The 117,155-nt window shown below is 34.6% G+C and overlaps 3 protein-coding genes across 7 annotated transcripts; 2 read left to right on the top strand and 1 right to left on the bottom strand.

The window, feature by feature from the left end:
• Positions 1 to 55,886: 55,886 nt before the first annotated feature.
• Positions 55,887 to 66,896, top strand: LOC144447389 (uncharacterized). Its single transcript, XM_078137395.1, has 11 exons — positions 55,887 to 55,934; positions 56,781 to 56,797; positions 57,668 to 57,766; positions 58,136 to 58,206; positions 58,925 to 59,089; positions 60,139 to 60,273; positions 60,760 to 60,894; positions 61,692 to 61,826; positions 62,319 to 62,462; positions 63,165 to 63,297; positions 63,479 to 66,896. The coding sequence occupies exons 6-11, from the start codon at positions 60,192 to 60,194 to the stop codon at positions 63,852 to 63,854; spliced, it is 1,005 nt and encodes a 334-aa protein (XP_077993521.1). The 5' UTR covers positions 55,887 to 55,934; positions 56,781 to 56,797; positions 57,668 to 57,766; positions 58,136 to 58,206; positions 58,925 to 59,089; positions 60,139 to 60,191; the 3' UTR covers positions 63,855 to 66,896.
• Positions 66,897 to 68,407: 1,511 nt separating this feature from the next.
• LOC144447387 (uncharacterized) lies at positions 68,408 to 85,704 on the top strand. Of its 5 annotated transcripts, none has more exons than XM_078137394.1 (12): positions 68,408 to 68,840; positions 72,531 to 72,629; positions 73,958 to 74,045; positions 75,001 to 75,159; positions 75,705 to 75,839; positions 76,188 to 76,322; positions 77,049 to 77,183; positions 78,114 to 78,257; positions 78,509 to 78,652; positions 79,080 to 79,224; positions 79,765 to 79,826; positions 80,633 to 85,704. In XM_078137394.1, exons 5-12 carry the CDS (start codon positions 75,758 to 75,760, stop codon positions 81,319 to 81,321), a joined length of 1,536 nt encoding a protein of 511 aa, XP_077993520.1. In that variant the 5' UTR covers positions 68,408 to 68,840; positions 72,531 to 72,629; positions 73,958 to 74,045; positions 75,001 to 75,159; positions 75,705 to 75,757; the 3' UTR covers positions 81,322 to 85,704. The 5 variants fall into 5 exon arrangements, with proteins under 5 accessions (XP_077993520.1, XP_077993518.1, XP_077993519.1 ...); XM_078137392.1 differs by having other exon boundaries at positions 73,682 to 74,045; XM_078137393.1 differs by lacking the exon at positions 73,958 to 74,045.
• Positions 85,705 to 88,320: 2,616 nt separating this feature from the next.
• On the bottom strand, positions 88,321 to 91,698 carry LOC144447816 (uncharacterized). The gene is made up of 3 exons (XM_078137904.1): positions 91,628 to 91,698; positions 89,688 to 89,779; positions 88,321 to 89,208 (listed from the first exon to the last, which is right to left on the bottom strand). The coding sequence occupies exons 2-3, from the start codon at positions 89,767 to 89,769 to the stop codon at positions 88,457 to 88,459; spliced, it is 834 nt and encodes a 277-aa protein (XP_077994030.1). The 5' UTR covers positions 89,770 to 89,779; positions 91,628 to 91,698; the 3' UTR covers positions 88,321 to 88,456.
• Between the last annotated feature and the right edge of the window lie 25,457 nt (positions 91,699 to 117,155).

Here is a 117,155-nt window from a genome sequence, read left to right as displayed (position 1 = left end):
TTTCCTAATGAAAATGTTATTTCAAAGGTAATATAGACGAAACAAGACTATTATAACTGTAACAACATAAGCGACATCATGTCGCGTAATGCTTCTTGGAACCGGAAATGCGACTATTGGTTTACAAGAGGAAGTGAATTAAATGTGTGTGAAAGACCTCGATTGAAAACAGTGGATTTTTCCATCGCCTCCCCCCAGCCTCTATGTAAAATTAGACTCCCTTTTATGTAAAACCAAAAAGAGGCTGCCCCCTAACACTTAATTCTAAATCATGATTAACCCCCCCCCCCCCCTGTATATCATATTCACATGACAGCCATTTTTTGATCGTGACTCGATGTGGACTGTACTGCATGACCATCTTGCAAATACTTGATAAGATCCCATGATAGCACTGTCATCTCCTTTTAGAAGCCTTGGAGGTTTTTACTCTTAAAAGTGAATTTTGAGACTATTAGTAATTGCCAAGCTTTACAAGACAGCACCAATATAAAGCAACTGCACAGGGTTGAAATATTTGTGAAGTAAATTTTGATAGTATCTTCACAGTAAAATGTAGGGAAGAGCTTGGGAAAGGGATATGTCCACCTTTTTTTTGGGGGGGGGGATCCTCGTGGTCTCTCCCTAGAAGGCTCTCTTAAAAGCCATTTTTAGGATATTCAGAGCCTTTCAAGCAATAATCTCCAAACTTTACAAAACAGCACCACCATATCAGAAAGTATTCTGTATAACTTACACAGGGTTGAAATATGTTAAAAGTTGAATGGCATCATACTAAAGGTCGGTACACTTAATGGTAGTATCATTGGTCGGGGAGATTTGGACTTTTAATGCAATATTATAGTAGACTATCAATTGGGAAACATTTCAAATCTTTAAAGTGGCCATATCGATGAGAATTTGGTATTCATGTTGGATTTTTATTTGATAAAACAGCTTCACTAAGTTTTTCTAATTGAAAAAAATAACGTGAAATAATATATACCAAGTCTATATTCACAACTCAATAAACGGCAAAACATTAAACAATATGTGTAAAATGTTTGTTATTGTACGTACAATAACAAACTTTTTGCACTTTTTGCATCTTTTTGCAATGTATTGAGTTGTGAACATGGACTTGGTATATGTTGTTTCACATTATTTTTTCAAGTAGAAAAACTTAGTGAAGATGTTTTATCAAATAAAAATCCAAAATAAATACCAAATTCTCATCCATATGGCCACTTTAAAAGACAATATTCGAATCGAAACAGGTTCAGACTTTCTATTAGATGGGAACGGGCTTACTATGACAGTAAAAAGGTTAGAGTATCTGATTGTTGGCTATGTATTAGTGACCCCCGGGGGTGAGAGATTTCTTGGGGTTTTCAAGGTCACCTTGATTTTTCAGGGTTTTTTCAACAAATCACCGAAACATTACAATAATTACAGTTAAAGATAATGTTATATGCTACAAAGTGATCAAAATAGAGAATTATATAGATTACACATCCAGTTTCAGAGATACATGACATATGTACTGTAACTAGTGTGGTAGGTAATACATTGTATATGTATATGTAAAGTTAAGTTTGAGCCACACTCCAGGTGATTCAAGTAATATTTTAAAATAGGGACAGGAAAAAATACTAAAGTTCAGACAAGGTCATGCCACTGTAGATTAATGGATTCTTTTCTTTCATCCAAATCCAAAACACAATGGCATCCCCTACCCAAAATTTCAAAACAGGATCCCCCCCCGCCAATTTCGAAAAGAGGTTGACCCCCTACTAATGCATCACATGTTGATAATCGTCTGCTACTTCTGTCGAAAACTATCCTGTTTACGGCACTTACGGCATATTCCGTCTAAATCTCTCGTACCCCGTTTGTGACTAGAATAGTCTTTGCATGACTAAAGCGACCATTTCACATATAAAGGAAAACTTACTGGAATGCTTGTTGCATAGAAACATTGTCAATGTTGATTTTTACAGCTAAAATCGTAGGCTTGGTGTTTCACTCACTCATGTGACATGACGTTTATTACACGCCCTCAGACAACTGCTAATGCAAAATAAACAATGACGTAGGTGCCGTGCATAGCTAGTGAGGATGTAGAAGTAATCAAGTTGAAATGTTGATTATCAGCAATATAAACAATTGTAGCCATTAAAATTTTCGAGCCCATGTGACACTGTAATGATTTCATTAAAGGCCTGTTTTTGCTGCACTGTGAAAGAATATAATGCATACAGCGATCTTCTATCGACTGTAGCTCTAAGCCTGTCTCAAGCTGTACTAAAACTACCTACTGACAGCAAGTTTCTCTATTGAGCACAAGTGTAATCTTTCACTGGAGGATTTTAGAGACATAAAAAAATTGTTTCCATGGTATGAGCGTAAAAAATATTATTGTGCTGCAAGTGCAGAAATGCTATAAATGTCAAATTCCCTGGTACATGTGTTTCTGGTGCCACCGCCATAGGCAGTTTTATACTTTGGCAAATGCTGAAACAAACTAAATCACTACCATCAAATCAAATTACTAAGAATACTGACCCGACTTAGTACCTTTAATGAATCCTGTAATTTTTCACATAATGATACAATAATTTTAAATGGTATGGCATGCATCAATATACTTTGAGGATTTTTCTTGGTGTTAGTTTTCTGAATAACACCAGATAGCACTCTCTTAGTCCTTAAATTTCAAAAATTCAAAAGAGGGAGGGGGTGAACCTCGTACGCACCCCCCCCCCCATGCTCTCTTGTATTTTGATTCAAAGTTAAACTGGTATTGTTGACACCTTGATATATTAAATAGCACCATAAAGCATTCTTTTAGTTCTTCAATTTCAAAACTTTCTAGGGGTACCCACCCCTACACTGCACCCATGTATTTTGATTCAGCACCCTGTATTATTACTACCTTGATATGATAAAATAGCACCAGAAGTACTCTTTGAATCCTTGAATTTCAAAAATGTCCACTTGGCTCCCTCAAACTTCTATTCAACTTGTATTGTCTACTTTCTATTTTTACTGGCCACTTTGGGAATATTAAAGCATAATGAATGTCTCCGGGATCCTGTTATGAGGAAATTTAATTTCAAAAATAAAAAGTAACATGACTCGACTTGATGCGGTGAAAAGTCAAATTTATAAAGCATATATTTAAAAGAAAATTGCTGTACCCGTACTTGGAAAACTATTGCTGTCATGGTGGTTGAAAAAAAAATTTGTGGTAGTTCCAATTCATCCAGCTCCCTCCCCCGAAATCAAATGGTTAACCCTTACCACCGGACGTGATAGGGAAGCTGTGAAACCATGGTGAATCCACGTTTTTTAAATATTTGAAAAGAGGAGGATTATTTTTTAGAGAAAGAAAGCTGATGGAGGACCATTTTTAGCACAATGGCATCAGGGAAGGTCACATCTTGTACAACAGACCAGGCTTGATCCCCTCCCTTCTATAATTTCCGAAGGCTCCCTTATTCGGGAAAATCTTGATAGGACAAATGGGACAGATATAAGTACTGCTATAGAGAGCCACCACCACCGTTAAAGGCATACAAATGATCCAGCTGTCCCCGGGAGCCGTCCAGCACATTGACTGATAGCCAACTACTTATCCAATGCCTAACCCACCACCACCGTCTAATACACTCCGACGTTTTTGAATAGACCCCAAACAAAGAAAAGCAAACAAAAAATAATTAAAACTACGAACAAAGAACAAAGAACACAACTGTTTCATAAAACATGCCTGTGATACGTATGGTGTTGCAGGTCGCCCTCTTCGGTGGGGCTCGAACACACAGGCTTCAGATTCCATTCTCTTCAACTTGAATCGAACAGCAATATCAAATTTGTACAAAAATGGGGGGGGGGGGGATACCTCTGCGTCCTGTCAGTGCAACGATCCACTTTGGGCACTCAAATTAGATAATATTTCTATTTGTAAATTTTATAGGATAGTTTTAAATAGTGTGAGTAAAGGTTCAATTTTATTTGTAGTTTTAAAAATTCTATTTCGCGTTGAAAATCAAAATGGAGGTAGGAAAAAGCCGATTTCTTACTGGTCCAATTGGCTAACAAGGCATTTTTTCCATATGGTTGGTTCAAGTAAATATTAACTACAAACTATAATTGTGAATGATCCCTGGGTGTTTGAATTTAGAATTTACCAACTTCAATGTGCAGTTTATTGGAAAAATAAACAACCGAACAGACGTGTTTTTATTTCTTTGCAAATATTCTATTTTATTTTTGCTGTGTTTTACAGTTTAACGTTCTGATTTATTACTTTATAGTACATTTTAACCACATGATATCTGAATGGAAAACTACTTCAAAACATGTTCGTACTTAGCAAATCAACAAATAAAATTTACAATTACTAACAAGATATAGTAGTATTTACCTATACTGAAGATTTATGTTCTTCAAGCTATAGCAGGGGAAACCATGCAGTGTTTTCGCGTTACTGTTTTGAAGAAAACTTATACAAGCAACACAATGAAATAAAAAGTCTGTGATCGATCAAGTAGACTTAGAGCTCTCCGAGTTTGCATCGTAACTCAACAACACAAGACAAGATTTCCTCGAAACGATTTTCCATTGGAATATCCGGTAAGTTTCGTAGGCATCCTTCTGTTCTTTCTAATTGTGACAAGGTAGACTTCCTATTTTAAGGGTAATGTCGTTGAATTATGTTTGTAATGACATATAATGCCAATATATCACCAGTGACATACGTTCAAAAAATGTATGCAGATGCGGCTAGTAACAAGACCATGCTCATAACAACAGTATTAACGATAGTTTACATTGCATATGTAACACTATGAATGGGTAGGCATCAATCTGATTAAAATCTGATGTGGTGAGAGTGGCTAGATGTCTTTATTATCTATATTTCCATCGTTTTGTGCCGTTCGTCTTGTTCCGGTATGTGAAGGCGGCTATCACATGGAACAAAACAAATGACACAAAATGTTGGAAATAGAGGTAAATAAAGACATCTAACCGCTCTCACCAAATCAGATTTTAATCAGATTGGGTAGGCATTACAATAAATCTTCAAAAAATATGTGTGCAAATATGTCTAGCAACAAGAACACAATCATGATAGGAAATTAAAGTTTACTCTCAACAGTTGTGCTACAACGTCATTGGCACTTTTATTTCATATCTACACTATTTAAAATAATGTAAAACTTTTGTATAATAGCTATTCCACACAGCCCTTCTACGAATACGAATACTGGATGTGTGACGTGTAAGAAGAGTCACGTGGCGGTAACTATCACTGTACCTGTAAAATTGACTCAAGTGTCAGTGTTGCTCAGTAAAGAATGTTATTTATGCAAATATCTCTTTTTTTCGAATTTCACCTTTTTACAATAATAATAATATTTATTTCTTATAGTGCGCATTACATTAAAACAATCTGAATGCGCTGAACAAAAGTATAAACGTAATTAAAAATGTACATATACACAACACTACCAATGTTAACGTTGTATTAGTCTGAGAATTAGAGAGGTTTAGATACACGTTAGAACGCGTACGTGTTGGCATCTTCTGTCCTGAAGGCCATAGACATGATTTTATATGTCGGTATTTTTGCAATTTTTCCCGCACCTACCCAAAAGCGAACAGTTAGTTTGCAGTTATGTTTACGAACTTTGATATAAAAAATATGACATTTAAGAGAAGAAAAATGACGAAAACTTAACACGTGTTTACAGTTACGTGTAGACTGCCATTTTGACATAGCATCGTCTGATACAGAACGCATGGGTTGCTTCCAACCACGTGACTATGACGCTATGCGTATAGAACACACGTAAATACGCGCATCTAAACCTCTCTAATGTTCTATTTAAATAACGTTTAGTCTAACTTACCCGTGGTCTTTAACATTGTTTATTGTATTGTCATATCATATCATGTTACAGTTTTTCAGAAAATGACGACGCCAAACCAACTCGTGCGTCAGTAAGTGGCGACGACGATCCACTCCTTATTTCGGGAAATGACAACACCGGCATCGAAACAACCAAGAATGAATCAACGAATGCTTAGGGAACTATTTAAGCAATAAACCACCCCCTGGGGATGGTATACCAAGAGGTTTTGACCAGTGAACGAAATATATGCACGAGCGATAGCGAGTGCATATATTGAGTTCACTGGTCAAAACCGAGTGGTATACCTTCCCCAGGGAGTGGTTTATCGCTATTATATTATACCAGTATATTGAAAATATCGGAAACAAGATAAGAACTAACGTTTTCTCGTTTCATATGCGCCTCTGTGTCTAATTTGCATAACAATACGCTGCTTTTCAAGACAGCTGATCTTGGCCTCAATGTGAACGTCGTGCAGCGACTGGATTTATTTATCTGCTCGTCGTTTCTAGGGATAATCTGTTCATTGATCGGCTCATTAAAAGTGCACAGTGATGAATAAACAACCTGTTTGACTCAAGGTATAAACTTGAAGTGGTTTATTGAATACAGCGTGCTTCGATCGTTCCCGGCCGAATTGGCGACTCAGTGAAATGATAGACAGGTTGATATTTACAATGTCGATTTATATTACTGGAAGTTACATCAGTAGATTTTCGGGTTTGAGGATTTCCCTCTCGGATTGATGACTGATAATCTAGGACAGGATCCCAGACAAATTTCTATTTAGATTAATGGTAAGTCGGCCAGTGTAACCTCTTTCACTTGCTTCATTTTTATGACAGGACAGGACAGCTCACCAATGTTTCCACTCCAGCCGCGCCGAGGCTGGGACGTGCATGCCTAGCGCCTTGACCTTAGTACATGTAGTAGGCGATGATTTGAACAAATACGCGATGACTGGGTTGCTTTCGAAATTTCCTTCATAATTTCTCATAAAATATTGTCTCATTGAGAGAAAATCCTCCTCTGACAATTCGAAGAGTTCACTATCAGTATCACGGCGGACTACAACTCAACGCTCGTGCAGACGAACAAAATTTGGACGCGTGCCAGCAGTGCATTATCGTGCCAGCAGTGCATTATCACTCGTTTTAGACGCGCTAGTTCGATGTCTAGACCAATCAGATCCCTCGATTTCCACCATCAATATACTGGTATAATATAATATATCGTATAACACTTACATATATCATATGATCAAACAATTCGAATTTGAATGTATCCGTAGCTGTTGCTATTTATCCCATACCTCATATGTAGATACTGAAACATTCTATGACAATTTATCTTGTTGGAGTACCTCTCGAAATTTTGGAAAAAATGAATGGGAGATTGACGTTATAGTTTTATTACTATATTAGCAATAATTTCCCTTCGTCTAAGATACAACACAGTAGCTTCAGTCATGGATGATGATGATGATGATGATGATGATGATGATGATGATGATGATGATGATGATTATATAGCACTTTTCCACACTGTACTGAAGTACTTTCAAATGAATAGATAAAGATTCATTGGCAAATTATTTGTACAGATTTCAAAATTCTCCAACAATAAATAGATACATATATATTTATGCAATACCATTCCGTCTTACCAACAGATTCAAACTTTCTCCATCTTAAGTGATGATGGTGATTGGGAACTTCAACATGTAATACAATGTAATGAAGGCCATTGGACAGATGTCTTCCGTAAAATGATTCTATACATTTCATTTTGAGATCATTATAACTATTGTTTGACTGCAATTGTCTTTGTTTTATTGTATGAATATAAATTACGTCTTGGTATCTTCAAACATGACATTCTTAGCTATCTCTGTGCCTCCATGTGTCTCTGTCTGTCTGTCTGTCTGTCTGTCTGTCTGTCTGTCTGTCTGTCTGTCTGTTTGTTTGTCTCTGCCTGTCTTTGTCCCTCTCTGTGTATGTCTGTGTCTGTCTGTCTGTCTGTCTGTCTGTCTGTCTGTCTGTCTGTCTGTCTGTCTGTCTGTCTGTCTGTCTGTCTGTCTGTCTGTCTGTCTGTATGTATGTATGTATGTCTTTCTGTCTGTGTCTGTCTGTATGTGGTTGCGTCTGTGGCATATATCATGTGCTATGAGTGGATTTTAGTTTCTTTTGAATTTCTTCCATCTCAAAAGCGACTTGCAGGTGACGTGTTTGTCAGGGTGTGTGTTGCATAGAGCGCGCGCGTGTGTGTGTATGTGTGCGTGCGCGCACGCACTCGCACGCGTGTGTGTCTGGTTGTCTGTCTGTCTTTCTTTCCATATGTTTGTCACTGCCTTTGCGTCTTTATCTCCGACTCTTTGCCGCTCATATCACTATATTTAATATTAGACTTCGCAAGTACACAGTACTTTTCATCGGGATAATATCGTTCAAAAAGTGTGTTGCATCTAAGCTAGAGTCTAATATTAGATGAATGATGGATATTTGTGCAATGTCTCGCCTTCATGAAAAATCCGGAACGTAGCTACCTCCATCATGAAGGCAGAAAGTCCTTCCTATATGCATGTTAATAACCCTACTCGTACGTCGATGCAGAGACCACGGTGACGAACAGTAAAACTTATAAAGTCTTTACACAGAAAGATAGACGGGGAGCTCGTGGAGGTTGAATTTTCAAATTCCAAGATTCGAATCATTCGTTCTCGCGATCTCGCGACAAGACAGAGAAGTAAATTATACGACCGTTGGGGGCGCTATTCAATCGGTACACTCCACAGAAGTGTCCCGTATATTCTATTTGTATTCCAGCGCGATTCGATCGAGTTAAATATATGTATTTTTCTGCGTATTGTAATTATATATTAATTAGCGATTCAAGATATCGAATATAATGATAAACAAGAAATTGACGGAACTTGTTGATGTTGTCTATATTCACGGCGTAATTCAATATTGTTATAGACACCAGAATTGTTGCCTCATGCCCTTGATCAGACGATGCAACGTCAAAATGGCAGTCTACACGTAACTGTAAACACGTGTTAAGTTTTCGTCATTTTTCTTCTCTTAAATGTCATATTTTTATATCAAAGTTCGTAAACATAACTGCAAACTAATTGTTCGGTTTTTCGTTTGGGTAGGTGCGGGAAAAATTGCAAAAATACCGACAAATACCAACATATAAAGTCATGTGTATGGCCTTCAGGACAGAAGATGCCAACGCGCGCGTGCACATTCCATTGTCTTTCAAGTTTGCCTTCTGAACGCGTAACTAAACACAGCTTTGAACGCGTCATTACGTGTACGCCTGCACGATATTGCTCCCGTACACGTACGCGTTCTAACGTGTATCTAAACCTCTCTAGTATTACTTATAATTACTTTTAAACAGTAAATTCCAAAGGAGTTCTGAGTTCTAGAAATGTTATCTGGTGGATTATTTTGACAAGTTCATACTGAAGAAAAATGTTTCATAGAAGCAATGATTTATATAAATGAAATTTCCTCTAGCACACTGATGACAATCACGCAAGTGTTTCAAAAAGTTACATACTAAAGTTCAAATTGGATAACTTGAAAATATTGTTAGCGATGTCAATGCCACTTTGATTAATAGGACGAATGTATTAGTACTCCTGATAAAATCATACAATGGTTCATGGCTACAGATGTACACCCATCAGGATGATAAGTATTCATCTTCTTACAAAGTTGTTCTACAGACATGTCAACGTTGCTACAATGAAGGAAAGAGACCTGTAACAAGGAATTCAACAAAAGAGAAGAGAAAAGAAGTTGTAGAGAGACTGACAGGACAGAAAGGACAGAGAATAGAACTGAAACTTGCCCCCTTTTTTTTATTTCGCCCGCCCGCCCCGCATGATTATTCCACTGGAGATGAGAAGAAAAAAAGGTCACCCTTAGACTAATAACCCAATACTTGGATGACAAAGCGATTTAATATTTGTCATTGCATATCTAATACCCCAACATAATGAATGTCCTGACCAGAGCCGGGCCCTAACCAAGCACACCTAAACTACCCCCTAACAAAATGGGTTAACCTTGGGTTGACCTCCCAGAAGTTTTCAACTCTCCTATCCTACAATGTAATTGTTTCTGTCGCTACGCACGTGCACTTGCACAAAATTGGCAAGTCACTAACCACGCTTTAAAGTCGACATGGTGAGTTTCCTCATGCATACTGACCCAACATTTTGTAACAAGGCCTCACAAAACATACTACGAACAACACTAACAAAACCAAACATTTAAACTAAAGACACAATTACAACACATACATTTGTATCTTAAAATGTAATTTAGATGTCGACTAATTGTTCATATTAACTTTACCTTATTAGGTTCACTTTAATTGGCTTTTTGGCACTTGGTTATATTTAGATCTGTATTGCTTAAATACAAACTAAGGTACATAATCTTTAACAAAACGAAGACTAGTGTATCCTTACGGGAGGAATGCAGTTTGCATCTGGTCTATATTTACCTTATATTAAAACCTTAACTACTTGCACTTACAACGATTTATGTTAATATTTTAAAACAGATATCTCATATATTCAAATGTTGAAAACCCTACAGCGCATTTCTTCCTTTTGAACGTACGTGTGTGTTTGTACGATTGTATCCATTACCCCAACAGAATAGTGATTTCAAAGTTGGAAAAAAAACCTTACCTTCGACCTTTTTTCATATCGTCAGACTTCATACTGTTATGAAGCGCTCATTTGTTTTTCAAGTTATGTTTAAACAAAGCTGGCAAACTGTGATAAAAAAACAATCTATTGGTTGACAAATATGGAGCACGTCGTACATGGGACTCACAACTTGATGAAAATGTCGAATATAGTGTTCGATTGTGTCATTGTTTACACTGTTACGTAAGAATGTAGTTGTTGAATGGAGCGCGTAATATCACATGACTGTCTTCGCTGTTTGACCACCTGTATGAGTATACGGATCATCTTGGGGCGCCACCAACGACCACATCATGTACAGTGTACGTAGTGCTGCTTGTGTTATCATCGATATAATGTACTTCCATGACACGGAATATTCAATCATGATATCATATCGTGTACATGTACAAAATTGTTCATCCATTCTCATTTGAAGAAAGAAACGTGTGGAACAAATAGCTGTAAATGTAGTAGTAGTAGTAGTAGTAGTAGTAGTAGTAGTAGTAGTAGTAGTAGTAGTAGTAGTAGTAGTAGTAGTAGTAGTAGAATAATTTATTATTGTGACATGAGGTAAACAGACTACCGGAAAAAAACAATTTACATTACACAACCTCCCAGCCAAATAGGCTTATATGTAACCTAAAGTTAAATAAAACATAATTGGAACAGATTGAGGAGCTTTTTTACAATAATGAAAATGTTATTCTACTTTTAAAAAGATAGACAGAGTGTGTGTGATGTATCTACCGTGCGGCTTTTCGTTTTGATACAACCACTCAGAAACCAATAAAAAAGTGGACATTCTGCACAGATAGCAAGATTAAATGAGTTCAGTTTCTTGCTACATTTTGTCTAAGTGACATGAACTACACATGCCACCATACAGACATCAAATGAACACCGCACCGCAAAGGACATTTTACGCTCCCTTCATCGGTTGTTTAATACTAACAAAAAAAATCGGCGCCTGAATGTCTGCATGGAGTTGCAATACAATGAAATGTTTTAAATTATTTCATTTAGACTAAATGTAGCAAAAAAAATGAGATCTTGCTATTGAAGTGATGCATATGAAGTTTCTTGTTGGTTTCTACTGGTTGAATCAAACAGAAAAGCTGCATTGTATTGTGAAACAGACTGTAGAAAGAGAGTGGAAAGGAAACGTGTTTAATTCTTATGACATTTGTCATCGTAGATAGAGGTGTTACCATGTCAATAGATAATGGGATTTAGTGCGAGGTGTTAAATGTTAAGACACGTCAAGACGGTACAAAGTTGCTGGTTTCTTTAAATACTGCTGATGAGTTTACACTCTTGTCAATAATTATATTTATGTACCAAAGCGAAAGAGAAATATAGTTCTGTACTCTAAATAATAATTGCATTTATGGAATTACAGAAAATAAGTAAACTTTCTTATTGGTGTTGACTGTAATTGTGCGCGTGATCCAACAATCGACAAGCACGGGACAAAAAGTCCTTCTGTGAAATCAAAGAATCTATAAAAGCTTTAGATGTATGTGACGTCTGGTGGGAGCTAAACCCAAAGAAAAAGCAATTTACCTGGAGGCAAGTGTCTTTAGGCTTAGCTAGCATACTGGACTTTTAGCTTATATCTACATGTCTATTGTAAGTACCGCTTCTGGTGACATTCGTCTGGCAGCTAGGGCGGATCATAATAACTGTTTCTATCAAAAACTGGTTTTCAACATTCAGACAGAGAACCTGGGTATTAGAAGTGAACATACTAGCCTACTTAGTAATCAGAATTACAAAACGATCATACAAAAGGTGATATTTGAGACATTAAATGAATATAATGGTGAATGCGACAAAAAAATGTTAAATAAAAACATATTAGAAGTAAAAAAAAGTAAAAATTAAGGAAGTAAAGTATACCAAAGATAGAGTATAGAATAGGAGAAGAGAAGAAGAAATATTACAAAAGGAGATTATAGATTTAGAGAAGAAGCTTAATGATCATACTAAGGTCAAATTACTTCGGAAAATATATTCCGAGGAGAGAAAACAATTAGATGATGTATACGTCCATGAGTAAAGTGGTATGAAGAGAATGAGGAATAGTAGTCTAAGATAGTTCTTGGGTTTAGAACGGAAAACGTATAAAACCAAGCAGATATGTAATTTAAGTTAGAAGCAGAAGGAAACATTTTTAAGGAGATTAAGTCTGATTTTGAAAACAGAAACAGATTTCTACAGGGATCTGTAGAAATCAAAGAATGTGAAAGAGGAAGAAATAAAGCAATACCTTGAAGGCATATTAATATAGTTTACGTTAAAACGAAGTGATGCTAAGTATGTATATGTATGTGAAGGTCTAATTACGGTAGAGGAGTGTACTAAAGCTATCAGAAATATAAAGAACAATAAAGCGCTTGATTTTGATGGAATACCAATCGAGTTTTAAACAAAGTTTTGAGATGATTGCAAGGAGGGAAATAGTTGTAGATTGAATCTTCTTGCTATAAAACGATATGGTACTGATAATAGGGGTTCATTCCAAATATTACACTAAAATTGCCCCGGCGGGTAGCTAGGAATGCAATATTTGCAACAATTGCAAAACATACATTTTTCTTTGATGATTAATATCCTTTTTTTATTTATCTTTACTGAGTTCAGCATTCTGAAAGTCCGAAATGTTGCTTTTTGGGGTTGAAAATATATCACAATTTCTTTGCATGCCGAGAGAGTAGGCGGTGATAACACCACACTCAAACAGGTTGTGTACAGTGACGTGTCAAAGAGACATACTGGTACGACCCTTTTAGTATAGGATATTGTCGATCGGATTACCACTGGTGAATCAATATTTGACCATTTGCTTCAGTTAACTCTCTTAAATTCTGATTATACATTGATTTGACGTTATACTAGTCTGATATGATACGATATATATGTGATATGATATATGATACTCTAATATAGTATAAGATAATATAAGATAATATAGCGTAATATAATATAATATAATATAATATAATATAATATAATATAATATAATCTACAATATAATAATATAATATAATATAATATAATATAATATAATATAATATCATATAATATATAATATAATTTAATATAATATAATATAATATAAATATAATTCGTATTTAGTACAGTATGCTATGTTGCTAAGCTATTTTGCTTTCATCACAGAAATAATAAGCTATGATTATTAACAGCTTGTGGAGTCGGCATTATTTGGATTCTGATATCATGTCGTAGCGACACATAGGAGGCTAAACATCATCTATAGCTTGAATTCAATACTTCTATTTAAAACAATCACACATCTGTGTCGAACACGGTCCATTTTTTCTATCTTCCAGCATGTCGAATTCGCGTTATCACAACATTTTCATCGTCCTCGTCACCGTATCGGTGATGCTCTTGTTTGTGTTCTTAACAGACAGCGTTAACTATATACCGTCATTAAAACACGTCAAAGGAAGGGTATGTACTTTTTATATTGAATTACATTTGGTTCTCTTGACCGAATCCACATACTAGTTAATAGCTCGCCTTGCCTAGTTATGATATTAAACTTTACGGTAAACTGGTCGTTTAGAGTACACCGAAGCAAGCAAATGTAAGTGGAGTCTTGGTCGAATGGTTAGAGTGGTCTATTCGAAATTCATCTGAAAGTTTCTGGTTAGAACCCTTGTAGTGTTATTTATTTCTGAATGAGTAAACCCCTTTGGTAACAATTGACATACCACAGTTCCACGTTCAACCCAGAGGTATAAATTGGTGGATGCTGTAGGTTGAGTCCAACTAAATGTGACCATTCCATACATGTGCCTGTATGAATAAACATAGGGTTTCTGCTTTCCCTGACTACGTTGTTTTTCAGGGGTATCTTTACGTCTATTTATCTATTTTTCGCTAGAATACGTCCAAGCAAATTCAAATAACTATGACTGAGTAAACCTGTTCAAGGTAGAATTACTTACTATTGAAGCAATAATATCATTCAATGGTACAAATGCATTAGCTTATTATACTGGTATTTCCAGATAGGGCAGGTACATTTGATACTGTACATGTACGGGTGTCTGTTGCTCATATTATTTCTGAACTTTCTGTGTAGTTATTTCCACATTATCCAATCACGTTATGACGTTTGTTTCTAACATTTTTTTCCTCCTAGATCAAAGACGACATAAAGCAAAATAGAGTTAATGTTACGCCTCATACTAAGGTGGGGAATCGAACTTACAGTAACGATGTTGCTGTTACCAACGTTTCGATATCAGAGAGTGAACCCTTGTATGAATCAAGAATTGAATTACATGTGAATGAAACTGAAAATCTGCTTAGCAATAACCGAACGACAAGTAACAGATGCCATTTTTTAACGAACGATGTAAGCAAGTCTTTGATTAACCAACGTAGGTCTACACTTGCATATCCAGTACGTCTGCATCATCCAGGACCCGCAACCTTGTATACTTATTTCAGAAGAGCTCTTGCATTTGCGATATACCACAACTATTCATTCGTCGTCGTACCATTCTATAACCATCGCACTCAATCACCCCAAAGCATTGGGAGAACGTTTGAGGAAACCTTTGACCTGGAAAGACTGTCTCAAACGATACCAGTATTATCAATAGACAGTTTCATTGAACAATGTGGTAAGCAAACTGAAGGAAACAAAGTTGTCGTGTTTAACAAAGGAAAGCAGGATGACAGGGGCCTTTGTAAGTATTATGGTTTGAGAACGTGTGGTGAAGTCGAATTGACACATTCAAAGTTCTATATTCGTAACGTCACATTTCAACATCCTGCAGTTTCTTTCGAAGATTATCAAAAAGAATCAAACATGAGAAAGGTGGATAAAGTTGACTGCATTGCTATGATAGCACCTGAATTTCCCCAAAATATTGCTTGTAAACAAGAAGTCGATGAAATTGTAGATAAGTCGTTCCGCAGAGCCCCCTACGTCGTTGAAATAGCGGAAAGTCTCTTAGCAAACTTGTGCCAAGGAAATTTTGCAGTGGTGCACTGGAGGAATAAGTCAGGAGAACAGTAAGTTGTATCTGCTAAATATATCAATATCTAGTTGTAAGCTAGTTCATAACACAAAAATAAACAGTCGTGAATATCTACCCATCGGGATACTGACCAGCCCTCTGTCGATAAATGTAATGATAGGGAATGAGGGCAACCGCAAACAAACACAACAACAGGACACCTGTTACTCCAAAACCAGAGTGACAACAGAGATTCAATTAGTACTAGGAGGCATGATTTTAACTTCTCTCACAACTTTTTTTTTGTGTGTACAAATTACAAACAAAAAACAAGCACTGATAGTGCGCACGTCTATAAAATGTTACATATTATATCTATGTGAACACAAATAAACAGTTTTTGTTTGTTTGAATATTCATTGTTTCACCGGATAGTGATGTTGAACAGTAAGATCAAATGTATCATTTTATGCTTGCGTGCTATCAGTGGCTGCATTTCTTTTGTATTTCCCACCAAAAAAACAAAACGTTGTGTAAAACATTAAAAACATCGTACCGCCTAATTAAAACTCTATAGTCATTCTGATGTTGTAGTATGTCATCCGTACTGCAGTACAACCCCACTTTATGATGTATGCATAAAATATAGTAAAAATAATAAAATGGTTCTGTAGAAAATGAAAAGCAATTACAGGGAAATTGAAGTTAGCTTGGCGTTTCACTCGTTGGACATGACAATTTCCTACACCCTTTCAAATAACTTCACCCTATCAAATAACTTCAACACAGGAATAAATAAATAGTTGTCATGCACAGTTGGGATGTAGTCACAGATTCACAATCACGTTGGTTACCAGTAGGAAAGTAAACCATTGAAAACATAAAAAAAACCATCAAGTCCATGTGTAATCATTTGTAATTCTGCAACAACCAGTTTCTATTGAACTGAAAACGAACAGCACTGATTATCATTTTTCACTGTGATTATGACATAAAGATTTGTGTGTGGTGCATCTATCTATTAGTGTTAGCCTCGGTCGGAAATATGTCTATCTTTATGCAAACAGCATTGTGTTCTATGAATGAAACGCCAATGTAACCCAGAATGCACAGTAATACTTTGTGAACTATAATGACAAAACATGAAATTCTTTTACATGTCTACACAGTGTACAGTCACTGTAATAAAACTAATTGTATTTTTTTCTTTCATCTGCAATCCGTTAGTTACATTTATGGAAAGGCAGCCCGTCAAGATAAGAGCCAAAATATAAGGCAGAAGCAAGTACGTGACATTTTGCCTGCATTTATTGAAGGTATTACTAACCTGCTTCATTCGCGAAATATAAAGTGTCTGTATATCGCAAAGCCCGTTTATATGCAGGTAAACACTCATGTTTTGTTTGTAATTGCAAAGATTAAGATATTGTAGATCGATGAAAACTTGATTTATTACAACAATGTTCGACCAACTTTATCTCTCAGCCTGTCTCAAGCTGTGCTACAACTACCTACTATAGCAGCAAATTTTTCTATTGATCACAGTGTAATCTCTCACTCCCTGATGTTTAATTAGTGTACATTTCACCAGTGGAGTTTAAGTTTTAAGTAGACTCTTCAGGATAAGGACACTGTAGGATATCTAATCTGGTATAATAAACAAAGTTGCAATGTTGTATTGTGTTCTAGTTGCTAATTTAACATCAAATTTCGGAGTTGTTTGTTTATCGTCTGAGTGAAGTGAGAGAATGTATGTGTCATATTATCTATGTCGTGACTAGCCAGCCTTGGTCTTATCAACAATTTGTTTACAATTAAACATCAGGGAATGGAGGATTACACTAATCAATAGAAAAACTTGCTGTTAGTAGGTAGTTGTAGCACAGCTTGAGACAGGCTAAGATACAGTTTGTCGAACATTGTTGTATTAAGTTAGAACAATAGCGGTTATGGTCGTTAGGGGCGATCGCACAATGTCAAACAAGCTCAATAAACGAAATTCGTTCGTTTAAGGTTAGACCACTATAGTGATATGAGGTTTAAGGATAGATGGAAGGGAGGTCTGGCATCAATACGATTGTTGAGCTTCATTTTTGCGCTCCTGACCAAATTTCGAAAACTTTCACGCTTTCAATGATAGCAGGTTCTGTATTTACTACTGAAATGTTGATAAGATGATTATAATCTACTTCTAATGTGATATACAGTGCTTGGTTTCCAGTAGTATTTTAATGTGTTTATCAACATCGCTTTACATTGCGTGGATCGTAATGGTGTGACCGCCAAAAATTTCATAATGGTTTACATCATATATATATATATACATATATATATATATATATATATATATATATATATATATATATATATATATATATATATATATATATATATATATATATATATATATATATATATACGTGTCGATGTCGCACTTGTGTGAACAGGGAGGGGTTTGTCCTAAGCGAACGAAGTTCGTTTATTTGAGTTTGTACGACATTGCGCGATTATCCCTTTAATGCATTGATGCGTTCTTATTTGGAATTTATGGAAATCACCAACAATGTAGTTTCCATATTGTGTCAAATGAAAACTGATATAAGCCATGACAATCTGATTGCATTATAATTCAACATTTTTGTCTAATCATATCACGATACGATTTCAATAAATTAGAATACCCTATCCATGGTTTATACGTATATTTTAGTTAATGTAAGATAGGTAAAACCAAACACAGGACTCGAATACATCTAGGCACGTTTGTGCCAAGTTGTGTTTCGAACTAGGCCTCCCTTTGTGGAGATGACTTGATCATTTTCATAAAAAGCTGCACCCTGCTGTATTTTCACATATACACCAACATTCTCATTTAAGCTTGATCACATTTGTCGTTGGTATTAAGAGGCGTAAATACTAGATAATTATACTATGAGCGTGCCGTCCCTATCCAATGGCAAAGCGGTCCTACAATATGATATATACATGTCACAGCTGGTAGAATGTCTATGAATTGTCTATTTAAAATGGCATTACAAACAATCCAGTAAGCTTATTAACAAATACTTTCAAATGAAAATACTCCCATCAATCTAGAAACATACTGACAGTTTATGTAACATACATTATCAATTTATTTTTAAAAAACAACTACAGGAGATTGACAGAATGATAATGAATACAACACTTGATGTATATAGAAGTACTGACCTGATGAAGATGAGTACCGAACTGCGAAAATATAAAGGCGATAACTACGTCATCTCTCTGGTAGAACAAGAACTTGCTGAAAGTAAGTTTATGTATCAGTAAACCCAGACACACACAAATAAATAAATAAATAAATAAATACATAAATAAATAAATAAATAAATAAATAAATAAATAAATAAATAAATAAAAAGATGAGGATGGATGAACGGACGGATAGATAGATAGATAGATAGATATATAGATAGATAGATATATTGATTGATTGATTAGACAAGGTGTCAATCAAGACAACACATCTTGGTTATGAAATACAAAATCAAGATTCAATTTGAGGTGAATGTCATATATGCATATACAGATCAAATATATTGACCTTTTTAATAATATTTAAGGCAAAATAAATATTGTTAAGGCAACCTCTGTGTCATACATGGGTTCACATACAGTGAATTTCACAATACCGTTCAGATTTTCTGTTTGATACAACCACGCAGTATGAATAAGAAGAAAATTGACATGCTACACCTTATTAAGATAGCAAGATGAAATGAGTATAGATTCTTGCTACATTTTGTCGAAGTAAAATGAACTACACATGGCACCAAACAGACATCAAACGAACACCATAAAGGACATGTTACGCACCCTTCACGGGGTGTTTGATACAAAGAAATTAAACAGCATTGGCACCCGAATGTCTGAATGGAGTTGCAATACATTTAAACTGATATTTCATATATAATAAATGTAGCAAAACATACGATCTTACTATTGAAGTATGGCATGTGCAGTTTCGTGTTGGTTTCTGTTTGGCTGTATCAAAAAGAAGAGCTGAACAGTATTGTGAAAATCAATGTATATCATTTTGCACAATGTAATTAATATGGCTTCTACAGTAGTCAAGGAGACAATAAGAGATTTAACACGTGACTAAAATCAGTAAACACATGTCATTACCATGTCAAAGGTTATCATTTCCATTTACTTATTTCGTTTATTTGATAATTAGTTAATATTTGTAGGTATGATTTTTATTGACTTTTTTCATACCTGGACTTGGTGATTGCATGCCCCTTCTCCAGGACACATATCTTCACAATAATCACTTGTCAACATATATATGTAACAACAATTTTCTCTTTTTTTCCTCTAGGATCTGTCTTGTTCTTTGCTTCAAGATCATCTAATTGGTCTTACTACGTTGAGTATACAAGGAGAACACGTAATAAGGAAACAATTTCAGTTTCCCAGGTGTCCCACGTATATTGAGGTCAACACAAATACTACAATAACATTGTCTTACTTAGAACCCAAATAACATTCCATATATATTAGTGCTTCTAATAATCCTAATCCTAATCTTTTAATTCTTAGATAATACACACTAGCTAATTGTAGTTATAATTATGTATCCGGGTGATCTGCTAACAATGTACAAGTTTTACAGCAAACTGATTTGGTTATTTTGTACAATATCTATGATTACCATGTATGTAAATGCCAATACCAATTAGAGGATTCTTTCTACTTACAAAATGTCAAAACAACACAAAAACAACGCAAAGCAACACGACGCCATACAACACAAGGCAACACCATACAAAGCAATACAACACAAAACAATACAACGCACCAAAATACAATACAATACAATACAATACAATACAATACAATACAATACAACACAACACAACACAACACAACACAACACAACACAACACAACACAATACAATACAATGCAATGCAATACAATGCAATGCAATACGATATAACCCAATCAAACGGAACACATTGTAATATAATATAATATAATGGAGGGAAGGGAAGATAAGGGAATGGAATGAAATGGAATAGAATAGAATAGAATAGAATAGAATAGAATAGAATAGAATAGAATAGAAGAGAAGAGAAGAGAAGAGAAGAGAAGAGAAGAGAAGAGAAGAGAAGAGAAGAGAAGAGAAGAGAAGAGAAGAGAAGAGAAGAGAAGAGAAGAGAAGAGAAGAGAAGGGAATGGAATAGAATAGAATGCAATTCTCTTTTGTGTATCCAGAATATAACGTGAGATTCGCAAATATACGTAATACAAAATTAGAGTGACAAAGCTCTAACGTCGTATTACAAAATGTGAGTGTATGCCAAAATGAGGACAATAGTAGGAAATAGCTTCTGATTTCAAATCCGAATTATCAACTTTAACAGGGTACAAATTTTCTGAAAAATCATAAATTTGGTCATTTTATTAGCTTATAACTACAAAAGACAATTTCTTCATTGTATGAGTAGTAAAAATAATGCTGTTCACGGCAATGGGTTTTCCTTTCTTATGGTATTGTTTTTTTTTCATCTTCTTGCCGATGCGATGTGCTTGAAGCTAATTTATTGTCAGGATTTCTGTGTGCCAAGTTCCTACGCAGCGCCACTGCAAAAAAAAAGTCTACCTCTATAACCTCCGGTCGAATTTTCCAAGAAACAATTCGTAGGAGCTTAGTGGTAATGCATAACATTGTTTTTAATTAAGATGTCAAAGGAGGTGTAATATTATACATGAACATGGACAATTTGACCCAATAATTCTCACTTTCACTCTCAAGGAATAAAAATGCATGCCGAGAATATAGTCTGATGAAAAACAAGTTACGGCCTTGATAAATATATGAAATATCAAAGTAATCTGACACATAGTATTATAGTGTTCTGCTAAAATATCATTTTTGACCAAAGTACCCCCAAAAATGTTATATCCAATTAGCACAATTTAAGATCGTGAGGAGTGAGATTTTGGGTACAAAAACTATCAACCTTCCCGCTGGTGATTGGTTTAAAATGCAAATAAAGTGCATAATTTTGCCTTGAAGTAAATTACTAATATACAGGCAATCTGATTTATTGACAAGCTAATATATTTTGCAATATATCCCCCTCATGCTGGCCATGTACTATTGGTTGATGTGCCGAGCTCTACAACATTCAGCTTCAACGTTTTCATGCCGTGCCCTTAGTTTCAACAATGGCTGTATTGTCTACTTTGAGAGATCTTTTAGTCTAATTATTTTGGATTTATCAGAACCAAATGCAAAATTACTCTAGCAAATTCGTTGCAGATTGTGCACGTTCAGGTGACATTCGACGGCCCTGAACATGAATAGTTAGCCATCACATCTAAGCAATACTTGGCATGCAGGGATATATAAAAATAAACATATTTACAGGTTATAGTCACACATCTGATGACACAAACGTTACCAACGGAAAATTTGTTAAGTAAATTTTTAAAAAAATGGATAAATTATAATGAATATGTCACAACTACGCCGTCATAAACAGTCTGCAAACAAGGTTGATGACATTAACACACACTTTATTACAACCTGCCAATACAGAAAAAAAGACACTTGTGTTGCCGGTCTGCCTACAGGGAGTAACTGTGCTCAGACTACGCCGCGCGTTTCAATTTGAGTATACAGGAATCACGTGACAAGAAAACACATGAAAACTATAATTGGCAGAAACTAACAGTGTCTATGATTCTGATTGGACAAAACAAAAATGCACGTGTACAATACAATGAAACTACAGCAGTACAATTATACATAGACATACACGTAGTACCCGACACAATACACTTACAACTCTGGCAATCGAGCCTTCTATTTCGTTTACTAATAATTAATTGATAGGTACAAACTAAATGTATTGTTCTTCAATCCAGTAGATTACACAAGTGGGTGATAGCTGTTCCTCTGTTGTGTGATTCTAATCACCCTATGATCAAGATAAAGTAAACATTGGAAGTATTAAAACAGTGCACCACAAGTTCATGGATCTCTGTCAATAAAACTCTTGGAAATCTCCCTCCCCACTGAGACCATAATGAAACTAACGTCCACTCAATAGCTCAAGTTATCACGTACCAACTTGTTGAAACAATAGTAACTGTTTTAGTTTGTGTCTATCTTAGTAAACCAAAGTCTCAGTTACCAGTCTGAGAGTTCTGACACACGAACACTCCTTGAGTGTACGGCTATCAAGACATTTATGACTGACACACATATTTCAGAATTCATTCGTTCACGCCCAGTTTATTATCGAGGCATATATGAAAATTTCACCTTCCGGTGTATATATCTACCAGCATAAACCCACGGGAGCCTATGTGGTCACCTGTGTGGACTGCCTGACTTTTGTCAAAGTTAAATAAATAATAACAATAATAATAATAAAAAACTTTGCTGTAAAAATTTGTATCAACACTATAGCTGGCAATTTACTTTTTCAAATCAAAATAACTAGAAAACAATTCTAGAAAAACCACAACCGTTACGTCATGTGTGTTGGATAATTTGTGCACGGTGACTTCTTCCAAGATATAAATTTAAGACGAGGTAAGGGAGGACATTTAATATTTGTATAGCATACAATATAGTCTGGTAGTTGTTTGACATCATATCATTTTGCTTTGATGATTATATACAGCTACATCTATAATACAAATGGTGAGTCGTTAGTTTTGTGTACCACGATTTCCCTAAATCAGCGTTATAGAATACACAACTACTTGTTGAGTTACATTCCCCTTGCTTTTTTTTTTGAAAAAAAAACTGTTGAGTGTACGTTCAAAATCCATTCATACAAAACTTTGATTTGATCCACACAAGCTTGAAAACTGTCACCTGAAATTTTCGACTGCTTACTTCAGTCTGTCAACAGATTGATCCATAATTCAGGAAACGTGACCTTGCGGACACGTGCCCTTAGTAAGGGGGTCATAGGTGAATGGAAGCTTGTATAGCCCTCCGTCTTTGATTTTGATAAACTTGTTGTGTCACAAAATCGTGACATGTTCTCATTCACTAATAATCCAACCAACTATTTTGAAATATATGTGATTAATTAACAAAGTTAACCATGATTAGTATGAAAACAGTATGTAGACAGTATTTGTCATAGGTTACCTCATCTACTCCTCAATGAAAAAGGGAAAAAGAATATATTGTGTATAACGTTATCAGTAATTGACACACCGCACATACACACAGACACACAGACACACAGACACACACACAGACACGCGCGCGCGCGTACGAGCGTACGTACACAATATATATATATATATATATATATATATATATATATATATATATATATATATATATATAATATGTAATGGATATGTCTCTCTGTAGAGAACAGTGTTCAATGCAATATTATAGCAGAGCATAATATACTTAATATTTGAAATTAGGAGATCTTATGTCATAGAGTTCCAAGCTTCTGCGATCATCAGATGACTCGGTCAGTCATGACTGTATATATACAAAAAGGCATGAATTCTACATAAATAAGCTTTATACTGTAGCATGCACGTGTCACTGAGTTCTACATCAACCAGCTCATATACTGTATCATAGACACATACATGAGTTTTGTTATTATCAATGAATACACGGCACTATATGGAATTTGAAGCATGCCTTCTGAAGATGTAACCTATTTTTTGAAAATGTAAATCAGTTATTAATATTCATAGGATGTTTACCAAAACCAAATTTAACTAGAGTTGATGCCTCTGATTTTTAGATATTGTGCTTAAATAGAGAGAGAGAGAGAGAGAGAGAGAGAGAGAGAGAGAGAGAGAGAGAGAGAGAGAGAGAGAGAGAGAGAGAGAGAGAGAGAGAGAGAGAGAGAGAGAGAGCTATAAAATTACTTTTCCTTCTGAAAGGTATGAATAATTTTATTGAAATGGTTTTGCCACGATTTACTTGTCGACACAAAAAGTCGGATATTTTGAGAGTTTAATAAAAAACGGATTAAAACAATTCAAAATTTTATCGCGGCATCTTTATAGTATTCCGACAACTGATTTTAAAACACGCATATGCTACATTGTCACCTAAATTATATCGAATTGCAGACTGATATTAAAAAGTAAAACCCGGAGAACATAGCACAAATAAAATTAGTCAGGAAATTATACATCCGTGGGATTCTAAATTGGGAAGCTACGGGTGAGCGCCTTAAGTTGGAAAATATACATAAGTACGTACAATGAAAGGATGCTCACGAGATCTCTTCTACACTATGTATATTTCAGCATTTCGTAGGTATGTGCATCCCGGGGGCTGAGTACTCAATAAGCTGCAAATATCGCTATGATATTTCGCTCAATCGTTAAACATAGGTCCACACATTTCTGTCTTGGAGATACATAAGGCCAATAAAACAACAGAGTGGATTACCCGACCAATCCTAGTTTGATCCGCCGACCCTAAACATTTTTTTACATGCAAAAAGGTAGTAATAATACAATTATGTTAATTGTTCTTCTATTTCCCCGTAGATCTTCTTGCCAAATTATCTTTGGTTACTTTTTTTAAAATCACACTCTAGCGAGAAGCGATGTCATTTCAGCATGTAACAACACAGTCTGCATATTGTGTTTGTCTACTTCTGAATCACATAATTGTCTTCATTTACTTCTTTTACACCTCATCAAATGTAACTGAACATTATGAAAGTATTGTGACCAACGAGTATCTAGATCTTGTCGAAATAAAGTAAAATAAAATTCCGACCTACCTTATTTTCTGAAGTCATATTATCGGAAACAATGTTTTTTTTTTTTTTCATTTTTGCCTAACTATGCAGTTGATAAAAAGCACATGCACCAACTCCGTGTCTCCAGTCCTCCAGTTCAATGTAACCTCGCTTTCAACTTAAAAGCTATACAAATTATCTCTGCTGCTTTGAGCGTCTAAGAGTGGTATACGTACTTGTACATTTCGTATTCCGAGTAACGACCTGTATAGCGCCACCAACAGCTGAGCAATTACATCAGAATAAAAAAATATTCGCATCTAGAGTTCGTTCCTGTCTCTTTATTATCTCAAAATCTGTTTAGCCAACCCGAGGGTCTTCGTGGTTCGTCCATCGTCCATAAAAAATCTTATGTATCCTGCAGATTAATTATCTTATCTCAGTGAAAGTGACCGCGTGTTAAAATGGTCATGTTAAAGGTGGCCCTATAGATAATACATAGGTAAACGTGTGAATGTTTATAAATAGAACATCATAAGTATTTGAAGGGAATAACATAGACCAGTTAGATGTTTTAACTCAATATATTGAAAAACGAACAAACAAACAAACAAACATACAAACAAACAAAACACCAAACGAACGAACAAACAGGTTTTTATTTTAAGAAAAAATAACATTGTGATTGGAAATGTGGGAAAGAAGTTTGTGGAGTGATTTGAAAACAAATTGATAAACACAACTAAACACAACTTGTAAGTACATATTACCAAACTATTTATGCTTTGTGACGTTTCATTATGTGTGTAAGCGCTAGCTCTTCTGCATATACAGACCGGATGTGACGTCGCCTAGTGAGTACTTGTAGTTACCTCATTTTGTTTACAAATCACTTTATTTACATCCAATAACAAACCAGGTTTACTTTTTTCATTTTTTTGCAATTAGTGAGCTACAATCTTTTGTTGTTTCACATTTTTTTCTCAAGTAGAAAAACAGCAACACATGTAGTTGTTCTATCAATTTATCAATCCAAAATGAATACCCATTTCTCGTCCATATATTGATCAAATCTTGCTTCATAGACGAATGTCCCGCCAAGGCTATGTCTAGGCATTCTCGAAAGCCATAGCACATATATTTCTGTTGAAGCAACTTGGCCGGTGCTGTAAAAGAGCCTGTGGTTTATTGAAGTCGATGTGTCTTTTAAAAGTATATGGTCTCGTGATTCCGCCTGTTAGTATTCAAATAAGGAATAGTACTTAGGAGGAAAGAATTGATATAAATCTCCCAAACTAGAAGAGCTTATATGAAATACCACTCTTTAACTTCACTAATATAGTGCCGTTCTTTTAGTCGAAAAATGTACCTGTAAATATTGGGAAAAAAATCTCCCAGTGAGTCTTGCTAGTGAATCTGGAAAGAGTTTTTAGCGACGTAATTATAGGCTTACTTAGTCTGAGACTAATTTGTTTAGAAACAAAGAAAGTATGAACGTTTCAGTCAGTATAATGTAATATAATATGGTCACCAATTCCATTATCAGCAGATCTGTGGTTTGTCTTGCATCACAATATATCGGTATATTCAATTCAATTCAATAGTCTAAGAGTTGATAATGGTGGTGACGTGTATGTTGATGATGACGTATATGTTTCTGACTGTAGCAGATGAGCAGTGGTCTTCAGTACTAATTTAGGGAGCCTTCAGTAACTGCAGTGGGTGGGTGAAATCAAGCTAGGTCTGTGGTGTAAAATATTACCCTCCCCTAGGCAGTTGTGCTAAAAAGTGACCTTCCCTCGAATTCCTGTCTCTACATAGGACCCCCCCCTTCAAATATTTCAATAAAACATTTTTAACATTCTGCCTCCCTGTGACGTAGCTGCTACAGCTCAATGTTAATAGTCGGGAGGTCTTGGGTTCGAATTCCTCCAGAGACAGGGAATTTTTCTGTAGTAAGATCCAGCCACGTTGATAGTTTTTAAAGGCATTTGTTGTTTCCCACTATCACCGCCACAGTACGTTTGTGTTTGTATTAAATCAATGTGTTTGGATCGAGGCTAATTGGCTGAGTTGTAGGCCCGAACCCCCAAAGACTAGATGAGCGCACAACCCTCAACCTTAGGACTGAGGTCAAAATCTCCACTCGACCACATTATCCCCAATATCTCACTGTTCTGAGACCCACTCCTCTTCTCACATCACAGCAAGTAACAGTTAATTCGCTACACTTCACTGAAATGTTATGATATTACTTTACAATTATGGTGGCAGTGATGGGTCGTGGTAGCATTTAGAACTGGTGGCAGCGGTGGGATCATGCCAAAATCGCAGGGGTAGGATAGAGACGGGAGTCAAATATTGAAACAATTAAATCAGATACTAAGACAGGGAATCATCTCCTAAAAAAACCGTAAGTCACACACCAGTTTTCTCTGATTCACCATGTGGGGCGCAATCGAAGGGAAGTCCTTTGCTAGTGAGTGTTAGTTTTTTTGAAAATAGCATTCAGTTTTAGATTTGATGTATTAATGATGTATTTGGCTAGGTTTGAACGTGGTAATGACTTTTGTAATTGATACTCTCCGTGTATTGTGATATTGGATGGGGCGCGCTTAAGATATCAAATCTAAAACTGAATGTTGTTTTTGGAAGAAATGTAACACAACACTTCCCTTCGATGGATGCCACCATTTTAGAAAGTTGTGCCCTCACACGGTGTTTCAGTGAAACTGGTTTAAATTTGACTCCCGTCTCTATCACAGCCCTGGTAAATGCAAAGGTAGATAAAAATGAGTCGAATTAAAATGTTACCCTCCCGTAAATTCCATTTTGTAAAATATGTCCCCCCCCCTCCCCCGGACCGATTTGTAAAAAGTGACCCCCCGTAATTACTGAAGGCTCCCTTGCATAATATTTAAAATCACAACGTCCTTTCAACACTTTATGCAGACATGTACTACTCGAGTACCAGATCTATGCGTTGCGAGTATCATTAGCAACTCCTGTGTCTGGTACAGTCATGAGCGTTACCAGTTCTGTCATGCGCTGTCGTGTGCAAGTAAAGGTCAAACCCCACTGCGTAATCTTCCTACGTCGACTGACTGACAGTTATATATTATGTATATAGCGTTTGATTACGTAATTATTGTTTGTGCCACCCCACCCCCGTGCACCCCACCCCACTCGTACGTCCATGCAGAGACCACGGTGACGAACAGTAAAACTTAAAAAGTCTTTACACAGAAAGATAGACAGGGAAAGGGAATTTCCTAGTATATTGTGTTGACATGTATTAACGTTTGATTAATAAATGCAATGTATCCTCTGTTTATTGTTTATTTGAATGGTGGTCTTTATGTGCGTCTTGCGTTTAATGTTTGCCGCAACTTGGTAATTACGCATCCAGATACATTGTACACAAAATTATATTACCAAGATGTTTTATACGTACGTTCATGCGTTCTCAGTAGTATAGCGCCACCAACATTCACGTTAGCTTAAAAAGTCTTATAGTTCACTAACTGACATCTACCAATCCGACTAACGGTTGGTGTATTACCATTTGTCAGTTAGTAGATATTTACACTGGTTATGGAAATATGTTACTAGTAATTTGCCAAATAGCCTACCAGTTTGATCAAGGATATTAGCTGTGCACTAATTAATTCAAAGTTGGTAAGCTACAAAGAGACAGAGAAGACGATAGATTTGATTTAAAACTTTATCAACTAGAGATGTTATCTGATAAAAACATGAATAACATTATAAAGCTAAGAAATCGCAAAGACACCCACTATTATTTATTCGACCTGGTGTCACCAAGGTTGGTGTGTAGGGGTGATCCTAATGTTTAAAAATGTTTTTGTTTTTTTCCATGGAAAATTTTGGTCGGTCGGTCGATTTAAAAAAGTATACAAATAAAAAATCATCTTTGAATTCATGTTTCTTTGCCTCTCCTTTTCCTCCTTTCAATCATCTTTTCATTGGATTCCTAGAAACAAGCCCTTCTCAGCTTTTCTTAGGGACCGGTCAGTTTCTCCAGCCTGGGGGGGGGGGGCGGTGGATTCTTAAATCGGGCCGACAAAAAGTCACTGACCCCCCCTATCTGTAAAACCCAAAACAGGCTGACCCCCCTATCACTTAATTCTAAAACATGATGACCCCCCCCCCCCCATATATGATATTCGCATGAGTGACAGATATTTTTTGATCGTGACTCAGTGTGGACTGCTTGACTGTCTTGCATCTACTTTATAAGATCCCGGGTTTTTATATAGCACTATCATAATTATAATTATTGACTACCCAGGGTAAATATATTTGAAAAGGAGTTTAATAGCATCTTGACAGTGAAAGGTAGGGGGAAAGCTTTGAGAAGGGAATATGTACAGCTGTCATGGGGGGTCCTAGGGGGTCTCCCCCTAGAAGCCCAGGAGGTTTTTAACTCTGAAAAGTCAATATTGAGACTATTCAGACATTTTTAGAAAATCATTTCCAAGCTTTACAAGACAGCACCAACATGTAAAAAGCAACTACATAAGGTTGAAATATTTTTGAAATATAGTTTGATAGGATCTTGACAGTAAGAGGTAGGGGGAGATCTTGAGACTGGGATGTGTACACCTCATGGGGGGGGGGAGGAAGGTTCCAAGGGGGTCTCCCCCTAGAACCCCTGGAGGTTTTTTCCCTCAATTTTGAGACTATTCAGACCCTTTCAGACAATAATTTCCAAGCCTTACAAGACAACACCAACATGTAAAAAAACAACTACATAGGGTTGAAATACTTTTGAAATATACTTTGATAGCATCTTGACAGTAAGAGCGGAAGAGCTTGAGACTGGGATATGTCCACCTCATGCGGGGGGGGGGGGTCTGAGGGGGTCTCCCTCTAGAAGCCCTGGAGGAATTTTACTCTTATAGCCAATATTTACACTATTTAGACCCTTCAAGCAATAACTTAATCCATGCTTTACAAGACAGCAAGTATCAGAAACTATTCTTTATAACTTACACTAAGGGTTGAAATATGTTCTTAAAAAGTTAAATGGCATCATTATATACATGTAGTAAAGGTCAGCACATCTAATGGTAGTATCATTGGTAGGGGAGATTTGGAGATTAAGGCAATTTTAGACTATCTTGGCAAACATTTCACATCTTGAAAAGACAATATCATCTCAAATTAGAATAGGGTGAAAATATTTAAGAAAAGTTTAATACCATTATGACAGTAAAAAGGTTGTTGGTGCATCTGATTGTTGGTTGAATGCATGAGTGACCTCTGGGGGTGAGGAAGTCCTTGGGGTTTTCCCCCTGGCAGATATGGAGTTTTTTGCTTGAGATACTAAGGCAATGTTTAGGTTATTCATAACCTTTGAGGTAATATTTCCAAGCTTCGAAAAGCTAACGTAAATGTACGTTTTAAATGAGTTTCCTATATCACATAAAATAGACATGTAACATTAGTATAGGGGCATTAATATATGTATAATAAAGTCACCGGTATGTTAGAGAACTTTAGGTGGATATTGTGTTTTATTGTGTTTTTGTGTGGTCATTGTGTTTTAAATTGTGATTGAAGAAAAAAATCCTTTCTACAATGGCATATAGCCTTGTCTGAAATGTGGTACATGTCAATATTTGTTCTTGTCCCTGTTTCTTACATGAATTCTTTAATATTACTTATAACTTCAAACATAACTATACATATACATATACATGTATTACCTAGCTACCACACTAGTTACAGAACATGTTATGTAAATGCTTGGCTGTTTCACAATCAATGCTTTACTTATATTGCAGTTTGGGGCAAACTTGAAGGTTTCGTAATGGCAATTTTCATAGATAGTTTATAAATGAAATTAATCTAAATTGTTCTACTCGTCATGTTATTGACACTACAAATCACCACATCTCATCAGATTCCAGTTTCTGTTATACCCTAGGTATGACCACCTAAAGTTCTCTGACATACCGGTGACTATACTATACATGCAATATTAATAATGTCCCTGTACCAATTTTACGGGCCCATTTTTATGTGACATGGGAAACTCATTTAAAACTTACATTTACGTTAGCTTTTCAAAGCTGGGAAATATTACCTCAAAGGTTATGAATAACCTAAAAGTTGCCTTAATAGAAACAAAAAACCTCCCGATCTGTCAGGACGACAACCCCCAAGGACTCCCTCAGCGCCAGAGGTCAAAGGGGGGAGGTCAGTGAGTTTTTGTCGACCCGATCGTATTTTTCTAATTCAAAAATTGGTCTTCTAGTTCAAGTGTCGGTCTTCTAATTCAAGTGTTGGTCTTCTAATTCAAGTGTCGGTCTTCTAATTCAAAAATCGGTCTCCTATACTATACTATACTATACTATACTATACTATACTATACTATACTATACTATACTATACTATACTATACTATACTATACTATACTTTACTATACTATACTATACTATACTATACTATACTATACTATACTATACTATACTATACTATACTATACTATACTATACTATACTATACTATACTATACTATACAATACTATACTATACTTTACTATACTATACTATACTATACTATACTACTAGTATACTATACTATACTATACTATACTATACTATACTATACTATACTATACTATACTATACTATACTATACTATACTATACATTGCTATACTATACTTTACTATACTATACTATACTATACTATACTATACTATACTATACTATACTATACTATACTATACTATACTATATACTATACTGCATTATAGTGTAGTGTAGTGTATTGTAGTGTAGTGTAGTATAGTATTGAGGAGTGTTGTATTTCCGTATTTGTTTGCCCAGAGTTTACTTGTATTGTTCATCAAATAGAGATGCCAGTATTATGATAGTGGACTCAGGTTACTAGTATTTATTTCTGTTTCATTATAGCCTCTTTTCGCCAGTTTCCAGGTGAAGAATTTAATTTTCTTTTGAAATTCTTTTTCGTTACTACATGTTCGTATGTATCTGATCGTTTGCCGTTACTACATGTTCGTATGTATCTGATCGTTTGCCTTTGAAGACTGAGTTCGGGCGGCAGTATTACCTGTGTAAATATTGGAATGAGTTTTGATATCCAATACTTTGCGTTATTGGTGCCGTTGACATTTGTGGATTGTGATATGTTACTTCCGTATCTGAGCTTTCCAACGAAAATTTGAAAGTTGGATGTATTTGGTTTATTTTTTCACTCAGATTATTTAGTTCAACTTGGGTGCCACAAAATATCATGAAAACGCCACCCCTGAAATGTGTCCAGAGTGATATTTTATCCGTGTAGATTTCAATAATGCGACTTTCCAGTTCATGGAATGTCGGCTATTTCGGGTGATGCCCAAGAGCCAATGCACATGCATGTTTGTGTGTAGAATTCTCCTTTAAATTTAAATGTGTTTTTCGTGAGAATCACATAATAGTTTTAGGAGATGCACAGGTGGTGGTTTTGGAATGCTATAGTCGATTGTTTGTGTAACTGGCGAGTCAAGTGCTTTGACAACTGACTGCATTGCGCCAGACTGCAAAGTATGTGTGTACATACCACATGTAAAGTGACTAGTATCCAATTTTCAGGAACTACATACAGTAGCTTCTGATGCCATGTGATGATACACTTTGTGCAAGTGTGAGACATATCTCGCTGGACACCCACAAATGAGATCCCATTGGTCTTCAACACAACATACAGTCTCTATATTAACGGATCTCATCTACGAGATGCAATAACTAAACACTGGGACGTAATAGCAGACAATGAGATATGAAATCAATTATATCCAAAAAGACCAATCATAGCACAGAAGCGAAACATAAACTTAAAAGACAAATAGGTCAACACTCAATTGCAGCATTCCGAATTTTAAAAATCTAGCGGAAATAAAACGAGATAATATTATAATATAGTATGGTATAGTATATAGTACAATATATAGTATATAGCACAGTCTAGTATATATTATATTATAGTATAGTATAGTATATAGTATAGTATAGTATAGTATATAGTAAAGTATAGTATAGTATAGTATGGTATAGTAGAGTATAGTATAGTATAGTATGATATAGTATAGTATACTATATAGTACAGTATATAGTTTAGTATAGTATAGTATAGTATAGTATGGTACATTAGAGCATAGTATAGTGTATAGTGTAGTCTAGTATATAGTATAGTATAGTATAGTATAGTATAGTATAGTATAGTATAGTATAGTATAGTATAGTATAGTATATAGTACAGTATAGTATAGAATAGTCTAGAATATAGTATATAGTATAGTATATAGTAAAGACAAGTATATAGTACAGTATATAGTACAGTATGTAGCATAGTCTAGTATATAGTATAATATAGTATAGAATAGTATAGTATAGTATAGTATAAAGTACAGGATATAGCATAGTCTAGTATATAGTGCAGTATAGTGCAGTATAGTATAGTATAGTATAGTATAGTATAGTATAGTATAGTATAGTATAGTATAGTATAGTATAGTATATAGTACAGAATATATTATATAGCATAGTCTAGTATATAGTGCAGTATAGTATAGTATAGTATAGTATATAGTATAGTATAGTATAGTATAGCATAATATATTATAGCATAGTATAGTATAATATAGTATAGTATAATATATAGTACAGAATATAGTATAGTCTAGTATATAGTATAGTACAGTATTGTATAGTATATAGTATATAGTATAGTATAGTATAGCATAATATAGTATAGCATAGTATAGTATAATATAGTATAGTATAATATATAGTACAGAATATAGTATAGTCTAGTATAGTATAGTATAATACAGTATAGTATTGTATACTATACTATATAGTATAGTCTAGTCTAGTATAGTATAGTACAGTATAATATAGTATAGTATAGTACAGTAGAGTACAGTACAGTATAGTATCTTATAGTACAATGTATAGTATATGGTATATAGCATAGTATAGTATATAATGTAGTCTAGTATATAGTATAGTATAGTATATAGTATAGTACAATACAGTATAGTATAGTATATAGTACAGAATATAGTATATAACATAGTCTAGTATATAGCATTGTATAGTATAGTGTATAGTATAATATAGTTTATAGTATATAGTATAGTATAATATATAGTACAGTATACAGTATATAGCATAGTCTAGTATATAGCTTAGTATACTATAGTATAGTATGGTACATAGTATAGAGCATAGTATAGTATATACTGAGTCTAGTATATAGTATAGTATAGTATAGTATAGGATAGTATAGTATATAGTACAGTATAGTATAGTATAGTCTAGTCTAGTATATAGTATAGTATAGTATATAGTATATAGTAAAGACAAGTATATAGTACAGTATAAAGTATAGTATATATAGTACAGTATACAGCATAGTCTAGTATATAGTATAGTCTAGTATAGTATAGTATATAGTATAGTATAGTATATAGTAAAGTATAGTATAGTATAGTAGAGTATAGTATAGTATAGTATGATATAGCATAGTATACTATATAGTACAGTATATAGTTTAGTATAGTATAGTATGGTACATAGTATAGAGCATAGTATAGTATATAGTGTAGTCTAGTATATAGTATTGTATAGTATAGTATAGTATAGTATAGTATAGTATAGTATACTATACTATAGTATATAGTACAGTATCGTATAGAATAGTCTAGTATATAGTATATAGTTTAGTATATAGTATATAGTAAAGACAAGTATATAGTACAGTATATAGTATAGTATATATAGTACAGTATACAGCATAGTCTAGTATATAGTATAATATAGTATAGAATAGTATAGTATAGTGTAGTATATAGTCCAGTATATAGCATAGTCTAGTATATAGTGCAGTATAGTATAGTATAGTATAGTATATAGTACAGAATATATTATATATCATAGTCTAGTATATAGTGCAGTATAGTATAGTATAGTATATAGTATAGTATAGTCTAGTATAGTATAGCATAGCATAATATAGTATAGCATAGTATAGTATAATATAGAATAGTATAATATATAGTACAGAATATAGTATAGTCTAGTATATAGTATAATACAGTATTGTATACTATACTATATAGTATAGTATAGTATAGTATAGTATAGTATAGTACAGTATAATATAGTATAGTACAGTAGAGTACAGTACAGTACAGAATAGTATAGTATATAGTACATAATATATTATATAGCATAGTCTAGTATATAGTATAGTATAGCATAGTACAGTATAGTATAGTATAGTATAGTATATAGTACATAATATTTTATATAGCATAGTCTAGTATATAGTACAGTATAGTTTAGTATAGTATATAGTATAGTCTAGTATAGTATAGTATAGTATAGCATAATATAGTATAGCATAGTATAGTATAATATAGTATATAGTATATAGTATAGTCTAGTATAGTATAGTATAGTATAGCATAATATAGTATAGTCTAGTATAGTATAGCATAGCATAATATAGTATAGCATAGTATAGTATAATATAGAATAGTATAATATATAGTACAGAATATAGTATAGTCTAGTATATAGTATAATACAGTATTGTATACTATACTATAGTATAGTATAGTATAGTACAGTATAATATAGTATAGTACAGTAGAGTACAGTACAGTACAGAATAGTATAGTATATAGTACATAATATATTATATAGCATAGTCTAGTATATAGTATAGTATAGCATAGTACAGTATAGTATAGTATAGTATAGTATATAGTACATAATATTTTATATAGCATAGTCTAGTATATAGTACAGTATAGTTTAGTATAGTATATAGTATAGTCTAGTATAGTATAGTATAGTATAGCATAATATAATATAGCATAGTATAGTATAATATAGTATAGTATAATATATAGTACAGAATATAGTATAGTGCAGTATTGTATACTATACTATATAGTATAGTATAGTATAGTACAGTACAGTACAGTACAGTACAGTACAGTATAGTATAGTATAGTACAATGTATAGTATATAGTATAGTATAGTATATAGTAAAGTATAGTATAGAATAGCATAGTATAGTAGAGTATAGTATAGTATAGTATGATATAGCATAGTATACTATATAGTACAGTATATAGCTTAGTATAGTATAGTATAGTATGGTACATAGTATAGAGCATAGTATAGTATATAGTGTAGTCTAGTATTTAGTATAGTATAGTATAGTATAGAATAGTATAGTATAGTATAGTATATAGTACAGTACAGTATAGAATGGTCTAGTATATAGTATATAGTATAGTATATAGTAAAGACAAGTATATAGTACAGTATATAGTACAGTATATAGCATAGTCTAGTATATAGTATAATATAGTATAGAATAGTATAGTATAGTGTAGTATATAGTATAGTATATAACATAGTCTAGTATATAGTGCAGTATAGTATAGTATATTATAGTATAGTATAGTATATAGTACAATATATAGTATATAGCACAGTCTAGTGTATAGTATATAGTATATCGTAAAGAATATATTATATAGCATAGTCTAGTATATAGTATAGTATAGCATAATACAGTATAGTATAGTATAGTATAGTATAGTATAGTATAGTATATAGTATAGTATAGTCTAGTATAGTATAGTATAGCATAATATAGTATAGTATAGTATAATATAGTATAGTATAATATATAGTACAGAATATAGTATAGTCTAGTATATAGTATAGTACAGTATTGTATACTATACTATATAGTATAGTATAGTATAGTACAGTATAATATAGTATAATATAGTATAGTACAGTAGAGTACAGTACAGTACAGTATAGTATAGTATAGTACAATGTATAGTATATAGTATATAGCATAATATAGTATATAGTGTAGTCTAGTATAGTATAGTATAGTATATAGTATATAGTATAGTATAGCATAGCATAATATAATATAGCATAGTATAGTATAATATAGTATAGTATAATATACAGTACAGAATTTAGTATAGTCTAGTATAGTATAGTATAATACAGTATAGTATTGTATACTATACTATATAGTATGGTATAGTATAGTATGGTACATAGTATAGAGCATAGTATAGTATATAGTGTAGTCTAGTATTTAGTATAGTATCGTATAGTATAGTATAGTATAGTATATAGTACAGTACAGTATAGAATGGTCTAGTATATAGTATATAGTATAGTATATAGTAAACACAAGTATATAGTACAGTATATAGTACAGTATATAGCATAGTCTAGTATATAGTATAATATAGTATAGAATAGTATAGTATAGTGTAGTATATAGTATAGTATATAGCATAGTCTAGTATATAGTGCAGTATAGTATAGTATATTATAGTATAGTATAGTATAGTACAGTGTATATTGTATAGTATAGTGTATAGTATAATATAGTTTATCATATATAGTATATTAAAATATATAGTACAGTATACAGTATATAGCATAGTCTAGTATATAGTACAGTATAGCATAGTATAGTCTAGTATATAGTATAGTATTGTATATTATAGTATATATTTTATAGTAAAGACAAGTATATAGTACAGTATATAGTATAGTATATAGTACACGAGTATATAGCATAGTGTAGTATATAGTATAGTATAGTATAGAATAGTATAGTATAGTGTAGTATATAGTACAGTATATGGCATAGTCTAGTATATAGTATAGTATAGAATAGTATAGTATAGAATATTAGAGTAGAGTATATAGTATAGTGTAGTGTAGTATATAGTATAGTATAGCATAGCATAGTATAGTCTAGTATAGTATAGTCTAGTATAGTATATAGTACAGTCTAGTATAGTATATAGTATAGCATAGTCTAGTTTAGTATATTATAGTATATAGTATATAGCATAGTTAAATACATAGTTAATAGCATAGTGTAGTATATAGTACAGTACAGTATAGTTTAATATATAGTATATAGCATAGTATAATATATAGTATAGTATAGTATACTATAGTATATAGTATAGTATAGTATATAATATAGTATAATATAGTGTAGTATACTATATAGTACAGTGTATAGTATATATCATAGTCTACTATATAGTACAGTATAGTATAATATACCATATACTATACAATACTATCCTATGCTATAATATATACGATACACTATACTATACTATATACTCTACTATATAATATACTATATTATACTATATACTACACTTGCCTATATACTATACTAAGCAACACTACACTATGCTATATTCAATATACTCTACTATACACTACTATATTGTACCATACTATACTATACTAGAATATACTATCCTATACTATACTATACTATACTATACTATACTATACTATACTATACTATACTATACTAATTTTATACGATACTATACTTGACTATACTATACTATACTATACTATACTAATTTTATATGATACTATGCTTGACTATATACTATATACAATAGTATAGGTATGCTATAGTATGCTATACTATAACCTACTCTATGCTATACTATATTCCATATACTAGTATATTATACCATACTATACTATACTATACTACACGACACTATACCATATACCATATACTCTACTATACTCTATTATACTATAGTATACTTAAGCAATAAACCACACCCTGGGGATGGTATACCACTCGGTTTTGAGCAGTGAACTCAATATATTTCGTTCACTGGTCAAAACCGAGTGGTATACCATTCCCAGGGGTGGTTTATCGCTATTATATTATACCAGTATATTGAAACTGTCGGAAACAAGATATGACGCAACATTTTCTGGTTTCATTTGTGCCCCCATCCCTGCGCGGACTATAATGTTCGTAGACGAACAGTGAGAGAACATCAAAATTTTGACACGTGCCAACTGTGCATTATCGCTCAGTTTAGACGCGCTAGTTCGATGCCTAGATCAATCAGATCTCTCGATTTGCGCCATCAATATACTGGACTGTATACTATACTATATACCACATACTCTACTATACTATAATCTACTACACTATACTATACTATACTAGACTAGACTATACTAGATTATACTAGACTCTATACTATATACGATAGTGTAGGAATAGAATAATATTATAGTATATTATTGTACAGTATATAGTAGAGTATATTATACAGTACTGTATGGTATAGTATGCTATACTATACACTACACTATAATATACACTATACACTATATTCCATATATTCTACTATACTATAATCTACTACACTATACTATACTATACTATACTATGCTATACTAGACTCTATACTGTATACAATAGTGTAGGTATAGAATAATATTATAGTATATTATTGTACTGTATATAGTAGAGTATATTATATAGTACTGTATGGTATAGTATGCTATACTATACACTACACTATAATATACACTATACACTATATTCCATATACTCTATTATACTCTAGTATATTATACTATACTATACTAGACTATACTATACTTTGCTATGCTATACTATATACCATATGCTCTACTATACTATACTATGCTAGACTATATATGATAGTATAGGTATAGAATAATATTATAGTATTGTATTGTACAGTATATAGTATAGTACGGTATGGTATAGTATGCTATACTATACACTAAACTATACTATATTCCACATACTCTACTATACTCTAGTATATTATACCATAATATACTATACTATACTATACTATACTATTATATACTATAATATACAATACTATACTATGCTATGCTATACTATATACCATATACTATACTTTACTATATACCATACTATATGATATACTATGCTATACTATACTACAATGTACACTACACTATACTATATTCCACATACTCTACTATACTCTAGTATATTATACCATAATATACTATACTATACTATTATATACTATAATATACAATACTATATTATGATATGCTATACTATATACCATATACTATACTTTACTATATACCATACTATATGATATACTATGCTATACTATACTACACTACACTATACTATATACTCTACTATATTATACTATACTATACTATTCTATACTATATAATATACTATATTATAATATATACTACACTATACTATGTACTATACTATACTACACAAAATAACATATACTCTACTATACTATACTATGTACTATACCATACTACCAGTATACTATACTATATATTATACTATATAATGTACTATACTAGACTATATATAATATGTACTATATATTATAGTATAGGTATCGAATAATATAGTATAGTATTGTACAGTATATAGTATACTATACTATGTAGTATGGTATATAGTATAGTATATAGTATACTAGTAGTATAGAATAGTATAGTATAGTATAGTATGGTATAGTATAGTATACAGTATAATATAGTATAGTATATAGTACAGTATATAGCATAGTCTAGTATATAGTATAGTATAAAATAGTATAGTTTATGGTATATAGCATAGCATAGTATAGTATAGTATAATATAGTATAGTACATTATACAGTACAGTGTAGTATATTATAGTATAGTATAGTGTAGTATAGTACAGTATAGTATAGTGCAGAATAGTAAAGTATAGTATATAGTATATAGCATAATAAAATACATAGTATATAGTATAGTTTAATATATAGTACAGTACATAGCATTATAGCAATATAGCATTATAGTCTGGTATATAGTACAGTATAGTATAGTATAGTTTAGTATATACATGCAGTATAGTATAGTATACTATATAGTATAGTATAATATAGTATAGTATACTATATAGTACAGTATATAGTATAGTCTGGTATATAGTATACTATACTATATAGTAGAGTATACTATACTATATACCATATACTATACTATACTATACACTATAATTTACTATATACCATACTATATGATATACTATACTATACTTGATTTAATACTATACTATACTACACTACACTACACTATACTATATTCCATATACTCTACTCTACTATATTATACCACACTATACTATATTATATTATACTATGCTATCATGCTATACACCATATACTATACTATATTATATAATATACTATATTATACTATATACTATACTTGACTATATACGATACTATACTATACTATGCTATATACCATATACTATACTATACTCTACTATTCACCATATACTATACTCTACTATACTACACTATACTATATACCATATACTATACTCTACTATACTACACGACTATATACCATATAGTATACATTACTATACTCTACTATACTATACTATACTAGACTACCATACTAGACTATATACTATATAATATAGTATAGGTATAGAATATTATAGTATAGTATTGTACAGTATATTGTATAGTACAGTATATAGTATAGTATAATATAGTATATAGTATATAGCATAGCATAGTATATAGTATATAGTCTTGTATAGTTTATAGTATAGTACCATACACTATTATAAGCCCAGTGGATGTATTTGTATAGAACAAAATGTTCACTTGGTAAGCCCACATAGGGCAAGTAAATAAATAAAACAAACTATACTATACTTTGTACTTGATCTTTTTTTCATTATCATTTGTGTCAATATGACTTGGAATGATTTAAACTTTTGAAACCCTAAAATTAGTGATACTTTTATGATATAACTAAGTTGTGTTTTACTTATGAATGGTGCTCTAAATGGCCTCCAAAAGGTGTTCATTTTTCAAAAGATCTTACCATGGGAGGGGGACACCCCCTCCCACTTGTATAGCATGCACGCATGGGCATAGCATGCACTTCTCCCGACACTTTTTCAAGTTCTCTCCCTACTTTGAAACTTACTGAAACCCCTAGGTTTACAATTATGTTAATTTCATTTCTAATAATGTACTTTATAATTAGCTGAATTAATCTATAATGATAATAGTTCACTCAATGTAAGAGATATCCTAGAACTTTTGGTTACTAAAACCATGAATATTTTGCACAGCTATGAACAGACAATCATACTTCTCATAGGGTTCCTGCCTAAAGAGCTTTATATATTGCAAGAAAGAACAAGAATATTTCTTGTCAACAGATGTGGGGGGGGGGGGGGGGCAGTGTTTTTTTATTTGTCAGCAGGGGTGGGGTGAACAAAAAGTCAGCGTAAAATCTGATCGCTCCCTAAAATCAGTCTCATTCAACAACAAAAAATAAAACTGAATCAAATAAAATGAAATCATTCACCACTTACATGCTAGCTTCACTCTGTGTATAACATGTAAAATTGTCAGATATATAGAAGTCCACACTGGTTTTCTGTTCATTTTACATTTTATTACTTATTAATATTATCCATGATTTAAGTTATATGACTATATCTCTTTGCAATATCCAAAATTTTTCTAATGACAAAAGATTGTGTCTTTTAACATTCTCATTTAACAAGTGCTTGAAGTACAAATTACAAAAACACGTGTGTTTACACCAACGAAGAGAGCCAAGAGACAAGATTAAACAAAATTCACATTTTTATACCTAATTTTCATGTCACTGATGAGATCATCATATGCTTAACACTTCTTCATCTATATACCCCAAGAGCCATTCAAATTAATTTCCAGCTCATTACTTTTGGAATTAAAGATTATTTTACCAAAAAGACACATTTTAGCCATAATTTGCATATCAATAATGGAATCATCATGTTCTGAATAATTCTTAAAGCAATAAAAAAAAATAATTGTTTGATTCCGGTTATCTGACCCTGCCTAGTTTTTCACTGCCGACCCTAACCTTTTTATTAACAAGTTCAAGAAAAAAATTGTAACATCACAAAAATTATGAAGTCTCGCAAGAATTGGTGGATGCACAAACTGACATCAATTTAAAAAGACAATATAAAACTTTTCTTCCAAAATGTAATGACTGTACATCTGATGAGAAGAAACCAAAAACAGAGAGCATATGGAGAACAATGAAAAACATAACTACCTCAGATATGAAAAAAAATATTTAGAAAAAAAGAAATATAAAATGGCATTGTAGCACAACTATTGTTTTCCAAAATACTGCCAATGGCGATGTAGCACAACTGTAGTTTTTTAAAATATTTATCCATATGCTAGTCCATTCTAAAAATAGGTGTTCATTTGTTGAATGACTATCCAGTTGCCTATCCAAACATGTTATGTTTGTCACATATGTGATTATTGGGCTGTTGCCATGGGCGGGGCCACTGTTGCTAGGGATATTTGCATACATTTTTTGAATGTTTACTAACTGCCTACCAGATGGTGTTCTTATTTAACCAAAATATACTGCCATTTGGTTGTTGCTAAGGCCATGGTCATGGTTGCTAGGGCCAATTGTGTCAAACTATTCTAAAGGAAATCTGCAGAACAACACTTCTAGAACCATCTCACCAAATTTCAGTTTCCCTGACCAAGTACTTTTTGAGATATAAATTTTTGACCAATTTACATGTTTACACCTAATTTGGATGTTACTGATGAGATCATTATATGCTTAATATTTCTTCATCTATACACCGGCAGATACATCCCTGTTAAAAGTTCAGCCCAATCTACTGAGTAGTTTTGGAATTGTAGGTTTTTAACCAAAAAGCCCTACTTTGCATATTACACATGGAAACATCATGTCATGAACAAATCTTAATTTACACACCCCTGAGAATGTTCCCACCAAATTTCAGGCCAATCTGCCCAGTAGTTTTGTAGTTTAAATTCTTTGACAAAAATCACATTTTTGACCCAAAACCCATATATCTGATGTGATCATTTTCATTTGAACAATTTCACTACTAGACATCCAATATAACATGACCACCAAGTATCAAAGAAATCGGACTGCAGTTTTCGACTAAGTTGTTTACACACACACACACACACACACACACACACACACTCTTCATTTCAATTGTATTAAAAATGTTCAAAATAGAGCTCATGTCCTTGTGCACAACTAATTGATTTAAGATCTAAATTTCTGTTTTACTACACATAGAGTCTGAAGTTATTTTTTTTCTCTTAGAGACGAGCAAAACAACAGCTTCTTTGAATAGGACATCTGTTATGTACTGTGTAACAAACCTGTAAGAGATAAGAAAGTTAACAAAGGATTAATACATTTATTGTTCAACTCTAAAACTTGCAAATATTTATGGTCAAAGTATTGGTGTAGTATTTGATCATGATTTCTTTTGCTAGTTATGTTTCTGTTAAATGAGATTTGGAAAAGAGCAAAGTTTGCAAGGCTAGGTACATGTAACTCTGGTGTCCGGTCTCAGTTACATGTACATGCTAAAAATCAATATGGCGGACATTTTTCTAATAAATTTTAGTAGTTTAGTCTAAGATGGATAGAAATAGGTGAAAAACAGTGACAGTGTTATTGTAGCATGATTCAATTTGGAAAGGAGTATAGTTTGTAAGGTTAGGTAACTCTGGTGTCTGGTCTCCTAGTTACATGCTAAAAATCAAAATGGCTGACATTTTTCTAAGAAATTTTAGTAGTTTAGTCTAAGATGGATAGAAATAGGTGAAAAACAGTGACAGTGTTATTGTAGCATGATTCAATTTGGAAAGGAGTATAGTTTGTAAGGTTAGGTAACTCTGGTGTCTGGTCTCCTAGTTACATGCTAAAAATCAAAATGGCGGACATTTTTCTAAGAAATTTTAGTAGTTTAGTCTAAGATGGATAGAAATAGGTGAAAAACAGTGACAGTGTTATTGTAGCATGATTCAATTTGGAAAGGAGTATAGTTTGTAAGGTTAGGTAACTCTGGTGCCTGGTCTCCTAGTTACATGCTAAAAATCAAAATGGCGGACATTTTTCTAAGAAATTTTAGTAGTTTAGTCTAAGATGGATAGAAATAGGTGAAAAACAGTGACAGTGTTATTGTAGCATGATTCAATTTGGAAAGGAGTATAGTTTGTAAGGCTAGGTAACTCTGGTGTCTGGTCTCCTAGTTACATGCTAAAAATCAAAATGGCTGACATTTTTCTAACAAATTTTAGTAGTTTAGTCTAAGATGGATAGAAATAGGTAAAAAACAGTGACAGTGTTATTGTAGCATGAATGAATTTGGAAAAGAGTATAGTTTGTAAGGTTAGGTAACTCTGGTGTCTGGTCTCCTAGTTACATGCTAAAAATCAAAATGGCGGACATTTTTCTAATAAATTTTAGTAGTTTAGTCTAAGATGGATAGAAATAGGTGAAAAACAGTGACAGTGTTATTGTAGCATGATTCAATTTGGAAAGGAGTATAGTTTGTAAGGTTAGGTAACTCTGGTGTCTGGTCTCCTAGTTACATGCTAAAAATCAAAATGGCGGACATTTTTCTAATAAATTTTAGTAGTTTAGTCTAAGATGGATAGAAATAGGTAAAAAACAGTGACAGTGTTATTGTAGCATGAATGAATTTGGAAAAGAGTATAGTTTGTAAGGCTAGGTAACTCTGGTGTCTGGTCTCCTAGTTACATGCTAAAAATCAAAATGGCTGACATTTTTCTAACAAATTTTAGTAGTTTAGTCTAAGATGGATAGAAATAGGTGAAAAACAGTGACAGTGTTATTGTAGCATGATTCAATTTGGAAAGGAGTATAGTTTGTAAGGTTAGGTAACTCTGGTGTCTGGTCTCCTAGTTACATGCTAAAAATCAAAATGGCGGACATTTTTCTAATAAATTTTAGTAGTTTAGTCTAAGATGGATAGAAATAGGTGAAAAACAGTGACAGTGTTATTGTAGCATGATTCAATTTGGAAAGGAGTATAGTTTGTAAGGTTAGGTAACTCTGGTGTCTGGTCTCCTAGTTACATGCTAAAAATCAAAATGGCGGACATTTTTCTAAGAAATTTTAGTAGTTTAGTCTAAGATGGATAGAAATAGGTAAAAAACAGTGACAGTGTTATTGTAGCATGAATGAATTTGGAAAAGAGTATAGTTTGTAAGGTTAGGTAACTCTGGTGTCTGGTCTCCTAGTTACATGCTAAAAATCAAAATGGCGGACATTTTTCTAATAAATTTTAGTAGTTTAGTCTAAGATGGATAGAAATAGGTGAAAAACAGTGACAGTGTTATTGTAGCATGATTCAATTTGGAAAGGAGTATAGTTTGTAAGGTTAGGTAACTCTGGTGTCTGGTCTCCTAGTTACATGCTAAAAATCAAAATGGCGGACATTTTTCTAATAAATTTTAGTAGTTTAGTCTAAGATGGATAGAAATAGGTAAAAAACAGTGACAGTGTTATTGTAGCATGAATGAATTTGGAAAAGAGTATAGTTTGTAAGGCTAGGTAACTCTGGTGTCTGGTCTCCTAGTTACATGCTAAAAATCAAAATGGCTGACATTTTTCTAACAAATTTTAGTAGTTTAGTCTAAGATGGATAGAAATAGGTGAAAAACAGTGACAGTGTTATTGTAGCATGATTCAATTTGGAAAGGAGTATAGTTTGTAAGGTTAGGTAACTCTGGTGTCTGGTCTCCTAGTTACATGCTAAAAATCAAAATGGCGGACATTTTTCTAATAAATTTTAGTAGTTTAGTCTAAGATGGATAGAAATAGGTGAAAAACAGTGACAGTGTTATTGTAGCATGATTCAATTTGGAAAGGAGTATAGTTTGTAAGGTTAGGTAACTCTGGTGTCTGGTCTCCTAGTTACATGCTAAAAATCAAAATGGCGGACATTTTTCTAAGAAATTTTAGTAGTTTAGTCTAAGATGGATAGAAATAGGTAAAAAACAGTGACAGTGTTATTGTAGCATGAATGAATTTGGAAAAGAGTATAGTTTGTAAGGCTAGGTAACTCTGGTGTCTGGTCTCCTAGTTACATGCTAAAAATCAAAATGGCTGACATTTTTCTAACAAATTTTAGTAGTTTAGTCTAAGATGGATAGAAATAGGTGAAAAACAGTGACAGTGTTATTGTAGCATGATTCAATTTGGAAAGGAGTATAGTTTGTAAGGTTAGGTAACTCTGGTGTCTGGTCTCCTAGTTACATGCTAAAAATCAAAATGGCGGACATTTTTCTAATAAATTTTAGTAGTTTAGTCTAAGATGGATAGAAATAGGTGAAAAACAGTGACAGTGTTATTGTAGCATGAATGAATTTGGAAAAGAGTATAGTTTGTAAGGCTAGGTAACTCTGGTGTCTGGTCTCCTAGTTACATGCTAAAAATCAAAATGGCTGACATTTTTCTAACAAATTTTAGTAGTTTAGTCTAAGATGGATAGAAATAGGTGAAAAACAGTGACAGTGTTATTGTAGCATGATTCAATTTGGAAAGGAGTATAGTTTGTAAGGTTAGGTAACTCTGGTGTCTGGTCTCCTAGTTACATGCTAAAAATCAAAATGGCGGACATTTTTCTAAGAAATTTTAGTAGTTTAGTCTAAGATGGATAGAAATAGGTGAAAAACAGTGACAGTGTTATTGTAGCATGATTCAATTTGGAAAGGAGTATAGTTTGTAAGGTTAGGTAACTCTGGTGTCTGGTCTCCTAGTTACATGCTAAAAATCAAAATGGCGGACATTTTTCTAACAAATTTTAGTAGTTTAGTCTAAGATGGATAGAAATAGGTGAAAAACAGTGACAGTGTTATTGTAGCATGATTCAATTTGGAAAGGAGTATAGTTTGTAAGGTTAGGTAACTCTGGTGTCTGGTCTCCTAGTTACATGCTATAAATCAAAATGGCGGACATTTTTCTAATAAATTTTAGTAGTTTAGTCTAAGATGGATAGAAATAGGTGAAAAACAGTGACAGTGTTATTGTAGCATGATTCAATTTGGAAAGGAGTATAGTTTGTAAGGTTAGGTAACTCTGGTGTCTGGTCTCCTAGTTACATGCTAAAAATCAAAATGGCGGACATTTTTCTAATAAATTTTAGTAGTTTAGTCTAAGATGGATAGAAATAGGTGAAAAACAGTGACAGTGTTATTGTAGCATGAATGAATTTGGAAAGGAGTATAGTTTGTAAGGCTAGGTAACTCTGGTGTCTGGTCTCCTAGTTACATGCTAAAAATCAAAATGGCTGACATTTTTCTAACAAATTTTAGTAGTTTAGTCTAAGATGGATAGAAATAGGTAAAAAACAGTGACAGTGTTATTGTAGCATGAATGAATTTGGAAAAGAGTATAGTTTGTAAGGCTAGGTAACTCTGGTGTCTGGTCTCCTAGTTACATGCTAAAAATCAAAATGGCTGACATTTTTCTAACAAATTTTAGTAGTTTAGTCTAAGATGGATAGAAATAGGTGAAAAACAGTGACAGTGTTATTGTAGCATGATTCAATTTGGAAAGGAGTATAGTTTGTAAGGTTAGGTAACTCTGGTGTCTGGTCTCCTAGTTACATGCTAAAAATCAAAATGGTGGACATTTTTCTAACAAATTTTAGTAGTTTAGTCTAAGATGGATAGAAATAGGTGAAAAACAGTGACAGTGTTATTGTAGCATGATTCAATTTGGAAAGGAGTATAGTTTGTAAGGTTAGGTAACTCTGGTGTCTGGTCTCCTAGTTACATGCTAAAAATCAAAATGGCTGACATTTTTCTAATAAATTTTAGTAGTTTAGTCTAAGATGGATAGAAATAGGTGAAAAACAGTGACAGTGTTATTGTAGCATGATTCAATTTGGAAAGGAGTATAGTTTGTAAGGCTAGGTAACTCTGGTGTCTGGTCTCCTAGTTACATGCTAAAAATCAAAATGGCTGACATTTTTCTAACAAATTTTAGTAGTTTAGTCTAAGATGGATAGAAATAGGTGAAAAACAGTGACAGTGTTATTGTAGCATGATTCAATTTGGAAAGGAGTATAGTTTGTAAGGTTAGGTAACTCTGGTGTCTGGTCTCCTAGTTACATGCTAAAAATCAAAATGGCAGACATTTTTCTAACAAATTTTAGTAGTTTAGTCTAAGATGGATAGAAATAGGTGAAAAACAGTGACAGTGTTATTGTAGCATGATTCAATTTGGAAAGGAGTATAGTTTGTAAGGTTAGGTAACTCTGGTGTCTGGTCTCCTAGTTACATGCTAAAAATCAAAATGGCGGACATTTTTCTAATAAATTTTAGTAGTTTAGTCTAAGATGGATAGAAATAGGTGAAAAACAGTGACAGTGTTATTGTAGCATGATTCAATTTGGAAAGGAGTATAGTTTGTAAGGTTAGGTAACTCTGGTGTCTGGTCTCCTAGTTACATGCTAAAAATCAAAATGGCGGACATTTTTCTATCAAATTTTAGTAGTTTAGTCTAAGATGGATAGAAATAGGTAAAAAACAGTGACAGTGTTATTGTAGCATGAATGAATTTGGAAAAGAGTATAGTTTGTAAGGCTAGGTAACTCTGGTGTCTGGTCTCCTAGTTACATGCTAAAAATCAAAATGGCTGACATTTTTCTAACAAATTTTAGTAGTTTAGTCTAAGATGGATAGAAATAGGTGAAAAACAGTGACAGTGTTATTGTAGCATGAATGAATTTGGAAAGGAGTATAGTTTGTAAGGTTAGGTAACTCTGGTGTCTGGTCTCCTAGTTACATGCTAAAAATCAAAATGGCGGACATTTTTCTAATAAATTTTAGTAGTTTAGTCTAAGATGGATAGAAATAGGTGAAAAACAGTGACAGTGTTATTGTAGCATGATTCAATTTGGAAAGGAGTATAGTTTGTAAGGTTAGGTAACTCTGGTGTCTGGTCTCCTAGTTACATGCTAAAAATCAAAATGGCGGACATTTTTCTAATAAATTTTAGTAGTTTAGTCTAAGATGGATAGAAATAGGTGAAAAACAGTGACAGTGTTATTGTAGCATGATTCAATTTGGAAAGGAGTATAGTTTGTAAGGTTAGGTAACTCTGGTGTCTGGTCTCCTAGTTACATGCTAAAAATCAAAATGGCGGACATTTTTCTAATAAATTTTAGTAGTTTAGTCTAAGATGGATAGAAATAGGTGAAAAACAGTGACAGTGTTATTGTAGCATGAATGAATTTGGAAAGGAGTATAGTTTGTAAGGCTAGGTAACTCTGGTGTCTGGTCTCCTAGTTACATGCTAAAAATCAAAATGGCTGACATTTTTCTAACAAATTTTAGTAGTTTAGTCTAAGATGGATAGAAATAGGTAAAAAACAGTGACAGTGTTATTGTAGCATGAATGAATTTGGAAAAGAGTATAGTTTGTAAGGCTAGGTAACTCTGGTGTCTGGTCTCCTAGTTACATGCTAAAAATCAAAATGGCTGACATTTTTCTAACAAATTTTAGTAGTTTAGTCTAAGATGGATAGAAATAGGTGAAAAACAGTGACAGTGTTATTGTAGCATGATTCAATTTGGAAAGGAGTATAGTTTGTAAGGTTAGGTAACTCTGGTGTCTGGTCTCCTAGTTACATGCTAAAAATCAAAATGGCGGACATTTTTCTAACAAATTTTAGTAGTTTAGTCTAAGATGGATAGAAATAGGTGAAAAACAGTGACAGTGTTATTGTAGCATGATTCAATTTGGAAAGGAGTATAGTTTGTAAGGTTAGGTAACTCTGGTGTCTGGTCTCCTAGTTACATGCTAAAAATCAAAATGGCTGACATTTTTCTAATAAATTTTAGTAGTTTAGTCTAAGATGGATAGAAATAGGTGAAAAACAGTGACAGTGTTATTGTAGCATGATTCAATTTGGAAAGGAGTATAGTTTGTAAGGCTAGGTAACTCTGGTGTCTGGTCTCCTAGTTACATGCTAAAAATCAAAATGGCTGACATTTTTCTAACAAATTTTAGTAGTTTAGTCTAAGATGGATAGAAATAGGTGAAAAACAGTGACAGTGTTATTGTAGCATGATTCAATTTGGAAAGGAGTATAGTTTGTAAGGTTAGGTAACTCTGGTGTCTGGTCTCCTAGTTACATGCTAAAAATCAAAATGGCAGACATTTTTCTAACAAATTTTAGTAGTTTAGTCTAAGATGGATAGAAATAGGTGAAAAACAGTGACAGTGTTATTGTAGCATGATTCAATTTGGAAAGGAGTATAGTTTGTAAGGTTAGGTAACTCTGGTGTCTGGTCTCCTAGTTACATGCTAAAAATCAAAATGGCGGACATTTTTCTAATAAATTTTAGTAGTTTAGTCTAAGATGGATAGAAATAGGTGAAAAACAGTGACAGTGTTATTGTAGCATGATTCAATTTGGAAAGGAGTATAGTTTGTAAGGTTAGGTAACTCTGGTGTCTGGTCTCCTAGTTACATGCTAAAAATCAAAATGGCGGACATTTTTCTAACAAATTTTAGTAGTTTAGTCTAAGATGGATAGAAATAGGTGAAAAACAGTGACAGTGTTATTGTAGCATGATTCAATTTGGAAAGGAGTATAGTTTGTAAGGTTAGGTAACTCTGGTGTCTGGTCTCCTAGTTACATGCTATAAATCAAAATGGCGGACATTTTTCTAATAAATTTTAGTAGTTTAGTCTAAGATGGATAGAAATAGGTGAAAAACAGTGACAGTGTTATTGTAGCATGATTCAATTTGGAAAGGAGTATAGTTTGTAAGGTTAGGTAACTCTGGTGTCTGGTCTCCTAGTTACATGCTAAAAATCAAAATGGCGGACATTTTTCTATCAAATTTTAGTAGTTTAGTCTAAGATGGATAGAAATAGGTAAAAAACAGTGACAGTGTTATTGTAGCATGAATGAATTTGGAAAAGAGTATAGTTTGTAAGGCTAGGTAACTCTGGTGTCTGGTCTCCTAGTTACATGCTAAAAATCAAAATGGCTGACATTTTTCTAACAAATTTTAGTAGTTTAGTCTAAGATGGATAGAAATAGGTGAAAAACAGTGACAGTGTTATTGTAGCATGAATGAATTTGGAAAGGAGTATAGTTTGTAAGGTTAGGTAACTCTGGTGTCTGGTCTCCTAGTTACATGCTAAAAATCAAAATGGCGGACATTTTTCTAATAAATTTTAGTAGTTTAGTCTAAGATGGATAGAAGTAGGTGAGAAACAGTGACAGTGTTGTTGTAGCATGATTCAATTTGGAAAGGAGCATAGTTTGTAAGGTTAGGTAACTCTGGTGTCTGGTCTCCTAGTTACATGCTAAAAATCAAAATGGCTGACATTTTTCTAATAAATTTTAGTAGTTTAGTCTAAGATGGATAGAAATAGGTGAAAAACAGTGACAGTGTTGTTGTAGCATGAATCAATTTGGAATAGAGCATAGTTTGTAAGTCTAGGTAACTCTGGTGTCTGGTCTCCTAGTTACATGCTAAAAATCAAAATGGCGGACATTTTTGTAATAAATTTTAATAGTTTATACTAAGATGGATAGAAGTAGGTGAGAAACAGTGACAGTGTTGTTGTAGCATGAATGAATTTGGAATAGAGCATAGTTTGCAAGGCTAGGTATAACTCTGGTGTCTGGCCTCATACAAAAATGTAGTTACATTTGTACATGTTTAAAACGAAAATTGCGAACATTTTTGTAATAAATTTTAGTACTTTAGTCTAAGATTGGTAAAGGAAGGTCAAAAACAAGGAAAGAGTTGATTTAGAATCCACCAGTTTGGAAAGAGCTTGTTTTGTCAAGAATGATAGCCCTGTGAAACTTACAAGTGTGTCTCTGAATTGTCTTTTATATGCTGATGAGTCTCTACCACTAGAAATTAAAGTTGAGTTGCAAAGTTGTTTATTTAAATTACATTATTTTGTACAAAGTAGAAAATAATAATCAACATTAAGAAATCAAGGTCATATGTAAATACAGGAAATCCAAATTTTATTTTTTATAATTTTACTCTCGACAATGTAAGCCTAAGAGAATACTGTTTTCTTGGTATCATTATTTCTTCTAACAGTAAATTTAAACAAAACCTCAATAACTTGAAGTTTAAATCCACGAGAGCTCTCTTAAGTTCATGTATAACTATTTCTTCTAACTAGAGTATTTCTATTGATGTGGCTTTAGATCTCTTTGATTGTTTAATTGTTGCTATTGTGACTTACAGATGTGAAGTTTGGGGTTATGAAATTGAGAAATTTTCAGATTCTTGTTGATGTTTTTTTTTTCTTTTTATAGATTTCTACTTTGGGTTTCTTATAAGATATCAAGATGTGGTATTGTTGGAGAATTAGGTCATTTCCCCACTAATTTCACTGTAATTAAACTTCTGTTAAAGTATTGGTATAGATTAATTGTCGATGGACAATTTATTGTGAGCAGCCTACATTTGTTCTATGTGTTATTCAACATGGGGTATTTATATTTTATTATTAGAAACTTACTTGTTAAATATAATGAGAACAGTGTGTGGTCAAATCTTTGCAGGTTTAATTATACTAGGAAGGTTCATCATAATTTTATGACTTATGTCTAGAATTTTGTAATCATGGTACAGGGAATTACATAATGACATTAGAAGAAAAAAGTACTAATAAAAACAAAATGAGAACATTTAGATTATTTAAAACAGCTTTTGGTTTTGAGAAACATCTTCTGCAAATTAAAAATCCAGTTGGTAGAAGACTAGTGACTAAATTTAGAATTTTGGATTATAATATTTATATTGAGTTGGGGAGATGGTGTACTCCTAAGATTCCTGTACATGATGAAAGAATCTTTAAATTTTGTCAAATTATGCGGTAGAAGATGAATTTCATCATTTCATGCTTTATTCTCATTATACAAATTAAAGAAAGGCACTTATTCTTCTTCTTTTTCATTAGATAATTCAAATTTTCATTCAGTTTCTGCATATTTTGACCTCAGATGATAGACTTCCTCTTGGAAACTTTCTAGTCGATGTAAACAGTGCTCCATCAGTTGGTTAAAAGAATATATTTTAATCATTTTATTTCTGCATGTTATTTTTGTATGCTTTACCATGCATGTAAAGATTGACTGTAGACACAGCTGAGAATACAGTACTACTACCAGTATCAATGTCTGTTGTTAAACTTCATGCTAGTCACTAGGAAAGCTCAGAAAACTGTCTATGTATACACAATCTTGCATGGTTCTCTTCAAAACATCGTTCATTCCAACAGCTGTGTTTATTCAAAACTCATTATATGGCCCATTTTAAACCCACAGAATGTTAATTGTACTTGTGTCAATTGCTTTGTACATTGTATTTTGAGCATAAAGATGCATTCATAATCATGTACGCATAATAAATGTTACACCTCGTTATCTTATCTTTATCTGTGTTTATGTGTTACAACTCAGAGTGAGACAATGCATAGGGATGGGTCTATACATGGATGTATCACTAATACATCCATGGTCTATACTAGCGACAAACACACTACTTTCTAAACTGCATGTCCTGCTTGATATTACGGGAAACGTTTCTGACAATGGAGAATCAGTCCCTTGTGACGTGAGCTAAGATTCTATTCAAGAATGCTATCTATGATGATCATACAAAATAATGACGTTATTTGGGTATATACAATATTCAAAGTTATCGTTGCCGGCGATTGCTCCGGAATATTCAGCTGCCAATATTGATTGTTTTGTATTACGGTCGAAATAGAGTAGAATATTGCCATCATTGAATAGTGTATACTTATTAGCACACAATTACAAGTTGTTGTGATCCAGACACACGCATAGTTTTTCTAATAATAGTGACACATGTACATTTTTGTCGATGAAAGAACAGGGGTCAACTTACCGTGAAAGTTCGCACTTGCACTACGCTCTCGCGATGTATACATCTAGACTGGAACACAGACAATTCTGTGACTTGAAGGAGCACTAGCACTGCACGTGAAGTACAAGTGACACATGTGCATGATGTGAATAACTATATACACAAACAAATTGTAACGTGTGCAAAATGCGCAGGCGTAAACCCGAATATGTATTAAACCAGACACAGGCGTTGTTTACCAGTCACATGCGTTACTGGCAACTCTCATGTCTGCAAACTCGACAACGCGCGTACTGCCTCTATCACTTTATGCGGGAATAAACGGACCCTTACAGAAATGGAGGGCATTCAGCTTATGTCCGGTTAAGTACTCAGAAACAAATTATTTACAGCGTCAACTCTTCCTGTCACATGGCTATAGGTGTATGCGTTCCAATACGGTTTTGCGTGGGAGACGTATGGGTAAAGTTTTTGTGTGCTCTTTCGATCACATTACAATGTAATCAGTTCACTACATAGAGTTCTTCTTCATTGACAAGATCGGGCTCTTCACAATAGCTAGAACAATCGTCTGAAACAGTAACTAACCCTATCTGTTTACAAAATAAATATTGTGTCTCCCTAATTTTTTAATGAAGTCTTCATATTTCAACGGGAAAACGACCTACGTACAATTATTATAATTTAGCATATTCATAGTGCAAAATAGTTGAGTCATGGAAGTCAGTGATACTTCCACGGTTAAACAAATACAAAGTTTGGTCACAAATAAGCAGTAACCTAATCCGAACTAGGATGGATACTAAGTGGTATTATATGTGATCATTTGGGTATGCAGTTCTTTTGCTGGAAGCGAGCCAAAGCTAGTAAGTGACCTTTTAAGATCAGTAAGCCTGATCACGAGATTTCATGTTGAGATAGACACCTTTAATTTCACTGGGCGCGCTCCTTATTTTGTTAATTATGATGTAAACAATAGCAACATACACACTACTACTATTATTACATAGACCCAAATGATAGACTTGGTAAATTGTTCATTGTTCATGTTGTAGGACAGTCTCTCTCTCTCTCTCTCTCTCTCTCTCTCTCTCTCTCTCTCTCTCTCTCTCTCTCTCTCTCTCTCTCTCTCTCTCTCTCTCTCTCTCTCTCTCTCTCTCTCTCTCTCTCTCTCTCTCTCTCTCTCTCTCTCTCTCTCTCTCTCTCTCTCTCTCTCTCTCTCTCTCTCTCTCTCTCTCTATTGCTACACCCTGTCTATGAATCGCATGGAGCTACTACCAATTCATTAGAACATGTACTGTCTTATCAGCCAAGTTATAATTGTGAAAGTGTAAAGCTAAACATTTAAAAAATGAAAGAAGGGTACGTATATCCTAGACACAAGCAATATTCATGTAGTGTTCAATGATGTACAGTGGCCACAGACCAGACAATTAACGATGACTACGTCTCAAAACTCGGAAATAGACTAACACTTTCACATCCTGTGTCACAACGTCACTATATTGTTCAGTTAAAGTACGTCCAACATCCAGGTTTGCTGTTTTCAAAGGACACTAACCACAAGCCGTCCGTGTGATCCGCCTCTATAGTACCAGTGTGTGAGGTTACAAAAAAATACCATGTTTCCAAAGTTGTTCAATCGGTGTACGGTCTGTTGTATTGTCGTTTACTTCAATATTGTTTGTTTTCCTCAAACTACGTCAAAGCAGTGCAGTCGTACTGTCAGGTAAGATATGTATTGTACCACTGTTAGTAATGTTAATCACAACCAATGAATCCAATTAGATCCATGGTGCGCCTTCGTATTCAGAGCAAACTAGTAATCATGTTGACACCAATCACTCGATTTCGACACCACGCAAACACAGACATTAAATCGACACTTTCAACATGTTCAATATCTTCCATGTAACAACATCTTTTCTACGTCATAATATAGTGGCAAACATTACTTTTGTATGATCTAGAAAGTTGGCGTGCCTTACATACTTCTCAGTCACTTTTATGGTGACAGCTAGGCCACCAGCATAACTAGCGTGTACAGCAGGTCGTATCTTATTTTAGGCTTATAATTGTCTCGAGTTGATCGTGAGTACGTAGCAGGACTGCCAGTGTTTCCGTTCTAGTAAAGGACATTATTCAAATTCCATCACGTACACTTGGAGTCTTGCTACTAGAATGCGCAGTATTGTTATGTATTTATGTACACATGTTTTGAGTTTTCTTCTAATATATGAAAGATTACGGATGCAGCTATTGTTAGTTGCCCATTTTGATATAAAGTTATATTGAATTGAATTGAATTGAATTGAATTGAATTGAATTGAATTGTATGTTCCACCCTCATATCACCCCTCGTCAAATGAACCAAGCAACCAACACACCCTCTACTAGTATGTGTGCACTTTACATTTGAAAGGTTATGAAAAATATGTTTTAATATTTAAAGTATTAGGTATCTATGATTATATGTTGTCTGTTTGTATTATTGTGAATAAACAGTGACGGGCTCTTTGTATTTCAATCTGTATGTGTGTTAAAAAAAAATCTATTAATACCCAATTAACCAAATAATGTTTATATTGTTGATTTGAAGGTTTACTGATACGAAGACAAGTACCTTCCAGGTTACTTCAAGTCAAAGGTACACAGTCAAGTGTGGATTTTGGTCATTGAGCAATTGTACACATTATAGGTAAACCAAACAATATTTTGTTTGCATGCATGCATGCATGCATGCCTGCATGCATACATGTATGTATGTATGTATGTATGTATGTATGTATGTATGTATGTATGTATGTATGTACGTATGTATGTATGTATGTGTATGTGTGTAGGCAGGTAGGCATGCAGGTAGTTAGGTCGCTACAAAGTGAATATGTATAAAAGTGTGTGTTTGTTTTTGAGTGCGTGTGGTAGTGTGTGTGTGTGCGCGAGGAGGCATGCATGACTATTATTGTATCACGCTTGCAGTTCTTGAATTACTAAAATAATATATTTTATAAGACTTGTCACACATTAGAGTAAAACTTTTAATGTTTTAGAACCTCGTTCTTTATAGGGTCATTTATCGAACGCAATACAGAAGAGAACAATTTACAAACTACAGGATTGACTATTTCAACTGTCAAGGTGAGTGATTAGTGCAGTACCTTTACATGTATACATTTTTATTAGGTTGCACTAATATTTATAACACAAATTTTCAACATGGAAGAAATTTCCCAGAGTCGATAACTCTACATTTATATAATGGTTGTGGTCATAAACCTAGCTTTGAATGTCAATGGAAAGACCTATCTTTCTTTGCTGTTCTTCATAATAATACACAACGATCCGTTGTATCTACAAGAACAGTGCTGAACTTTATAGTCACCTCATTGCAATTTCACATATTTCATCGTGGTGATTGAAGGTCTCTAAGTTGGATTTTAAACAATCTCAACTTTGGTATACTTTTCGTATGAAATTGTACGCGATGGTAACAAGTCCTCTTTCTCATAGTTATCGTAAATACATTACTGTAGCCATAACCTGGTTGATAACTATTAACTCACCTTATTTCATGTTTAGCCAAAATATTAAATATATCCTAACCTCAGAATGTACACATTATTTTGCGGAACTTCTTACAGAAATAGTGATCAGCAGATATCTATACACTGAGGCTAATCCAACCATAAATTTCAAGGAAGTAATCTTTCAATCCGTTACAAATTGCGTCCAACCCTTCTGCAACTCCAACACTGCATAAAGCCATAAGTAATTTGTCACAATTACTTTTGAAATAGAACAATTCATCCTCCAAACTCTTAATTAAAGTATGTATGTGCAACAAATTTATTGTTAGAATGCCGTGAATGGAAATTTGCTTCTGATCTATGTCAGAATGGTGGATGTACGTCCTGTCAGAGTTGTGAATGCAACCAAGCAAACTCTGATCGATGTCACAAGAGACATGGCACTTGTTCTTGTAAAACAGGTTGGCATGGAGATACATGTGAAAATCGTATACGTAAGTGTAATACCTATTACTATTCGTGTGTGTGTCTGTTATTCTGTCTGTCTGTCTGTCTGTCTGTCTGTCTGTCTGTGTCTGTCAGCCAGTCTGTAAATTTATTGTATGCCTGCCTGCCTGTCTGTCTGTCTGTCTGTCTGTCTGTCTGTCTGTCTGTCTGTCTGTCTGTCTGTCTGCCTGCCTGCCTGCCTGCCTGCCTGCCTGTCTGCCTACCTGCCTGCCTGCCTGCCTGCCTGCCTGCCTGCCTGTCTGTCTGTCTGTCTGTCTGTCTGTCTGTCTGTCTGTCTGTCTGTCTGTCTGTCTGTCTGTCGACAAACGATAGAAAAAAATGATATTGTCTAGGCTAGGATATGAAGTCATAATTCAATTCAATTCAATTCATTTCATTTCATTTCATTTCATTTCATTTCATTTCATTTCATTTCATTTCATTTCAATTCAATTCAATTCAATTCAATTCAATTCAATTCAATTCAATTCAATTCAATTCAATTCAATTCAATTCAATTCAATTCAATTCAATTCAATTCAATTCAATATGACTTTGTGTCTTATGGCTAACAAGCTTGTTTTGTCGACATAAAAATAACAAAGAAAACAAAGCAGAGCTAATTGTACTATATCATTGTACGATGCCATTCAATAAGTTTCTCTTTTTATAAAGATTATCAACTACCTAGACTGACGAAGTCGCGATGTTGGTTTATTTATTTATTTGATTTGTTTGTTTGTTTGTTTGTTTGTCTGTCTGTTTGTTTGATTGTGTGTTTGTTTGTTTATTTATTTACTTGTTTATTTATTAATTTGATATGCAAAAAAAAGATTCACGGCTTGGCTAGTCTACCCATGCCCTTGTGTGATTCATAACACAGACTGGCAAAGTCATGAGTTTATTTGTTTTATATTTTGTAAGAGATTTTCTGGTCAAACTAGATATACTTCAGTGTTTTCATTTGTTAACAGATAAAATACCTCACAGATAAATTAATATAGAACCGAAGATGGTATTTTATCGAATTCTGATACGATGATACTGTTTCTTCTAGTGTGTGAACAAGGATTATACGGTGATGGTTGTACCAAGACGTGTCCTTGTGTGATGAATAACACTGTATCTTGTAACTATGGTGATGGAAAGTGTAATTGTAAACCTGGTTGGATAGGAAAAACATGCAATAACAGTAAATATATATTCGTATCCGACTTAAACATTCATCGATAGGGTCTAAGTGATATGTAATTACAAACACAACCTTAAGTTTGCAGTAACTCACTAATATGGTATCACGTTCAGCAGCTACAATGAGAATACACAGATTAGAACACTTGTTTCCAGAAAAACTCTAATAATTATTCGCTATAAAATAAAAAAAATCTGGGGTCAGCATGTGAAATTCGAAACAATATGAAGACCAAGTAATATTAAAATTAACCTGTTTTCGATTACACCCTCGAGTTTCTTTTATCATTTCCAAAAGACCAGGAAGATGCTTTTATCTTGCAAAGTTTGGAAAGATTTGAATATCATTGACTGTAAGGGAAATTGGTTCCCGAGGTATATTCTACCTAATTTTATGTTATGTAATGTTATGTTACAAATATAGATAACAGTATTTCACTTAGATCGAGTGAATCAACTTGTTTGCGATGACTCTTTTTCTTTTCAGTGTGTAATCAGGGAATGCACGGACAGGATTGTACAAAGAAATGTACCTGTATGATGAATAACACAATATCATGTGACCATGATGATGGAACCTGTAACTGTAAACCAGGATGGATGGGTCTGACGTGTAATCAAAGTAAGCACTTATTTGTGTGTAATTATTTGTTGTGTTTTAAACACGCTGTTGTGTACTTACCTGAAGAGAACTCCAAAATGTGTTATCAGAGTACTTGAGTAATGGCATAGCACAGTACACTTAAATGACACAAGAACTTGTATCAATACAATGAATTGTACTCTTCTTTGTCTTGTTCCCTTTGCTTGAACTGTGCTCTTGATTCCGGGACAATTTTTACAGAATGAAACTGTCCGCAAACTCTTTAACCATGAATGACACTGTCCATATTATTGTTAACCATTTTAATGACACTGTTCACATCTTGTTAACCGTTACAATGACTCCCTCGGATTTGTAATCTCACGCATAAACCTTTTCAATTTTGACAAATCTCACCATTGTACAGTGTTTTGTTTAAACATTTAGGTCATTTTCCAATCATAACTTTGTAACTCATGAGGTTTTGAATACCTGTACTCCATTGATTCAAATATCAGTTATTTTAAATTATGTAGGAGATAGAAATCTTGAAAGGTAAGCAGAATGTATCCAAGGAAATTAAGGGAAACATATGCATCTGTTATCACTTCACTAAAGATACTTTCTCTGAAATTTTATTACAACATTTTGAAACTTTAACCCACATTCACTATAACGAGTCGCAACTTTATCCCATCCTAAACGAAATCCCCATCGAGGGTGCAAATGTGTCATTTAGGTGATACATATATATTGAACACAGTGGTTTTAGACAACATTAAGCCCATGATACAGCAACAAATAATTTTCTTTTCCATTTTATTAATTTGTTCTAGCCTGTTCATCACATACTTATGGTCAACACTGCAACCAGAACTGTACGTGCAATGAGCATAATACTGAGTCATGTTACTCGACGAATGGCACCTGTTATTGTAAATCGGGATGGACAGGATCTCACTGTTATCGTGGTATGTTTTAAAGTTCGTTTAATTTAATTTTGGAGGAATAGACAAAATTAATTTTAATTATAGTGAAAGGGAAGTAGTTAAACTTAACCATCTGAAGAGGATGATATTTCGTAAAATCAGTTGTTAAATACAGAAAAAAATTTACATAGGAAGTAAAGAGGAAAGTAAATGAACAATTTTGCGAGTGTTTAAAGAACAAAGCAGTTAATTCTGACTCTTTCCTTGTTTTCTTGACTGCAAAGTCATGGTAGGTAAAAATTAGAACCACGTACATAAAAAATATTATTTTGCAGATTCAGAAAAAGTAGCATCGTCCCTGCCATTCATAACACTTGTGTCTTAATTAAAATTATTCATATCCATATTTGTCTGTATGGGCCATTTTGGCTTCAATCAATGTTTATAGATTATAAGACAGAGATTATTTCTCCTAGAGAAACGTTACTTTTTTACTTTGTATTGAGAACACCTGTATTTATCACTCGACCACAGCTTGTTCCAGTGGATGGTATGGTGATGGTTGCCAAGCTCGCTGTAATTGCATGTCTAATACCACAGTATCTTGTGACAAATTCAATGGTACATGTTTCTGTCAACCAGGCTGGACTGGAATGTACTGTAATGAAACTATACGCGGTATGTATGTCTATTACCACAGTAGCCTGTCATTAATTCAATGGTACATGTTATTGTCAACCAGGCTGTACCAGAATGTACCGTACCAACAAACACTGTCCAAAATATTTACACTTAGTTATTACCAAACCAAATTTCGAACGACACAGTTTATACACATTCGAAAAAAAAGCCACACCACACCATTTCGTGTCATGAGTTTAAACTTCAAATTCAATAAAGAACATTTCTGTTCTCTTGACGATGGATGATAAGTGAGAATGAATCTGACGACAATTCAATTCCAATTGTTCGTTACATCGTTTTAAAGTGCTTATGAAAGCATTGCCACAACTCTGCCTACATATTTCATTAGACCCCAACATATAAGGAAATATATTCTTAATATTAGTGTTTTGTGTGTCGCTTTAAATATCATCGAAAGTTAGCCTATATTCGATAAATCTGCTCAGTCGTTGCCGAGTATTATCTACTGTACATATGTATGCCTTTTTAAGACTTCCCAAATTACGAATACAAAGGCCACCCCAAAAAGAAAATCCTCCACAATATGCAACGTTTTACCGATGCAGTGTATGTGCAGTATCCACCTTGTATTTTGTTGAAGGTCAATGTCAAGTTCATAATTACATCATAATTGCTAAAAAAATGTCTAATTTCTGATCTTCGTTACTTATAATTACATATGTGTCATGTTTCCAGGTTATAAGCCACTACCGGAATCCATCATTGGTGTAAGGGTCACCGAGATAAGTGTTGGAACCACAGTAGGCTTGCTCGCTGTCATATTTACCGTATCCATGATTATCACAATGCTTCGAAAGTATAGGAACACGTGAGTAATTCTGTTCCATATCACCAAACACATTCACAATTTCCAGCTGAACATTTTTGGATGAATTTAAAATCAATTCAATGATCATCACAATAAAAAATGTTTTTTACAGAATTCCGATAGCATCCAATGTTACATAACAACAGTCCATTCTAACACCAGAACAATATTTTATCTCCAGAAAGAAAAGCGGTGAACAAACAACCTCACACAACAATCCGGTATATGAAGATATAATAACAGGCACATCAGGTGAAGCCAATATGCAAGAAATGACTCCTTATGCAGAGTGTGTCATTGGTGATGTTGCCCACCAACCGGGGAATATCAATGAAGGCAACCAGTATGCTGCATTGCAGCGTGTTGGGGATAATATTTATACTGGACTGACACAAATACAAGAAACGAATCCATATGCAATTTGTGTCATTGGTGACATTCCCCATCAACGGGGGAATAATAATGAAGACAACCAGTATGCTTCATTACAGCATGTTGATGATAAGATTTATACTGCATTGACACAGAAAATTGACGACGGCAATACTTCAAAATGAATTTTACAGGCACATATAAATAATGACACTGAACTATAAATGTGTATACACGTAACTGTTCAAACTGAAAACTGCTGTGCAGTCTATAGATTCAAGTCATTTCTTCGAATTTCAAAGTCATATACATGATGATTATTTAAGTAGTTTTGGATTACTTTATCTTTTGCGCTGATATGCACAAGAATTTGGGGAAATAATTGTTTTTGAATATAGATATATATACTTAGTGTGCTAGTCATTGAAGCATACTTACGTGTAACCAGTACTTGCTGCTGAAAATTGGCAGAACTTAAATATAGTATTCAGGTATATTATATCAAACAGTTAACAATTCGATGCCGTTATTTAACACGTGAGAATAATACATCAAGGAAACGCCAGATATATCAAAAACTGGGTAACCAATATATACCAGAAGATGACTTGTAATGAAAGAATTGCAGCAACATGTTACTACCAAACCAGAGTGAATATAGTGTTTCGATTACGCGGTATCATGTTGTTTAAGATCTTTAAGACTCGGACAACGTTTTGTTTTGGTACCAATTTCATACGACAGAATACAGACACTAATAGCGTGAAGTATAAAAAGGATACATTTTGTCTTACTTTGGGTATCTATAATTTGACATATTTACAAGGCAAGTTTGACCCAGTATTTAATAAACTTTGTTGTTGTTGTTATGTGTATGGTGTATCCCCCACATTCAACAAGTACAGCACATCACAATTTGGAACTCATTTTTAAACACCTAAACATATTTTGCACGCTAAAAGCTGTACTCTTTCTAGTAAAAGATAACTTTGAAAACTCCATATTTTAGATATGTATGTTAAAATTGGTGAACTCGTTGAATGAAACATTTTAAAGAAAGTATCATATAACTAGTATAGGTGTCAACTCTATTACACTTACTCCAGATGTTAATATAAGCTTTTCTGCCCTAGTCTGTTGTGATAACAATTTGGTGGCTTGATACCACCTTAAATGACAGGATAATAGTAATCCTAGGTATTTGTTGTATAACACAAGTTCAAGTGCCCGCCCTTTAAAAAAACAACATTTTTCTCTCTTCGACACAAATCCCCCATTTTTTCAAAACAACTATTTTTGTCTTAGATAAATTCACAGTCATCTGCCATATACTAAGTCTGGGGACAGTTACACTTCACATTGATCAGTAACTATAATTTCCCTAGCTAAGCAAAGATTTCCATGGCATTGAATATAATTCTTTGGCATATATTCATAAAATAAATGGGTGAGTGTTATAAAATGGCCTAATACCATTTATTGTGATTCGTCAATTTTGACCTTATTCATTTTGTTCATGTTTGACCTCTGACATGATATAACTCAAATATAAATAGCCAACACATGATTGAAAGTGCCAAGAGTCAAAAGGATGAAGCGAAAATTTTTTTTTATCTCACCATGAACTGTTCTTGGTGAAACTATATACTAGGAGAAATAAAAAATCTTGATTTAGATTTCACTTGGGGTCATAAGGTTCTAGTGCCGAAAATACGTTTTGGCCTTTTTGTATTCAGGCCCTTATGGCACTGACCCCTTCAAATGTAACTTCATTTTGCACCAGGAATTACTAAAATCATCACTAAAATTATATATTAGTCTGATAGTATAGATTATTGAAAATGTTCATAACAGAAAATTGATTGATAGATACAGAAGTACATATCACGAATTTGATCTGTGAAAATAATAATTATGTAATGTCAGTATAAGGTGAAGTGTCGTAACGTATAAAAGACACACATTAGCATTCTTACATCAATATGGTGAACTTTAAATGACAGGTGATAAACCCGTAAATTATTTCCAAAATCTGGCAAAGACAAAAATATTTTTGTTTTTAAAAATCTACCCTACTTGTATTTTTCTATTAATGTAGCTGTCATGTTGCAGAAGACTTTAAAAGTATACTACAATACGTTTGAATAGCCCAGCAATTGTCCGATTCACACATTTGGGCTTAGCGTCCCATGTACTAAGGAAACATGTTCCGTTTTATAGCCATGGGCACTCAAACAAAATCTTGTTTCTGTGCAGACTTTACATAATTTACAACAGATGTAACCTCCGGTTAACCCTTATGTCTTGCAAATACACCAAGGTATGGGTAAAGCTTACAAGGTGATTTAGATGCGATACATATAAAGTATTTAGGGTTCATTGGGCAACAAACAACAAAGACTTTTATTTGGGAATTGCATGACAATCACTGAACGTGAAGTACATACATATTACTTCATGTAAATAATGACTTTTCATCAAATTAAAAAAAGTAGAATATTTACAATGTATGCTAGGTTTGACAAATGAAATAAAATTAGTAATATGTATTTGAAAATATGTACTAGACTTTCTATGGACATTTTACATATGACAAAACTTTTTACACGACTTTGATTGACTGCTGCAAAATGTTCATTGGTAGTTTTAGTAGTATGTTTAAATTTCACAGAGACTTCATTGGTATTACTCACGAAAATTATGTTATGTTCAAACATGAAATGGTATGGATGACCGGTGGACAGTGACTGCGACTTGAAAAATGCGATCGACCTGCCGCAGTTTCAAATCGCAGGTCGCAGTTTTCAAGTCGCAGTCGCTGTTCATACCTTACACCAGTCCATCCATGGATGTAGAAATGACTCCCTGCAACCCAAAATATACGAATATACCTTTATTTCATGGAGAAACGTTCTCCCTTTAAACCAAGAAGTGGTGGTATTGGCGGTAAGGGTTAACGAAAGGATTGAGAGTGATTTTAATTACCACGCCAGTACTTTCAAACATCCAGATCAAAGGGAAGTATCACCAGTGGTATATGTTACATTATACCATGCATAAGCCATAAATATGGAATATATACGCTGGTCGTTCTTGACCTAAATGTGTTGTCACTACTTGTCTAGCGATTCGTAGCAACAAAGACCCCATAGGTCACTAGTATTTTCCTTACATGTTAGCTAAACGAAGAAAATATTGGGGAATGACATCTAAGTATCTTGTCATTATTTGGTCATAAAATGTAAAGCAGGATTTGAAAAATAAAATCTGTATTGCTTTTAGTATATTAGAAACCGTTTTAGTCATGTAATTATGAGTTCGCTTGAACGGAACGTATACTATAGTACGGAAGTTGTTGTCAGTACAATGTTATAGGGGTGCGTTTTGGGTCATTAACTCCATTGTCAGCAGATATAATGTTTGCTTTGCGCAGAGTCGATGTTGGTGGTGACGCATAGGTGTCTGACAACAGTGGTCTTAGAACTATATCACATTTACAATCAAACTTTCCTGCTATGGGAAGAAGTACACGGTTTACTTTAAACGTCCTTGAGAGGAGGAGGGGCTTGGGGCATGGCAGTTAACATATGGCTAAATAATTAGCGACCATATTCACCATGTCAACTGTTACTGTCACGTGGCTATATACAGGGTTCATTAGGGGTTGTGTCTGCCTTTCGCTATCACGGCGCGTGGGCGAGACTTAGGTGTTGGCGGCGTGTAGGTAAGGTTTGGGTGCGTATTTGCTACGAGATTTCTCAGAATCAGTGTGCTAAAAAGTGCGTCAACAAAACGATCGGCCTCTTCGCAACAGCTCGAACAATAGTCTCAGACAGGAAATACTGCTGTCTGTGATATCCTGTTACAAGAGTAAGATAAATATTGTGGCTCGCCAGGTTTTGTTGAAAAGTTCAAATTTTAACAGTATAATTACCTTTTGAAAATTAATACGAGTGTTAATAGAGTTTCCATATTAGTGCAAGACGTGAAGTAAAAAGTGATATAAAAGTTAGGTCTCAAATAATTCAAGGCCCAGTTTAGATGAGGTTTGATGTTTTGTTGTGAAAACGAATTGTCTGGCAGGGGGGGGGGAGATATAGAAAAAGTTAGTTCCAAACAAAAATTGAATGATCCTTTGTCAGGGAGATCCCAAATTTTTTTCTTATGTTTCTCATTACCCGACCGACTCAAATTTTCATCTCCGACATGAAATTTAAAATAACAAAATATTTTCGCCCGTCCTTAATATTTTTGAGGAACAGCGTCCTTTTTGGACTGTCGACGTCATCTACAGTCATGGCGATGGCAACGACATTTGTTCCAGATGAGAACATTTCTTTCATGACGAAAGTTATTCAAGTACTAGAGAGGGGGGAGGGAGAACATGCGAGAACATAGAAGCTGGGAAAGGGCTTGTTACCAGGAATCCAATAAAAAGAAAATAGAGGCTGAGAAACATGAAGTAGATGATTTTTTAAATATTTTTTTTTAGATTTTAAATTGACGGACCTACTCATAGTTTCTATGAAAAACTAATGAGAAACATTTAAAAAAAATAGGGTCACCCTTGTGTTTATTTATCGACTGCGAGAACCGGATACCGGACCTTTGACCTCTATCAGTAAGCTGAGAACAAGTGACGAGAACCCCACACCCTCTTCCCAAAAGTTAATTAAATAATTGACTGTTGTCTATAATTATGAAACCAGAGACTTGTCTGTTATCAAACACACTACTTGACGTCATAGTACTATATGCTGGTATTATGGGATATGAATTTAAATTGTGAAATCTATAACACAAGCGTGACGAGGTAACATGTGATGAATAGGAGGTAATAGGCGGAACTATACTGTGAAACTTTCACATCCTGCGTCACGACGCCTTTGTTTGTCCTGTTCGACTGTCGTATGGATTAATGATTGCCACCGAACTTTAAAATTCCAGTTCCCAGCGTTTGATATAGTCTACATTCGAGTTTTCAAGACACACTGACCGATGCTGCATACTAGCTTGTCCGACCCACTCCTGTGACGCCACTCTAAGTGCTCAGTTACAAACATGTTTCTGGAGGGGTTCAATCTCTGTACCACGGTCTGTTTTATTGGCATTTTCTTGAATATCGTTTGTCTTCCTCAAACCACGTCAGAGCAGTGCAGCCGTAGTGTAAGGTAAGTTTTCTACCTCTGTCTGTTTCACAATCACTAAATTTGACTTAAACTTATGAATGCTCCAAATCGGAGCATACAAGAAAAGGACGTTGACCTCAGGCGCTTGACTTAATTTGACATCGCAAGCATATAGTGATTAGATTGTAAAGTCGACAACAAGTTCAATATCTTAACAACGAATTTTCAATTTCACAATACAGTGGGGACTGGAACATTACAGTTTCATCTACATGCTCTTATAGTATATTTAGTATACGTTGGCGTGCCTGTACGATTGACATACTTCTGTATCACAATAGAACTGCAGTATTATAGTGTCAGCAAGGTGAACGGTACAATAGCGTGCACAGCAGGTCGTATCTAAGACATGGTATATAATTGTCTTGTGTGTTGAGCTGAGTTAATAGCTTATACAGTATTGTCAATGTGTCCTTACTAGTAGCAATGTTCATATTATATCACGTGATAATGTCCACCTGTCATTTTTTTGTTATACACCAATGAATGACCTCAGCTACGTTGTAGCTACATAACCAATAAGCCAAACAACATTTTCAGAATGAAATGTCTGCAAGTTTCTACCCCGATACAACAATGTATGACGTGAACCTCAGAAACAGACAAAACAAAAACAAATTAATATATGTTGATGATCGATATCCCAGGACACGTTCCATTGTAACTTTAATTTTTACTGCCGTTTTTTGTAACATGACGATATCTTTCGACATGTGATTTATAGCTATACCGGACTCATTGTGTTGACTACTCCGCTCTGCACAACTTGCAACTTGAATGCGTGGGTTTATATACCTGTTTTGATTTGCTATAATTTGAAAGAGACATATGCAATTAATGTATGTTCCACCCCTCCCCTCGTCAAATTAACCAAGCAACCGACATATAGAATACACACAGTTAAACAAACAAACAAACAAACAAACAAACAAACAAACAAACAACAAACAAACAAACAAACAAACAGACAGACAGACAGACAGACAGACAGACAGACAGACAAAGAGACAGACAGACAGACAGACAGACAGACAGACAGACAGACAAAGAGACAGACCAACATAACAGACAAATTATATATCTCTACTAACGTGTATACTTCACTGTTGAAAGGTTTGAAAGGTATGTTTTAGTACAGTTGCATCCACTCAAGTTGATTGCCACTACCACTATCAATAATCATAGGGTAAGAAATTAACGGAACTTTAAGAATTAGATCTTTGGGCGGTGATATTTGATCCATACAATTATACAATACAATACAATACAATACAATACAATACAATACAATACAATACAATACAATACAATACAATACAATACAATACAATACAATTATAAAACTTTATTGAACCTTGTCAGGAAATTATATTGTCTGCCATAAAAACAAAAAACAATTTAAACGAGTAGATAAAAACAATAAAACGAGTACATAAAAACAAGACTTTCACAATCAAAATACGTACATAACCAGGATAAAAGAACGACGATAACTCGAAGAGAGTGGATTACCAGAATAAAGCACGTGATAACTGTTCTGAGTCTCTCATCCACCATTCTATATAACCTAGGTCCACATACAGCAACACGAATTGACATAAAATTATGATACTTGGAGAGACGAGGCAGACCGTGTCGCTACTAGTGCAGCGCCACTATATGCATCACACGAAATGTAGTCTCGCGGCCAGACTCGTGACTATCGTCCATTAGCTTTGTAAGGAGCACAAAGTGCGTCCCGTACAGGCGAAGCTGCGGGAAGTGAGGGACTTAGCTTTAGTCTGAATCCCCTCACTTCTCGCGGCTTCGTGCGCCTTAGAAAGCTAAGGGACGATAGCCATGGGTTTGGCAGCGAGACTACAAGAAATACAGACAACGGAAATAGGAGGTGTGAGAGATTAGCAACATATCTTGAGTGATACCCTCAAATTTGACCCACCATGGATGGTCAGGTGGATGTACATGTATTAGACTAACACATCCATAGACCCACTAACTAGGAATACATAGCAGTTGGTAATGCTCATGAAAGAGGGACAGTTGTCACTGCATAGTGTGCCAGTATGGTGATAGGAAAGACATACTTGTCAAATAGATCATGTACCATGGCACAAAATAAGGCCAAGCTTAGAAATACAAAGAAGAGAAAGATATACATATAGGAGTAATCTTGGACGATAAGCTATCCTTCTCAAGTCACATGTCTACAAAAATTAACAAGGCAAATTCCATAATGGGTCTGATTAGAAGAACTTATGCTCATCTGGACAAAGAAAGCTTGTTGTTGTTGTTGTTGTTGTTGTTGTTGTTGTTGTTGTTGTTGTTGTTGTTGTACAAAGGTCTGGTCCGTCCACATTTGGAATATGCCAACCAAGTTTTGGCATCCTACCTTAAAAAGGATATATTGTTATCGAGAACGTACAACGCAGAGCTACCAAGTTAATTCCAGGATTTAGAGAATTGTTATACCAGGAATATATTTAATATTTTGATTTTTTTTTAATTTTCGATGCTTATTATTTACTGTATGTTGATCTCTCCGTTGTAAGGCGTCAGTTAATGTCTATGTATTAATCCGAACGTTTAGTGAAAGCCATCCAGAAAACTAAATTACGCACTTATCTGCAGTAATTCAAAACTGATTATAAAGCTGAAAAGTAAGCTTATGTATTGTTAAATCTCTCTAGGAGTCTACATTCACTTATGGCTCAACTTTGTTCAGGTTTGCTGCCTCTCCGTATCGAAACCGGTAGGTCACTGTGAACCTGTCAAAAGGAGTGTATGTAATCAGTTATGTTGTCATAAACTAAGCATGGATGCCTTTTGAGTTATGATTTTTATACTGTAGATTTGAGAGCACTGTTACTAAAATAGTATTATGATTTGCCGATGAGTTTTCTTACTTGTCTGTGGTTTAATTTAATTTGTAAATCTTTCTGTTGACGATAAGCTGAAATAAGTACTCGGGGATAAGGTTCAAGCTAGTACCTCTAAATTCATTGAAGCTGCATTTCTCAGATGCAAAAACAGTTTGTATAGATACAGTTAAATTATTATTTATTTTACTATTCAGACTATTTGTATTTTTTCCCCTCGTTACTTTGTAAATATTTCAAAGGTGACTTATAAGCCCATTGGGCTGGTAGGTTGTGTTTTCTATTTTCATCTAGCTATATTTTAATTTATTTTTCAAAATCTAAAAAAGATTGTATTAGTTGTCAATTTTACATCTATGTAGTGTACTGGCAAGGATTAATCTTGTGCGAAAGCTCGGTTTTGAATTTGTCACCATATTAAAACTGTACTATAGCTAGTTGTAACTGGGGTATCATTTGTTGATCAGACAACAACATTATATTTACTGACAATTATTAAAATACCAATGATTAAAACGTGATTGTAATTGTTAATCACTTTATGATATTATCCGCACAGCTTGAAATCATGATCACCGTTGACAGCGCTGGGCTTTTGGGTGAAGACCCAATAATAAATTGATTTGATTTATCGTTTCTACAGGTACAAAAAATACGTATATACACTTGTAATGCAATACTGTTCACGGTGTACGATATTACGAGTAAGTTATTGTACATAACAAACACTTTCAAAAAATACTTGCAACTGTTAAGCTATTAACATCCAATTAATGTTTTTGTTGTTAATTTGAAGGTTTTCTGAAACGAAGAGCGTTACTGTCCAGGGTACTTCAAGTCAAAAGTACACAGTAAAGTGTGGATTTTGGTCATTGAGTAGATGTACCAAATACAGGTAACAATAGTTTTGTATGCATTACTTGAGCAATTATCATTGTCCATAGTCTTGCTGCTAGACGTTCGGGCTTTCATCCGATTCGATAAGTGAACGAAGTTCGCAATGAGGGGGTGTTCGCCCTCGAAAGCGACCTATCGCTTATTGTATTGTTTCGGAAGAACACCCGAGGACGAGCAGCTAGACTAATTTATATCAAAGTACTTTTTGTTTTTGAGCAAAGAAAGTGCAAGTGACCAACGAGACCTTGTCGCTTTTAGCTGAACACGAGAAGTGACAAAACGAGTTTTTGTGGCTGAAGGGGGGGGGGGGTACCAGAATAAACTGAATGCCGACTGCAAGGCATAATTAGTTATATTTGAAGCATGCACCAATTTGAATTACATTTGAAGAGTGCATAAGATATAGCATAATTACTGAAACTCGTTAATTATGCAAATGACTCAGTAAAACTCAAAAGCTACATCACCAAGCTTTCCCAACATTTGCGGTTAGTTATGTTTGTAGTATGTACCAAATTATATTGAATTTGAATTATGCATTCTTAAGATATAGTCTAATTACTGAAAATCATTAATTATGCACTAACTCTTTAAAACCAAGAGTTAAATCAATAATCTGTATGAGACGTGTGCACCTGGTATCATGAATGTATCTACCAAATTCTATAGAGCTTGAAGCTTGCACTCTTCAAATATAGCCCGATTACTGAAAATCATTAATTATGCAAATGACTCACTTAACCTGAACGCGATATCAACAAGTTTTGCATGGCGTGTGTTCTGTTATGTTTGAAGCATGCACCAAATTATATTCAATTTGAAGCGTACAGCCTAATTAATGAAAATCATTAATTTATGCAAATGAGTCAATACATATCTACAAGCTAAACTGTATATGACACATGCACGTTGTTGTCATCAATGTATGTACCAAATTATAATGAATTTGAAGTGTGCATTCATAACATATAGTCTAATTACGAAAACAATTAATTATGTAAATGAGTCATTAATAATCATGTTTGTTTACCAAAACCTTATTACTTCTAGCTATTATCCTAAAGAATATGTGCACCAAATTTCGTTTGAACCAGCCGTTTTTGAGAAAACGATGACACAGACACAGACAGACAGACAGAGATTTCATCCCTAATATTTAGGGATACACCTGTGTATATGTTGTTTTTGAAATAAATAATGAAAGGTAATAACAACATTTTGCCTGCGATCGCGAGCACCGTAGCACAAGAGACGTTGTCGTGACTTAGAAGAACGACAAGGGTATAAATACAATGATATGGTTTGTTCGACCTTTGCTTGCATTAGGTATTATTAAATAACGTGAACAAATACCGTTGAATATTCATGCATAGGCATGTTGTGTAATACAGGACTGGATATTTCAACTGTCCAGGTGAGTGATTAAAATAATATTATAATGATATGCAATGTGATAGTTATTACTTCTGCATACATTTCTAGCACAACTGAATTGATGTTCAGTAGTGCTACATGCATTGTGAAATGTGTCTATGTATGTATGTATGTATGTATGTATGTATGTATGTATGTATGTATGTATGTATGTACGTACGTACGTACGTACGTACGTGTGTGTGTATGTATGTATGTATGTATGTATGTATGTGTGTATGTATGTATGTATGTATGTATGTATGTATGTATGTGTGTGTATGTATGTATGTATGTATGTATGCATGTATGTATGTATGTATGTATGTGTGTATGTATGTATATATGTGTGTATGTATGTATGTATGTATGTATGTATGTATGTATGTATGTATGTATGTATGTATGTACATGTATGTATGTATTATGTATGTATGTATGTATGTGTATGTATGTATGTATGTATGTATGTATGCATGTATGTATGTATGTATGTATGTGTGTGTGTATGTATGTATGTATGTATGTATGTATGTATGTATGTATGTATGTATGTATGTATGTATGTGTGTATGTATGTATGTATGCCTGTCTGCCTCTGGCTGTCTGTCTGTCTGTTTGTCTGTCTGTCTGTATGTCTGTTTGTCTGTCTTTCTGTCCGTCTGTCTGTCTGTCTGTCTGTCTGTCTGTCTGTGCGCGCGTGTATTAAACTAATACAACCATTATTATAGTATACGGTTGATAACTCATAAGTCACACCATTACCCATTTATTGAAAATAATGACACGTTCTGAAACCTCACAACATATTTGTGAAACTCCATACGGAAATAATGAACAGTAGATATATATATACATCAGTAAATCAATTTAAAAACATTTCATTTCCTTTGAAAGTAAATTCATACACGAAACTCTTAATTCAAAGACCATGTGTGCAACATATTTATTGTCAGAATGCTCGGAATGGAAATTTGCTTCTGATCTATGTCAGAATGGTGGATGTACGTCCTGTCAGAGTTGTGAATGCAACCAAGCAAACTCTGATCGATGTCACAAGAGAGATGGCACTTGTTTTTGTAAAACAGGTTGGCATGGAAATACATGTGAATATCGTGAGTGAATTACTTGTTTCTATTCGTTCTTTCGTTCGTTCGTTCGTTCGTGTGTATGTGTGTATGTATGTATGTATGTATGTATGTATGTATGTATGTATGTATGTGTGTGTGTGTCTGGCTGGCTGGCTGGCTGGCTGGCTGTCAGTCCGTCTGTTTCTCTGTCTGTCTTTTTGTGCCTCTGCCTATCCATCTTGAGTGTCGACGACAACAAACAATTTAAATCGTATTATGGCTACCAAGTTTGTTTCTAGAGCTTAAAATAATAAGAAAACAGAGCCGAGCTAAATGTACTAGAATCAAGACATTTTACAACGGAATTCAATAATTCTGTGATGTAACAAAACTTTGGCCTTTACCTAGACTGGCACAGTCATCGAGCTTATATATTTAAATTTTTTGAAGTAAGAGATTTTATGATCACACTAGATAGATTTTTTTATTTTTTTATTTATTAACCGATAAAATACCTCACAGATAAAATTAATACAGAACCCGAAATAATATTTTACTGAAAACTGATATGATGAAACTGTTTCTTCTAGGGTGTGAACAAGGCTTATACGGAAATGGTTGTTCCAAGACGTGTCCTTGTGTGATGAATAACACTGTATCTTGTAACCATGACGATGGAAAGTGTAATTGTGAACCTGGTTGGATAGGAAAAACATGCAATACCAGTAAATATATATTCGCATCTAAATTAAACATTCATTTAAGAGCGATTTGTAATTAAAAGAAACACAACCTGTGCAATTCAACAATCCACCGTCCATAATTCTATGTGTATAGATGGAAAAAATAATGTCGATTTCCTTGAAATAAGAAGGGGGAACCTTTGATAATTACAAAAGGAGCTGAAACAAGGTCTTATTTTGCAAATTTGGAGAGAGTTGAATAACTTTGATTGTCATGGAAATTGGTTACAAAGGCACATTCTACCTTTGCTACCTTACAGAGAACAATTATCCCATCTATCGCCCAATCAACATGTTTGCAATAACTCGTTTTTTTTAATTTCTGCTCAGCGTGTAATCAAGGAATGTACGGCCAAGGTTGTACTGAGAACTGTACCTGTGTAAGGAATAATACAATATCATGTGACCATGATGATGGAACCTGTAACTGTAAACCAGGATGGATGGGAGTGATGTGTAATCAAAGTAAGCATTTGATTATGATTAACTCATATGTCATTTTCATTAGCAATGTCATGTCATATATTGTAACAGTTAAACGATTTGAAGTGCTTCATTTGTCATAACCAGACAAAATGTGTTATATTAGTTATATTCCTCTTCACCCCCCACCCCCCCCACACACACACACCCAATAGTTTCAACTGTGGTCTCATTTTTATTCAATGGGACTTTTTCATTTGATCATTTAATAAGACACTTTGTACGTGACAAGAAAACTGTCTGCAAACTCCTTAACCAGCAATGAAACTGTCCATAAGTCTGTTCACCCTTTCAATACGCTGTCCACAGCTTTGTTCACTATTACAATGCCACAACCTGTAGACACTGCTGTCAAAGACTTCACTGTGCACACGTGTTGTACAGTAAAGAACGCATACAAATCGTATATGCCTTGACCATGTCTGAAATACAGCTCCATGCACCCATACAAATATTGTATACCACTGAGTTATGTAGCAATTTGTTGCTGTTATTTTTTACTTTATTGAATTTGCTCGTTAATGTAAGTGACAAGGTTTAGGTACTTGAACTACATGAGAAAATATCGACGTTCTCAGCTGGGAAAAACGTAAATACCTGTGTCAATCATATATGGTTGAATTATTTCATGTTTTGAATACGATGGATTTGGGAAAAAACGATGTATAAAAATTTCATTTCATTTCCTGTGTTATATATTTGTTCTAGCCTGTTCATCACATACGTATGATCAACACTGCAACCATAACTGTACCTGCAACCTGCATAATACGGAGTCATGTGACTCGAAGAATGGCACATGTTATTGTAAATCAGGGTGGATGGGACTGGACTGTAATGATGGTAAGCTTTACTTCTTGAAATCTGATGAATGTATAGGATATTAACTTTTGGAATACTCAACTAAATTAACCAGATGTACACCAGATGCCTCCATTAAGGAACAAGGAACATTGCACCAGAAGCAAATGCCTCCCGTAAGGGCAGAGTACATTGAACCGGATGTAAAGTGAATGCCTCCCGTAAGGGTCAGAGAACATTGCACCAGATACAAACTGAATGCCTCCCGTAAGGGGCAGAGAACATTGAACCGGATGTATTAAACTGAATGCTTACCGTAAGGGGCAGAGAACATTGAACCGGATGTAAACTGAATGCCTCCCGTAAGGGGCAGAGAACATTGAACCGAATGTAAGCTGAATGCTTACCGTAACGGTCAGAGAACATTGAACCGAATGTAAACTGATGAATGCTTACCGTAAGGACAAAACCCTCTTGATTAGTTACAACACACATCATCAGAATGCGAAATTCTTAGCTAACTTACATGCAATACACAATTCTTGATGTTTGCTGTATTCTTTATTTGATAAATTTCGTTAATTATGTAAACCGAATTATAAGTATGTTTCTCGACATATTGCCTATCAACATGACGCCTAAGTACTTTTCCTTCAGATAAGGAGACATGAGTAAGCATTGTACATCAAGACAGACAATTTTGGTGGGGATGATTTGTGGAATGTGCTGATGTAGATTGTTCTTGACCGGATGATTTCATCATTGATATCCAAATTGGATGTAAAAGTTAAACATGTGTCTTTTTAAATCTCAGTATTTATGCTCATGTTCATCTGTAAGGGCCATTTTGCGTCAATCAGAGTGTTGAGAGAGGATATCATAGAAATGATGCGGCTTACCTTTTCATTGATAACCCTACCTTGTTTACTCTATATTGACAATAATATAATATATTCATTACCCGAACCACAGCTTGCTCCAATGGATGGTATGGTGATGGCTGCCAAGATCGCTGTCTATGCATGTCTAATACCACAGTAACCTGTGACCAGTTTAATGGTACATGTTATTGTAAACCAGGCTGGACTGGAGTGAACTGTGATAAAACTATAAACGGTATGTAAGTTTTTAATAAGTTACGTTTTCCTGGGTACGGTGTAATTTAATAATACATCTCCCTTACGAAAAAAGGGAGAACATTTCTGATCTACCTACCTACCTACCTACCTACCTAGAGCTGCCTGCCAGCTTATTACTTACCTACCTATTTACCTACTTATATCTACCTGCTTACGTACCCACCTCGCTACTTATATATCTATCTATCTATCTATCTGTCCATCTATATATCTACCTAACTGCGACAGCCTGTTCCAATGGATGGTGTGATGGTGACAGCCAAGTTCACTGTCTATGTATATATAATACCACTGTAACCTGTGACCAATTCAATGGTACCTGTTATTGTAAACCAGGCTGGACTGGAATGTACTGTAATGAAACTATACACGGTATGTATGTCTAATACCACAATAACCTGTGACCAATTCAATGGTACATGTTATTGTTAACCAGGCCGGACTGGGATGTACTGTAATATCTATCTATCTATCTATCTATCTATCTATCTATCTATCTATCTATCTATCTATCTATCTATCTATCTATCTATCTATCTATCTATCTATCTATCTATCTATCTATCTATCTATCTATCTATCTATCTATCTATCTATCTATCTATCTATCTATCTATCTATCTATCTATCTATCTATCTACTTGTGTCTATGTGTATGTATGTATGTATGTATGTATGTATGTATGTATGTATGTATGTATGTATGTATGTATGTATGTATGTATGTGTGTCTATCAACTTGTTAGTCTATCTAGTTATATATTTGTGTAATATTTGTTTTATTTTTTTTCATTTACAGATGATGAGAGTGGTGATACTTCATTTCACGAAGGAGGTCGTATGAACTCTGGTGGCGTTGTAGCAGGTATCGTCGTGGTCGTGTTGGTACTTATTGTGGGAGTAGTAGCAGTGATTATCTTTATACTGTGGAAACGTAGGAGAAAGTAAGTAGCAGCGTGTAATTATATAGATTGGGGCTACATACGGTGTGCTGTACTCGCCAGCAAAGTGTTAAATCACCAGTCATACATTTACTATTCTTCGTCATCGTAATTCTTGCATTGGTAATAAACTGTGTTACAGCAGTTGACGTGTTGCCACAAAATATATGTATTCGCTTTAGAACCAATCATGTCAAATTATTTGTGATCCACAACAAACAAACGAACAATAATCACAACTTTTATTTTATTTGGCTATGAATATATGGCAATTCACAATTCAGATGTAGTTTGAGTTTTGTGGTATATACTAAAAACTAGTCTGGTGATATTCATCGATGGTCGCTCTATTTGGAGTTTGTTACTTATAAATGTCTCGTCAGTTTTAGATTGGTTAACTATCACTTGACGTTGTGTTTTAATATATATATATTCCATTCAGTTATATATACAATAACCATTTAGTGTATCGTAAATAGGTTTTCTGAACATCTAAAATGATAGCTTTTTGTGCTAAAATGTGGCATTTCTTCTTTTATCAAGGAACGAAAAATCCAGTGGCGATAGTCACACACTTAGTACTTTGCAAAGAAGTGATCGTGAAGGTAGGGTACAGTACATAATTTTTATAACCATAATTGTACCTGCTCTTTTTACACGTATTTTATATTGATGACGACCTCAAAATGTCATTACTCCCCCCCCCCCACGAAAATTTATCATAATTTTATTTAAGAAATTTGATTCACACCTGCTTCACAAAATACAACACAGTGTGAATCGAACTAGTAAAATTTCACATTGTGTACTTGTTGATTTCACTTCAAAGTATAGATCAGATAAATCTGAGAGCCAACTTAATTTGAAATAATTTTGTCGGGAAGCTTAAATTTACAAACAATTTCCGTTGGAAATTATATGTCCCGATTTTCAGACAAAACGTTGACAGTGCGATACTTTTAGTTAGGAAATACAATGTACTGAAAAGGGTTGATAGATAATTTTGGTGGGAACCATAACTTCATTAACGAATCATTTTGACGACGTTATCTGTACAGGATTTCAGAGAAACGTTAAACTTAATACTTAATTTTGGCGGGAAAATAATCGGTACTGAAGGCCGTTGACAAGTAATTTTGCGGGAAGCAGAACATTAACGAATAGTTTGGGAGGGAAGTCCATCTCATCAGAACTTTAGAATCGAAGAACTTTGACAAATTATTTTGATATGAAAATAGTCTGCTCATACAAACTTTGACAAATAACTGGCGGGGAGTGATACTTTGACGATTAATTTCGACAGAAATGTAATTTTTGTATTGAAGTTCCTTTAAAGAAAATGTGGGTAGAAGAATGGTCTGTATTGAAATACTTAATGAGTTCCCTTCTCATTTTATTTCTGTTTGAGCAGAAACATCTGGAATCGAACACGATAACGCGTATGCCAATGTGTGTAACAATGACGGAGGAGATGAAAAACGACCCGACAACATTGCCAAACCATCAGTATACGCAATGGTTAACAAAAAGCCGAAGTTGAAGGCCAAATCTAGCGAGAAGTCATCAACGGGCGATCATCCAAATTGTCCAGTTGGTGATGAATACAGCGTCATCGTTCAAAAAGCCAAACGAGATCCCTTGGATGATAAATCGGACGATGTGAATGATGGTTCGGTGCAGGCGACTGATAGCTACAGCGTTCTAGATCGCAGTGGGAAAGCATATCGGCAGAACCATTTACAGTCAGATACTTCCTACGATAATCTCGGAACACAGATTACTGGAAATAAGCCTGAAACAACTGATAAATCCATCGACGACAGCTACAGCGGTGTTGATCGTACAGGAAAGGCATACCGACCAGCTCCTGAAGTTGCGGAGATAGAATATGATAACATCAAGTCACAAGCTAATGAATCACGCCCTCTACAGAACAGTCAGGCATATGACCACCTCTCTAGAAATGTCAATGGTTTGGATAACGTTGAACCATACGGTCAAGCCGGACAGAGTCTAAGCAGTGCAGCCAGACGGCCTATGTACGAGAATGTCGGACAGACCACAAATATTGATGACAGGGTCGAATATGAAATTCAATAACCAGCAAACAATTTCTGATCCTTACTGGCACAATGTTATCATTAATCATTTGACTATTTCCTTATTTCACATTTACAAGTACAGTTATTCTCACTGATACTGTTATTCCTTATGATACTATACTGTTATTCCTCACTGATACTGTTATTCCACTTCATAAAAAAAGGTTCTCTGACTGACGTTAATAATTTTCGTGGGATTTCTCTGTTATCGTCCATGAGCAAGATTTTCTCTAAAATCATTAATAAGCGTTTAGTGAGTTGGGCAGACGAAGCATTCATAATTAATGAAGCACAGGCTGGCTTTAGAAAGGGATATAGCACAATGGACAATATTTTCACACTACAATCTTTAGTTCAAAAATATCTATCATAGAAAAAGGGTCGTATGTATTATATTTTCATTGACTTTTCCAAACTTGCATGGAAACATTTTGAAAGTTCTTAGATCTATTTACGACAATATTTAATCTTGTGTTCTTTGTAATGGCGGATTAACTGATTATTTTAATTGTAAGGTTGGCACCAGGCAAGGGTGTATGTTGAGCCCTCTTCTTTTCAGTTTATTTATAAATGAGCTCACTGCTTATATGAACAAGAGTAATAGTGGAGGAATTTTTGTCAATAATGATTTCAATAATCTAGGTATTATTATGTATGCTGATGACGTTGCTGATGTTGCAGACTTGCCTATACATTTACAAAGGAAATTGAATCAACTTGAATTGTTCTGTAATCATTGGGGTATGTCAGTAAATTTAGACAAGTAAAAAATTATGGTTTTTAGAAATGGGGGTGTTATTAAAAAATATGAAAAGTGGTTTTATAGGGGATCGCCGGTAAATGTTGTCAAACACTATAATTATCTTGGAATGCTATTTTCATCAAGGCTTTCTTGGCCACCTGCCAAGGAGAACATGTCTTCTAAAGGAAATGAGGCTATTTATCAAATTCAAGTTGTTGTAAAAAAACTATGTCGTCTTCCCCTAATCCAGGCTTTTAAGCTTTTTGACATGTGTGTTGTACCAGTGATCTACTATGGAGCTGAAATTTGGGGATATGAATATGCCCCAGTCATTTTACGTGTTCAATTCAAATTTTGTAGATTTCTTGTAGGTGTAAACTCAACTGTCAACTCAGAAGTACTGCTGGGTGAGTGTGGTAGATTTCCATTTTTGTGTATCTATGAAGCGATGTATTTCTTACTGGCTGAAACGTGTACAAATGGACAATTCTCGATACCCAAAGGCGTGTTACGAAATGTTAAAAAATCTAGACTCTGCTGGTAGGATGGCATGGGCAACAAAGATAAGAGAATTACTATTCAGATATGGTTTCGGGGTTGTTTGGATTGAACATCAGGTGGGGGACTCAAAAACCTTTTTAAATTTATTTTGTGAAAGACTACAAGATTGTTACAGACAAGAATGATCAGCCTCACTAATTGTACCTCTCATGTGTTAAAATCATAAAATTTAAATTTGATCTTGCTAAGCTCAGATTTTCTTGTCACAAATTAGCAATTGAAGTGGGACGCCATTGTAATCCACCTATTCCTGTTGAACTTAGAGTGTGTCTATATTGTAAAAGACAGGGTTTTACAGTTGTTGAGGATGAATGTCATTTCATATTGTTTTGCCCTTTATTTAACGACCATAGACTAGATTTCATTCCTCAAAGATTTAGAGTTCACCCCCACGACAAAAAAATCTTTTCCCCTACTGGCATGTAAGAATGAAGTAGTTCAGAACAAATTATCAGTTTTTGTTCATAAAGATTTCAACACTCATACTAGTTTCGTTCAGCAAACATAGATGTACTGTATATGTCTTACTTTTTCATTTAAATTATTTTTCCGTAAATTATTAGTAGAATGCTATTCATTTCCTTGTTCTTTTTCTTCTCTACAGTATAAAATGTTTTGTGCGATGCGGGCTGAGGCCTTAGCATTTAAAATAAATTATTATTATTCCTTATGTGTAATTACACCATAGGATCCATTCTAAAATTCCCCATTTCCTCAGACTTCAAAACACAATAATAAAATAAAATTTCGCGAAATTCATGTGATATGAAATCATGAAATGAAGTTAACCCAGAGTTTAATTATTGAACTACATTTTTTTTCTGGAGTTGTGTCCTCTCCCTTAAACCGTCGATGTTGTATTGTCATCCCAGCTGTTCAGAATTTGGGTCATTGTGTTAAATCTTTCCGAAATTGTATGGTCCCTATTTTTGGGGACAATAAATATATATTGTCTTGTCTTGTCTTGCGTTGTGTTATGGTTTATTGTATTGTACTGTTACAGTATTCCATTGTACTTAATGATTTGTATTGTATTATATTGTATTGTGTTGCATTGTATTATATCATAATGTACTGTATTGCATTGTATTGTAATGTACTGTTTCGTATTGCATTGTACTGTATTGTATCTGATCTCATTCTATTTTATTGTATTGTATTGTATCGTATTATACTCTATTTGTTGTACTGTATTGTACTGTCGTATTGTATTGTATTGTATTGTATTGTATTGTATTGTGTTGTATTGTATTGTATTGCATTGTATTGTATTGTATTGTATTACATTGTATTGTATTGTATTGTATTGTATTGTATTGTATTGTATTGTATTGTATTGTACATTACTTTATCAGGTGTTGGTTTTGGCTTGAGAATAATGAATTCTTACCTCTGGATAACCTCACCCGATTCAGTGGTTAGGGTGTGCAAGGATTCCTCCATATAGTTGAAAAATATGATGGAATTAATTATATTACATTATTATATTATATCCGGTTGATACAATACTGGATTTTATTGATATTATTACATTAAGGAGAACTGTTAAACATTTTCCGACTTTTGACGTAAAAATATTAAATCTCTTGAAACAATTTTATAAAGTAATCAAGGAGGGATGATGAGCTGTATAATTGTTTAATATCTACTGACATATACCTTGTCAACGCTATGATAACATTGCTTACGAACAATTCATTTTAAACATACGCACTGCACCATGGCCACTTCAAAACTTGTACACATGCATATAATTTACATTTTTGCCTTATCACACTTGGCAAACTGGATGAAGCATTTGACCACTGACAATCGAGTTGAAGTTTTGAAAATGTTGAACTGCAATGCGCTCGAATTCTCCCTGTCTTCTTTAACTTGTACTTGTAATTTATCACCAAGAACCGACTCCCTGTTATACATGACAGATAGCCGGGTTATATCACGTGTAGCTATGTCTTTGATAACACTGGTCGCCATGTTCGCAACATTCAGACAGTCCCGGATGTAATACGTGTTATGCTTATGGTCACCGTAGGAATCTAAGTCACTGGGGAGAACTTCCAGCTGATACTCAAAGACTGCATCATCAAACGTATCTTCCCGACTGAACTTATAAAATGGTGGACTTGGTTTCCCAGTGGCGTTTCTTTGTCGCTCTCGTAGACTCCTGCTGACAGGTATGGAACCGCGTGTATTTAAGTCAAAACAGACTTCCTGAGCTATACAAGTCGCTAAAATTTCGTTACTGTTTGATTTTCGTAACTCTTGGTAGCAGGTGATAGAACTTCTTCCGATGTGAACTATCTTAGTTGAGATGTTTACTTGTGTATCGAAGTGCTCCATGCGAATGGTATAATAGCCTGGAAAAATCGTGCACTCTATAGCACGAGCCACTTGCGTGCGTGCAGAAGTTGTTGGTACGCTGAAATATTTTGGAAAGTCGACGTCTAACCGGTACTTCACTGACTCAAACAAGTTCACTAGGTTCCATACGGCATATCTACCTGCAAAATAAAACAGATCAAAATATTTTTCTTTGTTAATTGTAAAATAGAGAGATGAACACTCTCGAGAAATGTGAGCGATATTTTTCAGTCTTGTTCTCATTTCCGACCCACCTATCTCTGTTGCTGCTGTCGCTATCCATCAAATTACAATTTTGTTGGCAAACAAACAATCGGGTCCGTACTCAATTCACGACTGTTTACATACTGACATCAAGTCAATGTACTGTCATGCCTCAAAGAGTAATTCAACTAATCGCTGAAGAAGGAACGAACTGTGTAATTAAAGATTCAGTGTAATTTTCGACTTTGGGCAAACATGACCGTTATCATTACGTTACATACCTGTTCTGTCAAAATCACCATACGACAGTGAATCAATCTCATGAACTGCTTCAGTGCCATCTTCAGACAGTGTACACTTCATCTTGATAAATCTGAAAGTTAGTGGTAAGAAAGATATCATGATTGAACTGCTACTAATAAACAAATATCAATTAAAGGTGCACAATCTACCTGGTAGAGTTCTCATCAGGTATACGGATAACACTGTGACGTCATTTGTTAGTTACCAATAAATTGTGAATGTTATATTCCATCTAAAATGCTGTCTCCTCTCTGATTTAAGCGTTACTGAGTGTGTAAGCTTAACATTATGTACATTTGTTACACTGGCATTTGGCAGAAAGTGCGCCCTCCGTTACAGACTATGCCACTTTTTGAAACGATTCCTTAACTACAATTGCTCACCGTAAAACTCAATTGACAACTTCAATATTCATGATTTTCGTCTTGTATATTAAATATGACGATTCTTACATCTTGGTGTAACACTTTAATTTGCATGTCATCTAAACCTCTATACACAGCCTAATACACCCACCCACGGGGGGGGGGGGGCTCCCATAGCCGAAGGGTCGCCCATAGACAGGGTCTAAGTTTGGGTGTCTGAGTCTGTGGTGTTTTTTGCATTTGATTTGTCTGGAAATGGGTCCTAGGAGGTGGATCAAATCGACGATTGATAAAAAGTGTTATATGATTACTAGCTATTGATGTGCTGTCTGAAAGGGGGTAGACTTAGTGATTTGCTATCGTTCGAAAAGGAGTAGAAAATCTGAATCCCTCTTACTCGCCACCCATCACAAATTTCCTCGGCGTGTACCCCCCCCCCTCCCCCTACAGAACACGCAGTTGCACATGATGTATTCGATGTCCCTACTGTTCACTTCATATGGCGTCAAAATGTCGAAAGGCTCAGAGTTCACTTGCCTATAAAGTCCCTTTTCTGTTATCAGTTACTCTTAGTTTAGTTACCCCAAAGGAAACTAGCAGCAGGTTGATTCAATTGATGCACTTGAAAAAAAGAATTAATTGACAGACCCTTTCTATATTTTCCTCCATTGCGTAGTTGTATACGTACACAGCAGTATCTCCTACATATCAATAGGCCTACATAACAACTATGGTTGATTTCTGGGGTTGGATTAACCACCAAACTGCGCATGTCCGGTCAGACTGGTTTATAGTGAGGGTTTGGTACATGCATGTCTAGATGAACCATCATTCATGCCGTCATATATTGTTCAGGTTTCTGACCGTTCTACTATTTTCCAGTATTGGCATAGCTATCAGAAGGTCTACACGTTTCATGTTGTGCTGTTCTCAGAGAATGAAATCGTAGCTACATGGTGTAAGCTAATAGCCTGGGTGAAATCAATTAATTGTGCCTAATCATGTCGGAATTGCATAGAATCTAGCGTTGTATGGGGGAGCCGAGGCGATCACCATAGTCTACGTTACATGACTAAAGTAGTCTATGCACAGCGATGTACAATATATCTAAAATGTGAATATGTATTCCGAATGCCCTCCTTCAAATGGAATGACTCCCTGGACGGTGATGAGAGCCAACCTACATGTACTCGTTATTTGAGGACACAAGCTTACAATGTATACGTAGCCGAAACACATTGTCATAGGTCACGTTACTATCTCACTGACACGACTTGCACTTTTACACAGCAGTCTAATTACATATATATACCTGAAGTATATACTTACCGTTCACAGAACAATGCAGTAACAGTTGTTCATGCCGAGAAACAGGGATCGGAAGTTGATCTGAGTCCACGGTGTAGTTCAAAGTTCATTCTGATGTCAAAGTTCACCTATTGAATTACATCAAGGCCGTGTATTTTGTATGTTAATGTAATATGTGAACCCTTTAAAACTAGATTCGAGTCACCTGATACGACCCTGCTTGGCAAAGAGTAAATTAAAGTAAGAAGTTGTGAAATAACAGAAAGAGAACAATAAATGCATAAATAAGAATGAAATAACACAAAGGGAAATGTATCTAAATTCCTGTGGGAAAGAAGGCAAGTCTTGAAAATTGGCAATTTTTGGGCACTTCTTACATGTCTTGGCAAATGTTACATGGCTTGAAAATAACCCTTTTTTGTTCATATCTAGATCCCGGCACGTCTATCACCTTAAAGTTTATGTGTTTATTTATGTCAAATGTATGTTCAATCTACAAATTAAAGTGAGAACTTTTTATTACATTTTATGTCGTGGTTTTCGTCACATCGAAATATTCATTCAGTAGCGGCAGCGAACTTCTAAAGTTAGTATTTCAAGAAATGTCAACTCATCATTGACATTTTCTTTTCCTTGAAAACAGAAAAGTGGCATTGGCGATGGGGTTTGTACCATTCATTTAAATTCATACCAGACACACATACGACATACACGCATATACTTATACTTATATTATTCAAAACACTATGTCTTTTAGATCTGGTAGAATGTACTTATACTATAGAGGGTATACAAGCATATCGGCTTCTTTCCCTTCTTTATTGGACACCTGGTCATCCGATTGCATAGTTGCATTCAGGTGTAGGTAAATGACATGGGGGAGGAGGGGGCGGGTGGCGAAAAACTGGTTTGAACTTGCGAAGAACACAGTAAACTGTTTACAAAGAAAGCTTTTTAAGTTAAGTTAAAGCCAGATACTTATTAACATAACTTAACCGAGGTTCAGAAGTGCTATAGATTTTATTGATATTGTTACACTGTATGATAAGATCTGCTAAACGACTTTCGACATTCGCTATAACAATTGCAAGATTATATTTAAATCATTCTCTTGAAACAATTTTACAAAGTTACCGATCAAGGAGGGGTGATTAGCTGTATAAGTGTTTTAATATCTACTGACATATACCTTATCAAGGATATCATAACTGTATTGCTTACAAACGACCACAATTCATTTTCATCAACACACGCGATGTACTGCACCGCTTCAAAACCTGTACACATTATAATTTACATTTTGCCTTATCACACTTGGCAAACTGGATGAAGCATTTGACCACTGACAATCGAGTTGAAGTTTTGAAAATGTTGAACTGCAATGCGCTCGAATTCTCCCTGTCTTCTTTAACTTGTACTTGTAATTTATCACGAAGAACCGACTCCCTGTTATACACGATAGATAGCCGGGTTATATCACGTGTAGCTATGTCTTTGATAACACTGGTCGCCATGTTCGCAACATTCAGACAGTCCCGGATGTAATACGTGTTATGCTTGTGATCCATGAAATCTAAGTCACTGGGGAGAACTTCCAGCTGATACTCAAAGACTGCATCATCAAACGTATCTTCCCGACTGAACTTGTAAAACGGTGGACTTGGTTTCCCAGCGGCGTTTCTTTGTCGCTCTCGTAGACTCCTGCTGACAGGTATGGAACCGCGTGTATTTAAGTCAAAACAGACTTCCTGTGCTGTACAAGTCGCTAAAATTTCGTTACCGTTTGATTTTCGTAACTCTTGGTAGCAGGTGATAGAACTTCTTCCGATATGAACTATCTTAGTTGAGATGTTTACTTGTGTATCGAAGTGCTCCATGCGAATGGTATAATAGCCTGGAAAAATCGCACACTCTATAGCGCGAGTCACTTGCGTGCGTGCAGAAGTTGTTGGTACGCTGATATAATTTGGAAAGTCGACGTCTAACCGGGACTTCACTGACTCAAATAAGTTTACCAGGTTCCATACGGCATATCTACCTGCAAAAGAAAACACATCAAAATATTTTCCTTTTTTAATTGTAAAAGAGGAAGACTTCGATTCGGGAATATGAACAATATTTTTCAGTCGTTCCACCCATCTCTGTTGCTGCTGTCGCTATCCATCAAATTACATTTCTGTTGGCACACAAACAATCGGGTTCGTACTCAATTCACGACTGTTTACATACTGACATCAAGTCAATGTACTGCCATGCCTCAAAGAGTAATTCAACTAATCGCTGAAGAAGGAACGAACTGTGTAATAAAGATTTAGTGTAATTGTCGACGTTGGGTAAACATGAACGGACGGATATAGCTAGCTACTGATGCTTTTGAAACTGTGCCTAAATCTGACCTCTTCGTATCCTAAATATAGCACTGAAGACTTGGGGTCGTTGACTGGGGGGGGGGGGGGGCTTTATGGTATGCAAAGAGCGTTTACTTAGTTTACGTTCAGTTTTACCCGTTATCATTACCTGTTCTGTCAAAGTCACCATACGACAGTGAATCAATCTCATGAACTGCTCCAGTGCCATCTTCAGACAGTGTACACTTCATCTTGATAAATCTAAAAGTTAGTGGTAAGAAAGATATCATGATTGAACTGCTACTATTAAACAAATATCAATTAAAGGTGTACAATCTACCTGGTAGAGTTCTAATAAGGTATACGGATAACAATGTGACGTCATTTGTTAGTTACCAATAAATGTCTTAAAACTCGGTAGTCTTGCTGCTAGACGTTCGGGCTTTCTTTCGATGCTATAACTATAAGCGAACGAAGTTCGCATGTGAGGGCTTGCTCGGATGTTCCATCCTCGATAGCGTTGTTCGGCTGTGTGTCGTATTCTATCGGAAGAACATCCGAGGTCTAGCTGATAGACTAAAAACTCGGCTGCCTCGAATTTAAAAGTTTGTGAATGTTATATTCCATCTAAAATGCTGTCTCCTCTCTGATTTAAGCGTTACTGAGTGTGTAAGCTTAACATTATGTACATTTGTTACACTGGCATTTGACAGAAAGTGCGCCCTCAGTTACAAACTACATGTATGCCACTCAAGTTTTTGAAATGATTCCTTAACTACAATTGTTCACCGTAAACTCAATTGACAACTTCAATATTCATGATTTTCGTCTTGTATATTAGATATGGCGATTCTAACATCTTGGTGTTACACTTTGATTTGCATGTCATTTAAACCTCTACACACAGCCTAATACACCCTCCCGCAGGGGGGGCTCCCATAGCCGAAGGGTAGCCCATAGACAGGGTCTAAGTTTGGGCGTCTGAGTGTGTGGTCGTTTTTGCATTTGATTTGTCTGGAAATGGGTCCTAGGAGAGGGAATAGGAGGTGGATCATATCGACGATTGATTAAAAAGTGTAATATGATTACTAGCTATTCACGTGCTGTTTGAAAGGGGGTAGGCTTAGTGATTTGCTATCGTTCGAAAAGGAGTAGAAATCTGAATCTCTCTTACTCGCCACCCATCACAAATTTCCTCGGCGTGTACCCCCCCCCCCCCTTTCCCCCTACAGAACACGCAGTTGCACATGATGTATTCGATGTCCCTACTGTTCACTTCATGGCGTCAAAATGTCGAAAGCCACAGAGTTCACTTGCCTATAAAGTCCCTTTTCTGTTATCAGTTATTCTTAGTTTAGTTACCCCAAAGGAAACTAGCAGTAGGTTGATTCAATTGATGCACTTGAAAAAAAGAATTAATTGACAGACCCTTTCTATATTTTCCTCCATTGCGTAGTTGTATACGTACACAGCAGTATCTCCTACATATCAATAGGCCTACATAACAACTATGGTTGATTTCTGGGGTTGGATTAACCACCAAACTGCGCATGTCCGGTCAGACTGGTTTATAGTGAGGGTTTGGTACATGCATGTCTAGATGAACCATCATTCTATGCCGTCATATATTGTTCAGGTTTCTGAACGTTCTACTATTTTCCAGTATTGGCATAGCTATCAGAAGGTTTACACGTTTCATGTTGTGCTGTTCTCAGAGAATGAAATCGTAGCTACATGGTGTAAGCTAATAGCCTGGGTGAAATCAATTAATTGTGCCTAACATGTCGGAATTGCATAGAATCAAGCGTTGTATGGGGGAGCCGAGGCGATCACCATAGTCTACATTCCATGACTAAAGTAGTCTATGCACAGCGATGTACAATATATCTAAAATGTGAATATGTATTCCGAATGCCCTCCTTCAAATGGAATGACTCCCTGGACGGTGATGAGAGCCAACCTACATGTACTCGTTATTTGAGGACACAAGCTTACAATGTATACGTAGCCGAAACACATTGTCATAGGTCACGTTACTATCTCACTGACACGACTTGCAGTTTTACACAGCAGTCTAGTTACATATATATACCTGAAGTATATACTTACCGTTCACAGAACAATACAGTAACAGTTGTTCATGCCGAGAATCAGGGATCGGAAGTTGATCTGAGTCCACGGCATAGTGCAAAGTTCATTCTGATGTCAAAGTTCACCTATTAAATTCCCTGGTTAAATTACATCAAGGCCGTTTATTTTGTATGTTAATGTAATATGTGAACCCTTTAAAACTGGAATCGGGTCACCTGATATGACCCTGCTTGGCAAAGAGTAAATTAAAGTAAGAAGTTGTGAAATAACAGAAAGAGAACAATAAATGCATAAATAAGAATGAAATAACACAAAGGGAAATGTATCTAAATCCTGTGGGAAAGAAGGCAAGTCTTGAAAATTGGCAATTTTTTGGCACTTCTTACATGTCTTGGCAAATGTTACATGGCTTGAAAATAACCCTTTTTTGTTCATATCTAGCTCCCGGCACGTCTATCACCTTAAAGTTTATGTGTTTATTTATGTCAAATGTATGTTCAATCTACAAATTAAAGTGAGAACCTTCACATATTACATTTTATGTCGTGGTTTTCGTCACATCGAAATATTCATTCAGTAGCGGCAGCGAACTTCTAAAGTTAGTATTTCAAGAAATGTCAACTCATCATTGACATTTTCTTTTCCTTGAAAACAGAAAAGTGGCATTGGCGATGGGGTTTGTACCATTCATTTAAATTCATACCAGACACACATACGACATACACGCATATACTTATACTTATATTATTCAAAACACTATGTCTTTTAGATCTGGTAGAATGTACTTATACTATAGAGGGTATACAAGCATATCGGCTTCTTTCCCTTCTTTATTGGACACCTGATCATCCGATTGCATAGTTGCATTCAGGTGTAGGTAAATGACATGGGGGAGAAGGGGCGGGTGGCGAAACACTGATTTGAACATACGAATAACACAGTAAACTGTTTACAAAGAAAGTTTTTTAAGTTAAGTTAAAGCCAGATACTTATTAACATAACTTAACCGAGGTTCAGAAGTGCTATAGATTTTATTGATATTGTTACACTGTATGATAAGATCTACTAAACGACTTTCGACATTCGCTATAACAATTGCAAGATTATATTTAAATCTCTTGAAACAATTTTACAAAGTTACCGATCAAGGAGGGGTGATTAGCTGTATAAGTGTTTTAATATTTACTGACATATACCTTGTCAACGATATCATAACTGTATTGCTTACAAACGACCACAATTCATTTTCATCAACACACGCGATGTACTGCACCGCTTCAAAACCTGTACACATTATAATTTACATTTTGCCTTATCACACTTGGCAAACTGGATGAAGCATTTGACCACTGACAATCGAGTTGAAGTTTTGAAAATGTTGAACTGCAATGCGCTCGAATTCTCCCTGTCTTCTTTAACTTGTACTTGTAATTTATCACCAAGAACCGACTCCCTGTTATACACGATAGATACCCGGGTTATATCACGTGTAGCTATGTCTTTGATAACACTGGTCGCCATGTTCGCAACATTCAGACAGTCCCGGATGTAATACGTATTATGCTTGTGATCCATGAAATCTAAGTCACTGGGGAGAACTTCCAGCTGATACTCAAAGACTGCATCATCAAACGTATCTTCCCGACTGAACTTGTAAAATGGTAGACTTGGTTTCCCAGTGGCGTTTCTTTGTCGCTCTCGTAGACTCCTGCTGACAAGTATGGAACTGCGTGTATTTATGTCAAAACAGACTTCCTGAGCTGTACAAGTCGCTAAAATTTCGTTACTGTTTGATTTTCGTAACTCTTGGTAGCAGGTGATAGAACTTCTTCCGATATGAACTATCTTAGTTGAGATGTTTACTTGTGTATCGAAATGCTCCATGCGAATGGTATAATAGCCTGGAAAAATCGCACACTCTATAGCACGAGCCACTTGCGTGCGTGCAGAAGTTGTTGGTACGCTGATATAATTTGGAAAGTCGACGTCTAACCGGGACTTCACTGACTCAAATAAGTTTACCAGGTTCCATACGGCATATCTACCTGCAAAAGAAAACACATCAAAATATTTTCCTTTTTTAATTGTAAAAGAGGAAGACTTCGATTCGGGAATATGAACAATATTTTTCAGTCGTTCCACCTATCTCTGTTGCTGCTGTCGCTATCCATCAAATTACAATTTTGTTGGCAAACAAACAATCGGGTCCGTACTCAATTCACGACTGTTTACACACTGACATCAAGTCAATGTACTGTCATGCCTCAAAGAGTAATTCAACTAATCGCTGAAGAAGGAACGAACTGTGTAATAAAGATTTAGTGTAATTGTCGACTTTGGGTAAAGATGAACGGACGGATATAGCTAGCTATTGATGCTTTTGAAACTGTGCCTAAATCTGACCTCTTCGTATCCTAAATATAGCACTGAAGACTTGGGGTCGTTGACTGGGGGGGGGGGGGGGGGGGCTTTATGGTATGCAAAGAGCGTTTACTTAGTTTACGTTCAGTTTTACCCGTTATCATTACCTGTTCTGTCAAAGTCACCATACGACAGTGAATCAATCTCATGAACTGCTCCAGTGCCATCTTCAGACAGTGTACACTTCATCTTGATAAATCTAAAAGTTAGTGGTAAGAAAGATATCATGATTGAACTGCTACTATTAAACAAATACCAATTAAAGGTGCACAATCTACCTGGTAGAGTTCTAATAAGGTATACGGATAACAATGTGACGTCATTTGTTAGTTACCAATAAATGTCTTAAAACTCGGTAGTCTTGCTGCTAGACGTTCGGGCTTTCTTTCGATGCTATAACTATAAGCGAACGAAGTTCGCATGTGAGGGCTTGCTCGGATGTTCCATCCTCGATAGCGTTGTTCGGCTGTGTGTCGTATTCTATCGGAAGAACATCCGAGGTCTAGCTGATAGACTAAAAACTCGGCTGCCTCGAATTCAAAAGTTTGTGAATGTTATATTCCATCTAAAATGCTGTCTCCTCTCTGATTTAAGCGTTACTGAGTGTGTAAGCTTAACAGTATGTACATTTGTTACACTGGCATTTGGCAGAAAGTGCGCCCTCAGTTACAAACTACATGTATGTCACTCAAGTTTTTGAAATGATTCCTTAACTACAATTGTTCACCGTAAACTCAATTGACAACTTTTTTTTTTTTTTTTTAAATTTTTTTTTAAATTTTTTTTTAATTTACGTACAAAACAAAGAAGTATACAGCACACAAGGAAAAACAGAACGAAAAGAATACTAAGAAAGGCTAGAGAAAATTTGACTTGCATCCAAAGAGTTTGATTTTGTGGAAAAAAAAACAAAAAAAAACAGCAACTAAACTTCAACTAATGACGTGTTCGTATTTACACAAAATTGGTGCAAAGGTAGCCACTTCATTTGATGGAAATTTACTTTATCATTTGCCCTAGCATTAAATAGTTCTATATTATATATGTTACAAAGTAATAAATTGAATTCCCTAAAGGATGGTTTCTGTTCCTTTAATTTTACCCAGTAGATATATTTCCGAATAACTAAAGAAACAAAATTTATAATCATTCTTTCTTGTGGGTCACCAAGAATCATACATAGCTTAGACGGAAATGACGACAAACTTAGCGAATTACCCATTACATTGATAACTTCGCCCCACAGGGCCTTAGTATCCTTACATTTAAAAAAAAGGTGTTCCAACGTTTCTGGTTCTTCTTGACAAATCCCACAAAGAAATTTTGGGTACTTTGCTGGATTATAATGATGAAGTTGCTGATTTGTATAAAGAATATTATGTAAAAGCTTGAATTGGAATTCTCTTGACTTACTTTCATTGGAAACTTTAAAACTAAGCTCATACAACTTTTTCCAATTTAGGCCAGTGAAAGTTAAACATTTCTCAAGGGTTTCCTCAGTGTTTGGCTTCACAATTCTATTTTCTAAAAGTTTACTCTTTAGAACCGTCTTTGAAAGTGACTCAAACAAAATTCTTTCATTTCCAATATTAATATAGATATCGTTAGTTGAATGCCCTAACTGCTTAGCTTTTAAAAATTCTGGGATAGAATGTATCAATCCCATCCATTTCAGTTTGTGATTTAAAGTCAACCCCTTCTGTTCAAATATATGCCATGGAACTAACGATTGGCCATGAAAAAAATCCGACACAGAGGAAAAACCCACTTCCTGGAATTTGCCATAGTACACAGACTTCCTATCTACTAAGATGTGTTTATTATTCCAAATCAACTGATCATGATCCTTGTCCCCCAAGTTATTTACTTCGGACCAAATATCCACACTCACCGATGAAATCTGTCAGGTACACAGGTAAAAGCGTTCTTTTAAAGTTACATTTCAATAAAAGCGGTCCCCCAACGTTCTTAATCTTATCAAGTACTAACATTTTCCAAGGGTGAATACAATCACTACAAAATAATTGCTTAAGTATAAGAATCCTTTGAGCACTCTTCATAAGAAAAAGGTCAGGTATTTTGAGACCACCATGGCCCACCTCCCCAATCATAACTTTTCTAGCAACCCTATCCCTTCCCTCCCATAGAAAATCATAAATTAATTTGTGTATTTCATTTATTATGTCATTTGGTATCGTCGTATTAATCAAAATATAGGTCAGTTTCGAGAGCGCTAATGTTTTTATAACTTGAATTTTTCCAATAAGACTTAATTTTCTACATTTCCATTGCTTTAATATATTTTTTAGATTTTCTATTGGTTTTGTATTCTCCAATTGGGCAGCAGCTTTATTGTGTGAAAAATGTATACCAACAATTTTAATGGTTGAGGTGGGCCATCTGACCCCGAAATGCCTGTCCTTCCGGGTGCTCCAGTTACCAAGCCAGACAGCTTCACATTTCTCAATATTAATCTTTAAACCTGAAATATCGTCAAACTTTCCAAGGACTTTAAACAGAACGTTGGCTGACTCCACAGAGTCTAAAAAACATGTCATATCATCGGCAAAAGCAGATTCTTTGGCTTCAAAACCTGGGACCCTTATACCCTTAATATCTGAATTAGATTTGATAGAAAATAACAGTGTTTCTAAAACCAAAATAAAAAGAAGAGGAGATAGGGGGTCTCCTTGCCTGACTCCCCGTTCAATTCTAAAATAGCCGGTACTATATCCATTATTCATAACCGTGCATTCAATATTACAATATAAAGCTTTGACCCACTTAATAAAAGAAGCGCCAAAATCGAAATGATCCAGAACTTTAAAAAGAAATTCCCAGCACACCGTGTCAAATGCTTTTTCGAAGTCAATTGCCAATAAAATACCTGGTATTGATTTTTCTGAAGTATAATGGAAAATTTCATCAATAAATCTGATATAGTCACCAATTTTTCTACCTTTTACAAAAGCCGACTGAGTTATTCCTATAATAGATGGAAGGGTTTGTTCCATTCGGCGAGCCAAACATTTAGACACAAGTTTCATATCAAAATTCATTAAAGAGATGGGCCTCCAATTCTTTAGAAATTGTTGGTCTCTCCCTGGTTTCTCTATTAAAGTGATTATACTTTGTCTCTGTGAGTTGGAAAATTCTCCACGAAAATAACCCAAATTTAAAGCATCTAAAACAAACTGTCCTACTACTGGCCAAAAAGTAACATAAAATTCCTTTGTCAGGCCATCATTACCTGGACTTTTATTTTTAGGAAACGTGTTTAAGACCTGGTATAACTCATCCATGGTTAATGGACCATCACAAATATTACTCTGCTCTGGAAGTAGCCTTGGTAGATCCTGACTCAAGAAATCTTTCATTTTAGATGCAACGGTATTACTTTTCCTATATAAATCTAAATAAAATACCTTAATTTCCTTGAGAATCTCACTAGGCTTTTCTAAAGTGTTGGTTTCTTTATTCTTCAACCTCCGAATAATTGTTTTATTTTTCTTTGCCTTTTCCAGACCAAGAAAATACTTGTTATTTTTTTCACCTTTTTCATACCACAGAGCACGAGAACGAATAATGGAACCTTGCATAATATATTCATATTCTTTTTCTAGTTCTCCCTTGGCTACTTCCAGATGTCTATAATTTTCTTCACTTGGAGTGTCAGAACAAATGTTATCCAAATTCTTAACTTTACTTTCAAGATCTGCAATCTTATCCCTTCTAAGTTTAGCTTTTTCTTTGCTATATGAGATAGTAAATTCACGAATTTTAAACTTTAAAAACTCCCAAATAATGATCTTATTTTCACTAGTACAATTATGAGCCCACAAATCAATACTATCACTTAGGTTTTTTGTAAACCTTTCATCATGAATAAGACTTTCATTAAATTTCCAATGACCCGGGCCACGCTTACAATCGTCGTTCTGTAAAATTAATGAAACAGCTGAATGATCGGAATCCACACCTGGACTTATCTCAATTGTTTTCACACTTTGTTGCAAGCAATCAGAAATCAAAAAATAATCTAATCTACTTTGAATCAAGTTTGGAAGGCGTCAATATTCATGATTTTCGTCTTGTATATTATATATGGCGATTCTAACATCTTGGTGTTACACTTTGATTTGCATGTCATTTAAACCTCTACACACAGCGTAATACACCCTTGCGCAGGGGGGGGGGGGCTCCCATAGCCGAAGGGTAGCCCATAGACAGGGTCTAAGTTTGGGCGTCTGAGTCTGTGGTCGTTTTTGCATTTGATTTGTCTGGAAATGGGTCCTAGGAGAGGGAATAGGAGGTGGATCATATCGACGATTGATAAAAAAGTGTAATATGATTACTAGCTATTCACGTGCGGTTTGAAAGGGGGTAGGCTTAGTGATTTGCTATCGTTCGAAAAGGAGTAGAAATCTGAATCTCTCTTACTCGCCACCCATCACAAATTTCCTCGGCGTGTACCCCCCCCCCTTTCCCCCTACAGAACACGCAGTTGCACATGATGTATTCGATGTCCCTACTGTTCACTTCATGGCGTCAAAATGTCGAAAGCCTCAGAGTTCACTTGCCTATAAAGTCCCTTTTCTGTTATCAGTTATTCTTAGTTTAGTTACCCCAAAGGAAACTAGCAGTAGGTTGATTCAATTGATGCACTTGAAAAAAAGAATTAATTGACGGACCCTTTCTATATTTTCCTCCATTGCGTAGTTGTATACGTACACAGCAGTATCTCCTACATATCAATAGGCCTACATAACAACTATGGTTGATTTCTGGGGTTGGATTAACCACCAAACTGCGCATGTCCGGTCAGACTGGTTTATAGTGAGGGTTTGGTACATGCATGTCTAGATGAACCATCATTCATGCCGTCATATATTGTTCAGGTTTCTGATCATTCTACTATTTGCTACTATTGGCATAGCTATCAGAAGGTCTACACGTTTCATTTTGTGCTGTTCTCAGAGAACGAAATCGTATCTACATGTTGTAAGCTAATAATAGCCTGGGTGAAATCAATTAATTGTGCCTAGCATGTCGGAATTGCATAGAATCTAGCGTTGTATGGGGGAGCCGAGGCGATCACCATAGTCTACGTTACATGACTAAAGTAGTCTATGCACAGCGATGTACAATATATATAAAATGTGAATATGTATTCCGAATGTCCTCCTTCAAATGGAATGACTCCCTGGACGGTGATGAGAGCCAACCTACACATACTCGATATTTGAGGACACAAGCTTACAATGTATACGTAGCCGAAACACATTGTCATAGTTCACGTTACTATCTCATTGACACGACTTGCACGTTTACACAGCAGTCTAATTACATATATATACCTGAAGTATGTACTTACCGTTCACAGAGCAATACAGTAACAGTTGTTCATGCCGAGAAACAGGGATCGGAAGTTGATCTGAGTCCACGGCATAGTGCAAAGTTCATTCTGATGTCAAAGTTCACCTATTAAATTCCCTGGTTAAATTACATCAAGGCCGTTTATTTTGCATGTTAATGTAATATGTGAACCCTTTAAAACTGGAATCGGGTCACCTGATATGACCCTGCTGGCAATGAGTAAATAAAAGTAAGAAGTTCTGAAATAACAGAAAGAGAACAATAAATGCATAAATAAGAATGAAATAACACAAAGGGAAATGTATCTAAATTCCTGTGGGAAAGAAGGCAAGTCTTGAAAATTGGCAATTTTTTGGCACTTCTTACATGTCTTGGCAAATGTTACATGGCTTGAAAATAACCCTTTTTTGTTTATATCTAGCTCCCGGCACGTCTATCACCTTAAAGTTTATGTGTTTAGTTTATGTCAAATGTATGTTCAATCTACAAATTACAGTGAGAACTTTCACACATTACATTTTATGTCGTGGTTTTCGTCACATCGAAATATTCATTCATTCATCAGTAGCGGCAGCGAACTTCTAAAGTTAGTATTTCAAGAAATGTCAACTCATCATTGACATTTTCTTTTCCTTGAAAACAGAAAAGCGGCATTGGCGATGGGGTTTGTACCATTCATTTAAATTCATACCAGACACACATACGACATACACGCATATACTTATACTTATATTATTCAAAACACTATGTCTTTTAGATCTGGTAGAATGTACTTATACTATAGAGGGTATTCAAGCATATCGGCTTCTTTCCCTTCTTTATTGGACACCTGATCATCCGATTGCATAGTTGCATTCAGGTGTAGGTAAATGACATGGGGGGAGGGGGCGGGTGGCGAAAAACTGGTTTGAACTTGCGAAGAACACAGTAAACTGTTTACAAAGAAAGCTTTTTAAGTTAAGTTAAAGCCAGATACTTATTAACATAACTTAACCGAGGTTCAGAAGTGCTATAGATTTTATTGATATTGTTACACTGTATGATAAGATCTGCTAAACGACTTTCGACATTCGCTATAACAATTGCAAGATTATATTTAAATCTCTTGAAACAATTTTACAAAGTTACCGATCAAGGAGGGGTGATTAGCTGTATAAGTGTTTTAATATCTACTGACATATACCTTGTCAACGATATCATAACTGTATTGCTTACAAACGACCACAATTCATTTTCATCAACACACGCGATGTACTGCACCAATTCAAAACCTGTACACATTATAATTTACATTTTGCCTTATCACACTTGGCAAACTGGATGAAGCATTTGACCACTGACAATCGAGTTGAAGTTTTGAAAATGTTGAACTGCAATGCGTTCGAATTCTCCCTGTCTTCTTTAACTTGTACTTGTAATTTATCGCCGAGAACCGACTCCCTGTTATACACGATAGATAGCCGGGTTATATCTCGTGCAGCTATGTCTTTGATAACACTGGTCGCCATGTTCGCAACATGCAGACAGTCCCGGATGTAATGCGTATTATGCTTATGATTACCGAAACCTAAGCTACTGGGGAGAACTTCCAGCTGATACTCAAAGACTGCATCATCAAACGTATCTTCCCGATTGAACTTGTAAAATGATGGACTTGGTTCCCCAATGGCGTTTCTTTGTCGCTCTCGCAGACCCCTGCTGACAGGTACAGCCCCGCGCGTTTTCAAATCAAAACAGACTTGCTGCGTTGTGCAAGTCGCTAAAATGTCGTTACTGTTTGACTTTCGTAACTCTTGGTAGTAGGTGATAGAACTTCTTCCGATGTGAACTATCTTAGTTGAGATTTGGACTTGTGTATCGAAATGTTGAATGCGAATGGTATAATAGCCTGGAAAAATCGTGCACTCTATAGCACGAGCAATTTGCGTGCGTGCAGAGGTTGTTGGTACACTGAAATAATTTGGAAAGTCGACGTCTAACCGATACCTTACTGACTCAAATAAGTTCACCAGGTTCCATACGGCATATCTACCTGCAAAATAAAACAGATAAAAATATTTTCCTTTGTTAATTGTAAAACAGAGAGGTGAATACTGTCGGGGAATGTGAACAATATTTGTCAGTCGTTTTCTCATTTCTGACCCACCTATCTCTGTTGCTGCTGTCGCCTACCATCAAATTACAATTTTGTTGGCAAACAAATAATTGGTCCGTACTCAATTCAAGACTGTTTACATACTAACATCAAGTCAATGTACTGTCATGCCTCAAATAGTAATTCAACTAATCGCTGAAGAATGAACGAACTGTGTAATAGAGATTCAGTGTAATTGTCGGTGTTGGGCAAACATGAACGAAAAGTTATAGTACATAGTGAGGCTTTTGTAACTGTGCCTAATCGATAGTTCAGACTGTCTTCGTATCCTAAAAAACTGGGGCATCAGGGTATACAAAGAGCGTTAGTTTACGTAGCGGTTGCGTTTTACCCCCGTTATCATTACGTTACATACCAGTTCTGTCAAAATCACCATACGACAGTGAATCAATCTCGTGAACTGCTTCAGTGCCATCTTCAAAAAGTGTACACTTCATCTTGATAAATCTAAATAAAAGTGAGTGGTAGGAAGGAAATCATAACTGAACTGCTACTAAGAAACAGATATAAATTAAAAGGGCACAATCTGTATATGGTAGAGTTCTCATAATGTATACGGATAACACTGTGACGTCATTTATTATTTACCAAATTAGTTACCAATGATTGAACGGCTGCTAAGAAACAAATAAAAATTAAAGGGGCACAATCTTAACTTGGTAGAGCTCTCATCAGTTATACAGATAAACCCGTGACGTCATTTATTATTGGACGAAAACTTAGTATAGCACCTATATACTGATTGCAAGGATGATAATTTACCTTGGCTTGACGAGGAGTGTGCCGTTAAGAAGCAAGTTCTTTGATAGAAATCTGAATATTTTGAGAGGTGAGAAAAGTAAACAGACAAAATATGATAACTTCTCCATCAAATTATAGAATCACACTGCGAAATGCTCAGTTTAAGTAAAACGAGGAGCAGACATCTAAATTACTCTCACTACGTACGAAGAATGCTAAAGAGTATTGGAAGCTGTTACGTAGCTGTGTGTCAAAATGATGTTAAAATCTGTGTGTCAGATTTTGCAGATTTTTCCAGAGATGTAAAATAATCCAGATGATATTTTTTACAGGGTTGAATACGATATTGCTTTTAGATTTGGCCGTTTTCCTTTAGACGAAACACAGGCTATTTTCAGTATGATTACGTTAGAGGAACGTAGGTATGCTATAAATTAGTTGGGTAACAGTAAAGTGCAGGGCCAGATAAGATTTTGAATAAATTCTTAATTCGTGTCTCTCCGAATTTATTTTCTGTGTTACATACTTTATTTAATATTATTTTTCATAAAGGATACTTTCCTGAACTCTGGTCTTTAGGAGATATTACACCATTACATAAGAATGGTAGTGGACATGTGGTGGGAAATTTTATCGTGGAATTACTTTACCTAGCACCATTGGGAAATTATTTACTAGAACTCTAAATAACAGACTTGCGAGATGGGCCGAAAATTATTCAGTTTATATTGAGGCACAAGCGGGGTTCAGAAATGTTATGGGAACAATCGATGATAATTTCGTACTGCATGATCTAATAACACATATTCTAAATAGTGGAAGGAAACTTTATTGTGGTTTTATTGATTTTACAAAGGCGTTTGATTATGTCGTAAGAGACAATCTTTGGCATAAATTAATAAAGCTTGGAGTTCGCGGTAAAGTGCTAATATTATTATGTCTATGTATGAAGCTGCAAAATCTCGAGTTAAAATTAATAACACGTTAAATAGTGAATTCAGTATACATAGAGGTGTTCGGCAAGGCGAATGTATCTCGCCATTTTTTGTTTTTGTTTTTGTTTTTTAAACAAAATAAGTCATATTGCACCATAACAAAATGATCATTCAAGATGTCTATCATTCAACCAAATAAAAAATCAAACAATAAATCGATCGATCGATCGATCAATGACATGCTCGCTGAACCCTGTGATCCAACTATAAATGGCAGTGCACAGGCGTTGCTGACGAGTCACCGGCAGACGTTACCGGCAACTCTCGTGACTGTAGACTCGGGTACTACTACTCTATCATATGCTTACAGAGACACGTCTCTTTCGTATTGGGTCTGTGCCTCTATCAATTTTAGTAGTATCAGTAGATGTTTACGCTTCCTGTAATCTCTAGCTTTTATTCAATCATCCTTTGGAAATAAAGACAATCCGTTTTTAGCCACGCTACGATCGACTTCATAGAGAATGAAATCGTGTCTACGTGCTAAAGCCTAGTTAATGGTAGTGCCTATAGCATATCGGAGTAGCACTGAATCCGGGTGGGAGCCCAAGATATCACCAGGGTCAAAGTTATTATACGACGAAATAAAGTAGTCTATGTACATCAATGTATATCAACGTGGCTATACCGAAGGTCATATTTCAACAATAACTCGTGACTCCCTGAACGGTGATGGCATCGAATCTGAAGAATCGAACTCGTTATGACAGACAATGCAGCCGAAACACTTCGCCATGTTACTATCTCGCAATGCACGTTTGATTTACACAGCAATCTTATAACATAAGCCTAAAGTATACCTACCGTTCATACAGTAAAATTATAGCTGTTAAAAACGTTCCTGCCGAGAAGCCTTGAGTAGACCTCAGTGTAGTCCACAAGTCCACGTTCATTCAGAGGTCAAAGTTCACCTATTGAATTGCATCAAGGACGTTTGTTTGTATTACGTAAACCCACAAAACTGAAAAGCAGGTCGCACCAGGGTCGCACGATATGAGCCTGCTTGGCAAAAATTTAATTAACCAAGGAAATAAAGAAACTGTGAAATAAGTGAATGTTCTGTCATTGTTAAATGTATTTGAATTTCTGTTTGGAAATTTAAGAGTGGAAAGTCTAGAAAATTGCCAATTTTCTTGAGAAATGATACGCGTCTGGGAAATAAGATTTTCTGTCATATATATAGATGCAGGTAAGTCTCTTCTACCGTTTTGATTTAAATCACATGTATCTTAAGCTTATGAATAAACCGTGTGAGGTCAGAATATGATATTTAGATCATTTCTGATCACAATGAAAACATTAAACCATGGTATCAATACTGCTTTTATCCCTAGCCCCCCCCCAACCAACAACAACAACGCCAAAACAAAAGCAAAACAAAACAAACTAACTAACTAACAAGCAAGCAAAACAAACAAACAAGGCCATATGTTGAAGGAGGTCTGTTAGTTCCATATTAAGCACAGATTCCAAACGAAATGTTGCACGTGTATAGAATATATAGCAACAAATTCAAATCTACCATACTTCCAAATAAATTTTCTTGTAGCTTTATATATCCAACAAATAGAAGAAGAAAAAAACCATATGGTCACCATATCATTTTTATACCACAAAGCGAAATCCCTTTACTTCACCTGTAAAACGAGTTGTTTCAGTCCAATACTGACGGCGTGCGCATTTATTGACCTTTGACATTGTCCTTATTATGACATCATAGTACAGCTCGTCTTGTTCTGTGCTACTTTGGCAAGTGTCATCTCAATCGTACAATATATAAGTAGAACAACGAAAACTTAAGATGTCACACTCATTCACTTCGTAGAATGAAAGAATTCGAGTAATTGTTTCACATGTGCCATAATTCTCGATCGTCGCTCACATTTGAGTACAGCAGAGAGCAGCTTCGATTTACTTTTCGGTTTGTTTTCTTTGGAAAAATGATTAAGAATTGTTTTCAGTCATGATAAAAGAAATTGAATTGAATTGAATTTCATTATTTGATAAATAGTGACGTGTACTATCGAATATATGTTAATTTCTTTGTATACAATGTAAAATTGATTAGTTTTTACCCCGTTTCGTAAAATTGAAAGTAACATTGTCAGCAATAGACGTCTGGTTCTATATTTTTACCTTATTGAATTACAAACATTTCTTATGGCAGTAATAGATGTTTGGTTGAAATTGTCTAAAGTTTAATATTTCGTTCCTTAGAAGTGCGTCAAGTACAGAACGCGCAATACAAAACACACGGACGTCTTTAATAAAGTTGAATAAAATAATATGAACACGTTAATACGTCAATATACAATTCACAAGTAATGTATTTTCTTCAGCTCTCCTACTGTATATTGATAACCGATAACAGGATGAATGAATAAAACATTATCCTCATTTTAATAATAAACATTGGAATATATTAGCCATACATACATACATACATACATACATACATACATACACACACACACACACACACACACACACACACACACACACACATACATACATACATACATACATACATACATACATACATACATACATACATACATACATACATACATACATACATACATACAGTTGTCATGGTTTTTTACGAATCAATATATTACCTTAAATTTCAGTCAAATTCAAATTTCTAATACCCCATTGAAATTATTTGTGTTTTACCAAAATAAGGTAGTTGATGCCATAAACCAGGTGTGTCATTTCAAAGAACTGAACAGGTAATTCCATCAATTATGATGGATATTCATAAACTAATCTTCCGAATAATGACACACGGTCCAATTGTCGGTTGCAAAATGAGGATATAGTTTATTAACATATTGGGTTAATTTGCGATTCTTTGTTAAATTGCAATGAATTTAAATGTCAAAGTTGTTGAGGCATAAATGACTAATATTCTATATACAACCCATTTGAAATGATTAAAAAAATTGATACGCATATACATTTGGCTAATTAGCTGAAGACGTACGTGTGTTTTTATTTTCATTGTCTAAAAAAGTGTGGAAACTTAATTTCATTGACACTAGTAATTTGAGCTAAAATGATGTTAACGTTGGTTTAGCGTTTCACTAATGTGACATGATATTTTTTGCACACACTCAATCAACTTCTATTGCATAGTTGTTGTTGTTGCGAAAGAAACAATTACATAGATGCAGTGGGAATGTAGAAGGAGTTGATATATTGATTATCAGTTAGAAAATAAACAATTAAAATCATCAAGTTCATGTGTAATGTTTTCATTAGAAGTCTGTTTTACTGCACTGTGAAAGAATAGCAATGATTATCAGTGTTCAATGTGATTGGGCGAAGGGTCCTACTGTGTTTGACGTGTCTCTGTTATTGTTAGTCTATAGTTGAAATATCATGTCTATCTTTGTGTCAAAAACGTAATGTCCCATGGGTGAAACACCAAACCAACTTCATATTTAGCTGTAATACTATGCCAGAGAATTATCCACACACAATGCATTGGAATATCTATAACAACAAAATTTAGAAAGTGTACAATGCAAGAAGTACAATAACACACGTTAGTCGTACACATGGTTACAAATATGTGATATACAGTGTGGTTATACAAAATTCAAAAACCACATGTGTCTGTCTTTAAACATATGTGAACAAACAGAGGCTTAAAACGTAAAAAAGGGGGAAAACAGCTTTAAATATGTGACTCTTTCAAGACCTACTTAGAGTAAAGTTTAAAAATAATAACGTTGGCACAAGCGGATTGTTTCTGTATATTTGAACTTAAGGTTACAAAACTCCAACCCATTCTGAGTTTTAAAAATGAGGTGTCAACGTAAACACTTTGAAGAGGGGGTCAAAATTTTAATTTTAGAATCCAATATGGCGGCTCATTATTTTGTCAACAACATGGGAAAATGAACGATTCTTGAAAAATAAGACTAAATTGTTATTTGGTTATTTCAAAAGAACCAGGAACAAGCTTTTATAGGGCAACATTTGGCGAGATTTTAAGAAAAAAATTGTCTCCATGCAACAGTGTACCTTAAACGACAAAACAATCAAAATGTCTTTAATGAGTAAATGGTTGAGATGTCATTTTAATTCAAGTAAATTTGAAAGTAGTTAATAACCTAAAGTACCCTACAAACATAATATACATGTACAAATACACTATAACTCAAAACTAAATATTCACTCAAGAAATCTGCTTTCTCGGAAACAGCTAAATTTCCTTGTCTGACAAATTAAAAAGTTACGATTTAAGATTAATACAAGTCAAATGTATGTATATAATTATGCCATACGTACACATATATGCCATACGTACACAAATATGCCATACGTACGTACGTACACATATATGCCATACGTGCACATATACGTACACATATATGCCATATTTACACATATATGCCATATATACACATATATGCCATAAGTACACAAATATGCCATACATACATACGTACGTATATATATATATGCCATACATACACATATATGCCATACGTACACATATATGCCATACGTGTACATATATGCCATACGTACACATATACGCCATACATACATATATATGCAATACGTATACGTATATGCCATACATACACATATATGCCATACGTGTACATATATGCCATATGTACACATATATGCCATACGTACACATATGTCATACATATACGCCATACGTGCACATATACGCCATACGTACACATATATGCCATACGTATACACTGATATATGCCATACATACACATAAATGCAATCGAAAGGAAATATACCGCAAACCTATCTGAATGACCGACTGTTTATCGCTAAGTCTGTCTGTCTGTCTGTCTGTCTGTCTGTCTGTCTGCCTGTCGATAGGTAGGTACGTGTGCGCGACTGTCACTTGATACTGCTTTCCAGTTTGGATTTCTCTTGCATGCTTTTTGAACTCAGGTGAAAAAAAACTAGACAGTATTTTCGGCTCATGCATATTTTTGTGTCATAATTACTACTGTGTTAATAACGATAATTTCGTGCAGGCTTTAAAGATCAATGTTTCTTTCCCGTTAGTGCTGTCATGGTAGTGAACCAAGGATTAAATAAAACCTTTCTTGTGTTGTCCACCAATATTTGCTATGTACATTAGTCTTGCCAGATGACACTTTGATTTTAATCCCAATCTTAGCTGGACCTTTAACAATTGAGATCGACCAAAGATATTTCTGATGGCGATGGTGGCGCATCGTCTACCTCTACGGTCATTTCCCTATTGCTTTCCTCTTTCTCTAATTTCTTAATTTCTCCGTACTCTCTGAACCACCTGCCAGTAATTATGGCACAATCCAGAACAACAATAGTAATTAAGATTATGGCTAACAAGGCTGAAAATATGTAAGCTGGCAATGTCCGATAGGGATTATCCTGTATCTTCTTCTGTCGTTTTGGCGCTGGTCGCTCTGCCGATAGTGTGGTCATTATTGGCGGTTGCTCACGACATAATGGCAAATAAGTTGTAGGCGTATCAAGCGTTGTCGATTGTGGCTGTGTATATGTATCCTCCGTTGTTACCGCCGTGGACACTACATGGTTTAAAGAGATAATATTTTGATTAAGCTTTTGACTATTATAGAATCCATCCATCCACCCCCCCCCCCCCCTCCCCCCGAATAAACGCACACATGAGTTCTTTTCATAACTATAAGTCAGGTCATTTAAATGACTGTAAAGTCACGTACGTACATGAATCGAAGATCTTCTTGATAGCAAATCTCAGAGATCTGACGACCGACGATATTGCAACAAGTTTCAATAATAGTGTAACTAATAATTTAATCTCAAAATCACACTATACATACATGCTTCGAGACAATTTGAAGATATTCAAAGGTTGGGGATCTAATTTAGCAATGGATAGTCTAATCTCCACTTTGAGAATTGAGAATCTAATGTAGAAGAATAAACTCTAATGTCAGATTCAAACAAGTAAGCAATTGTTTTTTCACGAATATATACGAAATTTAAAACAAGACCAATCTGGCAAATTACAAGTAATTTATTACAACAAGATGTGACAAGATGATTGTCTTCTCAAGTGACAGTCATTATTTTTCACAAATCAATAATAAAATATATCTGTATATATTTTGATATGCAGCCAGTTTGGCTAATGCATATATTATTCAATTTGTTATCACCCTTTTGTGTAAACTGGACTATATCTCGTACACAAGATTGTTTGATACTGTAACATAAAACGATCTATGTGTGTCGTTTGGTAACTTTAAACCCACTGATGATAGCAAGTCCTATGTTAAAGTCATTATTTTTTCAGCTAATCATGACATAATTATAAAATTATATTAACATTAGTAATAAGTCGAATGTCTGATGAAAGTATTCAATGATATATCAAAAAATTCAATATCTTCTACTAAATATTTATACCAATCACCTGTTTGGTGAAACTTGCAAATATAGGTCATCGTCTCAGAAATACAGTCAACGGCCACCCACTTATATTCTTGGTCAGGATCCATTGCAGTACAATCTCCTCTACCGGTGGCCGGCTCGCCATCGACCCAGTTTGTGTAGGTCAGGGGACTTTCATCGACACTCCACGTATTTTGCTTATGATTCAGTGATAGGAAAACTTTGTTTCCACTCGACGAGTCAACATCTTCAATGAATTTTTGGTGGGTGGCATCTTCGATTTTAAAAAAATCGCGCTCATGTTGATGGCATTTTATTCCCATTATTCCGAACGGCCCAGAACCAATATTGATGTAGCAGGCGTCTTCATAACGTTGGCCCTCAGGACATGCTGAAACACAAGCACAGCTCCAGTCGAATTTATGCACATAATGTATCACAATTAAAATCAGGATTTAAAAGTTTAATGAGTAACCATGGCATACTTAGTCTTATGTGCTGAAGCAACTTGGATTTTTGAAGTGGCGATTATGATTATAAAATAGCGTCCGAGTATATATCTATTTTAACAATTATTTTCTCAACTCAATGAAATATTACAATATAATGATCACATTTCATGTTTTATACGTAAACAATGTACCCAGGCCTTTTCATTTCCCTCCGATACAAACGATATATGCACTGCTTAGAATGAATTTCACGTCTCGCAAGTTCGAAAGTAGCCTTTACAATGTTAACACCAAAAGCATATTCTCGAGTTTTTTTACGGAGTACAATTATAAGTTTTGTATTTTTTGTATGTTTTGTTCCCTGTGTAATATGAACCACGTCCACGTTGTACTAATTTTTCAAATGTTTTATTTCATATTTAAACTATACTTAGGCTTAAAAAGATAATTGTTTGGTTCCGGATACCAGACCCCACCTAGCTTTTCACTGCCGACACTCAATTTTTTTACGTATTCGAGAAAAAAATAATAAAATCGTAAAACTTTTGAAGTTTCACGAGAAATAGTGGATGAGGAAACTGGCATCAACTTTAAAAGACAAAATGAAACCATTCTTCCAATCTATAATGGCTGTACATCTTATGGGAAGAAAAAAACAACACAGAGACCATTTGGAAAACAATAACCTGAACTAGACACTCACACAGAAAAATATATAATAAAATAAAAAATCTACCTACCCAACCTATTCTAAAATTGAGTGTGATTGGAACCACACAATGTTTTAGTAGGCCTTAGGCAAAATTTAAAAAATATGTTTGTTTCCGATAGCATGACTTCGGAAATAGGGTAGGCAGATCGAAATTTTATTTTATTTAACTTTATGAAAATTATTTCGACCCCAAGATAAGATACTAGTCGGCCACAATACTTAATTTCGTGAGAGTTGATGAGGTGTAAAAGAAGTAAATGAAGCCAATTAAAGTTAAGTAGACAAACACGTTATGCAGAGTGTACTTTTATAGTCTAAAAAGACCTGGTTTCTCTCTGGAATACGAATTATTTTTAAAAACGTACCATAGATGAGGCAAAAGCATGAAGATGTACACGGAAATAGAAATAAATTGTTACCATTTCACCATTTTGCAGGCAAAGAAAGTGTTAGGGTCGGTCAGGTTATCGGAAGCACACTATTTTTTGTTATAATAATAATTATTATTATTATCATTATAGCTGGACAATGTAAAACAGCAAACGCTTTACATTTCCATAGCAACCCTACGGGAAAAAGAACGACACTTACCTCCCATGCTGAAAGACGACAGCCAAAGCACGGTTAAAACAGTAAGCATTTTAGTGTTGATCGAAGTGGCGCAAAAACGTGTGATGATATCTTATTCACTAAATCTTCCGAATGTTACCTCCTACAAGTGTGCCTTTTTGGAAAAAACTTAATCTTTTTTCGACATAATGAAAATAACTGGTCGTAGTTCACTACTATATCAGATACACCATTTCGTCTTGAGACGATCGTCGAATAGAATTATATTTAAATTTCAACGATTATTTATGGTTTTTAGACACTTTCCCAAAGGAAAACTGTTATGGATAGACGACACCATTCATAAAGAGGTGACATGGTTTGGCTCGTGGATTTAGATGGCTTTCAAAAAAGGGTATTTTTTGTGGTGTGTGCATAGGAAATAGAATGTATTTGACAATATTGAGGTGATCATTGATTGGTTTGAGTGTTAGTACTAATAATGAATATTGTTGTTTCAAGTTATATAAAGTCAAAAATAGACTATCCTTTTAGCAACTGCATAATTCATTTAAGTCACTTTCTTGCAAGAGAAAAGATGTATGTACGTAATATGTGCTAATTCAGAACATATTTTGTATCTCTACCTATGCTGAGTTAAACTATATATTTAACACAAAGTTACAAATACGGTAAACAAAAACGATGTCAACAAAGCAATAAACAAACAAATGTAGGGCAGTAGATTGCTTTGGAATGGTAACTTTCATTCTTGGAATCATGAATATATTCAAGTCTAAAAGAAAAGCGGGCAAATTTGGAACAACATAATATGAATAAAATAGTACATGTGCGTCATCACACTGATTATGTGGTTTTCTTTTAAATTGGTCTGGTGTATTTTCTTGTAGGCAGAAAACAGCTTTGGCGAGTAAAGGTTATTACTTTTCTTTTCTTTTGTTTTGTTTTACTTTATTTGTTTAATTTAGTTTTTTTTCGTTGGGTGGATTGGGTTTTGGGTTTGTGTTGTGTTGTGTTGTGTTGTGTTGTGTTGTGTTGCGTTGCGTTGCGTTGCGCTATGTTGTGTTATGTTGTGTTGTGTTGTGTTGTTTTGTGTTGTGTTGTGTTGTGTTTGGTTGTGTTGTTCTGTGTAGGGCTGTGCTATGTTGCATTGTATTGTGCAGTACAGTGCAGTGTAGTGTACTGTAGTGCAACATGTAGACAGAGCCTAAAATGGTTGTGACGTGACATGTGTTGGCATGGTTACAGATGTTTATGAAAATATATTAAGAGTACTAACAGAACTCTACTATGAGTAAGGTTTAAGCCAACAGACGACGAAGTGTCAATAACACTAAATAAATAAAGTACAACCCATAACACCAAAGTAAAGTGTTTTCGTATGTACCACAATCATTTATAGCATCCATATCAAGTGTAAAAGTATTCATTTGCTAATTGACCACATTAGAAATGCCACATGCTAGGCTTGTAAATAAACCAGTTGAAACGGTATACTTTTACACATGATATGAATGCTATAAACGAGCGTAGTACAGAGAAAGTGATTTACTTCAGTGTTACTCGTTGTAATATGAATGCTATAACCAAGTGTACCACACAGAGAGAGTGATACAACTGATGATTATGACTGGCAACTTAGGAGAGGTTACATACCCTTTTTGTGTAATACTAGCCAATCATTATACTATGCAAAAGCCAAGTTATTGTCTTTGAACAGAAAATATAGATTATATACCCTGGTCATCAATCCATGTTACATCACTGGTTCTGCAGTGCTCGAAATATGAGTCAAAACGTTCCAAATCGCCATAACTTTTCAAGATTTGTTCATGAATTATGCTCGAGGTGGCGTGATTGTATTATTCCCCACTATTTTTTCTTCATTTAGCCGGATAATACTCGTGACCTAGGGGTTTGTCACTATTAATCTATCGACTCGCATTGCCAAGGCCCCAACATTGTAAGTCACCCTTATTTCCTTTGGCTGAACGAAGAAAAATATTGGGGAATAATATCTAATTATCCATGGAAGGTATAATGATATTCGTTCACAAGTCTTTAAAACTGTTACATACTTATGTTTTAACTGTTTAAAACTGTTAACCTCACTCCGGTTTATCCTGAATGCGTTCTTGGGGTAAACTGTCTATCCCAAGTGCCGAGTAATTTGCATAATTCATTACTTTTGTTTGGAAATTAGGTAATCTGTCAACAATGCAAGCTTCAAATTTCATATAATTTGGTACAATATATAAGGAGCTTTTGATGATAATAAAGCGCACGTGTTATCATATGCACTGCGCCTATAATCTTATAAAGTTACTGTTATAGCTTTTAAATTGAAATGAGTCATTTGCATAATTCGTGACTTTGAAATTACAGCAATTTGGGCAACGCTTTAAGAATGCAATCTTCAAATTTTATACAATTTGGTGCTGACATTAATGATAACATAGAACATGTATAATATTATCTTGTTGACGTTGCTTTAATTTCTATGGGTCATTTACATAATATTGTTTGTTTGATTTTGGGATGGTTTTTTTTTTTTTTTTTTTTTTTTTTTGGGGGGGGGGGGGGTTAAGGAAAAAATATTGTAATCCTAAATGAAAAAAATTGCATTTCCGATAACACAACCGACCCCTAGTTTAAGCCGCTGACCTTAAGCATTTGTTTACATTCATAAAATGTAAAATGGTGAGACCTTACTGCTATTTCCGTGTAAATTTCTTGCCAAAGTTTCTTTGTCTTTCATCAATGTAAGTTGAATTTATATGAGACAGTGTACATATTATGTTTATCCTACTTCACATATAATTGTAATTTACTTTTATTACACTTAATCAAAGTATCACAGAAGTATTGTGACAAAGTAGCCAAAAAAACTCCGACCTACCTACACTATATTCTGATGTCATGTTATCAGAAACAAATATTTAAAAAAAAAAAGAATTTTGCGTAAGAATACAATTTTCAAGTTTCATATAATGGTGTACATATATGTTTTAACTACAAAGCACACGTGTTCAAAATAGCTTTCTGTTTTAATGAGTCATTTGCATTAATTTACAGAGATATCACAAATGAGAGATCAGAATTTTGTATTCCGACAATTCGTGCCGGAACAACACTCTTAAAGGCTTGTATATTGCCTTGAGTTTGTACTAAACGGCAGTAAAGGTATTAATGTTGATTCCTTCAAGATTTTAATGCTACTCTGTGCAGATGATATCGTCATTTTTTCTGAATCTGAAAAAGGTTCACAGAAAGGCTTTGATATTTTGTTTAATTACTGTCAGAAGTGGCGTATAAAGGTATATGTTTTGAAATCAAAAGTTATGATTTGAATGAGGGGTGGCTCCCTGAGGCAAAATTTACGTTTTACGTACACACAAAATAAGTCATATTGCACCACAACAAATGATCATTCAAGCTGTCAATCATTCAACCAAATAAAAAATCAAACAATACATGCTCGCTGATATGAACCCTGTGATCCAACTAATGGCAGTACACAGGTGTTGCTGACGAGTCACTGGCATGGCAGACGTTACCGGTAACTTTCGTGACTGTAGACTCGCGTACTACTACTCTATCATAGGCCTACATAGTCTTGCTGCTAGACGTTCGGGCTTTCTTTCGATACTTTATATAAAGCGAACGAAGTTCGCAGTGAGGGCTTGCCCGAACAGTCTAGTAAATGTCATTTTCAGACCGGACATTCCATTGAGATTACATTAAGCGATGGGTTTGGCAATGTATGCATATATATATACTTTAATATATTCAATCTCTGCATGCAGGTGTTGACAAACACACTTATGTCATTACTATGTCTTATCGGTCTATGGTAACTGTGAGTTTGATGAGTGTGTAGACGTTGTCATTCACACATTTCAGTTAACGCATTGGTGGTTATTTTTACAAGACCCTCCTTAAGATGAATATGCATGAAAAATTAGCTATTGTCCTCTGTTTGTGCTTGTCGCTAATGCGGTTCTCTGATTGGCAGTTATTTATATCCTGATGACCTTTACCTTGGATGTTCCATCCTCGATAACGATGTTCGGTCGTGTGTTGTATCGGAAGTACATCCGAGGTCTAGCAGATAGACTAAGGCCTACAGAGACACGTCCCTTTCGTGTTGGGTCCGTGCCTCTATCTATCTTAGTCGTATTAGTAGATGTTTACACTTCCTGTAATCTCTAGCTTTTAGTTAATCTCTCTCTCTCGACGAAATAAAGTAGTCTATGTACATCAATGTATATAAACGAGGCTATACCGAAGGTCATATTTCAGCAATAACTCGTGACTCCCTGAACGGTGATGGCATCGAATCTGAAGAATCGACAGACAATGTAGCCGAAACACTTCGCCATGTTACTATCTCGCATTGCACGTTTGATTTACACAACAGTCTTATAACATAAACCTAAAGTATACCTACCGTTCATACAGTAAACATATAGCTGTTCGTGTCAAGAAGCCGTGAGTCGACCTCAGTGTAGTCCACAAGTCAACATTCATTCAGAGGTTAGAGTTCACCTATTGAATTGCATCAAGGGCGTTTGTTTGTATACGTAAACCCACAAAACTGAAAAGCGGATCGCACGATATGAGCCTGCTTGGAAAAAAATTAATTAAACAAAGAAATAAAGAAACTGGAATAAGTGAATTAAAAATGAATGCATGCATGAATTAGAATGAAAGTAGCAAATAACAGAGATAACATAAATACAATCTAGAAAAGGAAAATGTTCTGTCATTGTTAAATAATGTATTTCAATTTCTGATGGGAAATTTAAAAAGTGGAAAGTCTACAAAATTGCCAATTTTCTCGAGAAATTTGGGAAATAAGTTGTTTCTTTCACATATATATATATATATATAGATGCAGGTAAGTCTCTTCGACCGATTGATGTTTATTTGAATCAAATGTTTCTTATGAATAAACCGTGTGAGGTCAGAATATGATATTTAGATCGTTTCTGATCACAATGAAAACATTAAACCATGTATTGTATCAATACTGCTTTAATCCCTAACCCCCCCCCCCCGCCCTCCAAAAAAAACCCCCCAAAAAACCAAAATCCAAAACAAACAAACAAACAACAACAACAACACAACAACAACCCAAAAACAAAGGCAAAACAAAACAAACTAACTAACTAACTAACTAACTAACTAACAAAGAAACAAAACAAACAAACAAGGACATATGTTGAAGGAGGTCCGTTATTTCCATATTTAAGCACAGATTCCAAACGAAAGGTTGCATGTGTATAGAATATATAGCAACGAATTCAAATCTACCATACTTCCAAAAAAGGCAAGAAATTGCCAACAATGGCTAAAATCACCAAAATCTAAAATTCCATAAAATGCAGTCATTCTGAAACCCATTTTCAATGTGTTTACAGTTTGTTCATTTTTTCATTCCATTTTGTCACCCCACTCTAAACTAAAAAAAAATCATCAGAAAATAATATCATTCATCTGTTTCATGTTGTTTTGAGAATCTCAGAATATTTCTGTATTTATAATATAAAGAATTGGACATAATCGACTAGAATTAAACATATAGATTCTTATCAAATGAATGTGAAAGGTGATTGTAGCTTTATATATCCAACAAATAGAAGAAAAAAACATATAGTCACCATATTGTTTTTCATACCACAAAGCGAAACCCCCTTATTTCACCTGTAAA

This window comes from Glandiceps talaboti, chromosome 16 (genome assembly GCF_964340395.1).
Source record: "Glandiceps talaboti chromosome 16, keGlaTala1.1, whole genome shotgun sequence".
NCBI lineage: Eukaryota > Metazoa > Hemichordata > Enteropneusta > Spengelidae > Glandiceps > Glandiceps talaboti.
This window is presented reverse-complemented; position numbering and strand designations above follow the sequence as displayed.

Coding starts and splice junctions, on each gene's coding strand:
- LOC144447816 (XM_078137904.1), bottom strand. CDS start 89,769: ATGAAGTGTACACTGTCTGAAGATGGCACTGGAGCAGTTCATGAGATT. Junction 89,209..89,687: donor TGGTGACTTTGACAGAACAG/GTAATGATAACG, acceptor TTTCTTTTGCAG/GTAGATATGCCGTATGGAAC.
- LOC144447389 (XM_078137395.1), top strand. CDS start 60,192: ATGAATAACACTGTATCTTGTAACTATGGTGATGGAAAGTGTAATTGT. Junction 60,895..61,691: donor GGGTCTGACGTGTAATCAAA/GTAAGCACTTAT, acceptor AATTTGTTCTAG/CCTGTTCATCACATACTTAT. Junction 62,463..63,164: donor CTGTAATGAAACTATACGCG/GTATGTATGTCT, acceptor TCATGTTTCCAG/GTTATAAGCCACTACCGGAA.
- LOC144447387 (XM_078137390.1), top strand. CDS start 74,976: ATGTGTGCAACATATTTATTGTCAGAATGCTCGGAATGGAAATTTGCT. Junction 75,840..76,187: donor AGGAAAAACATGCAATACCA/GTAAATATATAT, acceptor ATTTCTGCTCAG/CGTGTAATCAAGGAATGTAC. Junction 79,225..79,764: donor CTGTGGAAACGTAGGAGAAA/GTAAGTAGCAGC, acceptor TCTTTTATCAAG/GAACGAAAAATCCAGTGGCG.